The sequence below is a fragment of the Zeus faber genome (assembly GCF_960531495.2).
Source record: "Zeus faber genome assembly, chromosome: 18".
In the NCBI taxonomy this organism is placed as follows: domain Eukaryota; kingdom Metazoa; phylum Chordata; class Actinopteri; order Zeiformes; family Zeidae; genus Zeus; species Zeus faber.
The window spans coordinates 11,205,078-11,340,015 of NC_137210.1; the positions used below are offsets into that span (position 1 = coordinate 11,205,078).

Below are 134,938 nucleotides of genomic sequence, written 5' to 3' on the forward strand. Positions count from 1 at the left end.
TTTGGCTTTATTCTTTTTGAAGATAAACTTCTCCTGCGCTATCCCTAGCGCAGATGAACCTGGATTAAGCTGCATGTAACCTTGGGGTACGTGCAGCTCCAGCTGCCTGGACACCTTTTGGCTATCAATCTGTCAATATCGACTAATTTGATGCTGTCGTATATGTGCATACAGCGTGAGCGGCCAGATCGTTTTGATAGTTTCGTTTTGTGAATTTTAACAGCCTTTGGAAAACACAGGGAAATGTCGGATTATAAAGAGTTAAAGAAAACCGAGGGACGACAGTAGTAATTGTATTTACTTCTGTATTTACTTTTAATTTGTGCTGGCAGTTCAGCAGGTCAGCAACTCCAGAAAATGTGTGGTATCAATAGTCTCCCTCAAATCTCCCTGAAATCGGTCTCGCCAGCTTGAGACGTCTGGTACTGTTGGTGTTGTTGGGACTGCGGTCATAACCCACCTTGTCTTGGCCAGTGGCACCCCTCTATTTTCCAGCGATGAGGAACAGCCATGATCTGAATAACAACAACCAACAAACGTACAGAGGACCAGCTTGAGCGTTCCCCGTCTCCTCATGTATGCCCCGGCAGCGGCAGTGGCCCGAGCTGCGGGATCCCCATAGACCTCCTCCACACTCAGATGCAACAGAAAATCAATGCCTTACATACCCAAGGTAAATCCAGGGAGTCCCAAGGCCGAACAGGTTATGCTCCCTCTAATAGACCCCTGCGGCAACTACATTATTGACAAACCCTCAGCCATTTAATAGTCAAATTCAAAAAAGTCACATCAAGCTGAATTACTACGTGGCCGGTGGAGCACAGCAGGCTTTTTTATGTAGCTTTTTTTTCAATGTGGATGTGTGGCTTAATCTTTCAGTAGGAGAACAATGCCAGGTATTCCCCCAGAGAACAAAAACAATGTTCATGTCCAGAAGAGTACAGTGTACAGCTCCCCTGAACAATGGGACATGCAGTGCAGTACCAGTGATTGATTAAGGCTGCTGCATCATTGTAAAATTCAAATACTACAGATATTTTATAAAACTTCTGAGAGTGCATCTGCTGGACTACTAGAGCCGTGCTTTGAACAAATGGCCATACTGTACTTTTGCAAGTGGCCATTAACCTTAAGAACAATATTAGCAGTGATAGGATCTTAGGGAATATGCTTTGTTCAAGAGAACTGAAAATCTGTAACGATAGTGTTGCTTTTTAACATATTTGGACCGGTGAATAATGCTGAAGGTGTCTGAACCACTTGCGCTCCACTGATTATAGCAATATGTGAAATGCTACACTCGTGTTATTGATTAAAAAAGATAACCGGTGTATTGTTACTTTGGTTGATTCTTCAATATGAACTTGGGTATATGGTATATCACTGCATATGCTTTGACATATGCTTTGTGTGGCTTAAGTAGCCACGCGCAGTCAAGCGGTGCCCTTTTTTTCTTGGTAGCCCTCGGATGTGCCTTGCTGGTAGGTTCATATCATTTGTAATTTGTGTGGGTATCAACGGTATAGCATGTCTTTGGGAACAGCTGGAACACGATGCAGGTTTGCCTTACATCTATCCTACCCCCCACGGTCTCACAGTGTTCGCTCAGTCAGGAATCCGATATCAGTATTAGGCCCGACTTTTTCAGAGGTTTTACGAAAACAAGCGCCCAGAAGAGACGCTCGTGAAGCCTGTAGTGCACGGTAATAAATCTCGACACATCGACCCTCAGCTAGCGCCATTCAGAGAGCCACCTTAGCCCTGGCTCTCACAAGGCAGTCCATGCTCGTTACTCAGATGTAGTTTGTAAGGGGACACAAACTAACAAATATATGCATGAGAACACATCTACTGTATACACCCTCATACTCAGATGTGCCATACACTGGCTTTTCTGAGCCCATCTCCATGATGGGTTAAGAGATCCGAAACGCTCGTCGTGGCGAGCATTACTGTGGGAGTCGAGCACGGGTTTTGGTGGCAGGGGGAGGCCTGACATGATAACCATGGCAACAGGACGGAGGAACGGGGCGGCGAGGTACCTCGTCCGAAGCAGGGCAAATTGGACGTTCCCCGACACTTCTTCAGACTGCTTTCCAGGGACAGGGAGCAGGACTCGGAATGTTGACACTTGGTCCCAGTCCAGCCCTCCTTGCAGTCACACCTGCCGCAGTTACACTGGCCATGACCTGCAGGGAATGAAGGTGTTGGAGGGAATGAACAAGTGTGCACTTGAGAGGCAGTAAAGCGACAGAGAGAGAGAGAGAGAGAGAGAGAGAGAGGGAGAGAGAGAGAGATGGAGACAATATAATGCAGAACAGAAGTATGGACGATGATGAGAGAAGATTGGTGGATAGTGCACGTTGGACTAGGACAGGTAAAGAGGAAAAGTGAAATTTAGCATTACGAGAGCAATGACTGGCTGAACAGACTATGGCCCTCTAGTGGCCTCTAATGCTGGGATCAGACTACACGAATTCAGCTCGATTGTGATCCAATTTAGTCGTGGCCGGAGGCCCCCACGGCACCCAGACGAAAAGTCTAGCATGTTTCGTATTTTCCTGCCTATTCCAAAGACGCAGAGTAGTCGCTGGTGCACATACCTGTATGTAAACATGGCAAAGAGAAAGAGGGACGCTGCTGTCGCATTGCACCCGGGAAGGTCTGATGATGTCATTCTGCATAATAATTAGCCATGCGCGCTGGGGCGTCTCCGGGGACAAGGGACAGGGGAGGTGGAAGGGCCGAAACCGAGATTGAGATTGTACGTCTGTTGCTGACACAGATCGCATCTACACTGGAATGGGACCACAAGGCCTCCAGCGTCACACGTACCACTTCTGTGGCCATGTTTGTTGATAGTTTCTTGACCCTCCCTCCCCCCCAACGACCAACAGTACGAACTCGCGCAACGACGATTGGTCTGCGTCATACTTGCACAGTTGCCAGTCTCCTGACCAAGACACGGCAAGAATAAATGCCACTATCGTCGCCAAACCTGACATGGTGACCATCAAAGACAGAAATATTGTGTAATTGCATAAGCCGCTAGATGACCAGTATTCATTGCATCCTCGTCTGAATAGAGAGAGAGAGAGACAGAGAGAGAGAGAGAGAGAGAGAGAGAGAGAGAGAGGAGTGTGTGGACTGTGATCCATGTATGTATCTGTATTCTCTGGCAATGAGCCGTGCTCCAAAGCAGCGCTGACAGCACAGTTGAGATTAATTTCCGGAATAATAATCATTTGGTTTGTGAATAACAAGCACGGGGCTGTATCATCCATCACATTTTGTTTATTAATTGGTTAGTGTAACAGAAGAAAAGGTCATTCCCACCCTCCCCTCAGTGGTAACTTTCATCGGGATAAAACTGCACGAGATCCGGGAGAGGAAGTGCTGTTTGTGCGTTAGCTGGCGAATCAAAACCCTTTACCCCGGCGTCCGCAACAAAGCTATTTGCTGTTCTTATGTTGGAATATTCAGACAGCCGCGTGTGTCTCAAAACAAAGAGAGCAGACCTGAACAGAAGTCGTCGGTGTATCGGTCGTAGGTCGCGTGACAGTTCCTCTCATCGCACTCGCAAGTGTCTCCGTGAATATCGCCCCAGTCTCCCGATGGGTCCACGTCGTAGCACGTGCACTCTCCGCACACGCAGGTCCCTGCAATGCACGCAAACACACAATGAATTTTTGTAGGTAATCGGCATTCTAACCAGAAGTACTGACTCCAGCAGAACACACCAAATAGAGCGTTATGGGGGATTCAATTGAAAACAAGCACCGCGGCGGCCAACTCATTATCGCCGACTGTGAGAAAAGCACAGGAAACCTCAGAGCAAGACGGCGCCGTGACCTGTTCAGCTGGAGGCTTCAGAGCCCAATGAAGATCTTGGCTTACAGGCGTAACATAATCAGACTAAAGCCCTCCAGCGCCGCAACTGTTTGGCTCTTAGGCTCCGAAACAAAGTGTGGAAACAGAAAAAGCCAGTGGGAGAAACCTGGTTGGGTAGGGACAATAGGAGAATTACTCACGCCATCCCTGTCTCTGTATGTCTGAGTAGTACTATGCTGTGCTTTGTATTCTATATGCTCTCTCTCTCTCTCTCTCTCTTTCTCTCGCTCTCTCTCTCTCTCTTTGTATGGCCCTGTCAGTTCCTCTCCCTCCCTCTCTCTCTTTCCGTGGAGTGCCTGTACCAGTCAAGCGGGAGCCAGTGGAAATCCCATTTCCTCTTATCAGCGGTGACAGAGCAGGGGGAGCCCCGGGGGAGCCAGGCCAGCTGGCAAAGCTCCCTGGTTGGAGCCTGGCAACACAGCAGTCCCCAGTCCAGGCCCTGGGCCGCGGGCCACGGGCCCTGGGCCCCGTCTTCCCTGTGCCGCTCGCAGCCATCGAGTCCGGGATTTATGGAAACGCGCTCCGTTGTGTCCCCCGCTGATGTCACGCTTGGCTTCACTGCAGCAGCAGATTGCGGCACCTGGAGCCTCACGCCATCCACCGTGCAAACCAGTTGTATAAATTGTCTGCCTTTAGTTAACCGTAGACTTGCTTCCAGCTTTTTGTTTTGGTAGAAAGAAATTCTGTAGGATGTCTTCAGCCTACTTTATTTTTTTTCCCATCGTGTGCAGAGGGAGATGCCGGCTATTCGTTTAAAAAAACAGCCATATCTATTTGTATACTCGATGCATTTCAGTCACGTTATTTCTGTCTTTTTTGGGCGTTTAGAGGATCCGTTATACAGATAGACGCCCACATTCAGCATGAACCAGCAGGCAAGTAAGAATCCCGATGATATGCTAAATTGGACCGTATTATTGCCTGGATTAAGAACAGAGGAAAGCCTGAGGGATAGAGCAGGCAAAACCATTGCATTGAAACTGTTTGGCAGGGATTTACTAAGTGGTGTCAGTCAAAGCACACACATCTGAGGGAGAAGGGGCTGGTTGCCTCATGGTAAGTGGTTCATGATGGGGTGGAACACATTCAGGTGCTCCTCACATCTTCTCTACAGGATGATGCAAACTTGCGAGCTCTATCCCTCTACTACCCGCCAGGATTGGTTTTGGAGAGGGTTTCGGAACACCTTGCAGAAAATCCCAGCATGGTCCGTTTCCCTCCTTCCAGACACACTGTGATGACCTCCTCTTGTTCTCTAGTGACCCCTGGATCCGTCTTCTGGACCCCCGCAGTGTCCGGCTTAATGGTGGAGGGCAGAATATTGCACCATACTTTGAGTACAGTTGACGGCTGTTCACACTGTGTCAGCTGCGCACTTGACCACAAAATCGAAAACCCGGCTGAGCGACGGGGCTCGGTGCACGTACCACTTAGCCAAGCCCTCAGCCGCTGCACGGTAATTAATTTTAGAGAGCATTTTTCCAAAACCTCCGGGAATGATTTCAGCTAGACTGGCAAGGCTTTCCCTCTGACTGTCTGTCTGCTGACCTCTGATGACTTAAAGTGGAAATGACACAAAGGGATTTTATTACCTGTCTGGTTTGTCCACACCCCTCGTCTCATTTCATCCGCGTATGTTTTTGCCTCTCTCTGCCCCTCCCCGTCTCTCTCTATCTTATATAGGCTTCTGAATTTCTCTTTCTCGCGCTCGCTCCATTTTAATTTGTCGTGCTTTTCCCTTCGTCCCGGGGAAAGCCGAGAGTGCGGGAACGGTGCCAAACGCCGCTTCTCCTCGGTCGTACGTGCGGCCTTGGTTTGCTCAGCCTTCACGTTTGGAGGGCAAAACACAGACAGCGTTATCTAACGAATTTAAAATTACACCGACTGATCAGGGTCTGTGATATCACAGTAATTCAATTATAAGGCACAATCGTGTCTGAATGACAAAATATTATATTCGCAGCTTATAACCCCCCCAGACAACCCCACCAACACACACCTCTGTTGCTGCAGATCTTGCCATCTGGAGAGGTGCATCTCTTCTTGCTCTCCCAGGGGCTGATGTCACACTGGAATTCGCATTTGTCACCATGCCAACCAGCGGCACAGTAACAGTTTCCACAGTAACACTGGCCATGTCCTGGAGGGAGAGGAGCATGCACGTTCACAAACAAGCCATAAGTTCTCCACTCTTTTGTTGTTTATTCATCTCCACTGACGAAAAAATGAAGTCAGGCGGAACCTACTCGAATCAGCTGACGATATTTTAGTGCTGTTTAACGGATTCGGCTGAGAAGGAGAGGAGGATCATCTGACAACGTTTATGACGCTCAGGCTAATCATTCGCTTTGCTCAAATAGCCTTTCAATGTCAAATAGCAGTAGAACCCAAGTCTGCCCGTCCAACGGTAAAAAATAAGTATTGACATTTGAAAACGATGTCAAAGACCTCTTAAGGTTTTGTATCAGCGCAATTCCAAGTGTAAAATGTGAACTGATTTCCACTTTCTATATGTAACGCAGTCTCTTTAACACTGTAGTCTCACTCATCTTTTATAAGTCTTTCTCGGCCGTGCATCGCTGTGATAAAGGTGAAATAAAGAGTGATTAGAGACAAATTTCCTTTCTCATTTCTTTATCTCTTCCTTAATTTCCTCTCAGATTGGAGAAATACACGGTGACAGAATACATCCTAACACAGACCAACAAAACCATGAACTATGATCAAAACACTGTTAAATACATTTATATACATACATGTATATATATATATATATATATTTATGTATTATTATTTTTCACTCAATTCACAATCAGGAAAAGACCTTTTAAAATATTCCCTCTAAATTTAAACACGGTTACTGAAAGTTCCACCCAGTTTCACTTTTTTGGATCTGGACATTTCTGAATGGTTAATTAACATTGACAAGCGGAAACAACAGGTCAAGAGGTAAATTTACAATTAACTTCCAATTAACCTTTATGAAACATTTAGCTCCCAGATTCTATTAATTTATTTATATATTATGATATGATATGATTATTATGAAAACTTGTCTCAACATGTGGCATTTCTGATGAGATTGAAAAGTAGAGTAATAATATAATAAATTAGATTTTAATATTCCTATATACTTTGGCAGCCTATCTGGTCCAAATTAATTCAAATAAAAAACCCTGCAAAATAGTTATAATATTGCTCCATTAATTACAAATTGATATTCTTGCTTTTGTCATGTGAATTGTAAAAATAAAAACCTTTATATAACCTTTATAAAACATTTTGAATTTTCATTAAAACAGGTTTTGTATATTTCTGTATTAACTTTGTTTTCATTTATTTATTTGCATAAAGGGAATTTCTGAATTTCTCTCATTTTGAAACTACTAAACGCAAAAATGATGTAACAGGAAGTGTAACAGGAACAGAGCACATAGTGGGCTTCGTGTCAGTTACAATGCCTGGCAGAAAAAGGATTTTGATCTGTGTCGAACAAGACAGTGGGGGAAAAAAGAAGGTAAGACAGCCTTTGCGCTCAGGTGTGTGATGTGTGTTTAGATTTTTTTGTTGTTTTTTTTTAGAGGGGGGAGGCTGAGACAGGAAACCTGGGGGAGGGGGGCATACCTCCACACACCTCTCCGGTGTCTTCGTCCAGACATTCGCTGTCGTCGCACTCGCAGAAGCGTCCCGTCACCAGGCCCCGGCCGCGGGGGTCGCGGCACATGCAGCTGCCGCACTCACATAAGCCTATCACACACAGTTTTCACGGATCTGTTAGAATGAGGAGGGCCGACACATTAAAGTTTATTATCATTATTATTATTTATTTTCCTGTCTTGTTGGTTTCAGGGGGATTTTTGTGGATTTGTGTGCGTGAAGAACCCAGCTGGCTTGCAGATGTGCGTTTCAACACAGCGTCAGTGCATCAGGGCGACAGCGAGGGGTTGTTGGCTGTTGTTTGAGCACCGAAGGTGGCGACGTGGTGTTTGTGTGTGTGTGTGTGTGTGGGTGCTTGTGTGTGCGTGTGTGTGTGTGTGCACAAGGACTTTGCAAATGGTATTCTTTAGGGGCGGGTTCGGGAGTCAGAGGACGACACGCTGTGAAAAAGATTTGCATTCACTCACGCTGACACATGCATAGCTGCTTTGAAACGCATGGACGCAAACACAAATACACTGTACAGACATGTATAAACACACACACACACACACACAGACAGAAGCAGTAGCACACACAGATGTATCCTGCCTTTAGCTTCAGGCGGGACAGGGCAGCGAGGCCCAGGTGCGTAGACGCCTGTCAGTGTGAGGAAAATAGCCTTAACCCCCAACATCACCTCCCAGCATGGGTCTTCAATCTGTCACTGCTTACCCACATGAGTCCACGTCGGTAAATACACAAGCTGAGACTTTGCCGGGACGCCGTGTGCCCATCAAAGACTTCCGTGGAGACCGAACTGAATTATCAATGCTCACTCGCAGTATTGTTACCTCAAATATGTCAATCTTCCCAATGAGGGTCATTCATTACGTTACATTAATTACATCGAAACTATCATAGTCACAGCCAGCTAAAAGCTATATGAATAAGTAACATGAGAAGAGTTAGAGGTAGAGAGTGGAGAGTGAGGGGGGTAGAGATCTCTTGAGATAGACAGGCCAGTGCAAGAGCATGAACCAATTAATGAAATTTGAAAATATTGTGTATATATAGACACCCATATGTATACAGCATGTATGCAATGTATGGATGAATGAGTTTGAACGTGCGTGTGTGTGTGTGTGTGTGTGTGTGTGTGTGTGTGTGTGTGTGTGTATGTGTGTGTGTGTGTGTGTGTGTGTGTGCACCTGCGTTGGAGCACACTACCCCCTGTGGGTTCCTGCAGAGCTCCCTGCTCTTCTTGCTGGACAGGGTGCACTCCTCCTGGAACTGGCAGGCCTCTCCGTACCAGCCCTCGTCGCACTCGCAGCTCCCACAGTCACAGTAGCCACGGTCTGCAGGGACGGACGCCACAGAATGAGAAAGAAAGAAAACATCAGTCATAACATTTAGACTAACTTTTCCGTTGTTATCCATGTCCCTATTGTTGGATGCATATTTATTAATCTTTCCCTGCTATAGCCTATTAATTTAATTTATCCTGTGCATAGAATCACATTTTGTATATGCTGTATATTTTTGTATTTACTTTTTTAGAAAGTTATGGTTTTCTGTCCAGGTGAATTCATTGTATTTGAAAACTGTACTTAAAATCCAACATATAATACACAAACCATAGGCCAGATTTAACACAGCATAATCTGCAGAACAACAAAGCATTTGGAGTGTGGGAGTACTCTGTTTGAACATACTGTTTATAACATTAGAGTGCTTTCCCGGGCCTGTGGAATGAAGTTATATTTTGCATCTTTGTAGGGATAGTAGAAAATTCAAATTTTGTCCATTTATCAAAAATTCCCCTGGGATGAGAAATGATTTGGTTATAATGGAAGTAAACAGGGCCAAGCTTCATTCATCTATAAACCCATTGAAACATGATTTGAACGCCAAAAAAAAATAAAAAATCACTACAGTTTCAATTCCTGCTATGAATATATTGCCTAATTTAATTGTTTATGTTACCATGGTGTGAGGTGAATATGTGCAACATTACAGAGCACAGTTCGACCAACTAACAAGACAAATATGGATGAATAATGGATCTGACATAATTCAGATGTACTACTACTGTTAGAAGCATTGTGAAAAATCCCATTACCAATTATTATTTAGCAATACTGGACAAATAGAATGCACGTTTCCTTGTAATTGCAGAATTATATATCTTCTGCTTGTGATACACTGGAAGCAACTGGAATGATGAGTGATGTGAATTCAATGGAAAATCACATCACAGAAATAAGGCTGTTGACAAGTTATTATAAATGTGGGTCCCATTACATTTTGCGGCAGGGGGCCTTGTGCGTCACCTTCAATAATTTCTGTGTCTCATTCATCATGTAAATTCAATGTCCTCTTCAAGGGCTATCCATCAGTCCTTAACAATAGAGCATCCCTGCTCCCTCCTCATTATAAACCAGGAGTCCCAGGAGAGAATCAACAGCCGGGAGAAGGAAGGAAGGGGAATAAGGCAAGGTACATTTACATTACATTTAGTCATTTAGCAGACGCTTTTATCCAAAGCGACTTACAATTGTTCAAACACCGACGGACGCAGCCATCAGGAGCAATTAGGGGTTAATTGTCTTGCTCAAGGACACTACAGCATGGTAGCAGGAGGAGCCTGGGATCCAACCAGCAACCTTTAGATCACTAGACCACCAGCTCTACCGCCTGAGCTACCATCCCCCGTAAGGTGCTACAATGTAGACTGATAATAGAATAAACTAGATTGATATTACAGTACATATACCTTGGGAACCTTTCTGGTCCTACTTAATTCAAAATAGTTATAAAATATTGTTTTCTAATGAATTTTTCTCTAATAATTTCAGAATAATTACGATTATATTAATTATGAATAAGAAATAAATTATATATTATTATTATTATTATTACTATTATAATATGTTTATTATTATAAATTGGTAGTAATAGTAGTAGTAGTATTAATAATATTAATTAGATATTAATAATTATACTTATATATTATTATATTATATTATATTAATTAAACATTGATAAATTGATATAATTGGAATGTATATGATTTTTAAAATATTAAAAATTATATTCTTGCTGTAATTTGATTTTTAAAATATTAAAAATGATATTCTTGCTGTAACAATAAAAACATATAAAGTGAATCTATGTTATCTGTGAATCTCCGTTGTTATAGCTGTCTGGTCAAAGCAATAAACTTGCCAAATTCTACAATTACAGTATATTGGCTGTGGAAAAAGAACTGATGCGGCACAGTAGAAAATGATATAAAAAGCAAATAAAAGATAATTATGATATTGTGTCGTATATAGTTAAATTTTTTGCCACGTGAGCTCCTAAAACGCGACGCTGTGGTGGTTAGGGTGCGGGCGGCTGTTTTCCGTCAGTGTTAGAACCATATTCTCGTTCATGCTTCCTTCTCTGGGTGTTGAAGCTGTCGGCGCATGAGGCTCAAAACACACCCTCAGAAATGTACGTTTGTGGTCGGAGGGCGTGGTTGGGCGTCTGCTGCCAGGGGGATGGAAGGAGCAGACACAGCAGCGGGCAGTTGAACTTATTGACAGATGCTTGGAAAACTGCCATGTGTCTCTTCTCTTTGAAAGTGAGGCTGGGTACAGCGCATTGAATGTAACGCCCCTGAAAAGGTGTGTTTTGTGTTCCTCGAGGGTGCAGGAGTGCCTGAGCAGGCGCGATCTTTCGATCGGAAGGACAATAAAGCCTGACTGTACTCGAAACCTCTTATCCGTTCGTCCAACCTGGCCCGCGCGACAGAGAGTCTTGTCACGACCTTCTATTTAAATAACCTTCAACGGTCTTACACACCAAAAACAACAGTCACTGCTTGCAATCTATCATTGTTTTGATATTATCTTTTAATTATGAATTGTTATTATGAACCAATGAAATCACAGTGTTTCATTGGCCGATGCTGTACATCAAATAGAAAATTGTGAACCGTTTCATCTCCTTTCACAAAATCTGTGCCCCGCAATGCGGTTCCTCATGGACAGCAAATATGCCGTTCGGACCCACAAAGCCTGACATATTGGATTTTCCGCCAAACCCAAATCCTCATTTCTCCCCGTTCCTCCAAAGCCTTTCGCCATATTCTCATTAAATGGTGTGGTAGGGCATCTAGAGACCAATGTCTTTAAAAGGCATTACTCTGCAGGTTGATTAGGCATAATACTGTAGCATTTGACGACCAGTGGAATTTCATAAAACGCATCGTAAACAGGAAGTACAATTTGCGCAAAATGATATGGAATTAAATGACACCTGACCGGAATGAGGCCTGTAAGGTTTGGAGTCATTTGGCCACATGGTAGTAGTAGTAGTAGTAGTCGTAGTAGTAGTAGTAGTAGTAGTATTAAAAATAACACATTTTCTAGTGGTGCCTTTTCTGAATTACTATCTGCAATGGATAGAATATTTCCAGAATATTACAAATGCACAAAAGACCCGTCCCAGCCTGTACCCTCACATCCCCACCTCCCCACCCCCGGCCTACTTCCTCCAACAGGATATCACGAAGCCGCCGCCAACCACCAGCCCCCGTTAAGCCCTGACAATCACTCTGACATTTAAATTGGGTCCATTTTATCGGGTGGGCGAAAGTTTATATGTGCGTGGGAAGCCGCTCGTCCGTCCACAGTTTATCTATCGGTTTATCAGCCTTGGGGTGTCTGTGAACCGCTCACGCCGCTCTGACGGACATGCGGTGAAGCCAACTGAGTCCCCGGCAGCTCGTGGTCACAGCCAATCGGGGTCAGGGAGAGGGTGAATGGCGGTAATAAAAGGTGATGTAGCATGACCGTGATAAACTGTTGACGGGGAGAAGACGGTGACTCATACAGTGGAGCTAATTTGCATGGGTTTAGGATCCCTCTCACAGCTCTTCTCTAGTGTCGGTATACAGTATATTACTCTGAGGTATAGATAAACAAGGAAATATGTCTTAATGGAACATGGGCAGGAAAAATGATGCAATATTGAGCGATGAATGAGGTCAGATATTAATACTGGACACAGATAAGATGCATTTGACACATCCAAATACAATCCCCATTAATGAATGTTTTCCGTGTCGCCCATCGGTTCGGCATCAAGACTATTTGTTGTCACTGAATTAATTGCATATAATTTTCGCCACGTTCCAGGCAATTTTCCAGACATTTATGACAATTCCTCCCATTTATTTGCGACAGCTTGTTTTGAAAATCACGTTGGTACCAAGATATCTGAGAATATCTCCAAGCTCATTTATTTACTTTCCGCTGACATTTGGTATGTGGATGGCATTTCCCATTTCACTTTGTTTAGATCATGTTCTCCATACTACATGATATTCATTTGAGTGGAGTAATTATTTCCTCTTTGCCCGCCTCTCCCTGTGGGCTGTGGAGCATGAAACGACAGCACTTGTCAGCTCTTGTTTCGCTGGCGAGCGCTCGAAGACACCTGTCGCAGGTAATAACTCATTCTCTGTGTGTGCTATACCTCCAGAACCGGGGAGACCAGCATCCACCCTTCCGGGTTTTGCCACTCCGAACATTTAAAATTCAGTGCCTGGATGTTCCATCTGTTTCTTAAAGGACTCCATCCTGTTCGATGTAACGCCTCTGGGGCACAGGGCCGGGCGGCGAGGCACCAACACTTGTTTTTTCTGCATTACGTCTCTGGTAAACAATCAGCCACAGTCAAAAGCACCACTTTATTGGGCAGAATTTGAGTGGCATTCTTTAGTCGCGGCCCACACTGGAGCCATTAAGTAACTCACCGCACAGCAGAGCTCAGACCATTTGAATTATAGCAATGAAATAAAAAGAAAATAACCGCTGGGACATCTGACATAAAGGGCTGTAACGGTTTAGGAATTGCATTCCACCGTGTGTCCATATATCCTCCACAATTAGGAGATCATTCATTGTGAGGGGAAGCCGAGGAGGAGTTTGAGAGCCGGTGGCATTAGTTTAATAATGACGTCTGCTCCTGCAAGGGCTTACTGGCATGTGATGTTACGTAAGAGCAGATCAGAAGTCATTTGCTTTGAAACAAAGCTGGCCAAAGTCACTTTCTATCTTCCCCTGGTGTAACATGCCTTCTGGATCTGGTCAGGGTGCCGAAGCTGGGGGCCTTGACGAGTAAGGAACACAAGCCCTGCTCAAGGGAGAGAGAACTAAAAGGATCCATGACAAACTCTGTCAAATACAAAGGAAGGTTTTCGACACCTTGCGCACGCTTGCCATGCTCCACAATGGCTCCTTTAATGTGGGGGAAAAGGAATGGCCACGATCAAGCGGACCAAGATCATAAATGGAAATACGACTTGGCCTGCAGGCTAAAACCGGTGAGCAGCTGCAGGATGACAGCTGCAGTGCCATCTTCACTGCATCTCAGTGGAGATGCAGTGAAGAGCCTTGTTGACACGACTTTAATTCAAACATTTTGTGGGGAGTAATAAGTTGCCGTACAATGAATATTTGATGGAAACCCCCATATAAATGAGACATTAAATTCCGATGAAGATTGTTCTTCAACATGATAAGTCCCTAATGAGTTCAGTCTTAGCCCTCATGGTGTAATGCTGCTCCATGTCCTCACAGTATTGGCTGACGTGTAATTTCTCTGCTTGCTTTTTGCTTCCCTGGGTGCGATATTCTTGAGGAATCTGGCAACGGAAAACGCCTTATTGGAGAATATGCCGAAAAACAGAGCAGAACAATCTGCTCAATTCAATGCAATGAGGCTGGGACAGAGAGAGAGAGAGAGAAAGAGAGAGACGAGAAAAATAATAGAGGGGTGAAGAGAGGAAACGAGAGTGAGGGGAGGGAGACGTGGCTGCGAAATGGGTGGAAAATAAGGCAGAGCTGTTAGAAATCTATGGTATGATGGAAATACTACTGCACTGAGCCCCATCTCGAGGAAGATGGCTGGAAATGGTCCAATTTCGCCAAGAATAATACAACCAGGACAGCTTGACTTAAATATGTCAAAAAAACGTGTAAAACTAGAAACAAATAAATTGTCATAGATTTCAGAAAAATAACAAAAAATATATATATACGTATGCACAGCACAGAGTCAAATTTCAACCAGTGGGTTAAATGACAGGTAGACTTTAGTTTTTTGTCCAGCTGGTGAGCAGCTGGAGCACCAGGTCATCGTAGCATTCAGAGGCGGAGGGGGAAAACAAGATTGCCAGCACAATTGCTTTATCCTTATTGTGCTAAATCTATTCTCTTGAACTATTTCCTTCCATCTGCTATGAATCATGTGGACAAGCATTCACACAAACACACAGCACGTGAAGATGCACACGCACACAACTGGAAAGATTGAATGACCTTTCAAACTATTGTCTGGGGGTTTCAGGATAGCCTTGGGACCCATGAGATCCCGCAAATTGAATACAGACTCTCTCAAGACAATATTCGGCTGCTCTTCGCCTCAGATTCATTAAGGTCTTGTGGGTACAACGGCATTTGAGCAAAGTTATACTCGTTTTTTCGTGAAGTTAAATGTGCACGCGCGCCCGAACAAAAACCTCAGTGTGTTTCTCAACAGCAAGAGAGAAAACTGTTCTGAGATGAAAGGAAACTCGAGGTGCGAAATGCCAAAAAGGCAACATCCTCCGGTCGTTTAAAGTTATTTGGCTGGATAGCAGGGACATTCGAGCTCAAGTAAGAGCTTATGTGATCCGTGGAGGGTTGCACAAGGGGAAAAACGGTCTAAATGGGTCTTTCTTTGCAGATTTATTTTATTTATTTATTAAACCTCTATTTAACCAGGCGGGGTGGTCCCGTTGCTTTTGCAAGGGAGACCTGGCCAAGACAGCAGCAAAGGTTTCAGACAGACAAGGTTAACAAACACAGGGGGAACATAATCCAGAAGGGCCATTAGTACTGTAGGTCACCCTCCACATAAGTCCTATAAAGCAACCCTTAAACAAATTCGAATTGCTCAACTGTCCTTAAAACAATACAGACTTAAACATTACTTTAAGAACTAAAGCAAAGAAAGATATTATTTGGAATGTATCTCCAAAAGTTGACAGCAGACAAACAACGTGGCACCGAGGAACCATCAACCTCTCATTCAACCGTTCCAGGGGAAGTGAGGGGGAGTGAAATTAGATTGAAAAAATAAATACATAATAAAATATTAACATCAACTTGAAAGGGATAGGAACCTAGACCAGATTCACTTTCGTCCCGTTTGTCTTTGTTTTCCATTTCAAAAAACACGGCTGGTGAGAGAATCGCGAGTCCCGATCTGGGGGACAAATTAAAAGAACAGCTCGATGCCAGGGAAAGCAAAACGTCTTCAGAGGAAGAAAAACACACACGGGTTTACCCCTCAGAAGAAAAATCCATCGGCTCTTATCAGTGGGCATTTGTGAGAGGTAGAGATAAAGGGGAGGTGGGGGGAGGGTGCAGCATGGTGCCACTGCTATTTTATCCCTTTCAGAATTCTAGAAATATATTCGGTGGGCGTCACACACTCATGGGAATGCTTGTGTGAATATGTGGGTGCACTAGCTTGTGAGTGTGTAGGAGTGCGTGCGTGCATGTGTGTGCATGTGTGTGTGTGTGTGTGTGTGTGTGTGTGTGTGTGTGTGCGCGTGTGAAAAAACGTATGACCCACAGGTGCATGTACTGTACTGTATGTGTGGGTTGTGGATCTGCGTGTGTGTGTGTGTGTGTGTGTGTGTGTGTGTGTGTGTGTGAATTGTGGATTGTGAATACCCATCCGTCTCCTGATGCATCTAGGTTCCATTTGCAGCATGTGTGTAGCAGTGAGTGAAACCCCATTATCAGGCTGAAGCAGGGTCTCCTCTCTCCAGACCGATGAACCATAATGAGCTCCTCACAGCAGCCAACTTGTCTGCTCAAATAAATCACTCTCCCCTGCACAAGCGCATCAAACACACACACACACACACACACACACACACACACACACAGACACACACACACACACACACACACACACACACACACACACACACACACACACACACACACTCATGCACACGCAAATATCTCCATTAGACCTGTTTGACACTCACAGCTGACTGACTACAATGGAGATTGAACAAAAAGGGGAGATGATTGCACGAATACACAGGCTTCACTCCCCTGTAAGGAGGCGGTGCCCTGCCCGGGGGGATGAAAAAAAACAAAAAACATTCTGCAGAACCGTAGTGGCACAAATGGTCAAAGTCACCCAGCATCAAACTTGTTGGTGCCCAGCAGCCTTGACGCCAAATAAATCACAGGTTTGCATTCCCACTTACAACATAAAAAACACTCTTAAACGTAACCAATGTGTGTACATTGGTTCCGTTTAAGAGTGCTTTTTGCTGCGTTTTGTTTGATTTCGTTGTGTTGTGCGGCTGACGGAATGTCGGCAGCAATGCCGTCAACGGGGGAGGTTGCCTCGTTGGGTAAGCTATTTCTGAGAGCATTGTGCAGTCAGCCTTGCGGTGAATTCATGGATTGAGTGAGTGCATCTGTCGGAGCAACTTGTTAAAATGTCAGCCGACTGGCCAGGTTCAAAGCTGCGCCTCCCAACAAAAGCCTTGGTGATGTAGGCGAACAGCCAGCCGTTTATTAGGAGCGGAATCTTTTGAAGCGATGCCCTGCGCCGCCCGAGCACTTGAAGCGCCAAATAACATTGAGTTCACGCCCACATGGGTTCTTTGCTTGATTCACCCATTGACCGTTAAATAAGCAAGGTTCCTCGTATGACTGCAAACATCAAAGGCTCAACTCTTGCCGGCTGCTTCAGGACTGCTCCCAGTTTTGCACTGCTCTCCCCTCACACCTGGCAGGAGAGTGAGCCAGATCCTTCTGGGGTCAGCCCTACGAGCGGCGATCTGCTGCATCACTTACTGGCCGCTCTCTAATGACCAGATGATAGGGATTCCAGTCGGGGCGAAACGTGCGGAGCCATGTGCCGGCACATGTGCGACCGCCGAGTCACAGCCAACCCCCGCCTCTGCTCTCTCCCCGAGACGCTCGCATTTCGGCCAACGGAATTCCACAGAACGGAAAGTGTGCCAGTAAAAGCGAAAGGCCATCGATCCGGCATTGTGTTTGGACGATCGTGACGTCGTCGGCCCATACCGTTGCAGGATTGTCCGTTGTGTGCGGCGCACACCCAGTCGTGGCACTCGCACCGCGAGCCGTAGAACTTTCCCGGTTCTGTCGCCTGGCAGATGCAGACCCCGCAGTCGCATTCCCCTCTCCCGCTGCATGTCTTGCCATCCGGGGTCCGGCAGCGGCGCAGGGACGACTCTGTGGACAGCCTACATGCACCAGCTGCCGGGCTGGGAGAGAGAGAGAGAGAGAGGGAGACAGAGAGAGAGGGAGACAGAGAGAGAGAGACAGGGCCCGGTCAGCACTCAGTCTGGGGAAAAGTCAAGCGTCAAATATGCCGTTGAGATTTTGTGAGGCCCGTCAGAATGAGCTGCTTGTAATTTGTTTCAACAAATGAAAAATGCGAATTTAATACTTCTAACAGGAGATATGTTCAATAGGATCAGTTGCACATAGATGATCTATGTCTAAAATTGAGCTTTGTCACTAAAACTAAAATCATAACTTGACTTGCCAAAAGGACCCGGTGCTTCTGAATGTTGACATCCATATATTATTTTTAAAATAGACAGAGGCAAAACACTTTTGTACCCCTGTCCAGTTTCTGGCCGTTATTTCATGTAAAAATTCCTTCCCTACTCTCCAGTGAAAGGTGAGGGGGAGTTACGTTTTGCCGTTTTAATTACTACCAGACGTTGTCTCCTTGCCTCCCGGCCCCCTCTCTCTTTCTGTCCTCTCTCAAACCACTTTAAAACGTCAGGAAAAGCGTGTCTGCTCTTTCTTCAGAGTCCAGGTCCGGAAGAGAATCTCAGGAAATAATGAAATGCCGAAACAGAGATCCTTCATTATATATTTATGCTTTTACCTTGTTTTAAAGATACGGTATAATATGGAACCACACGTGGAATGACCCCTCATGTATTGGTTGGAAATATTTCCGTTATTTTTTCCACAGTGCTTCCGTTTTGTCAACTGTTTTAAAGGATAAACAAACGCATGAGAAAAAAAAGACTCGTGGTCACGCGACGGCACGGCTCGGCGAAAGAAAGTTGGGGTCGGAGCAAAATGGAGTGTAAAGGACTGCGGCAATATATCACACAGCGCACCATTGTCTCCGGCAGCTGGTGCTGAGCTTTGTTTTTACTCTGAGGGCGCTCTCCCAGAGATTTGTTTCATTTGGTTGCTTTCTGACATTCCTTTCTATTCCGGCCCGGTTCGGCCCCAGGTCGGCTTTCCTGTTTCGGGAACAGCGGACACCATTTCAAAGCATCCGAAGATCAAGTGTTCCCTCGTCTCTCTCTCTCTACAAGGGAGGTATAGCATCAGCATGTGTTCTGTATCCCACGGGGATACAGTGAGGCACCCAGGGGGGTTTATTTGAGTTCCTGCACGTTTCACACCTACTGCTTTTCACCCTGTCAAATGTTTTGATGACTTAATTGGTAAACAAACACGTTGGGAATTGGGTTCAGACCTGCTACTGAGAGCACGGCGCCGCCGCGCTGTAATCACCTGGCGTCCCGGAAGCTGTCGTTTTTTTTTTTAATGGCGCGCGTGCGTGGGTTTGACACTATTGTCCCGTAAACACAAGATTGGAGGGCAAACAGAATTACACACACACACACACACACACACACACACACAAATGCACGCACACACACACACACACACACACACACACACACACACACACACACACACACACACACACACACACACACACACACACACACACACACACACACACACACACACACACACACGCACACACAGCTCCTGCACAGTCAGGGTGCACCTGCTCGGCGTAAACACCTCCTCTGCAGCTGAGGCAGGTTTACAGACCCTGCATCGGATGGAAACACTTAAAGAGTTTTTGTTAATGGCCAAGGGAAAGAAAGACAGAAGGCAGATGAGGCCACCACATCCACATTCTAGTCATTCCTGCTATTGATTTAATGGGTTAATAGGAATTTTGTGGGTGTCTTAACATGCTGCATCATTTTGCAAAATCCTTTTTTAATGTTGTTATTATAACATGCTGTTTATATGGGACATCATTAAGTAGCATTTATTGGAATTATACTGTATATACACCACTGTATTGCATATAGACATAAGCCACTGCTTTTAACACACCAAAAACACACACACACACACCAAACACACACACACACACACACACACACACCCACAAACACACACACATCTACACACACACACACACACACACACACACACACACACACAGAAAAGGTGCCATCCGCTGCTGTTAACACACACACACATATACACACAAATACACACACACACAAACACACAAAATGCAATGGAAAAGCATTTGACTGACAGCACCATCTTTCGAAAGACGACAGCTAAAGCTTCATGGATAAATAAACAACACAAAGACCGACTCGCAGCCACAGGTTCGGCCACATCTCACTCTGACTGTTTTCCCTTCCGGCAAAAAGCAACTCTCCAGCTCTCACACGTCTTCCATTCTCTGATCTCCCCTTAAGAATCGATGAGTGGGGGGGGGGGGGGGGGGGGGGTATTGAAAACTCACCTCAACGACTGTAACAAAGTGTCCTCAACGGCGGAAAGCAGGATCAGAAGCACCGGAGCCAAGATGGACTGTACCAAAACCCCAGTGTGCATGTTGGAATCCCAGAGAAGCCTTAAGTAAAGTAGCTCGAAGGAATTCCCCAACTTTTTTTTCTCTTCCCCTCTCTCTCTGGTAGCGGACAGAGGGAAAGAGAGAGTACGAGGGGGAAAAGAAGGGTATAGAAAGAGAGAGGGTAGGAGAGAGAGAGAGCGCGGCGGGCTGGCCTGAACTGACTCAAACCCTGCAGAGGCCAACACTCCTCTCTGTACAAGTGCCTTTGATTAGACTTGACTCTCGCACAGCGTCCCGGGCAGCAGCCGGAGCGGGGAAACCTGCCAAAAAGAAAAGTTTAGTCACCAGTTGGAGACATAATTAGAAACAGACTGCTCTTTTTATTTATTTATTTTTTTTATATTTTATTTTTCTTTCCCTCGCATCATGGTCTATCTGTGATATTCTCCTTAATACTAAAATTGATCCAACCACTTATTAAAGTAGGGGTATCACGGATTCTAGCTGGTTACATGCATCGTACACCCACATAGACGGTGCCAAACTGCTCAAGTCTGTTCATTGTGGGTTTTAAAAGTTTGGATAAAGTTCATGGTTTGCCAAATAGCCAACATCTTATGTAATGTAGGCCAAATGTTTTAATAGTTGTTTATTAGGCTACTACAGCACTGTGCAATGGATTTCACTTTCATGGTGCAACATTTGAGACACCCTTCTAAAATTGACCACCTTCAGTTTAAGATACAGACCATTCAGCAACACTAATCAGCTGAGAGTAATGCATGAGAGAGAAAATGTGGTCATGCAAAGCAAAGTGTGTGCATGTGACACAGTAAAGCCAGAAAAATATTCTGACAGATTTGGACAGATCAACAAACAACAATAATAAACAAAGTTTCACATTGACTTTGACAGAGAGCTGATGGGGCAGCATGTAAATAGTTACTTTGCAGTATACATGTTTGGCTTGCGCATGTCTTTTAGTTCACAAGTCAGTCAAATACCGCACCAATGTGCATCCACCCAGTGCATTACAATAAGTACAATATAAGGAGAAATGCTTTAAAACTTATGATTGGATATTTTTAGGCTACTTACTACACTTTTAGGGTGTACTGTACTTGGCACTTTGGCAGCATTCAGATGCATGACCCATTATATGACATTCTCAAAAATAAATACAAATCACCTATTAAGGGGGCTAATGCTGTATATGCCTTTCACTATGAAAAACTGTACATCTGAGGATAACACCTCTAGTGTGTACCGTATTTATTTCCCTGTTGTACATTGTATGTAGTTATTTGCGGTTGCACACTGTACATATACAGTATACACTTCTGCATACTCTACATACATATACATATAACTGTATTTTCTAATATAATAATTAGTGGGCCAGCCCACAGGCAGATCAGATTTTTATTATTATTGATCTTCTTGGCATTTTTTGGGATAAGAGTATCTGAAACACGGCAACCGCGGTAGGCACAGACATGGCTGAGGCCTCGCTGGAACCGGGATGTTTCAGACATCTCGTTGTTCTAGTTTGATCGATATCGATCTTCATTTGGAGCAGAAATGAGTGAAAACTCTTTGTTTGATTTGTTTCTAGAGCGGGACGCTTTGTGACATCATTGTCCGAAGTTATTAACGTCCAAGCCTCGTCTCTCAGAAGTCATTCACATGCAGCGACATGCGCCCTATGTATAGCGTTTGCTTTGCCCACCGCTGAAAATTTCTCGGCAACAAACTGTTGATGTGGCTCCTGAGCCGGGAAAGGTTGAGTACCACTGGCGTAGACAGACAAACGATGCTGCGTTTAATGGAAACTCGGTAAAATGTAACCCCTGCTGCGTTTCACGAAACCCCGGAAACTGTAACCGGTCACAGAGAGTGTTCCGGCACCGCAGGAAGTTCTAAGAACCTTCGAAGGAACCGTCCCTTTCTTTCGTGTCCGCACTGCATGATCCAGGACCGACCGTAACTGTTTAAACCCTGTCCTTGAGGAAAATCAGCGATGTAAGGGCCAAACGCAGGTCCACTAGGATTGGACGGTGTGAACGCACGAGCCAATGAAGCACCGGTAACCGACATACTTAAAGCCATGTCTGAAACTTTACAAAAATAACTGACAAAAAATGCCATGTCTTTATTTATACACAATTTATTTACTGATCATTAAATCTATGTAAAAAAAAAAAAAAACAACCCAAAAAAACAGCGTAGATCATGGAAGGTTTTCCTCAGTGTGTAGAGACGTACCTAACACGACTAAACCTGGACCCTGTGTATTGCTGCCTGCAGCTATATCTATTATTATTATTAGTAGTAGTAGTTTTTAAATTATTACTATTATCATTATTATTGTTGTTGTTGTTGTTATTATTGTTATCATCATCATCATCATCATCATCATTTATCTATGTATGTCTCTATTACTTCATTTTCAGAATAAGTTCCCTCTACGATACACACATCATAGAGCTCAGACACAACTCACATACTTTATTTGAAAGAACGACTTGAGGAAATGTTGGAATTTTCCAAGCGTGTGAGACGGTGGCACTTCATCTTTTCACCAGCGGTAGCTTGTTGCTATGGGGACGGGCACGCGCCTCCGCCGCATCAGCTGCTGATGTGATCGCGCTCCCGTCACCCCCCCCCCCCCCCCCCTCTCTCCCTCTCTCTCTCTCTCCATACCGTCACAACGCACCGGAAAACAGCTGATGTCATGGACGCCACGGCGAAAGAGCCATAAGGGAAACACACGCCGCGTGAGTAACAGCGCGGTGACCGGACGCCTTATCCACCGGTTACCGAACGCGCGCGACTGCCCGTTCCCCGTTGGGCTCGCGCTCTCCAGGAAGTGATGTGCGGGCGCTGGGATTCGGGGGAGGCCTAACAACACATCATCTCTTTGCGTTTTTGTTTTGTTTTTTTTTTTATTTTTTTTTATTTTTTTTTTCGGTTTATGTTGTTGTATTTACAGTCGCTTATATTGTTCATCGCGTTTGTCGAGAGCAACGCTCCACCCGCTGTCAGGCGTTGTGTTTTACCTGTCCCTGCCTAGCATAGCATCTTAGCTCCCGTCCGTTTCCATAGTAACCTTGGCTCGGCCCTAATGCGTCTCCTAATTGCGATCGCGCCGCTTTACTTTCACTTTCGTTTTCATTTTACTTGTGTCGCTTGTGTCCGTTCTGCCTCGCGGTGGCCAGCTTGCAGCGTTTTCCTGCAATGAGAAGGAAATAGTTTTGCCCCACTATGATTTGCTCCACTATGATTTAAAAAAGGCCTATAGCAACCCTGCAGGACCAGGCCCATGATAATAATAATAATAATAATAATAATAATAATAATAATAATAACAATGTATACTAGTACTAGGGAAATAAATTATCTGCATTTTCCCATCCTAGTGTCTGACATATCTAGGAGTGTATACTGTTATATATCTTTCAAGAGGTTCCAGGGGCTCCCCATAATGATCAATAGTTCTGTTATTTCATTTTTGATGTGTGAATGTAAATGAACGACTGTTGCGTTCATAGTTTCACTGTTGAGATTCAGACCAAATCATAGATAGCAGATTGGGGTCCCAGATGGTTCATAGCCTAATCTATATCAAATTGAGGGTCCTTGATATGAAAAAGGTTGAGAATCACCGGACTATTCTGGCCAACTCATGTATCAATCAATCAATGTACTCATAAAAAAGGTTAGGGTTTAGTAACACACAAGGTCATTTGAGATTTCCTAGTTGCATAAATTACAAATCAAAAAGAAGTTACTGGTGTGCACAGCACAACAACCCAATTTTGGGTTCTAACTCAGAATCAATGTAGTCCCAGTAAGGAAAAAAACCCCACAGCATTGCAGTGCGGTTGTCCATTTTCCAGTCCATTTTACTACAGCCAGAACAGTGCTTGAAGTGGGTCAGTATTCAGCGGTACACGGTACCGGTACTTTTACATTTTACTCTTTGGCGTACCGGGACTTTTTCTTGTGCAACGGCACTTCTCACAAGCTGCCAGTACTCTGTTCTGCCCTCTCAAGTGGACAAATCAAGTGGGTATATTGTAAAATCCATCATATTTTATTGAGTCGGAGCTCACTTTTTTCTTTTTATTATAAGCTTTACAAGCTGCGAGCTCCGGCTCGGGTTTGCCATGATGTTATTGACCATATATGGACACGTAGAAGGGAGTTTTTTAGATCATGGGCGTCCTAGTTTGTGCTTTCTATTTCGCAACTTTTTGGTGGAAACAGCTGGTTTCCCTTATTATCTATTGCACCAGTTCTATTCCATTGTTGATAAAGGCTGCTGCCCGCGCTCTGGTTCAGGTGGATTAGAAACAGCAGGAAGTGATGCTGCGTTCCGTGGGAACTCGGAAATCTGTAATTTGAGTCGGTGGTCCGTGTGTTAACATAACATTAAAAACTACAAAGTAGTTCAAAACGACAGTAGACGTGTTTTAAAATCCATCATAAATGGCCTTTACACGTACAGGTACGAGGTTGGATTTTTTTTAATAGTTTTCTACAAGCGCGAAAGGACCCTTACTATTATATATTTCTTTATTATAAAGCACATTTATAACCCCCCCATCTCTCCCCACATGATGATAGCCTATCATTTTTCTTCTACCCAGGTATAAATCAGGAAGCAACAAACTTTTCGAAATAAAGTTTGACTGAGTATTTGTTCAGTTTTCAAAGCCACAGATACTTGAAGTTACAATTAATCTGCCCAGTGATTGCATCCTGCCCATGAGGAATATGTCCTCTCTCTAAATGGGAAACTAATTGCAGTCTTTGTCATCTTACTCCCACATTATAGCACTTATACCCTGTAATTTTGTTTTCACTCTTCCTCAAATCTCTACCAGCATATGCTAAGTGTAGCAATTACATTGCAAATTGCCTCTGACTACATGGGGCTTGGAGTATGTAGGACACTTTCTTTTCTTGTTGAGATGATAAAAGAAAAGAAGAAGGTCAAAGCCGTTACATTGTTCCCTTGGATTGTCCGTCTTGACAAGTTTTTTTTAAATTCTCGTGTTCAGATTTTAAGTGGAAGTTTACCAAGCGAAGTTGCCTGATCATGGTTGACAGATGTGGAAAAAATAATGACCTGCAATTAATTAATAGTGATAGTTTCTCCAACATAAGTGAAACGCAATTTATCGTAACTCGATACAAGATCCAAATATTCTTTTGCAGTTAGGCAAATTTTTGTCTTTTTTAATCAAAGTTGTGATCGAAAAGCAGCAATGTAAGGGCCAATCATCATAGTGCCTACCTTGAAGCCCCAGATTTTCATTTTGAAATCATAGAAGGCACGAAAGACTGCAAAACATTTTCTACATTTTTATAATTGATAAAAGTATATATGTACACTAGTTATATATTGGGTTTTTTCAACCTTTTTTTGGAGACTTTAATGTGAAATTCACTATAGTGTAAATTAAACCCTTGTGTGCACTGAATTCAACATCTTTCAAGATGCTCAAAGAATCAGAGTGAATAAGAATAATGATTCGAGACCAAACAGTTCAAAACCTATACATATATTCAGTAAGCCCAACTAGGTGGCACTTTTAGGGTTGAAGGACGGATCCCACAATTGGTGAGAGGATAATGTAGACTGTTCCCTATCAATATGCCACATTTCCTAAAAACGCTGCAGATGGTCCTATTGGCTTCCATAGACTGTGATGGCACATAAGAGAACTAAACAATTACATTGGTTGTCATCATCATCAGTGCTTTGCCCCGTCATGTTGCTGGTGAAATCTATACAACATATCAATTATTTTTCGTTTCATTTATCAGCCAAATGTATTGTACAAATATTTAATGTAAGAATCTTAAAGGTGCAGTGTGTATATTTTAGTGCCATCTAGTGGTGGGGTTGCAGATCGCAACCAAATGAAAACCCCTCCCCATGGCGGTGAAACACGGTGGCCTCCCTGGAAGAGACCGTGGCCAGAAAACTCGTGAAAGATGCGAAAAGCCCTCTCTAGAGACAGTGTTTGGTTTGTCCATTCTGGACTACTTTAGAAATATGGCAGTCAAACATGGCGGCCTCTGTGGAAGCGTACCTGCTCCCTGTGTAGATAAAAAGGGCTCGTTGTAAGGTAACACAAACCCACCAATTCTTATTTTCATGGGATTATACATTAATTTAAACATACTGATGTATATTATATTCCATTTCTGCCAAATCCGTTCCTTAAATTCTACACACTGCACCTTTAATTGTCAATATGAGTATTCAGATTCACAAATTGGACATATTTACAATGTTCATTTTTTTCCCCTTGTCATCCCAATAGGGATCTAACCTTGTTACTTTGCTGTTGGTGAATAACAGAGTGTCCTACTGCATCATTAATCACATCTGTGCCATAAAGGTGTGTTGAAGCTTCACTTTACCACACCTGCCAATTTCTCTCTCTCTACCCCTTTTACCGCTCACTGACCGCTACAGCAGGACCTCCGTGCCCAGTGTCCTCTCGCGCCTGCCTTTCTAGTATCTCTCTCTCTCTTTCTCTACCTCTCTCTCTGTCTCTCTCTGGTTGGTCCCTCCACCTCTCTGTGACCTGGGGATGAACGCACCAATGAGGAGCCTCACAGTGAGTGTTGCCATCCTCCCCCAGCCCATCCTCTTTCACAACACCAAAGTCACTCAGTCAATCACTCACTCACTCACTCACAGAGTGTGTTGCATATATGCCTCGGTGTCAGACATGGTGGGCGTTCCTGTCTCTATGAGCGTACTGTAGATGTTGGTAGTGTACTGTAAACCATATATGCCATGATGTTGACTAACTGTTGTGTGTTATTTACAGGGTATGCCTGATCGCATGTTATGTGCAGTGCTGGAGCAATTTCAGCTTTACTTTTCCCTTTGGTATGTGCGCTTTGTCTCCATCGAGGGTTTCATTTCTTCTTTTGTTCTTATGTTGAAATGGCCTCAACACTTTTAATTTTCTTTATTTTTTTATGCAACCCCCCCCCCCCCGCACACACACACACACACACACATGCTTACACACACACACACACACACACACACACACACACACACACACACACACAGCAGCACCCACGTACTCACTTACTTACTGTATTGATATTAGTGTACAGTATCTGTTGGCACCTACTTTAGGCGTTCAGTATTATGAAGATCATGTGTGATCTTTCCCTGTGGTAAGTTACAGCAGCTGTTCCGATGTGAATACATTCGTTCTGTGTTTCATGTGTGCTATGTTGTGTATCACAGTGGCCATTAAACAATGCAACATATCTTTGCTTTGAAAGCATACCCCTGTTCTGGCAATTCAAGTCCGGGTAGCTCCTGCACAACATAGTACAGCTCTGCTAAAAAAAATCATTAAAAGCCATCATGTAGAGGATGAAAAACACTGTTTTGTGATATTCAAATGTAATCTAAAAATGTAATATTAACATTGTTATTAAGATAAGTATTGATTCATGGTACAACATTGCATTTCCAGTCTAAGAAAAACCTGTTTAATGATATTGTACCCCTATGCATCAGGCCTAATGGTTCTGCTCTGGGACGCATTAGTTGCACAGAAAACTCAATTACAAGTTAATTCAGGTAATTCACAACATTGCATTTTCAAACGGGGTTCTGTAAATGCTCAGACTTGGATGCAGCCAGCGTGCGCTATGTGGTCTTTTAGCTTTGGTCACTGTGTGGTCCGCGTTCCTCTCTCCGTCAGATCCACTCTCTGTATAGCACGGCTAGCCCAAGCATGCTGAAGAGGAAACAGAGCTCTCGGGTTGAGGCCCAGCCCATGACAGACTTTGGGCCTGATGAAACCCTTGCAGACAGTGCCGACATCTTCTGGATCAACAAGCCAGTGAGTGTGCTTGTTCCCATGGCACAGTAGCCTGAAATTACAAAATGTTATTGAAACATAATTCGGAGTCCAATTTGGGCGACTTCTCCCACTGTTGCTGTGATTCCATGTGCATGAATGATCAATAATGGTCTGATAACTTAAACAAAAAATATAATAATAATAATAATAATAATAATAATATAATATAATAATAATATCAAATAAGTGTCTCGACAGTCTATGAATACTGCATAAGGTCTACATTGGTACGATGGTACTGATGCTGGGGTCCTTCATGAGGTTCCAGGGGGTCCCCAGCTAAAATGATTGATAGTTAAACTTCACCGTTATTTATTTGACAAAATGTTAGAATGTACAATAATTACTGTTTTGATCAGAGTTTCACTCTCATCTCCCTAATTTTAGACTAAATCATATCTCACAATAAAAATCTCCTCAAAGGAAATACATTTGAAATGTAAAGAATCATTTTTTCCAAAGGGATCGTTAAGTAAACCTTTATCCTGCCCTCCCCGAACTACTCCCTGTGCTTTTCAGTGGGTGCACTCCCTGCTGCGGGCGTGCGCCATCATCAGCGTCATTTCAGTGTGTATGAACACCCCCAAGACGTTCGAGCACTACCCTCCGCTGCAATATGTGACCTTCACACTGGACACGCTGCTCATGTTCCTCTACACGGCCGAGATGATCGCCAAGATGCACATCAGAGGAATCATCAAGGTAGCCGCTGTTCTTGATCAAGTAGCTCATTAAATGCTCTGCATTGCCAGATAACTGGGCATTTTATCTGAAGTTGTTTCTGAAAGCAAAACTTGATGCCTATTACCTGCATAATTCTAAATGTAAATTCTTGTTTGCTTCAAGTTCGAATTGTTGACGTTTCCTCTCCTGCATCTGTTCTTTTTTTTTTTTATTTTTTTTTTTTTATCCCCATTGACTTAAATCAGTTTACCACCGTAGACAAGGGTGTCTGTCAGAGGACCGCCTGCTTTATCCACACTGCTTTCTCTGAACCGTGCATGTTGTTATTTGTTCTGCAGCTTCTAATCCATCAACACAGTGGGAATCAGAGAGAGAGAGACAGCAAGTGTCCCGTAGAATCTTCCAGAGCCAGGCAGCTGGCAGATGAAAGGCCCTTAATTACAGCCATGAAAAGCTTGGACAGCCTAATTGGCAAATCAAGGATAACAAGCGCACGCAGACAGAGACATGAGGTGGACACTGAAGCAGAGTGTCCAGAACGGGGAAAACAGCAGTGTCATTTGGACATTTCTCTATTTTTGGGTCAATAAAAACCTTTATAAAAAATGATACTGTGTCCAGGCACCATACTGGATTCCGATTGGTTCAAGAGTTAATTTGTTTGCTTTATTGCGTATTATAGTTGTACACCCACTCGGGTGTGTTTTCTCTCAGAGTTGCAATGTGTTAGTAATGTGTTGGCACCACATCAACAGCTTTCTTAGGCCCAGATCACAAATGATGACTTTTCAAGGCGCCACAAAGCAGAGCAGCCTGGTGCACCTCTTTATCCTACAGTTTGTTGCGACTGTTATGATCACCCGTCAGTTACTTTTGGTTGTAAACGAGTTACCGACCTACCGCTATTGAACAGTTTTAAGTTAACTAAAATAAACAAAATAAACCTCTAACATGGGCACTAAGAGTTTGCCCTCCAAGATGATAGTTGCTTCCACCCACATACCTGCTGTCGTCGTCATGAAACTGAACTGAACTAATAACAATTCTAATAAGCCATCCTCAGCTGTTAAAAAGCGTACTGTATGTTTAAGTGGCCACTTAAAAACATTAATATGCATCCGTGGGTGTATTCTGTGAAAACAATTCCAACAAACGAGCAATTTAGCCATCTTTTTGTTTTTGCTTACACTCATTAATTTGGTGGTTCACAAAGAAATGACAACAGGTCATTTCTTTGTGAATCACCAAATGCATCAATGCAGATATCATCTGCTGTGTATAACAGCAGGCAAGGATGCACCAGTTCAACGCCAAGATAGCCATTGATAGATTGCCATTGTTTAAACAGGATAGTAGCCTGGGGTTTGAGTTGAAGATGTACTGCCCACGAGAAAATGTTTTTTGAGTTCTGAACTGACTATATGTAAACCGAAGTCTGTGACGGTTCTCTCATGAAACACATCAATTCCGGTCATGTAATACTAACGTTTCTTTACAAGTGTGACCGAGTAGACATAACAGATTGTAAGTGTATCGCAGCAGAAAGTGTGCAGGGAGGGTGCTGATATTGATGAACACTTTTAGCGGCTCTCTACATCACAATTAAAAAAATATATATATATATATTATATATTATTATATGCTGAAAGCATATTCACAGAACAATTGCTTGTAGCTTCTCATATTCATAGCCGCTGTCATCTTGGACGTCACATTCATCATCCCTGATTGGGGAAAACAAAGGATATGTGATCAATCTCTATCGGCCTCAGTCGGTGGCGGTAACCCTGTTGACTAACAGTGAGATGTGACTCTTTGTGTCAATGAAGGCATCAGCAACACGTCAAGTCTCTCATCAGGGGGAATCGATTGTGCCATTAACTGACGCTCTGTGGCATTTACCTGAGCCATATCGGAAAGACACAGCGATCACTCAGGACCTTTTTTGGCCTGAGTGATGTGAAAAAAAGTCACATTTGTTGTCCGCAAACGTTGTCTAGCAGTGAATCAACAAGGATTTCTGATTTTAACATAGCGTGACAACACAATGTGCTATGCAAGGGAACGATTCGTGATTCTTTAACAACTTGCAGTTTCTCTGTTGATATTTCCCACGTTCTAAACCATGTTGACAGAGGCTGACACGTATCTCAGCACTTCCCGAGAGCTTTCCTTCCTGATTGCTCCCAGATTTTCTAAATGTCTCAGCTCCCCTCAGTCACACTCTATTTTTTGGAACAGTCATATTTGTGGATAGAGGAGGTAGAGCGACAGGGAGGTGCCGTGGGAACCTAACAGGCGCACGTGATTTTACTTTGAATTTGAAGAACCAAATCCTGTGCGATAAAACTTCAACGACAGGTTTTCTTTTTCCGGTTGTCCTGGGCGTGACATATAGAGTTAATGTTCTGAACAATGTACATCCCTGATCTTATCCATCAACAGAAGACATTCATGCACTGACTCAATGTGACGCCATCATTCACGTCACATAATTGATTTGTGTACACAGATGCACACTAACACGGCGAGTTCATCTTTTTGGATCCACAACCAGTTTTTTCGAGGATTGGGTTGCCAGAGTGACCAAGCGTACCTTTGCAATTTTAAAGTTGATTAAGAGACTCAAATGAGACGTTCACAGAGGCAGTGCTTGCTAACTGCACAATTTTGTCTTTGTGTGTTCTGGAGCATACCCTTCTATTTGCAGCCGCTCAGCCTGTGGAAAATTGACCCCTTAAGAGCTTTTCACAGACCTCCTAAGTGTTAATTAAGTGTGGCCGTGTTTGTCGGCCCCATGGCATTTCAGTTTGTTTGCCGTTCGGGTGTTTAATCATTATTTGAACATGCGTTTCCACATGCAAATGGGATGTTTGAGAATTATGCTCAGACTCATCGTCGAAGTATTTTCTTTTTGCCTAGACGTGTTTGTCCAGTATTAAACCTAGTATTAGACCTATTATGCTTTTCCTTATTTTCTGTCATATATATAATATTACAATGTCGGGTGTTCATATGAGAAGTGGTTAAAGCGTCAAATAATGAGGTAAACTAATGACAAAGTAACTTATGACCGCTCTGAACACTCGTTTTTCAAAGGTTTTTTTCCACTCTGACGTCAGCTCATCACGGATTTCTTTATATGGTCATCTGCTCCATCCGATTCGTTTTGCGTTTCTCTAAACAAAACCAATAAAATTGGTGTGTTTTTATTGTAGATGTTTGGGACCGGTTGGTCATTTTCCAGAACGGAATGGAGGAGGAAGGAAGAGGGCCGATGAGTTCAGTGCCGTCCGGCATGCGTTTTTTTATACTCTTGAACTTAAGGGCTTCAATGGCCAAAACTATAAACAAATAAGGATACATTTTTTAGGGGCACAGGAGGAATCTCTGGCTCTCGCACCCCTGGTGCTGAGACTGGGACCTCTGACTTCTCTGGGGGCCCGGGGGTCTTCTGTGGTCGCAGGGCAGGGTACTCAGGGCTTTTCTGCAGCCGTAGGGTGTCTACAGGGCTGTCCAGTTTGGGGGGCTTCGGGGCCCTTTCCGCTGCTTGAAGGCGGCGCGACGTTATACCCGACCTTCAACACCAGTTCCAATGGGGATAAGTCATGTACACTCACCGGTGGACATCTTACACACACACACACACACACACACACACACACACACACACACACACACACACACACACACACACACACACACACACATATAGGCGGTCCCATCACACAAGCACACACCACCACACCTGCTTCGAGTGCATCCCAGCACCCTCCTGGTTGCATTCCTCTCCTAACCTCCCTCATTTACTGCCATAACTATGACAGGAAGAGGCCACGTGGCCAGTTGTAGTTTCAGTTTTCATGGACCTAATTAACTGCTTTTCAATAGATGTTATCGTTCAATATTTATGGTTTTGTGTAAATGTTGTTGTTTTTTTTATGTTTATTTGTCTCACCCGTGGTGATTCTCCCCCTCTTGGAGTAGTGATCAGTTGTTTATATATTGTTTATTATATCAATTGTTTAAACATGACTAATAGTTCTCCAAAGAGGGGGGTTGGTGGTAGTTCTCTATAACCAAAAACTGTGCTCTTGTCATTCTACATCATCATCCACGGGACAGTGGATGATGGATGGAGTTATTGCAGCAGTTCTTGATGATTTAAGAATTAATAATGAGTTGCATTGCAGGTTGGGAACTTGAACTCCACTTTCAGACTAACTCTGTCCTAGATGCAATGGCACAAATACTCTGTTTTGTATGCCCAGCATGCTGACAGCACAGGTAAAATAAAAAAATAAATCATCTTATTTAAATAAATAAACAAACAAACAAATAAATAAAAAATAAAACCTACCTGCCCCGATTCGGACCAAGCAGCAGTGCTCAGCCGATTCGGGACAGCTGTGCGGCCACTGGAAGGGAGCACATTGTGGTCGGCCACAATGTATTTATTTATCTTATTTTATTTTCCGACGTTTACGTGAAACAAAAAATCTGCATGTGTGAGAGTGGCACCGCGACCAAAGTCCATCTAACTTTTAAATGGGGCCTGGTAGATCTAATATCAGTAAAGATTCAGCAACTGGATTGCTTATTTCTCACCTCAAATTTGATCTGAAATAGATTTTAGTGTGGTGATGAGGTGAAATCAGCGAAAGTTTACCAAGTAAATATAACGGAGCCCAGAGTAAAGCTCAATCCCCCTTGGCCCACAGAACCAGGAACTTGTCCTCAAACCCCATTTGCTCAGAACTAGGGGCTTGGCTGCTCATTCACAATTAAAGCTACACGCACTGAAACAGCCCGTTTTTGAACAGTCCGGGTTTAGAAGCATGTCCTAATGGCTCGAATGCACAATCTGAGTGGTATTTCAGCAAAAAACTACAAAAACATGTTTTGGGGACCTCAGAGATCTATATTAGGTGTGAAAAGGAGCATAATAGGTCCCCTTTCAGTATTTTCATACCCTTCACAATATTTTTCCATCAAATTCTGTCAGGGTAGCATGCCTTTTATGCCGTAAATTAAAGGGTCTTGTAAATGTTTTGTCCCCTTTCCACTTGTCGCGTTGTTATGTTATCGTTAAAGACTGCTTGACCAAGCAGAAAAAGCGTTTTCTTGCAACGGTGACCTGTGAACTGTGTATGACCTCAATAGTATATAAAAATCTGTTGTTTTTTGTCTAATTTTTTTTTACTTTCCAGTCAAACATTTGCTTTTTCTGTCTCTCATTTTGTCCCCTCATTTTTGTCCTGTTTCTGTCCATGTTTCTCCATCCAGGGGGATAACTGCTACGTGAAGGACCGCTGGTGTATGTTTGACGGGTTCATGGTGTTTTTCATATGGGTATCGCTGGTGCTGCAGGTACATTTCTGCCGTTCCCGTCGCTATAACGAGTCGCCGGCGCTCAGGCTTCGCCTGGTTAGTCACGACCTCTCTTTGTTTTAGGTGTTTGAGATTGCTGAGCTCGTAGATCAGATGTCTCCCTGGGGAATGCTGAGAATCCCCAGAGCGCTCATCATGATCCGCGCCTTCAGGATCTACTTTCGCTTTGAGCTTCCACGCTCGCGTATCACCAACATCCTCAAGTGAAGTGCTTTTGTGACTCAGCCTCGTGTACATGTGACAACGCCTAAATTCAAATACTGACACAAAAACCCGACTTTGTGTGTCTAGGCGCTCAGGGGAACAGATCTGGAGCGTGTCCATCTTTCTGCTCTTCTTCCTTCTGCTCTATGGAATTCTGGGAGTTCAAATGTTTGGAACATTCAACCATCACTGTGTTACCAACGACACAGAGAAAGGGTAAATACCGCATCCATTACATGACATGCTAATCCCCAAAGCAAACTGTACAATTTAAATCCTTTTGAGTGCATAAAAATAAAACAAAAATGGCCAAACAAAAGAATAATATTTGGCGAAATGACAGATGAATTGCCATAAGCTGGTTTCATTATTTTTCTATGAAAATGAATTATGAATGTGAGTCCCTCTGGGAAGGATTCCTGTCTATAAAAACCTTAAAAGGTCAGTGTATGTTTTTGCATTATACACATACAGTATTATACTGAGTGTGTTGTATAGGTGGCGCTATACCCTGATCTGCATTCAATATTTAATTCTCAGCATGCATCACATCATCATACCCTTATTTAAAAAACATCATAAATGGAAATTAGTGAAAGCTATGGCAATGCCTCACGCTGCACCCAATCATTAATTGGACTAAGGAGATGTATGCTATGCATGTATGCTATAATTAATCTGTATGGAAGTGATGGCATTTTTTGAGAATGTGATGAGGAGGGCAGTAGCCCTTTGGGAGAAAGGGTGTGTGTGTGTGTGTGTGTGTGTGTGTGTGTGTGTGTGTGTGTGTGTGTGTGTGTGTGTGTGTGTGTGTGTGTGTGTGCGTGCGCGTGTGCGGGTGCAGCCATAATAGTTAGGGCTGCCAGCTACACAGCGGACAAGCACTAATCATAATAATTAACATTTCCCACATTGTCTGGGCTTTGCGGTAAGGATACGTTCCTGCTCCACATCCTGCCCTCGATCTGTCTATCTCATTGACGGGTGCCTCAGTGCCCCCGGGGACGCTGCATACATTGACCCTTACTATCAGGAAAGACAGGAGAGAACATTCTCACATCCCTCTGCAGAAAAAGACAGTGTGGATGGTGTGCATTTCATTTGTATCAAGCTGATTTCCTTTTTTTTTCTTCATATATTTACAGCTCTATGTGTGTGTGTGTGTATATGTGTTATATGTGCTTTTAATGGAGGGTTTTAGATATTTGGCATGGTATGTCAAATATTATCAGTCATGTGCCCTTGGTACAAAGTCAAAGCTTCACAGCCATTGACACAGAGGGGATTTGGTTGATTGGAAGTGAAATGGCAGGGGAGCATTTGACTGGTATGGGTATTTGTATTAGATAAAAGGGATCTTGGATTTATGGGGCTCTTAACTCTTATTCCACATGTCAAGATCATTTCATTTCACCTTGCATGAACAAACCTGTTGAGTTACATACAGTATATTGTATAGCATCTACCCAGTGGGAGGGGATTTTGAACACGAGTGCATTGTGGAGTCTTCTGGGTGAGTACTCTGCTGAGTTTAATTCCAGAAGCGGGACGTCCATTGTTATCCACATTTGATCAAATGATAACTGGAATGAACGTGAAATCTCAATGTGAAATGAGAATGGGGAAAATATGCTTTGTGTGTCTTTATGACAAGTAAAAATTAAAGTACAAATTGAGAGTTGTTTTAAATTTGGCTACATTTGGAACTATTTCATGCATAACCATTTATCCACCCATGATTACTAACTGTGACGGGCGCTTCAAATGAGTTGGGGGTTGCCAGGTACAAATTGCAATGCCTCGCATCAGAAGATTACCCTCAACATAACTCATTTGACGGAACTGGCAACCCAAGCTTGGATGGATATACTGTTATACATCAAAATGTATTGTGCATGTAGCTGCATCAACACCGGCAGCAACTGGGTAAGAGACAAAAAGTCAAGTTCCCGAAAAGCTGGAGCATCCCTTTAAGATTATAACGTGTAAATCATATTAAATACAGAGTTTCACATTTATTCCAGATATATTTTGGTCAGATCTGCATCGCAATGGATATCCCACCTTTCTCATAAATTTCCAAAACAAATGAGAGTAAACGGAGCAAAAGTGAGCCGGATGGACAGTGAATTTGAATGAGTGAGATGACAGAATACAGCGACAGTACCATGCATGCAGTGCATGCACAAAAATTGTTGGCTCGAGCCATTTTAAGGGGCGGTAAACTTAAATTCACTCTTATGTGCTGTATTTTTTGGTGTGTGTATTGTATAATTAAATGCATGGGTTAGACAGCAACTTACATTTCTAATACTGTATGAGATCGTGAGATCATATGAATTTCCCTTCTCAGTTTGACTTTACCTGTTCGGTGGAGAAAAATAAGTTGATTAATTATGAATGTCAAACACATTTGGTTTTCCTGTTTGACGTGACAAATTATCTTTTTCATGGCTTTTAGTGGACCTTACATCTGTAATTCAGCGCATCATTTATCATCCTTTTGTTATGAAGAACGGTGATTTCTTTGATAAGGCACAGTGTATCTGTATAATTAGCTGCATCAGGATTCAGCACTGTGCCTGCAACTGCCCTTTGTAATGCTGCAATAAATTATCCTTCTCATCCTGTACCCTTTAATAAACAATTTGGATGAATGTCTGTTTGGCCAATTGAAATGCATTAATTTTCATTAGCGAAATCAAGCTACTCCTGGAATAACATCTGTGGCTTAAAGATATGGAGGCAGTGGCAGGTGGGGTAACATGTGTGTGTGTTTCTGATTATCTTATCTAATATCTATGATTTTCATTTGATGCTGGCTTGATTTTCCCTCAGTCCTTGCACTTATTGCGAGCTCAAATAAGCTGAGCAATTTTCATAATGTAATGACGAGTGACATTAAAATGAAAATTTGATAACTCTGGGAAGGCTCGTCGTGTCCAATCGAATCTATTGTGATACAGTAAAAGGATCAATTTGGTTCATATACCGTACTCTTTATTTCTGTTTGATGACCATATATATTGTTTTTTCCCCTCTTTGTTCAGGAATGTGTCTTGGAATAGTCTGGCCATTCCAGATACCCACTGCTCCCCAAATGGAGAGGGCTACCAATGTCCTCTGGGCTTCAAATGTGTGAACCTTGAAGACCTGGGCCTCAGTAGGCAGGAGCTGGGCTACAGTGGCTTCAATGAGCTTGGTAGGAATCACACATGCACCAAATTCATTACACCAAAATAAATGCACAAAATTGTTTACATTTACTCTCAGGCAGTAGGCAGTGCAACAGTAGAACCAAAGATAGAACCAAGGATAGAAAAATGTTGCTTACCATTGATGTCATCTTCCTGGCTTCATTATCTCGCTTTAATATCAGCATACCCCCTCACTCTCGCTCAACTGGCGCTGCCCCATTTCCCCTTTTTATCAGAAGGGGTGAAGTATTTAGGTATTTTTGGGATGTTCCCATTTAATTCAGATTCTTTTTCCAGTTTCACTGTGATTTATTTATTTATTTTCTTTTGCTTCTTGCGGCACCTTCCAGTAATATTTTTGCACTGAATCTTCAATAGCTCGCCACAATTTGCTGGGAGGTTCTAAGCTCTGAAAATTGTGTTTCATTTAGAAGAAGAAGAAGAAGAAGAAGAAGAATCATTAATTATCACGCAACACACCACACTACAACACATACACACACACACACACATGCACATGCTTTGGATGGTGGCCGGTGAAATGAGGCCTCTGCATTTAACCCATCCTGGCTTGTCCTTCCTCCGGGGGGGCAGCCAGGAGCAGTGGGCAGCATTCGTCGACGCGCCCGGGCACCTGGTGACGAGTGTCCATTGCTGGATCAGACGATGATGTGTGCATGTTTTTGGTGGGGGTCCTTACTGACGGGAGGTGGAGGAAACCCCATGAGAGCACGGGGAGAACATGCAAAAAAAAAAAAGCCTATTTATTTGATTGTGCCCTGGGCTACAGTCATGCTAGCCCATTGGCCTAACACAATACAGATAGACTCTCAGATACTCTGACGCACACATGCACACACCAACATGTTCTTATCGACAGATGCTGGGAAATACATTTATCACATCCACACTCCCAGAAATAATTTTCTCACAGAAAAACGCATCTGTGTCGATATACGACTGGGGGCAGTGGTAAACACACGTGATTTATTCCCGGAAAAATAACCGTTATCATGCAGTATAATATCCATATTGTGCTGCTGTAAGGGGGAAACGTGGACGTGAGAAAGGCGGTGAGGGAGGAAGTGAGGAACCTGGCACTGAGTACACAGGCTTAGCAGTGTGCTGCAATCTTATCGCCTGAGTTGGGTCTAAATCCAGTGTCACTACACAGTGCAGTGGCTTTAATCTTTAAATTGTTGTGAAGGAGAATGAGAGCTTAACAGTGCTTGCAGTGAATACCTTAATAGAGACCGGGTTTTACAACACACGCAAGATGGCGGACGAGGCTACCAACTTTATCAGTAGTTGTGACTTTTTTTTTGCGTTGATACTCTGCATTTGGACGTGTATAAACGAAAGAGGCGAAAAGAGTATTAAGGAAAGCAGAAAGGAGTACTAAGCAGTTACACTCCAACCCTTCTTCACCCTTGGCAAGTGGCCGCGTTGATGACGTCACTATCATGCGGCAGTTGCGTGATAGAGACGTCATCATCATGCAAAATACCCACTCGTTCGCAGTGAATTCTCCGGACAATCACCTGCTCTTTTCACACATACCGCTCAATCGGACATTACACAGACTTTGTACTAGGGTGCTGGCTGGGTGTTTAATGTCCACTCCAACTGATTCAGACATGCGTTCACACATGCCGCATAACGCCGGGCAAGAAAAACTAAAATGGTGTTGAAATAGGCGCCTACCAAGAGACATTTCTTTAGAGACGTTTCAATATCACATAAGATCATGTGTCCTAACTCTGCGAAGAAAACGATCCGAGATATTGAGTGAAACCGTGTTTGATTACCCTTGATTAACGAGGAACCAAAAATGTGGGAATCCTCATTCCTTCACCGGAGGATCTGGACTCTTTTTGCGTTGTCAGGATACGCTTTCAATTATAGATGAAAACTGAAGCTGTCTGTCGAAAGGCTCCAACTGAGAGGAGCCACGTTAATTGCAGCGGGGCTCGCGGGAAAACCTTCGGGGCGAAGGGTGGTTACACCTTTGTTCAACAGAGACCTTTTGTTTTCATCTGTCCGCCTGTCTGTCTGCCTGTCTGTGTCTATCTCAATCGCTCTCCGGTTCTCCTTCTCCTGCCGCAGGTACGAGTATTTTCACTGTGTACGAGGCGGCGTCTCAGGAGGGCTGGGTGTTCCTCATGTACAGAGCCATCGACAGTTTCCCTCGCTGGCGATCCTACTTCTACTTCATCACGCTCATCTTCTTCCTGGCCTGGCTCGTCAAGGTAAGAGGCAGACCCTGTCACCCTCTCTCCCACACTTCTCCGCGTCCTCACAAGGTTTTTGGTGATAAAATCGAGAGAATTGACACTGCCCAATCAGCCGCGGCCCACTGAAAGTAACGACTCTGACAGCTGGGAAGAATAAGCGCCTCCTGGCTAATGAGAGAAACATTATATTCCGCGCTCATGTCATGGAAGCCTGAAAACTCATCTTTGTCTCTATCTATCTCTGCCTCCCTCGCTCTCTCTCTTTCCCTCTCCCTCTCAGAATGTCTTCATCGCTGTCATCATCGAAACTTTTGCTGAGATCAGAGTGCAGTTCCAGCAGATGTGGGGTTCAAGGAGCAGCACCACCTCTACGGCTACGACACAAGTAGGGCTTTATCACGCACTTGGGCGCACGCACGCACGCACGCACGCACGCACGCACACACACACACACACACACACACACACACACGCACACACACACACACACACACTCTACATAATGGACTAGCATGCAATTATGTTGCATCCCGCCAGCATGCTGCAAACTCACCTTTAACCCTGTAGTGTCGTGTCTCATTGACAGACACGACACTGCACTTTGATCTTGGCCAGTTATTAGAAAATAAGGCAGTTCATCAAGCCTGGAGCCCCCTTTTATACAGGAAAAAGAGAGAAATGTACTATTTATTACCGTACCAGTCATACACATGCACAAAAACAAAGTTCTCTACAGGTTCTGTGTGAAGGCTTTTTGTTTCTCTTCTTCAGTAATGCTCATTTTCCCAATGATTGGACAAGCTTTTGATTGCACCATTTAGACATCTCACAAAGAGGGTGGATAAATGGCTCACAGAAATGCCTGTTTTGTGAATACACGAGTCCAAAAACAATAAAGATAACAAGAAAGAGATCGGCAAATGCTCCTCGTCTTGGAATTAATTGTGGCGGCATATTTATAAAATATAACAGCACAAAAGTATATTACAGATATTTATTTACTATTAACTATTACTACACTCTAAAACATGATGTACATTTGTCTTCACCATTTAAAAAAATTCTCTTATTCTCCACCTGAGGGCAGAGCAATAAGTAACTCTATGCAATGGAAGGCTGTTTTACCCTTGAGACACAGCTTCAACCAATAAAATCCTTGCAGGCTGAGAGGTCAGATGTGGATGTATGACATGCTGTTAGTTTACATGGCTGGAGATGACCCCAGTGGCCTGTCATGGGGAATATATTGCATTCAGAAATGCTTTTGTTCTACCAATAATCATATTTATCTGATAATGCAACATGTGCTGTGCTGTGGGCACAGTGCAGTGGCACAGGGCTTACTGCCTCACAGCAAGAAAGTCCTGGGTTCAATTCCCGCCTGTCGGCGCTGTGCTCCGGTGGGTTATCTCCCGATCAGGGCCTTTCTGTGTGGAGTTTGCATGTGCTCACATGGAGTTTATAACATCAGTAAGGACCCCCACCAATGATGCGATGGGCGTTTGAATATGGTCCCTGGGCACTTCGCTGTATGCTGCCCACTGGTCCTGGCTGGAGAAAGGACTAGCCGGGATGGGTTACATACAGAGAACAAGTTTCAACGGACACCATTTGAAGCATGTGTGTGTGTGTTGGCCGATGTTGTCGCAGGGGTGCATGTATAGTGGTGTGTGCTGTGTGACAAATATAGAATCTTAATTCCTCTTATCTAAATACAAGCAGATATGTGACCTTCCTTGGACTTAAGTGAATCATCGCATAGAAAGTCAATAGGTCACGTGCCCCATCCATTCTGCCACATGCATAATATGCCCAAAACTTATTGTTTCATACTGTATTATTTAGAATTTTCTAGTGCTAGATTATTATATTATTGATCATTATACTACACCCACATAGCTGTGTGCTGTCCTTTTCGGAGGGAGGTTAAATCAAAAGGCATCACAGGTCTTTTATATTGACTGGAGGCATACCTCCTGCTGGAATGTTAAATTGATGGTAACTCTATCTCTTTAACGCGCTAAACGGAGTTAGTGTTCTGTGAAAACAAGAATGAAATGCATTTGTTAAGAAGCCCTCTGCCTGTTTCATCACATAATTGAGTTCTTAATCCGTGATGAGCTTGGCCTAACCAGCAATGGGGTGTTTTTACGCTCAATTGCAAGAGTGTAGGTCATCGTGAAAAGTCACGTAGCAAAGCTTTTTTTCTTTGAACATCTAGTGAAAGTATTATTCTAAGGAGTGTTACATTGTAATGTTAGAACTTACAGGTTTTATATTTTTTGATAAAATATTTTTCCAAATACTTAAATAAATACATACATACATTTTGGACTGCACTACGGCCTACAGTAAGTCTCTATAAGGCGCCATTTGGATCCTCATACTGTAACAACATTATAATTGTGTGGCTTGACTTTGTGTTACTTGCTGTCATGGTTGATGCAGTTTATAGCTGAAATCATTGCCTTTCGGGCAATTAATTTGACAATGAAGCCTATCAAGACTTTTAAGTTGTCTTTAATTTTCCCTTATTCAAGTCGAAATATATAAAATCGTCTGTGTTGAATCAATTAAGCATCCCAGAAGTCCATTCGAAAGCGCAATGTTTCATCCAGTTTTACCTTCGTCCTTTCTCTTTGACTGATCGCTGTACAGCTATCAAATATGGGATTTCTTTTTACATATCTCTACAGTATTAATGGGCTTTTTCAATTTTGTTTTTAAAAATCAAAATAACCTCATATCATTGCTTACAGTGTATCAACATATTTTAGAGTTTGCATTAATAATCTGTAATAGGTTGTTGGCTGGAAAATATAGAACACAATATTCTACTGCAGGAGGTCGTTGCCGGCATTTGGGTTTGTGCCCATGGCATGAAGACAGTGGTACGACCTTGATAACAATTGCTGTTAATATCACATTTAATTATAATCACAACGTCATGCCCCAATCTTTATCTTAGAGGGAGAAAAAGTAATTAGCCTGAACATAACACTTATCTGTCAGTCACAGAGGCTGAAACAATGAGCCCTGTCCCCCTAATGCCTTTGAGGGGAGCAGGGGTGGGAGGATATGGTCCGAGGGGACGGGACCCATTACTGCACTTCTTGGTCCTTAGCGCTGCTCTAGTGTCACAAGATGGAAGCAGCCTTCTGGAAGCTCCTTATAAATGAACATTGTTTTTGTCTTCACTTGACTTTTAAAGATTTAGACACTCGTAAGAATTTTTCAGCCAAAGTGAACTTGAGAGCTCCGTTGGATTACATTGTGGTCTGATTGGATTAGTGTACAGTAGGATGATTACTGTTTGTCACTGATACATCCTGCACCAATGATAGTGAAAGTAAACGGTGATAGGGAAAATACTGGATTAATAAAAGCTATTGAGGAGAGCAGGCTGCTTCTTGCACGGGAGAAGAATATGAATTGCGGAAGAGGGCCTGGTGACAAAGCCAAAATGGAAACCAAACAGTAACCGTTTACAATGATCTTCATTTATCATTTAATGATCTTCGCCCTGCGCGTCTCCCGTGTATATTTCCGCCTGTGTACCAGCCTGGCTGCTGGTCTGCCGCTCAGCCAGCCCTCTCTCTGTCATTGTCACTGCCTGGCCGAGCCACATAGCACTGCAGCTGAATTGCTTAAAGCTGTTTCACCCAGCGCCAAGGCAACCTGCCCACATAATGGGAGTTGTATCAGATCTCTGGTACTGTGTTTGGCACACAGAAATATGAGCAGCTGTCCCACTAGTGACTGCATTAGAAACATGTATATAAAAAAACAAAGAAGATGACCTCGGCTCTTGACCTCTGTATTTGCACATACATTTACCAAAGCATATGGGTATGACTACTAAGCTCTGAAAAACAATGTAATGGTGGGGATATCCGGTCTGTGTGTTTGTGTTAGAAGTGTGATTGATGTTTGTCAGTATGGCTGTATGGGTTTATTTCCCTTTGGTAGGTCCTGGTCCTGAAAGAAAAAAGGAAAAAAAAAAAAAAAAAAAAAAAATATATATATATATATATATATATATATATATATCCATATCATATATGTTATGTTAAGTGTATGTGTAGCCTTTTTTCTCTGAGCCAGATGTCACACGAAGACGTAGCTCAAGAGTGTTTGTGTGTTGGAGTTATGTCCACTGTGTGTGTGTGTGTGTGTGTGTGTGTGTGTGTGTGTGTGTGTGTGTGTGTGTGTGTGTGTGTGTGTGTGTGTGTGTGTGTGTGTGTGTCTGCGGGCAAGTGAATTTGCGTGACTTCTCAAGTACTGTCCCTGTGTCGCAGATGTTCCATGAAGACGCTGCCGGGGGATGGCAGCTTGTAGCTGTGGACGTCAACAAACCACATGGCCGGGCGCCTGCATGCCTCCAGGTAAACACACCAGAAATAATATGCTGATGATGACACTGGTGTATAACTCCCTTCACACACACACACACACACACACACACAAACGCACGCACGCACGCACACACACACACACACACACACACACACACACACACACACACACACACACACACACACACACACGCACACACACTTGGGGAACAAAACACATGACTGAATGCTGAAATAGAACATACATCTGTTTGTAAGAAAGAAAGAAAGAAATCCAATCTGTAGCGAACAGGAAATACCTCCACCGAACACAAATGCTGAGCCTGTTTCGCAGCCTCACAGAAGTTCAAAGTTGAAATAACTACAAATGCTGAACTGTGGATGACTCACCTGTTCCATTTCCATTTGAATGTCTCTTTTGATGATTTTATCTCCGCCCCCTACCCATTGAAGCACACACACACATACACACACACACACAATATCGCCTCATTGTTTTCACAATCCCCCCGATTTTAATGGCTATGTCAGACAACCAAATGATGGGATATGCAATGAGCAGAGACTCGTGTTTGATGTGCAGAGCTGCTCTAATGATGTTGCGCTCCTAAGTGATGAGTGTCCATCTAAATGACGGACGCCACTGTGGGGCCCGCGGCCGTTGTGATGTAAATGCTCTGGCTTTTTAGATAAAGCGAAAAGCAGCGGGCGCCGCGTACAGCTGCCTCACTGTCGATAGCGGTGCGGTCTAAAAAGGCCAGGCGCTCGCTGTGAGAGACTGCCAGCAGAGCCCCTGCCCCGGGAGGAGTGGAATGATGACTGCTGGGGGTGTGGTTGTTACGCTGGTGGTGGGGGGGCAAGTCTCGGGGAGAAAATTGCTGTTCCAGAGCAGACCTTCAAGGAGGCTGACACACACACACACACACACACACACACACACACACACAGAGGGAGGAAAGGGGAGAAAAAGGGGAAAAAACAGTGCGGGAAGATAGATGGTTAGAGAGTGAGAGAGATAGAGATAAGACAGATGAGACAGAGAAAGAGGGGAGGTAAGGACTTGGGGGCATGAAATATGCAGTGGTCCCCGGGGAGCAGCGTGTCCCCCAGAGCCTCATCATCAGTGGGAGGAAGGATCTAGATGCCGGGATAACCAGAGGGATAAACATGACTGACTTCCCTCTGAGCCCTGTGTTCCGCTATGTGGAAAACCCCAGGACTTCTCCAGTGCTCCTCACTTGCTAAAACTAGAATAGCTATTAATGTATTCCACCGACACTGAGAGAGAGAGAGAGAGAGAGAGAGAGAAAGAGAGAAAGAGAGAGAGAGAGAGAGAGAGAGAGAGATTTTGTGGTCCAGCGTTTTAGTGGGTCAGTTATGGGCAATGGCTCAGCAAGTGTGACGGAGATCCCCTGTCCAAGTGAGGTTGACAGATGACGACAGCAACCATAACAGAGAGAAAAATGATAGGAATTATTCATGCTTTTCTTTTTCAATACATTGATGAATAATGGTGGCGGGGTGTATGTTTCACGTTGTAAGGCTCAGTTCATCAACAGACCAATTTAGCAGAAGACATTGATTGCATCCTTCTGCTGGGGATACAGTATTACACCAACCAAAGATCCATAATGATCACTTGATCATTATTTGATTCATTTTGCAAACATTGCTTTCCCTCGTAGATACATTAATTAAGTTCAGGCTATTGATTAAATTATATATTGCATCGACCTTTGCCTTTCTATCGCTTCCGCCTAAATGAATATCCCCTTAAGTGTTGCAATTGATTATGTGCCATCGTCTGGAGGCGTTAGTGAAAATGGTAAATTATGTGAGGGATGTCTTTACTTCCACATAAACAACTCTCTTGTCATGCTTTATGTGTTTCTGCTTTCGGTATTCCTTTGAGAACACGTGTGTGTCATGATGTATACTGGCAATTGAACCCAAATGCAGACGCGGGAGGCGGACTGAAGATTTAACAGTTTTATCAGAGTTTTATCAGAGGCTGGGGAATGGTACAGGCTTAGGTGAATCCAGGTAAGACAGGCTGGCAGAGGAAGCTAGTGGCTGACAAACTGGACCTGGACGGACTAGTAGATCGGAAACAGGGAAGAGGTAACGCTGGAAGAGGTAACAAAGGAACAGGTAACACTCAAACAGGTAATGCTGGAACAGGTGACTGGTAGGGACCAGAACAGGGAGGCTAGAAGCGTGGTCAATGGAACCAGAGGTAGGGAAAAGCAGAACTTAAATGCAGGTCTGCAGCGAGAAAGAGAGAGAGACAAAAAATGCACCAAACACTCACATTCACATCAAAACTGAAGAAGGGGAAAATAAAAGAAACCCACAATCACACAACGGGGGGGTCACGGGGGGAGCAGGCTGGGCGGGTGTGGCAATGTGTACGATTGTTCCCAGCCTTGCAGCTCCTTTAGCTTCTCTTTAGCTACTGGTAATACTCCCCTCCAATACTAGTTAGTCACCATGGTCAGCACTTCTGTTAAACCCACATTGACTGGGACCCTGGTCAGAGCAGTTGTACAGTTCAACCCCACCAGCTTTCTGAATGAATGAAACCAGGTTTTTTTTTCCTGCTGCCAAGGATGTGACCATGTGAGAAGGGATAGAGCCGCTGCTCTGCCAAGCTCCACAGTCATTGGCCATCCAATGATTGAAATGTTTCAGGGCTGGCAGGTTGGCGCTACCCACAGACAGGCCCACTCCATGCGCTCCAGTCGGCAACACTGCATTACTTTCACTCTGTGGTCTGCCAGGAATTCTCTCTGCCTGCATCTCATCATATGCTTACTTATGTTCTCTCTTTGTGTGTCTCTGGTTGTGACTATTCCGACGCACGGGTATCTATCCAGATACCCGTGCGTCGGCTTGTTCCGCCTTGAGTGTTTCTGTCTGTCTTAGTGTGTGTCTGCTTGGCTTCCCGTCCGTGGCTCTGACTGTGTCCGGTGGGCTACAGCAGGTGGAGATAACACATAATTGATTAGCCACCTGCTCTTGGAGACAGAATGGAAACGGCAGCTTCCCCTCCTGAGGTGCTAGGAACTGAAATAGCCTTCATAACAGGCAGTGTCCCCGCTCTCCTCTCCCAATCAGTCCCATTGTTTTCATTGTTGTTGTTACAGTCAAGAGTCCCCTGCCAGACTACTGTGATGATAAAGGATCTTTCGTTTGCCGATGCATTTTTAAAAAGGCCTGGGATTTTTTTCAATGCACATAACAAAGAGTATAACAGAATTGATTAACTTTATTGTGTTACCGTATCCCTCTCTTTGGTTCTTCGCTTTGTCTGCTTCTTCAGCTGTACACTGCCGAAGAAATAGTCATGAAGTACTGCTGTGGTTTCCAGGGTTCTCAGTGCTGCTGTCCCAGTAGCTATATAGACCAGTGGAGGTTAATGAGGCATTCTGTCTCTTTTCCCACAGGCCTGGTCTACTAATTAGCCCCTGGTGCCCCACTATACCATAATTACACTACAGATTTGAACCCAGTCGGTTTTGAACAAAAATGGAGCCTGCCACTCCATATAGGAGTACCGCTATGAAGACAAAACTCAGGGGCAAATTCACAACAGGATTGTGCAAATAACACAAAAAGCAACTGTCTAATTCACAAGAATTCAAATTTTATTTTGCAAAGCACCTGCAAACGGTGCATTTCGCCGTTTGCAGGTGCTTTGCAAGTAAAAAAAAAGACTTCATCTTCAGAGAGCTGGTGTAATTGAAGTGCATTTATAAGGGGTGTCACGCCTGATTTTCAAGTGATCTGTAAATAATATTTTGACATAATTATTATAATTATTATAACTGTTACGGCCAGGGCCAGCGCTTCATATAGGCAACATAGGCGGCCATCTAGAGTGCCATGCCAAGGTGGGTGCGGAGAGGGAGTGATCGGGGGGCAAATTGCTCTTCATGTGTAATGGAAAGGGAGACAGGGGGTACATTTATAGTAACTGCACAAAAACCTAAATATACTAAGTACATTTTAATCAAAAGGTATCGCATATTTGAATCTGCGCATCTCCATGGACTCACAATCAGTCGCAAAAGGACAAATTTCACTCAGCAGCAAAACTTTGACTCCAGATATAACTGGGAGGAGACAGTTAAGGTCTATAACACAAACCTGAAGATGAAGCGTGTGTTTCATGCAGACTGCATCAAACAAAGGATGGTCACATGATTCTGCCATGAACCAGCTTCTGCTCTTCTGACCCTCTGAGTCTTGCCAACAACATGAGACTAAGTACAGTGTGATGGATGACTCAGGAGCCCATTGGGGAGGTTCTGCAATAGAAGAGGAGGATGTGTTCCTCCTCTTCTACTGCAGAACCTCCCCAATGGGCTTGACCCTCCCCATCTCCAGGCCAAGGCTACATACCCCCTTACAGGCCTTCTCCCAACCCTTTTTTTTCTGCCCCTAAGTCAAGCCCGCTCCTCAGTGTTGCAGAATCGTGTGCATTGGCTGCACACAGTTAACCTGATTTTAGGTGTGTGTGAAAGAGACAGCACTACAAGGTACACTACAAGCACAACAATCGATAATCTTAAGCTTTTATATTCCATTTTTTTTTATTCAGAACGTAATTGTGAGTTTAAGGTGGGTAATTTTGCCAAGGTATGCCGTTCCACAAGCACAGTATATAAGTGTGGAAAGCCATTTATATACACTGCTCTTTCAAAGTTCCCATTGGACATGATTTGAGCCACAGGCAATTACAGTATCTGCCATTAGACTGCCGCCAAGTAACCTTCTTCACGTGTCATAATATGTGGGTGGGTGGATGTAGTGATCTGCCTCATACTCAACTTTGATAGCTACATGACTTAGTACACTGTTGCTGCTAATGGCTGCACTTGCTGAAGTGAGGGTTCAAGTCGCAGTGTTAACAGTTAGTACAAATTAGTCCAAGTGATTCGGGAACAAACAGGTGAAGAAATTGTGGCAGAGTAGTGGTGGTCGTTTAAGAAAGAGCCAAGCAGAATGTTGATGAGAAGACTGCATTGTCTTGGTAAAACAGCATGAGATTGAAATCTACCCAAACTACTGTGCAGAACTCTAATCCAGACAGTCAGAAGAGCTTGAGATGGGGGAGCAAGGCTGGTGTCTGGCACAGGGTGTCAGAGGCAGGCAGAGGATTGTGTTTTACTAAGAGGCAATTCACAGCCAAAATACACAAGTTAGCCGTCTTCACTCATGTCCCTAACAACCCAAGGGACTCCCACTTTGATATATCTACAGTCTAGCACATTTCCACACATCCATCCACTTGAGCGTAAAGCTTTTAATCAAAGGCTGTGATGATAGGAGAGTTATCCATGGTTTAGCCTTACATGCTGCAGGTCAGTGTACCTATTTCTCAAATAATGACCACTGTATCTTCTCTTTCTAGAATAGTGAATGATTCAGCCAACAGTACCAGGCTCCCTTGTTAATACTTGTAGTGTCAGCGTGAAGCTCATAGTTATTTGTTTATTCATTCTCAATAAATGCCAGTGGAGAGACCACAGAGATAAGTCAACCTAAGGAGTAAGTAATCCCCCACTATTCCCTCCTTAATCTTGGTAAATAAGATAGGAAAAAAACAACAAAATAACAGGAGCTGACATTTACATCAGAGCATCGCCCAGTCTGTTTTTGACAGTTCCTGTGTAAACACTCTCACTTGGCTCGCACTGGCCAGCCAGCCACCAATGTGCACATGTACTACACCCATCTCCCGCACCAGTGGAAAGAGCATGTCGTCTTTGGCAACCTGGGTGAGAACCGAAGTGGCATGAAGATGCAATCATTAGTCTGTCTTTCTGCCTCTCTGTACTGCATATATGCAGTTGCAACTATTGAAAATGCACCAAGTTTGAAACATATTATCTCTGTCCCCTTCACGATCAGTATAATGATCAGACGACTCTTATGACTCCAGCTAAAAATGCCCTGTAACACACTAGTCCACGCCTTACCGGATGTGTATCCTACTTTGGATAGATGAGCAATGCTAATTCGTGTGGCTGTAGTATGGTATGTTAAGAGCACAACAATGTGTCCTGTTGCTTTTTGTTGATTGTTTATCATAAAATTGCTGTATCACGGTTAGAAATTAAACTAGGTTTTTTTTTTTTCCTCCCTAACAGATAGAATTATGCTTGTATCGATTGGATATCCACCAAGTCCAACACTAATTGTGTGTCGCCTGCTTGCAAATCGTGCCACTCAAACATCTGTGTTTGTGTGCGCATGTGTGCATGCGTGTGGGTGTGTGTACATGCATGTGTGTGCCTGTCCTATTAGGTGTATGCCTGTTTGTGTGTGTGTGCCCGTGTGTGTGTGTGTGTGTGTGTGTGTGTGTGTGTGTGTGTGTGTGTGTGTGTGTGTGTGTGTGTGTGTGTGTGTGTGTGTGTGTGTGTGTGTGTGTGCATATGCATCTGAGCACCTGGCGCCCCAGACAGCTCGAGGCAACTCTAATAAGCTGCATCCATCAAACAAGTGGGAAAGGTGTTTTGCAGAGACACCCAGGCTAAGAAACATCAAACTGCAGGGGGGAGCTATCATGTCAAACAATCGGCGTTGTTAAATTCATTTTGACATGCGCCCATATACAGTATAGTGTGCCAGTGCCATCAGACAAACGAGGCCATTTCGCCTTGGGAGTGGTCTGTCAGTGTTATCTGTTGAAGTGCACAAAATCTTGAGGCATTTTGGAAGGATTGGAAAGGGCGTAAAAAATACCTAAAGGTTGTTTTTTCTTTTATGAGAGGGCAGCGGGACTAGGATATGTAGCCTGTTTCTCTGAGTGGCAGAGGTTACAGTTTTATAATGCTCTCTGGCACTCTCTTTTTCTTAGCAGTTGCAAATCCCAAGAGCTGTTAGAGTATGGACAATGTCAGAACCTTGAGAAAATCAACTTCTCAAACACACACTCATAGGCCCAGTTTGTTTGTCTGTGTCTGTCTTGTCTCTCCATCTCTTTGTCGCTCTCTCTCTCTCTCTCTCTCTCTCTCCTTCTCTCTCTCTCTCTCTCTCTCTCTCTCTCTCTTAACCTTACAATCTTTTTTTCTACCTCTCTTTATTACATACACAGAAACATTATCACACATGGAACTCCTTTCAGGCAAAACACCCATGGGGGAACGTGTCTGGTCACTGGAAATGTCAAACTGCTTTGTCATGTCCAATCTCAGTCACAAGCCAAAGATCCAAACCAATGTTAGTGTGTGTGCGTGTTTGAGTTTGTGTGTGCAAGTTGGACTGGTAGGTGTTGATATTGTGCAAAAGCTGCTCAACCCAAAAACTGCCAGCTCTGGTCTAGCAGTGAGACCATGAAAATGGCAGTCAACCTTTCCTCTTTGTGTTCATCCCCTGGAGAACTTGAGTCTCCATGCCTCTCTCTAGCCTTTTTCCCAATGGACAAAAATCTTCCAAAACGGGAGCCAGCAGAATCTTGTTACATGTTCCTCTTTCTGTCTTGAGTAACTTCAGGCAAACTGTTTACTGTTGATTTCATCTCAGCGATTGGCTTAGAATGGAAATATCACAAACAAACATTGTAGTTGACAGTTTACTTCGAGGTTTCTTCTGCATTTAACCAATCAGCGATAAATAGCATTGCCAATCAGAAGCCTAGATTTGATTAAGTCATGGTTTGGTGCCCTAAGCAGGTACCAAAATGAGAGTTACAGTAGCTTTGTAACTACAGTTCTATGAAGGAGGCGTTGGTATTTGTCGTCGCTCCTCTTGGTATACATCCAACTGCACATAGCGGAACTACTGGAATTCATCACGTTCACTCGCTTCAGCCAATTAAGATGGAGCAGCATAGCCTATATGTGACAGAGTCTGGTGTTTTGGTTCCCAAGTAGGCCAAGGTCGTTTATACAGACCATGAAAGTGCACATTGTAAGCTTTCAAATGATGTGTCATACATGGAAATCAGAAAATATCTGAAGAAGATTATGCTTATTTGAATGTTGGTACACCTAAACTGATCCAGCAGAGAATCTCCCTCAAAGATCCTGAACTTTTTCACACTTCAGAGGCAGGTAATGGGATAATAACTGGTTAACTCCACCCCCAACCACTCCCCGACTGGACTACCTGCCATTATCTGACAGTGGGGTAATATATCATATATTTATAGGCTTTTAAGCCTAATGTAATAGGCAAAGATCTTGCCTAATCCCAAATACCAGCACAATTGTGATTAATGACAGACATAGGATATTAATTCTTTGTAATTCATAAAAAAAACGCATTATTTATATGAATAGAAAAGTGTAATATAAGATAAAATGAGTCACTAAAACAAGCAAAACAAACATAAATGAAATACAATAAAACTGTGTAATGAGCTATAGAGTATAAAAAATGTCAAGTAGATATGACTGGATATGAGCAAATAAGCCAATCACAATAGGACACAGGTACAGAGGTAAGAACATGAGATAGAAATGAATAAGGAATCACTAAAACAAGCTAACCCTAACCCTAACACTACTGGGTCTGGGTAATGGATTAGAGAAGTTTTTTGCTGATCCTGAACAAAAACAAACAAACTGGTTTCCGACTGTGCTCTATAGTAATGTGGGTAGTGGGAAAGCCAGCTTGTTAAAAAATACAATGCTATGGCTAAATAAAACAAGCACTAAAGTTTTTTTGTTTTTTTTTGAGGAGAACAGGTATAAACAGTATTTTTCACATACAAATAATAATACTAAAATAACTTATTCAAATACAGCATCACAGTCAGACCAGTACGTGTGTGTGTTCGCTTAGTGAACTGCTTTGTGTGACGTGACAGTGGGTGCGCTTCTTTTCAGCCAGAGAACCTCCTGGTGAAGGAGGAGCATAGGCTATCTCTCACACGGAGGGGGGAAACATTTGCTCATGAACCCAGCGAGACTCGGTTCCCTTTGTTCCTACAAAGGAGCTGTTCAAAAGGAATCTGACCCAACACTACAGAACAAAGGCAGAGGCCTGTTTCGACCCGCATCATGACATAGGTATCACAGATGTAAAACTTACCAGAGTTCAAAGCACAATGTGTTGCGGCAGACGATAGTACTGTGTATTGCATATTATGTTCTGTGAAACTTTCGTTTCGTAGACACTTTCTTTGTGGATTGGGTCATTTCTGAATCATTCTTAGATGTTAGTATAGTTTCTAAAACAAGCATGTCTCTGTTGTCCGCTGACAATGCACCGTTTAGTCTGGTGTTGTGGTTGGATTCTGGAGACAGTCTTTGGCTGCAAGAGACTACAAGAGCCTGGTATTCTACATTCTCTTTTCGTCTCTATTGGCACTTGCAAAGTGCCAATAATCAAAGTTTATTATCTTGTCCATTTATTTTGCGCAACCTGAGTCCACTTTTAGAGCATCAACTGATCTTAGAACCTTTTTAATACCCATAGCCACTGTGCCATGGTCATCATTCTCCTTGTCTTTGTCAGAACACAATCTGTCGTTGAAATCCTGATCGAGATCCGACATCATCAGTCATTGTCTTCGCCATCTTCAGATTTAGAATCTGTATTATTGCAACCATGCATCAATTATGAACGAGTCTATAAATTCTCCATTGTCGATCGTTTTACTGGCAGATGCAAGTTTGCTTATAGCGGTCCCGACTAGAGCGTCCATAGCAGTAAAATGACTGCCAGTGGTGTGCGGGTTTATTTATGGGAGGTGTTTCACCCGGAACTCTGGAACAATAGCCAGTGAAACCAAAGATGCAAATCAATCACCACACCCACACAATGCACCCCAGACGAGGCTAAAACAAGCTTACTTTGCTGAAAAACTATATGTATTTAGTGATCCTAAAATTACTGTTTGTTATATTGAGTAGGTTCTTCAACATTTAAACTTTATTTGCAGACTTGGTACACCTTTCATCAGACGCACATATAAACCCCGGAAGTGGCCCCCTTCATCCTCTGAAACCAATTCAGCACTGACGGGGTCCAGTGTGGTATAAAACCCTAAGGGGCTACGCCTCCTTCATAGAACTGTAGTTACAAAGCTACAGTAACTATCGTTCTATGTCAGGAGGCTCTGTCCCTTAGGGGCTATGCTCCTTTTTGTGTGCCACCACTGGACCTGAACACGCCTTAAGTGCGTCACGGTCAAGGGTGAAGGCTGAAGCAGCCAAAGTAGACAGTGAACATGCATGCAGACACTGTGACCCTGGCAATCCACCGTGCCCAATAACGGCCATTGGGGAGCAACTAACACCCACACACTGTATGCACAGAGAGAGTGTTAGTCACTAAACACAGGCAGCACTACAGAGAATCTGAGTAGCCTGTGACACCAAAAACTCCCTGAGTGCGCTTGGCCACAATGCCAAGCACAGATTTGGAAAGTGCCCTGTGGAAACATCGCGCAGGTAGAACCAAACAAATAGATATGGTGTCTACCAAGATGCCGCCATACAGTTGTCCTGAACCCTGACACACATAAAAAGGGCAGTCGAGGCCGACACACTTTTGAGTAGAGAACTGTTGGTAAATCCCGACCCAGCGACTTATAAGCCATCGCATTACAATCGCATCACCAATGAGAAAGGCGCTGTGCGGAGAGCGGCTGGCCAAAGATACAGTTGTTGTGATAACCGGATTGAAGCTGTGCAGTCCACGTAGCATGCCAGCGCACACACTGGACACGTCCTGGTGAGGAGGAGGAAGAAAGGCATTGAGGGTACCCACCCTCCATCTGTATGAGCTCGTCACAACCTTAGGTGTAAATGTTGGATTAGGAAATAACACTGCACTGCTGAGATCACCATTAATGGCTAAGCAGGCAGGTTGTACAGACAGAGTGCACAGATCCCCGACCCACTTTGCAGAGGTCAGCACAATAAAGGACACCAGCTTCAGTGGGATCTGAGACGTAGGTTCGAAAGGCGGGCTACAAAGTGCCACCAAAATCAGCTCCAAATCCCACTGAGGAGCAACCTCAGGTGTCACAGGACGCATGCGTGGCAGCCCCATGAAAAATCACCAGACTGTTAGGGAACCTCTCATGACCGAAATCAACGCCACATACACTTTAATGGTGAAGGCCGTGTGTTGCTCGTCCATGAAAGACTGCAAGAATTTCAATATAGGAACGACACTGCAGGTGGTCTGTCTGTGCACCACCATTCAAACAGGTTCCACTTGGAGGCGTAGAGCCAAGAAGTGGACCGTGCGGGAGAGTCCAAAAAGGTGGACATCACAGCCTGTGACAGTCCGCGCTAAGGAACCAGGTCAACAGAGGATGTCCCAGGGACAAGAACATGCCCTGAGGACGGATATAATGTCTGCTCTCCGTGGTTCAGACAACCGGGCCCTCATCTGCATTGTGTCTAGCTGTAGACCCAGATAGATCACCTGCTGACTGGTTATGAGTGTGTTCTTCTCTCAGTATATTGCAAACCCTGTAAGGGTCTGTAAGGTGTGCGATCACAAGCTTCGTGTGAGCGACTGCTAGCTCCACTGAGGGAGCTACGATCAGCAGGTTGTCAAGATGGTCAGAATCCTGATCCCTTGATGGCGCAGCGGGAAAAGTTCCCCCTCGACGCAGCGGGAAAATACGCACAGAGCGAGCTTGTAGGCAAACGGTACCCTGGTGTACTCATAGTCTATTCCCTGGAAGCAGACAGAGAAACCTCCTGTGTTTCAGTGCTACCGAAACGTGGAAGTAGGGGTCCTTCAGGTCAATGCTTGTGCAGAAATTGCCCTCTTGGATTGCCCACAAGAGAACCTTCCTGGTGAGCATGTGAAATGGGCGAGTCGCTATGTGATTCAAGTCAAGTCAAGTCACACTTTATTAATAGAGCGCATTTCATACCAGGGAAACACAATGCACTTTACAAAGAAATACAAGAAAGAAAGAGAGAACGTAGTTGTCAGCCGGTCATTACATAAGAATGCCCCTGAAACAACAGCAACAACAAAAGCAACAACAAAGACAACAAAAACAACAATAAATGTAACTCTAACCACAGTGGCAGCAACAGAAAACAAAAACAGCAGCAACAACAGCCACAGAAACAACAACAACAACATCGACACCAGCAGCAACGTACACGCAAAGACCTCACCGGAACTGGAAGTGGTAGCTCTCACCGGAACTGGAAAGGTCACTCAGGTTAGAGATGGTTAAGTCGAGGTATAAGGTGACGTTAAGTTGAGGTATAAGGTAAGCGAGAGTTAAGTTTCGGTATAAGGTTAGCAGCAGCAATGACAACACCAGTTAAAGTATAAGGTTAGCGGCAGCAACAACAGACCCAGCAGCAGCAGCAACGACAACACCAGCAGTGACAATACCAGCAGCAGACAACAGCAGCAACAAAAACAGCAACAGCACACAAGCGAAGACGTCACCAGTACCGGAGGTGGTAGCTCCCATCGGAACCAGAAATCTCCTCATCTGTATTGAGTCAACAGTGTGTACCATCTCATCTCAACAAAGTATAGCACAGAAAAGACGTCACCGGAACCGGAAGTGGTACCCCTTACCGAAAACGGAAATTTCAACTGTGGTCACCATCTCATCTTAGTCCAGTCATGGTCCTTTAATTAGCGACCCTAAGTTACGGGTCAAGTTTTCAATCAGACCTCGGGAGGGAGATCCTTTTGACTCTCTCTCTCCGAAAACACACCCTTCTTATGATCCTCTAACTGTAATATCACAACAGAAACAACCACAGCAACAGAAATAGCAGCAACATCAACACCAGCAGCAACAACAGCAAAACCAAAGCAGGAACAACAACAGCAACGCACACGCAAAGACCTCACCGGAACCGGTAGTGGTAGCTCTCACCGGAACCGGGAAAGTCACTCAGGTAAGAATTGTTAGAGATGTTGAGTTGAGGTACAAAGTTGGAGATATTTAAATTAGGGTATAAGGTTAGAGATGGTGAAGTTTAGGTATAAGTTTAGGGATTGTTATGTTTAGGTATAACGTTCGAGATGATTAGGTTAAGGAATAAGGTCAAAGATGGTTAACTTTAGGTATAAGGTTAGCAGCGGCAACGACAACACCAGTTAAGGTATAAGGTTAGCAGCACCAACAACACCACCAGCAGCAATATCAACACTAGCGGCTACTGTACCAGCAGCAACAATAGCAGCAGCAAAAACAGCAGCAACAGCAGCAGCAACAGCGCACAAGCGAAGACGTCACCAGAACCAGAAGTGGTAGTTCTCACCGGAACCAGAAATCTCATCTGTATTGAGTCAACAGTTCTCAGGGAAGCAATGCACAGCAAAGACGTCACCGGAACCGGAAGTGGCGGCCCTCACCAGACACTGAGATTTCAACTGTGTGCACCAGCTCATCTAAATCCAGTCACGGTGGATGGTTAAGTTTAGGTATAAGGTTAGCAGCAGCAACGACAATACCAGCAGAAACAATAGCAGCAACAGAAAACAGCAGCAGCAATAGTAGCAGCAACAGCGCACAAGCGAAGACGTCACCAGAACCAGAAATAGTAGCTCTCACCAGAACCACAAATCTCCTCATCTGTATTGAGTCAACAGTGTGTACCATCTCATCTCAACCAAGTAACGCAGAGCAAACCGAGAACCGGAGAACCAGAGAACCGGAAGTGGTAGCCCTCACCGGAAACTGAAATTTCAGCTGTGTGCACCGTCTCATCTTAATCCAGTCACGGTCCTTTAATCAGCGTCCTTAAATTACGGGTCAAGTTTTTCATTCTGACCTCGGGAGGGAGATCCTTTTGACTATCTCTCCAAACACACACCTTCTTATAATCCTCTCACTGTAATATCACAACAGAAACTACAACAACAGCAACAGAAATAGCAGCAGCAACCACAAAACAACTCCAGCAGCAGCAACAAAAAACACCAGCAAAAAAGACAACATCAGCGCACATGCAAAGAAGTCACCGGAACCGGAAGTGGTACCGCTCACCGCAACCGGAGAAGTCACTCAGGTTAGAGACAGTTAAGTTGAGGTATAAGGTTAGAGGTGTTTAAATTAGGGTATAGGGTTAGAGATGCTTAATTTTAGCCATAAGGTAAGCGAGGGTTAAGTTTAGGTATAAGGTTAGCAGCAGCCACAGCACCAGCACCAGTAACACAGACAGACAGACGTCAGTCAGTCAGTCATAGACTGTAACGAACAGCAGGTTTGTTTTTAACCTGCTTTTAAAATATTCAGTGTGGGGGCCTCTCTCAGGTCCCTGGGTAGGGTGTTCCATTTACTTGGGGCATAGATACAGAAAGCAGCTTCTCCTGCTTTAGAGTTGGTACGAGGGATAGTTAAATGACCACTGCCTGTGGACCTGAGAGTTCTTGCTGGTTTGTGTATAATTAGCATTTATTTTATATACTGAGGTGCAAGTCCATTATAGCTTTATATACAAGTAGCAGAATCTTAAAATCAATTCTAGTTTTGACGGGGAACCAATGTATATATCTAAGAACAGGTGTGATATGTTCAAACTTTTTTGTCCCAGTGAGAACACGTGCAGCCACATTTTGGATTAACTGTAGCCGCTGCTCAGCTGATTTTGGGAGGCCCGTGAATAGGCCATTACAGTGGTCCAATCTACTCATTATGAATGCATGGATTAATTTTTAGGAGTCTGCTTTTGACAGGAAGCCTCTTAATTTTGAAATGTTTTTTAGATGGTAGAAGGCTGATTTTGGGATTTGATTTATATGGCTCTTAAAATTTAGATTGCCGTCTATGATTACACCCAGATTTTTGGCTTCATTCTTGCTCTCCGGGGACACAGAACTAAGATAAGCTGCAATTTTCTGTCTTTGAGCCTTTGCACCAAAGTTGAGTATTTCTGTTTTGTCTTTGTTCAGTTGTAAAAAGTTCTTTGACATCCATGCATTTATATCATTAATACACTGAGTGAGGGAGTGTATAGGGAGTAGGTCATCAGGAGATAGGGATATGTACAGTTGTGAATCATCTGCATAATTATGGTAATTTATTTTGTGTTTCTTTACAATATGTACCAGTGGAAGCATATAGAGGTTAAACAATAATGGTCCCAGAATCGAACCTTGGGGCTCTCCACATACAATATCCACTTTGTTTGACACAAAATCTTCAATGGACACGAAGAACTGCCTGTCCTGTAGGTAGGCTTTGAACCAATTTAGAACCGGGCCAGATAGGCCAACCCATTTTTGTAATCTCGCTAATAAAATCTGATGGTCAACAGTGTCAAAGGCAGAACTGAGATCCAGGGGCAGAAGAACAGATAGTTTTTTTGCATCAGTGTTTATGTGAAGATCGTTCAGAACTTTAATAAGTGCTATTTCTGTGCTATGGTGAGGTCGAAAGCCAGATTGATAGGTGTCTAAAAGGCTGTTTGAGGTTAGATAGTTGTTAAGCTGAAGGTAAACTGTTTTTTCAAGTATTTTGCTGAGGAACGGCAGGTTGGAAATAAGCCTGTAGTTGGCAATAACTGTTGCATCGAGATTGCTCTTCTTCAGGAGTGGTTTAATGACAGCTGTTTTAAATGCTGCAGGGAATATACCTGTTTGATGAGACCCATTTAAAATTTCTAATACCTCATGTGCTAGACAGTTAAAAACTGTTTTAAAAAATGTGGTAGGGAGGGGGTCCAGGCAGCAGGTGGAGGACCTGCGCTGACCAACAATATAGTCCAGTCTTTTTATGTCTAAGGGGACGAAATGAGACATGGCAGCAGTCATATTACTGGGGAACTGAAGGGTAGGTTCATTTCTGGATGTTGAGGCACTAATATTCTGTCTGATAGCTATCATTTTGTTACTGAAGAATGTAGCGAACTCCTCACATTTTTCAGTGGAGAGCATCTCTGACGGGGTTGTAGATGGTGGATTAATAAGTCGATCAACAGTGAAGAAGAACACTTTACTATTGTTGAGGTTTTCATTAATGATTTTAGAGAAGAAAGACTGTCTGGCCTTAATTTGGTTTAATTTCTATATTGTATTGATTGAGTCTATCCTTGTAAATTTCATGATAAACCTGAAGATTTGTCTTTCTCCATTTTCGTTCTGCCTGGCAACACTCTCTCTTAAGCTGCCTAATAACTGCTCCATTTCTCCAGGGGGCTTTTTGTTTTTCTATGTTTTTAGTTTTAACAGGTGCAATCTTATCAATGATAGTTTGTATTTTGGAGTTGAAGTTGTTCACAGGATCCTCAGTTGATGATGCCTTGAACAGCGGTAACTCATTTACATTTCTCTTAATGGTTTCAATGGTATTATTGTTAATGATACGTTTTTTAATTGTTCGGGTACCTCTCTGTTGTACAGGAAGAGCAGACACATCAAAGAAAATGCAACAGTGATCTGAAATAGCAACATGCATGACATAGGGTACAGTGATATTAAGTCCTTTTGATATGGCTAAGTCCAGAGTATGCCCTTTATTGTGGGTGGGTCCAGAAACGTGCTGAGTGAGGTCAAATGCCTCTAATAGGCTAATGAAGTGTTGAGCATCTGGGTCTGTTTGATTGTCAACATGAATATTAAAATAACCTGAGATAATTACACAATCATAATCAGCGGAGACCTTTGACAGTAGCTCATAGAATTCATCAAGAAAGCCACATTTAGATTCTGGTTGCCGATAGACAACGATGATTAAAATCGGGGCACTGGAGTTTATAGGTAAAACAAGGTGTTTAAAAGACGTGAATTCTCCGAGGAGGATTTCCTTGTAGGTATAGATATCAGAGAAGAAAGCAGCTATCCCACCGCCTCTCTGGTCAGCTCTAGTGGTTTGGATGGACTTGAAATTAGGAGGTGCTGTTTCAATGAGTGCGACTGAGCCAATTCTATCCAGCCAGGTCTCAGTTAATAGAGCGGAATCCAGGTTATGAGTACTTATAAGCTCATTAACTAAAAATGACTTGTTAGTTAGTGACCTTACATTTAATAGAGACATTTTGATTGTTCTGGGTGCATGGCTTTTCGCGGTACTGAGAGTTTGAGTCCAAACCTGTAGTAAATTGTTTAGATTCCTGTATGTTACAGGGAAGTTACGTAATTTCGGTCTTTGGTTTATAAGTACAGGAATTTGTAGAGCAGAGTGACAGTCATTAATGTCAGACTGGATCAGACTCACCAAACAGCAGCAGAGAACAGAAGATTTAAGCGTAAGTTTCATGTTTAAGGTGAGGAGGCGTGATCCGTGAAAGTTTGGTTGAACTCCATCATGTCAGTGTATGTAGGTCCAGGATCGGACGCACACCGCCCGTATACTTCGAAACCAGGAGGTAATTTGAATAGAACCCTCGGTTCCGAAGCTCAGTGGGCACCACTGTCACAGCTCCCTTGCTGAGGAGAACTGCTATCTCTGCTGAGCTTAAACCTGCAATACTTTTACAGATACAAGCTTCAGAATACCATTCAGAGAGCCTATTACTGATGCAGCTAGGTCCTGGGTTCGATTCCCGCCTGGGGCGCTGTTGGCACCGTGCTTTGGCGGGTTATCTTCCAAAACAGGAGCCTTTCTGTGTGGAGTTTGCATGTTCTCCCCGTGTTCACATGGGGTTTCCTCCACCTCACGTCAGTAAGGACCCCCACCAAAAAACATGCACCCATCATCGTCTGACCAGCGATGGACACTTATCACCTGGTCCCCGGGCGCGTCCACGTATGCTGCCCACTGCTCCTGGCTGTGCCCCCGGAGGAAGGACAAGCCAGGATGGGTCAAAAGCAGAGGAGCCATTTCACCGGCCACCATCAAGCATGTGCGTGTGTGTGTGTGCAAGCATGTGTTGTGGAGTGTCGTGTGACAATTAAAGACTGTTTCTTCTTCTTTCTTCTTTCATGTTGTTACAGCAGAGTGGAGAAAGCTCCTGTCAAGGCATTTGGGATTGACAAGGCATGGTTTGGTGGAAACCTCCAGGTGGTTTAACCTAGGACATGAGCTGAGGGTATCAGTGCTTTCAGGTCTGCTGGACAGTTGGGAGTGTGCATCTTGAAAAAAACAGTTGTTGCAGCAACTGTTCTGTGGTGGCTCAGCTTGGTGATGGCATAATCCTTTAGGGCATAGCTCTCATCCACACCAGTGATCTTTATAGTGCCTTTTTCTGGATATCTAGGTGCCTAAGATTGGCTTGTGAAGCATTCACCCAGGAAAGGCAGGTGTACCATGATGCTCCTTACCTGCATTTTGTCTGCCTCTAGGATCAAGGTTGTTGGCCAACTTCTGAAATGCTCCGAAGCGTTGGCCTGCACGTTTGCAGATGTTAGAGAGATGGCTGGTCCATTGGCGTTTTCTGTCATTGCATAGTCCGAGAACTTCTTTCTGCTCACTGAGATTGATTTTAGTGCTCCCAAAGAACAGACCAGGACGAGATGGATTCCTCTTTCTGGACAGGATCATTGACTTACACTTACTGGGCTTGAAGGTGACCTTTCAGGCATCAGCCTTCAAACCACTTTCTGATGTTTTCCAGGTCTTTTTTTAGACTTGCTGCCACCTAATTTGATGGTGTTCTGGGTGTGAAGATGGTGGAATCATCCGCATAAAGAAACATGTTCTCACATTGTTCCACAACATCATCTATGAAGATTGAGAACAAAAGTTGGCAGAGAATGGATCCCTGAGGTACTGATGCATTGATGGGGCATGGTGATGAAGACTGACCAGAGAGCACAAGTCGGATCTTCCTTGAAAGTTATTCTGTAGCCATATATACAGTCTACCAGTTATGCCCTTTAATGCCGTGAATTTTACACAAAGGCTATTGTGCCAGACCTGGTTGAATACGCCCTTAATATCTAGCACAAAAATGAAAACTTCACCGCCTTTGTCAAGGATGTTGTTCCACGTCTGGGATAATACTATGAGGAGATTGGCTGTGCTGTGATTTTGTGTCCTCCTAATCCTAATCCTAATTCTTTATCAGAGATAAGGCCATGACGTTCTAGGTATCCCTGTACTTGTTTGCAAACAGCGGATTCCATCACGTTGCTAAAGACAATGAGCAGGGATATGGGACCGTATTTTAATGGATCTGATTCTGAGTCCCTTTCATGTTTTTGGATCACTCTGACAGTTTTCCATTGTTCAGGGAACATGCCACGAGAGAAAGGAAGTTGAAAGAGACTGCTGAGGGAACTGGCCAGTTCTGCGGCCCATTCTTTGAGGACCTTTGTTGGAATTTCATCAGGCCCGATGCTTTTCCTTGATCCAGGTTGCGCAAGATGTTCCTGACATCTTTTGGTTTGAAGTGGACATTGCCAATAGAAGATGATGGTAATGGGCATGGGCGCTGAGGGTGTGTATGTGTGTCAGGCAATGTACACTTCTCTGCAATAGTAGTAGTTGTGTAAGTAGTGTTGGCCTTTTCGCTTGGTGTGATGTGGGGAATACCCTGGTGTGCAATGGCAAGGATGTCTGTTAATCCACTTCTTCCAGAAAGTGAATTTACAATACTCCCCCATTTCTTTGAGCTGAGTTGTCAGATAGATATTTTTTCGGTTTATTGTTATACATCTCTTTATATGTGTCTTTGCTATTTTTTTTCCTTTATTGAAAATTGTTCTTGATTAAAGAAACTTTTGTTGTGCAGCCGTGCTGTTTAATGTCTGCATCTTACGACAGAGATGGCACTTTTTCATGGCTGCTCCTCTGCACTGTTCATTGAACCAAGCTTCATCACCAGGCTTTCTGGTGATAGTTGATTGATATAAATGCCTCCATGGTAGGGTTGCCATGGTTACCGGTGTTACACGGTGTTCAGGCATACACAGATATGATTACTTGCCCACCGCCTCCAGTATTTTTTTTTTTTATATAACTAAAATCCATTTAGCTAATTTTTGCATATCAGCAGCCACATTGATAGAATAAAAAAAATACTGAGCAAGTTTTCAGTACTTAGTCGGACGCTATAAAACTAAAAGTGAAAGTGGCTGCTTTGTGCACGCACAGCAGAGTCCCACAGATTTGCGGAGTCAGATTTCTCTTATCACAGGAGTAGAGATGAGAAAGGCTCTAGAAGACCTTAGATCAGGTCTAGATTGAGACCTGTCTCCCTCTACATGCGTAATCTCCATGCATAATTTGCGGCTGCAATCTCCGTCTGCTATTCTTCCCCGTTCCTCTTAATATCACATTGAGAACATTGTGTTTTTATTTTAAATGTATTTTATTTTACTCCATTTTACTCCTTTTATCAACTTTTTATTTTATTCTGAAACAAAAAAAAGCAGCACCGTGCATAACAGGGACACCGCCCCCCCCACCCCCCCCCACCCCCCGGTTGTCATGAGTTTATTAACCTATGGGACTATGACTCACTGTGGCATCCCTACTCCATGGCATCTTGCAGTATGGTGGTGATATTAATGCAGATTATTTCTGGATCTTCTTCCTTGAGGACATTGGACCAACTAATGGAGGTTGGGTACCCTGTCATTTCCCAGAACTGAGCTTTTTCTCTCCGCACTCTCCGCTTGTATGGCTTGCCTCTGAACACTGGCGCTTTTAACTGAGTTGAAAGTATTGGGTTATCCTCTGAGGTGCCTATATTTGCCGGGGTCACGTTCTATCTATGCGGTGTGGGGGTGGTGTGGTTTAAGCAGCCACACGTGCTTGGGTCTAGGTAATTGTGCCTGGGATCAGAGTGGCTATACACCTGTTGCTCGTTAGAGCAATCAATGAGCAACAGGTAAATCACCTATCGCCTCACACACACGAGTAGAGCCTCTCTCATGACATCTGTCCATCTGCTCCTGGCTTGCTACATCTTGCCACTGTATACAGTAAACTGGTGTGTTGGCAACATCTCTGCCTGTGTTTCTGTCGGAGGGCAGTGAAAACACCGCTCAGGTGGTGTGTGGCAGGCGGAACTTCCACAAACTAGATCTAGGATATTGTCTACTCTGGCTGGTTCACCGACAATCTGATCGAGTTGTAGGCAGTTGGCAAGTTGCAGGGCACAATGTCCAGCAACGTCCGTAATGTTGCTCCCCAGCCACTCTTCGTGATTCATTGTGACGTCACCAGTGAGCATTATAGAGTGGGCTCCAAACTTGTCCATCACCAAGAAGGTTTCAAGATAGTCCAAGAGTTTGTTGGAGGCATTTGGGGGACAGTACACAGCTCCTATCAGCAGCTTTCTGGTCTTCAGAGCAACAGTGAACCAACAGTAAAATAAATAAATAACATACTTAGGGAAGGTATTTCTCCTCCAGACAGCACTGCACCATGCACATGCGCCGGTTCCTGACTCCCATGCATGTCTTTATTTTAGGTCTATTTATTTTTGTTTGTTTCCTACATGTATGAAATGAAATTTGTATGAAACAAATGTATAAAACACAACTGAGGTAAGGGACTGTTCCGCTCCGTTTTGGTCCAAAAAAATCTGTGCATCCTCACTGCTGCCCCCCAGCCATCGGAAAATTTTGCAACCAAGCCTACAGTCCACCATGGTCGACTGAAAATACTCTGTGGCAAACTGTACATTTTGCCTTGAACTCGTTCCCACTGACAGGACTGACTCACTCATGGTCCTGTGGTTGAGATCTGTATTTGGACAGCCTCTTTCTTTTCACGGGCAGACTTGAGCAGGAGGTATTCGCCTACCTTTTTAAATTCGACTGCGGCTAGGACTCCGTAACCAGGGCAACCTTGACGTGGAGTGACAGACAACTTGCCTGTCATTCTGATTTAATACTTCTCCGCTGTGTCTCGTGTAACTCTTTGGGATTATTATTTCTTATGTCACTCCAAACATGCGGCTCGGTTCCTCAGTCTGTCTGAACATTTATTAGAAATAAACATATTAACTTTACTTTTCGTGGCAGACCCACACACTGCTCCAGACTTATCGATCAGGTAGTATGTGATTGACGGATGCATAGATCCGTAGCGAAGTGCTCTTCACCCAGTTGGAGGAACGGAGTGGGTTCAGGCAGGGAGGTGCTCTAAGCCCCGTCATGCGCCTGCTTGGATCGGTAAGTGTCGATAAATGGCTTAAGGGCTGAAAAGCAGCAGAGGAGAGGAGACCAAAAAAGTCTGCCCGGAGGGACCGGACCGGTGGCTCCCCACTGGAGAAGCATAACCATGTGACGGAGGCCTGTTCCTCGGGTCCATATGCAGTAGGTTATGCTGCTCCATAATGATTGGCTGAAGCAAGTGCACGTGATGAATTTCATTAGATCCAATACGCTGGGTTGGATGTATAGCAATAGGAGCGTAGACCCTAAGGGGTGGAGCCTCCTGACATAGAACTCTCTTTGCTTGTGGCAATGAAATAAGAATTGCAGTTGTTTGACACAGTTTGATGCAGACCGCGGTCTTTCTCTTTCTCTATCCCTATCTCTCTTTCGTTCTGTCTCTTTTTCCCTCATCACACTCTTGTGGATGTAATGTCTTTGCACTCTCAGCTGCCTTTGTGTTTCATCTGCCCATCACTTGATGTTAGTGGTGATGCAAGATTCATCTTTTACCTCAATATTCCAAAATATGAGGTGAGAACAGCGTTAAAGAAGATGAAGAGTGGAAAGGCAGTTGGCCCAGATGACATACGTACCTGGGGAAGCATGGAAATGTTTAGGTGAGATGGCAGTGGCGTTCCTAAAGACTGTTTAACACCATCCTGGAAAGGGAGAGGATGCTGGAGGAGTGGAGAAGAAGTGCACTGGTACCCATCTTCAAGAACAAGGGAGATGTACAGAGCTGTCGTAACTACAGGGGAATAATGTTGATCAGCCACAGCATGAGGCTATGGGAAAGGGTAGTGGAAACTAGGTTAAGAGGAGAGGTTGGGATCAGCGAACTCTTCCTGGCATGGTTTCATGCCAAGAAGAGTACTACAGATGCAATGTTTGCTTTAAGAATGCTGATGGAAAAGTACAGGGAAGGCCAGAGGGAGTTGCACTGCGTCTTTGTGGATTTAGAGAAAGCATATGATAGGGTGCCGAGAGAGGAAGTGTGGTATTGCATGAGGAAGTCGGGGATGGCAGAGAAGTACGTAAGAGTGGTACAGGATATGTATGAGGGCAGTCGGACAGTATTAAGGTGTGCAGTAGGTGTGACGAAGGAATTCAAAGTGGAGGTGGGATTGCATCAAGGATCAGCTCTGAGCCCTTTCTTGTTTGCAATGGTAATGGACAGGTTAACAGATGAAATCTGGCAGGAGTCTCCGTGGACTATGATGTTTGCGGATGACATTGTGATCTGTAGCGAGAGTAGGGAACAGGTTGAGGAGAGCCTGGAGAAGTGGAGGCATGCATTAGAGAGAGGAAGGAAGAGGAGTGAAAGTCAGCAGGAGTAAGACAGAATACATGTGCCTGAATGGGAGGGAGGCGGTGAAAAGCTGAGAATGCAAGGAGTGGAGCTGGAGAAGGCGGATGAGTTCAAGTACTTGGGGTCGACCATTCAAAGCAGCGGAGAGTGCGCGAGAGAGGTGAAGAAGAGAGTACAGGCAGGGTGGAGTCGGTGGAGAAGAGTGTCCGGAGTGATCAGGATTAAGAATGAGTACATTAGAGGGACAGCTCAGGTTGGACAGTTTGGTGAAAAAGTGAGAGAGGCGAGATTGAGATGGTTTGCACACGTGTCTGGGAGAGATAAGAGTTACGTTGGGAGAAGGATGCTGAGGATGGAGCTGCCAGCCAAGAGTAAAAGAGGAAGGCCAAAGAGAAGGTTTATGGACGTGGTGAGGGAGGACATGCTGGCGGTTGGTGTAAGGGAGGAAGATGCGCAGAACAGAAGGTATTGGAGGCAGATGATCCGCTGTGGTGACCCCTAACGGGAGCAGCTGAAAGAAGGAGAAGATTCCCAAATACCCCACACCCCCCCATACACACACATAGGTTCAGTGTTGGGTTCAATATCATTTTCATCAGCCACTTTTCCTGTTTAAAGCCCACACGATCAGCGAGCTGACTTGAAACTTTAACAAGAGTTTGGCTGTGTGTGTAGGAGGGTGTATGATGGCGGTCGCAGCTCTGCGGGAGAATCGAGAATCCAGCGGGGCTGAAAAAGTGGCACCCTCTCCGTGTGTCTCAACGTCTTCCTCTTGCTATTTTCCTCTTCACTTTTCTATCCCCTCCGCCCTCCCGTCCATCTTGCACAATCCTGGGTGTAAGTGATCTCACCCACTCACAAGCTGTTCGTTTTGACATACAGAAGACATTAAAGATCGTTATCACATTGGCATCACGGCAACAATTATTTTCCAGATTATACATGGGATTTCAAACTAGTAATGCAGTTTTGTAGTAAAATGAATCATGAAACTGTATAATATACAGTTTCATGATATATCTTACTCCATCACTATCATGAAGTTACTGTTTTGGGTTGTTTTTCTGTTGTCTGTTTTTGGTGCGCAGACCTCCCCCTGCCTCGGGATTTTGTCTGCTTCGTGGTGTTGATTTGGATGTTCAATACCCAAGCAACTCCCGCAGGAAATAACACATGTTTATTTCCCCGCTCCGCTCTTGTTTCTGGGTGTCTGAATACACACTGATTCGGCTGTCTTGGTGGCTCTCTCTCCTACCAGCCAATGAAAGGCTCTTGATTGCTTTTCATTCCCTGTAGTTTAGCTGCCGGCTTTCTCTGCCTGTTGCCACATCCAATAAGAAGGAGCATATCCCCCGGCTGTCCTCCAACGCGCGCGCGCACACACACACACACACACACACACACACACACACACACACACACACACACACACACACACACACACACACACACACACACACACACAGACACACGTTTCCTGTATGTGTCTCTGTTCTTCCATCTCTCCGTCGTCCTCTCCATCTGTCTGTCTGTCCGTCTGTCTCCGTCCATCTGCCCGCTCCCCATCATTAAAATCAGTATCATGCAGGCGGTCAGATAACGATTATCAGTTGCATAACTGTAGACATTGTTAATAATGTCCCCAATATAGCTTTGGCCACCTGTCATCGTTCTGCTCATAATGGTGTGCTTAGCTAATGCTTGAAACAACATTAGGGGGTATGTAAAATATCCTCTCATAGAAAGGAAGCATTAGAAGAATTTCATGGAATTGTAAATTGAATTTTGGCTGTACGCCTAAATCGGACAACCGGGATAAATCAAACTGTTCTTCAAATCGTTGAGGCTTTACTTAAGAATCATTGCCCTGCTGCCATTGTGATACCCATTGAGAAGAGAGGGGTCGATTCATTCACACTTATGTCGATATTAGCGAAGAATCCAATGAGGGAAAATCACACCTGAGTCATAAAATCCTATTTCCTTGCTCCCTTAACTCATATTCACCGTCATCCAATGTACCCCAGTGGAATACAACTCAGTCTCTCATCCCCTATTGTCAGATTTGTTTTTCTAGGACATTTTGTATTATCAATTTTGAGAACCAAATAAATTAAAGAAGCAAAAAAAAATTGAAAACAAAATGGAATCCCAAATTGGTAACAATGGCTCGTTTGTGATGCACGCCCGCTTCCTCTTTGTAAACTGTTGACAATTTACGCTGATTGCAATGGTGCTCCTTGTTTCCACAGCAACTGATGCGCTCCTCCGTGTTCCACATGTTCATCCTGAGCATGGTCGCTGTGGACGTCATCGTTGCCGCTAGCAACTATTACAAAGGCGAGAACCACCGCCGGCACTACGATGAGTTTTACCTGGCAGAGGTGAGACGTCACTTTGTTTTCTGATGCTTGTTCTCTCACCGACTACCGAAACCCAACTGTCACCCGAATCCAACCGCGCCTTACAGTGACCGTGTGCTGCTTTTAGGAACATCTGTTTTCCCGCATATACACTATCGTATAATAACAGGTAAGAAAAATAAAATCTCTCTCTGAGTTAGCCCCGGAGAGAGACGCCAACGGCATTTGAGGTTCACACTTTTCAAGGTGTTTTGAAAGGAAACGTGGATTGTTACTTTAACGGAATGCCTTCCTAGAAATGTGAGACGCTATTTCTAATTCGCGACTCAATCCGTGGATCGTCTCGGTGCGGTGTGAAACTGCCCCGTCTGTGCCACTCGCACTAAACCGCAGCGTGATGCTACAAGGCATCTCAAGATAAACAGACCAGTTACTGCTCCAAAGAAAAAATGTATTTTTCTACATTCATGTTGTTTAATTAAGGTTTTTGATGTGATGTAAAACATTTCATTCAACCTGTAGGTGTGGTACCAGTAAACATTGACTGTTTGATGCATTAATAGACTGGTAGATGCGTTGATTTATTGGTTAATGAATTGATTAGCATAATTACTCATCTAGTGTACTACATTAACGCTTTAGTTTGTTATCGTGGTATTGTCTTTGCTTTGTTTTCGTTGTTTTCTCTAACACAGACTAGGCATGCAGATTTAAATTAATTTCCTGAACTGACAAACAATCTTCAATTAATTGATAACATAAAAGCCAATGACGTCACCAGGGGGTGGCGCCATTGGCCTGTGGGGACATACGCGACGTAGAGATTTTGTGACGGCGCGCGAGGGGGCGTTTCTACTCAACTCAATTTAAAGTGGAGAACTTCGAGGCAAGACTTGCTGAGCTGGTTTGCGCATATAGGAATATTTACTACCCATCTTTGAGTTAAATATCCTAACTTTTTGCCGTCCTCCGTGACGGAATGAGCTGGATGTTATGTAGCAGATCAAGTCTGGTTCCGATCTGGACAACTACAGGCCAATGAAATTACTAAACATTTTTTAAATTCTTATATATAAACAGACACAAAATAATTTTGTTTAATATGTTTTATTGGAGTCATCACCATAGCAACATATCGCTTGGTTCGTTTTGCCGTCGTACCGCTCCCTCGCTCCTTTCTCTTTTTTTGCCGTTATCCCGTTCCATCTGAACGCAGCGTTAGTTGTTGAGGAACAATAAACATATTTTCCTCCTCGGCATCGACGTGCGCCGCCATGTTTGTTGTTTGTTGTTCTTCCGGAAGCCTCCGTCTACTTCCGCTACTTCTTGATCCGCTGGGCATTTCTTTCTCCACTGGCCCCTATCATTCCGGAGAGTACTTCTACTTCCTGGCAGGGTATTTTTATTCTCGAAATGGGCTGCGTCGCAAAGACTGACCTTGATACAATAACAAGACTGCAGATTGTTCAGTTCCTATCTATAAGACAAAATCTTAATCGATTACATTCTTATTAGCAATTAATCGATAGTCTATTGATTGTTGACATCCCTAACACAGACACACACGCACACACACATTCACACACACTGTGTACATGTATGTGTGTGTCAGTATGTTTGTGTCTGTCTGTGTGTGTGTGTGTGCGCGTGTGTGTGTGTGTCCGCGCACATGCGTGTATGTATGTGTGTGTGTGGCACCTTATCGGCGTCATCAGTATGCAACTAGAAGAGTGTGAAGTAAAGACAGAGAAAGACCAGAGAGAGAGAGAGAGAGAGAGAGAGAGAGAGAGGAGAGAGAGAGAGAGAGAGAGAGAGGTGTTCCCCCTCGCTCTCGCACGCCCACACACACACACACACCAGTCATACACAGCTGGATGAAGGAGATAAGAGGAAGGAAATGAAAAAATGACAACACAGTTTTACCTCCACTCTCACAACCCTCCATAGCAAACAGACATCCATCGCCAGATTTGCCCCAATCTTTCGAAGGGATACAATGGCAAAACGGGGAGTTGATACAGATACTTTTGGAGTTAAATGGGAGAATGGGAAGAACTGTCACAATAACTGCATAATTGCCTGATGGCAATTATTTGAGCCAATCGCAATTTTTTTTTTTATCCCAATCGTTGGATTCTGCAGTCATATGTTTCCGTCCAAATCTAAGGGTATTTATAAGCCAACGTCAGAATGTTGCAACGAATAGAATGCAAAGTTCCGAATTAACACGTTTTGTTTTACTTTCTGTTTCCTTTTCCTGTAAAAGTCACAAAATACGAGTCTTAAATCTTGTGTATAAAAGCATAAAAAGGTCTTTAAGGGCTGAAATGGAACCAGTGGATATCCGCAGATGAACCAGAATGATCAGATCTGGGGGGTTTTTTATTTCTAATTTTGTTTGTTTTCCCAGGTTGCCTTTACTGTGCTGTTCGACCTGGAAGCTCTTCTGAAGATCTGGTGCTTGGGCTTCACTGGTTACATCAGCTCCTCGCTGCACAAATTTGAGTCTCTCCTGGTGGTGGGGACCACCCTCCACATCTACCCTGACCTCTATCACTCCCAGTTCACCTACTTCCAGGTACGTACCATGGCCAGTGAAAGATCCCGAATCCGGATAACAATGGATTCAATTAGTTTGTGTTTACGTGTTACACATCAGTGTGCATAATGATACTTAAATCATAAATGTTTATTACACAAACTTAATTTTATGTGGTATGACACGTAAACTAAACACTAAGAGAATGTGATTGTACATTTCCCACTTAAATTATGCTGATTCCCATCGCTATTACTTATTTGTCTTTGTCTTTTTCATCTCTATAAATATTGAGGTTTATTATTACCATTTGTTCCTGTGATATATGTGACCCAATGACTTTAGGGCCATTTTGCGGCTTCCAACTTTTTTTTTTTTTTTTTTTGTACTTTAGGGTCATTCTGCGGCTTTCACATTTTTATTTATTTTATTTTTTATTTTTTTGCACCATTTGAACGTGGAGAATCAGAGCTTCCAAACAAGGTGTCACTTGTGCAAACCAAGCAAATATTTTTTGCTTGTTTTTTTTGCTAGGTACTATTTGCTAGGTACTATGACTTGTTAATGACAAGGGTGTGGCAAACTGTGATTCTGAGATAATCACCTTCAAAGTTTTACCCACACTTGGTTCATTCAGCCAGCTCCCACAATGCAAATGGGGTTGGTGGACAAACAAAGCCTCATGGCTAATTAACATACCGGTACTTCTGAATGGGCCAATCAGTAACAGCGTCAACAACACAACTAATTTTGTTTAAAAAAAAAGGTTTTATTTAACAGTAAGAATATACATGTTTTAGAAAATTGGAATTATTTTGGAGTTTGAAACTACGGACAACACAACAAAATGTAGAGTCTATCAATAATATGAGTCTCAGAAAATCTGAAATCTGAAAATCTGTCACCAACCTCAATGGACTTCATCACGTCATCAACTTCTTCCGTTGTAACAACAACGGATGTATGTCGGTCTCCTGCGGTGGTTATTTGAAAATATTTTGTTTCTTCGGCACATTCAGGTTGAAATCCGTTGTTTGAAATGTTCTCCAAGTCCGGAGTTATATCAGATTCAGCGGCGCTGTCGGAGAACTGACTGTCATCGCGGAACATGAAGTCCAGTAAGCACTGCTAACACTGACTTGGATCTATCGCACTGGTCAGATTAAGGTCCGAAATATGATTCAGAGCTTCCTCCACCCGCTTTGCGTAATCCATAACGATACGGAGAAGAAAGTTTTCACAGACAAGTGGGACCGAAACACCCCTGTGCTGCGCTTTAACCGTCTGTATACGGAAGTGACGTAGGTGCGTGACGCAAAGGTTTCTTCTTCTACGCCATTTCACGACAATTGCTCCGTGTGTGTGAAAGTAGTACGATTTAAAGGTTGAACTCGATCAAAACGGTTCCACATTGTGACTTCACATGGAATATGGAGGAATGATCTTCACCTGGACGCTCGCATTAAAGGAAACAATAGATCGGCGTTGTTCAGCATCTCAGTTAGTGAACTGCGTTTCCTCATGTAATCTGACGGGAATATTTAACTCCACAGTTTAACATTTTTCTACTATTTATAGATCAAACTCGGTTTTGAAAATATGTTTACAGATAAAAAAAAAACACAAAGTAACACAAATCTGGAAAAATTGCATTTTGCTTCAAGAATGTTTTTTTTTTTTACTTATTTTGCTGCTCCTGGCCATTTTAGAAATGTGCAAGATGGCGAGTTTTGCTGCAGTGGGTCACATATATGCATAATTATTTATTACATCTCTTCTCTCTGGAAGCACAACGTGCAGCAGCGCATTCCGTATTAGCTGAACTAAAATGATCCTCGTTATATATGTCAACAGTCATTGTAGACAATTTTGATTTTTTTTGATTAAGAATTAAGTACATTAGCGAGCCATTACCAACACAAATGACAGTTTTCCGAGTTCCCGTGGAACGCAGCACCACTTCCTGCTGTCTCTCGACCCGATACAAACTTCAAGCGCTTTCTTATCCACCTGTACCATCAGGGAAACCAGCTGTTTCGACCAAATCGGTGCGAAATAGAACGCGCAAACACGGATGCCCGCAATGTAAAGAAATCTTTGTCAACGTCCATATATGGTCAATGACGCCATGGCAACCCCGAGCCAGAGATCAGGGTTGACAAATAATTGTTTTTTTGTTTTTTTTATTTGCTCCGGCTCAATAAAATATGATATATTTTACAATATGTCCACTTGATTCGTCCACTTGAGAGGGCAAGCACCGGTAGCTTGTGAGAAGTGCCGGTAAAATGAGTAGAAGTGCCGGCACTGCTTTATCGGTTCAAGCACTGGGTTAAACCTCTTCAAGAATTATCTTTAGAAATGAATGGGAGATTTAACATGCACGCACGACACAAGCTGATCCTCATTTACCCTATCCAGAGACAGTGCAATCCGATTTTTGACTCTTTTTCAAGTGTCATAAACACACGCACTTGCACACACACACACACACACACACACACACACACACACACACACACACACACACACACACACACACACACACACACACACACACACACACACACACACACACACACACACACACACACACACGCAGGGATCGTTGGGTATCTACTAGCAGGATATCTGCAGGTGTCAGATATCCTGCTATCATGTTAGCAAGGACGACCAGCAAAAAAGCAAAATGTAATGATTTTAAATATTTAAAATCAGATTAAGTAGAATTTTGCATTGGAAAGATAAACATAATAGATCTCTATCCATTTAATTGTTGCACAAAATGAAAGACATTTTTTGAGACATAGCATGTGTTTTGTATTCAGTCTGATACAGTAAAATTGAACTGAATTCCGGTTCTGAGCCAAAAGGTCATTCCAGTATTCATTATAACATACTCAACTCAACATGCTTATTTTCAATAAATACATCTTTGCAAATATCTGACTTTAGATATTTTTTCAATAAGAAGTAAACAACCTTAACAATCAAATTTTAGACTTTTTAATACAATTTAAGTCCATAATTCTTGCTGAATTGATTTAATACTGTTTCAGACGGACTAAGCCTCAAAAGCTCAAGGTTGGCGTTATCCGTGTTGGCTCGTGCCTTCTCCACACAAAATTATTTCTGACAACGAGCTGGTGCTGTGAATCATTTAGCAGCATTTCCCTGCACTGGCTTGTGTGACCACACATTGATGAGTGCAGATCAATCACTTCCCCCCTCCACACCGCTCCTGTCCTTCCTTCAGTCCCTCCGTCCCTTGGACTGGCTGCTGAGGAGAATGCCTCACAGAAATTAAATGTAAATCACAATTGATTTCTTTCTTTTTTTTTTTTTTACATTTTCAGCCGTCGCAGTTTGTCTGGGGTCGTTTCAACTAGATATGTTTGATAAGAAAACGCGTACTGTTTGATGGTGGTTTTTATAAATCTGCGGTTGACTATTTTTATTGTCTTTTAGGGGAAGGCAGAGAGCAGCAACAAAGCAAATGTGTCCAGCAGTGTGTGTGTGTGTGTGTGTGTGTGTGTGTGTGTGTGTGTGTGTGTATGCATATGCATTTACAGCTGTGTTCTTAAAACTGCTGACGTTACTATAATTAAGTGATTTTTTTTGTGTTCTAGTATTTTTTCCACGTCTGTAATTTTACTCTTACTATAGTAATTTGTTCACATTGTAATATGCTTTGCTACTTTATTATAATCATTGGTCGCTTCTGAGTACAATTTGAATTTCATCCAAACGCTTTATAACATTTGGTTTTTTTTTATCGTGGCCAATAAGCTAATGGCTGTGGGTCAGCTGGTCCCAATCATTTATTTATGAGAGAGGATTGGCTTAGTTCATGGATCCATTCAAACATTTTATTGACAGATAAATAAACATACGTTGTGCTTTGTGAGTAGTTTTCGAGACAAATACTTTTTTTTTTTTTTCTGGTGTGGCCTTGTATGATGCCGCTGAGTCAGGATGACTGTCAACGAGGCTCATTAAAGATGGACCCCTGTTGAGGCATGTCCTCTCCCAGGTCACAGGTTCAAATCCCGTACGGGCTTTCACTCTTGCTTTAGTTGTGTGGTTGAGGATGCGAGTGCGACTTGAACCATTTTTAATGACAGCACCCAGTCAGCACGCTGATACAGGTACACGCTGCCCTTGTCGTCAGAAGCCGACTCTCTACGCCGGTTGCTTGTCGTCGCTGAAATAATGTGGCGGCAAAAAGAAAGGAGGGATGGATTGAAATGAACTGCTTTTGTCTTTGTTTCCACAAATGCTTCCCATTTGAATTTCTTGCGAATGTATGGGCGCTCCAATGCGAAAGGTCAGCTGTACCGATTGTCATCCAGCCAAGGACCAAAATGTCACATGCTGCAGAGCCATACATAAACACCACAGGCACACACACACACACACACGGACGTTGACGCGCACACACTCACACACACACGCTCCTGGTAGGCGTAGTGATTTCTAGTTAGACCGTGGACCGTGCCTTTTCACCTACTCTGCTTGCGTTTTGAAAATGACAGTGACTCAAGGGGTCGCGTTAGTTCTCAGGCCAAATAGCTAAAAAGAAAAAAATAGTATTTCTAATTAAAAGCCACCTCAGTAACATTGGTGTGCATGTCCAGGACAGATGTGTGTGTAAGGGCATGAGTAAAGTGACTTTGAGCGGACTCATTTGGCATGAAAGTGGTAGCAACAGAGCCGGTCGGCAGCAAAAAAAGATACGGTATAATGTCCACCATTGTATAACCAACATCCATCCATACATTACTATCTGTTAACTAGTACCGTGGTCTGTCTTCTCGTAGTGAGCAAAAAGCAGGTTAACTATGGTCCTGCACCAAGTGCTGCTCGTGTTCATCCAGGTCTGTCAGGAGCTTCCCCTCCCATCAGTCATCATGCGGAATTTGCCATTATTGTGTCGCTATAGGTTCTCCTCTGGAGTCCTGCACTGTGTTTGCCTCCTTTTTATTCTCTGTACAGTAGATGTAAGTAATTGGAGATAGCCATTTCATTTGGCTTCCTGTGGTTTTCTAGAGGAAAATTTTAGGCTGGCGGCACATCGAGGTGTGGATTGCTGGATCAATAGCCACTCTTCTGCTCGCTGATCAACACCTGACCAAGATGCATTGCCCGTGGGGGTTTGTTGTCATCACATGCAATTTGAGAACTGAGCCCAATGACAAAGTTCAGGCATCTCTGTGCTATTACTGTGTGGTATGGATCAATATACTCTCTCTGAATCAATTCTTAATCTATAGGCGACTCCCATGTTTGCCTTTATATTATGAAATTGAATTACATTTATCCTCACTGAGGTAGCCGGCATAGAGCCATCAGTCTTTTCCTGTATTGTAAGTCCTCTTATATATATTATATCTCCGATCAATTTTCATGAGCTGTGGCAGGCGTGAACACAGTTTAAATGTAATTTTTTTTTTATTCTCCCGAGTATCCCTCACTTCAAAGTATTTTGAAGAACTTTACTGTGGGCCGCCCCCCGCAGGTGCTCCGCGTGGTGCGTCTGATAAAGATCTCCCCAGCCCTGGAGGACTTCGTCTACAAGATCTTTGGTCCCGGGAAGAAGCTGGGCAGCCTGGTGGTTTTCACCGCCAGCCTCCTCATCGTCATGTCAGCCATCAGCCTGCAGATGTTCTGCTTCGTGGAGGAGCTGGACCGTTTCACCACCTTCCCCAGGGTAAGACGCCGCACATACAGTATAGAGCTTGTAAAAAACATATTCCCTGAGACGGAAGAGCCCATCTTCTCGCGTTTTGGGATTTTCCGGGAAAATACTGAAGAATATTATGTTCCCTGCTGAAAAATTGTTTCGGACACAATATAGAAAATGAGAAATATGCAGTAATGAGGAAAATCATGAAAAATAGCTTGGAAATATATTCAAGAACCCCCCTCCACACACACACAGACATGCACACACACGCACACACACACACACACACACACACACACACACACACACACACGCATATGCAAGCCATGGGAGGCATGCAGATGCCAGCGACGGGGTGCATAATGTGTCAACAGATGTGGGGCCCTCTACCTCCCCCTTTGATTTCTAAGTGCTCATGTGCTTCTTTCTCTCTCATTAGCTACATATTTTCAAGCGGTTTCTTCTTGTTTCTCGCCGCCACTCCTTCGTTCCACTGATCCTGGGCGCAGTGGGACATGAAGGGACTCTCATGAACAGATGCCACTTGTACGCTATGCCACTCATCATCCCCTTCTCGCCATCTCTCTACACACACACACACACACACACACACACACACACACACACACACACACACACACACACACTCACACGCACTAACATCACCACACGCCGACACACATGCCGTAGTTAATGATGTTCGCCCACGTCCCCCGTGGACAGACCTGTGGCTGGGTTTATCTTGATCACGGTGGCTGGGGTGGGTGCTGTGCAAGTGTGTCCTCTGGCCTGAGCCCGAACTTTCATCCGACCTCTACCGGAGAGAAGATTTGGGGCGGTTTGAAAAGAAAAAATACAGTATATATATATATATATATATATCTGTACTTCCTCTCCTCTCTTTGCCATATATACGCTGACGACTCAGTGGTGAGATGGTCCAGAGGGATATGTGCATCAGGTGTGTGACATTTGCTCTCCTGTGGAGAAGTGTATTTAAAAATGTCAAAACCTCGTCTCTCTCGCTCCCCTTCTTCTCTCTCCCTGTTTGCTTTTTGCCTGACCACTCTCACTGTCTGTCTGTTTTTCTGTGCGTCTCCCTGCCTGTCTAACCCTCTCCCTTACCTTTTTTTTCTCCTCATTTAATGGTCTTCTTCTTTTCTTCTCTCCTCCCTCTTTCTATCTATTCGTTGGGAACTCTACAACTCACCCATTTTTTTTTTTCTTCCCTTCCCCTTCCCTGTTGGTCTCCTCGCCTGCCTTCAGGCATTCATGTCCATGTTCCAGATCCTCACACAGGAGGGCTGGGTGGACGTGATGGACCAGACCCTGGTGGCTGTAGGTCATATGTGGGCTCCGGTCGTGGCCATCTACTTCATTCTCTACCATCTGTTCGCTACCCTGGTGAGAAACGCCCACTTCAGCATCATTCGCCTCAAGAAGAAGATTCTTTATTTATCACACGCCATAACACATGCACTCATGTGGCGACGAACACACAGACGCACACACACACACACACACACACACACACACACACACACACACACGCTTCAAATGGTGGCCGGTGAAAATGACTTCTCTGCTTTTAACCCATCCTGGCTCGTCCTTCCTCTGGGGGGCAGCCAGGAGCAGTGGGTCGCATACAGCGACGCGCCCAGGGACCAGTTACAAGCGTACATCGCTGGTCAGACGATGTGCCCCTAAAGATTTAGCACATTCAGCTGTAAATGAGTTTTTCAGAGGCTGTGCAATTCATGTGTTCACTCATCTCAACGTTTAAAGTTCGTTGAGTTGATGTGGAATGGCAGGTCTGTGCGTGCTCTTATCTTATCTTATCCAAACGCCTACAAGTGTTTCAGTGTATTTCTCAGTGACACTCCAGACAAGGTTAATTTCCATAGACAGCTGTGATTGCACTTCACAAAACTATTCTCAAATGATCTGAGCCTCTTTGGCAAAGGGAGACGGAAATTTATTTCACACTGATTTCACTCTGTGCCCCGGCCCTTCCGATGGTCCCTCAAGTGTTGCATTTAATCAAAGTTAATCAGAGCTGCTGGATAGAGGAGAGCTGACATTTTGGTGTTGGGCCTCTGATACAGGAGGCAAACAGACAGCACAGGAAGACTCTGTGTGACTCACACGTCCGCCCAGACAGACAGGAATAACACCAAACACACATTACAGATTAGCACAGGGCATCCTGAACTTTAGTGTACCAGGACTCACTTGGTCTTATCTGCCTGTAATACCATGTGGTGTAACATTTAATTAACTTGAACCTTGCTGACAAAAAGTGCAAAGCCCTTTTTTAGTGTATATATTTAGCATATATATATTTAGTATATATATTTAGTATATATATTTTGTGGAAAAAAATATATAAACACAGAATTGGTAACCTGTTTTGATATGAATGCCATGTTGGTAATTGTTTTTATGTTGATGTTTGAATGTCCATATGTTTTTAATTTGTGTGCTACTTTTCTTGACCAGGGCTCTCTTGAAAAATATACTGTATTATATCTAAATTTGGCTACCCAGCTAGAGGTTAAATATATATACGGTGTATACATACATTATATGAGTAAAATAAACAAATGCAATAAAAACGAATGAGATAAATAAAACTATCCACAGTATCCCCTGCAATTTCGTCCAGGGGGCCACGGACCCCAATTTGGGAACCCGATTTGCAGATTGCACATTCTAAAATGAAATAACATCCTGGTTTCAATATTGAAGGCTGGGATCATTTTAAATGCGATATGCCTCTGCTTGCTACCTTGCAGATCTTGCTCAGTCTGTTTGTAGCTGTTATCCTGGACAATCTGGAGTTGGACGAAGACCTGAAGAAGCTGAAACAGGTCAGGAGCTCATGTGCAATTGATCCCAATCAGTATTAGCTTGCACACACACACACACATTGCTGTTTGGGGTTGTCAAGCTTTTCCTTCTTTACTCAGAGTCTCTGATATGAAACCATTTCTGCCCCATATAAGAGAAAACAGAGCTGCATTGCTGGTTGGGTTGCAGTGCATGTGGCTTGACTTCTTCTCACCTTCATGTGGATCGCCGCCCTCACCTTTTAATACTTTGACTTTTTAAACCACCTGAGCCTCATGAGTTTATTGGACCCATGTTTATGACAAGTTACATCTGTCTAGGTTGTACAGCTTCTTCCCGATTGCTTAGTCGTGCTTACTTAATTTCTTTAATGTAACGATATGAACCGAGCAAAAAGTACTTGCGTAAGAGATTGGCCAAATCAAAAGTAAAAAGAAATGTTCCCAAAACGTACTTATAAAAGCCACCTCTACAGATGAAGCAAAAAAAACCTAGGAACAAGGAGGAGCAGTATGATCAAATTGGAGCCGACATCCGCACGTACAAAGTAATGATAAAGACTGAAGTTTGTCCACCCGGTGTTGTGAGTTCTTACTTTATATTCGGGCTGAGTGCTTATCGCCACCTCTGATTAGGAACTCTCTGCGGGAGAGTGACAGGGTTGCAGCGTACCTCCGCATGTGGACAAAGCTATTTCTTTTTCATTCGCACCTTTGTGGGGCCTTACTTTATGTAAGGTTGAGTCACCAGGCAATTAGCATTAAGAAAGACCTTGCAGCGTGGAAAAAAAGCTGGCACCCGCCTACCCCCGCACACACATACGTACACATACATGCACACACACACACACACACACACACAAGCACACACGCACACAAACACACGATAATAAACATAATACTACTTGCTACTCGCTGGATGAACCCTAATAAGCCATCTCCTTCATCAAATGCAAATTAAGTGCTGTAGACGCCACATTTCACAGGGAATTGCCTTTTTAAAGTCGTTTTTGGAGACAGGCTTTAAAGTGGAGCTTCCCACTCCCTCTGTTTAGATACTGGTGTCCCGACAATTCCATAACAGAATTTCATTGTGCAATAGAGAAAGCACACCGGCAACCCCCCCCCGCCCACACACACACACACACAGACGCGCACAGACACCAGCATACACACACGTACATACACACATACAGTCCAAGCACACGTGTGCCTAGGCAAGCATGCAAGCACACATGGCCGCCAGGTCCCGCTCGCCTGGACAAGTTATTTTCTACCCCCAGCTGAGTGATTAGGCGCAGCAACTGTAAAATTGCCTATTTTACAGGTGCTTCAATCACAGATGTCGGGCTGGCTATAAATAGACCATGGATAAGAGGGGTAACAAGAGGGGTAATCAACAAGAATTTGGCAATATACCCAATTCATCGCCAACCTTCCTGCAGGAAATAGGCTGGAAGAGATAAAAGTAAAAATAAGAAGTCCAAAGGCTCTTTCCTCGACTTAGGAACACATTATTTGTTTGATCTAATCTGATCATGTGACTTCATTGAAAAGTCACTATCAATTACGTTGTTGCCTTTCTTGCAGAAAAAGTCATCCAGGGTTTCCCCCAGTGTATTGCAAGCTCGGCGACCCGCCGGGCTTGAGTTGACCCCCCGCCGAGCCTAAGCATCGGCATTCTTTTTTTTAAAATGTATTTTAAAGGTTGTTTTTTATCAAAATATAAACATTTAGTGACATATCGGTTTCTATTTTTTTTACTATTTAAAATGGGTAAAACCTTATTTCATTGTAGTGCATATTGATTTTCTCTCTCTCTCGCTCTCTCTCTCTCTCTCTCTCTCTCTCTCTCTTTGTCTCTCTCTCTCTGGTTCTTATTTATAAAGGACCAGTCTGTGAACAGCCCCTCCTCTCTGTGCGCACTCTGAATCACAACTTGATCATGCACGGGATGTTTCAAATGCCCCGTTCGGTTTGTTTACCGAAAACCGGTACCGCTAAGGCACCGGTTCCTATACGAATCGCAACGCAGATTTTGGTGCCATGCCCGGGCGGCCGGTGCGCCTCCGAAACCGCCACATGCACCTTCCCTACCATTATCGCTGCTTGAAATCCCCTGAATTTTTCCTTATAACGCGCCGCTGCACTTCCTCTCCAGTGCGACTCGCCTTTTGGTGGAGAGACAAAAAGCAGCTGCGCTTGTCTTCGTCACATTATATTATTATAGCAATCAGAGGCGGGTTGTAAAAGTTTTCACGACAGATTTCATCCGGTTCATACAAACATGTGAAAAGTACGCGCTAGTACTAGCCCCCCCGACAAGTACTTGCCACCGGGCCTAACAACTTTTCTGGGGAAACCCTGTCATACGTACAGCATTTATAAATGTATTGCAGACACCGGGCTCTTTCTGCAAAATGTGAAAATACCTGCGTTATTGGTGCTATCCAGAAATCAATCATTCTTTATAGTGAAGGGCTGACACACTGGGGCCATGCGTGTGTTATCTACTCTGAGACGTTTTTAATCCCTTTCTTTTCACAGTCTGTCGAGCCCACAGACAATTGCTGTGCCGAAATTAATTAGAAATAATGGAACAACAAATTGAAGGTGAATAATCTATTCAAAAAGTGTGCTCATGCAAATCAGAGAACTTGGTCTCAAGGTACTATGAGAGATTGGAACCACAGACCTTTTTGTATTGAGAGACACAACGAAGGGTGGATTTTTGTTTTCCGTGATTAAGGGTTGCCCTCACATAGAATAAGTTAGCACATAACAAACACCGCTGGCTCAGATCACCACCGTGGTTTAACATGTCAACCTGAGTGAGCCGCGGCTGAGTTTACACCAGACTTTTGCCTTGGACTCGCTGTGATGAGAATGTGATGAGAAGTCCTCGGGAGTTGTTGATATCGCATCATGTCTTAACACTCCGATTCCCCATCATGCCTTGTGTCAGAAACACCAGCATCTCAACCAGTCCAAGGTGTCATCTCTCCAAAGAAACCCTGGGCGTTGCCTTTCTTTTTTTTCTTTGACAGACTGTGAATTGGTGTTCGATGTGCATGCGTGGCGTGTGTGTGAGCGTGCGTGTGTGTGTGTGTGTGTGTGTGTGTGTGTGTGTGTGTGTGTGTGTGTGTGTGTGTGTGTGTGTGTGTGTGCTTGTGCCTGCGTGCATGCGGGCGTTTGTTTTTCTATCTATGCGCACGTATTTCTCTCACTTCTCTCATCTCTCATTAGTTTACTCATTGTCATTGTCATTGTATTCACTAGTTGAGTATAATGACAAGCGTTTTCAAAGGGACATGTTCACCGGTAGTTCTTTTTCCAAGTATTTCTTCCTCTGTATTATACTGCGTACTTTACATACTGCTTTAAGCTGTACTTCTGCACTCGTACAAAACATATTTAATAAAAAAAAGAGTCTTAAGAACCAACAATTGAAATGATTGTATCTGTCAGAAGTTCGCAGCATCGCTTGCTGTGTTGCAGGTTGGTGTCATTAACTTGTGCCTCTGTGATTACTTCACAGGACTTCTACCATTTGATGTTTTTTTTTTTGTTTTTTTTTCCTGTTGGGCTTTCGCTGGCTCACCACATTTTGTTATCCAATCCCTTGGTGTATTCACAGTTCTGTACGGTCAGCCAAAGTTTCACTGGTCCATCTTGGGAATTGTTCTTCCCATTAAGATAAATGAACCAACGGCCTCACATTTAAAGTAGTTCTGTCACTAGGTCCGTGCAGTAACAGTTAGAAGTGAGTTGTTTAGAGGAAAATGAAAATAAAAGCCACACATGGTGAAAACCTACCTAAAACCATGGTCCCAGGGTCACAAGTGACTCTGCTGCTCCCTGGTACACAGGAGCACAGCAACACACAACTACAGTCGTTGTATGCAAAAAAGTATAGGTCTCCAGACTAACTTTTTCCACTACTAAGACTGGTGCTCTCTACTGAAAATTTTAGAAGCACCAGCCTAAAATGTAGGCGCACCACCAGGGTTTGCCCCAGAAAAGTTGTTAGGCCCGGCCTAATTGCTCCCTCTCCAATGTCTCCATTACAACAAGGGCGCAAATTACGCCCCTGTCGTCCCTGTCTCTTATTCTTATTTTTAGTAAAAAAAAAATAATAACAATATTTAGATGGGCTTATTTTATAGATTTTTCATGAAGTAAACCTATTTATCCTTCAGTACTTTTCATATGCTTTTCAGATGTTAACAAATAACTGACATTTAGCATGAACCGGACGTTATCGGTAGTGAAAACTTTTACGACCTGCGTCTTTGACCTCTCACCAAAAGGCGAGACGCACCGCTCGCACCGGAGAGGAAAGTGGCGGCGCGTCATACAGAAGAATACAGAGGATTTCAAGCGTCAATAATGTTAGTGAAGGCGCATGTGGTGGTGGTTTCGGAGGAGCACCGGAGGGTGGATATGTCAATGGGCAGCTAATGCATGGCACCGAAATCTGTTTTGCCTTATGGTCCAGTAGATACGGATCGTATAGGAACCGGTGCCTTTGCGGTACCGGTTTTCGGTAAACAACCCAACGGGGTAAAAATTGAAAAAAAGGTGATGCCTAGGCCCGGCGGGGGTCAACTCAAGCCCCGCAGTAATACACTGGGAGAAACCCTGACTACTGAAATCAACATGCAAGGCAACACATTCATATTTTTTCCGTCTTAACTGTATTACTGATAAATGCTTTGGTAATAAATAGAAAATTTACAGAAATAACAATGTGCTGTTTAATTTAAAGGAAAACACAAATGTGAAGTAGTTTTTTAACAGAAAAAATCATTGAGTTAAATTTTTTTTTTAATATATATATATAGATACCAAATAATTCATTAAGAAATGTAAATAAAATGTATGTGGTCAGTACATTACTGTTTTTAACAACCACAACAAAACAAGTAAACAAGGAACTCCCTTCTTAAATAGCTGTCCTTCCCTCCCTTGAGAGCACATGCCCCTGGGCACCTCTGAAGGCCAACCCTTGTAGTGGGGCCTTCAGGCTCTTTTACCCTGACTGAACCACATCTGTACAGCCTCCTTGGCATCCAGCTCCTGCCAGCTAGTTGCCTCAGGTCTTATTCTCATCAGGTCCTCCACTGTCCACATGCAGGAGCCCTCTGACATCAGATTTAATCCTCTTCTGTGCTGAGCATCCCCTTCCACACACGGCAGAGAACTCAGGGAGATACGAGCATAATGTGCACAAGATGTAGGATGTTCTACAAAGAATTTATTTAAAATTAATGTATTTATAAAGTAAACCCATTTGTCCTCAATTATTTTTTATATGCTTTTCACTTGTTACACATTAATAAATCAGTGACTGAATCACTGACTCCGGGTCATACACACTGAGTGTGTATGACCCGGACGTTATCAGTCGTGAAAACTTTTACAACCCGCCTCTTTCATCTGATTACCTAAGCGTCCATAATGTGACATTGATGAGTGCCGCTGCTTTTTGGCCTCTGACCAAAAGGCGAGTCGCACCCTTCGCACCGGAGAGGAAAGCGGCGGGGCGTCATACAGACGAATACAGAGGATTTCAAGCGGCGATAATGTTAGTGAAGGCCCATGTGGCGGTCTCGGAGGAGCACCGGAGGTTGGATATTTCATTCCGCAGCTCGGGCATGGCAGCGAAATGAGGCACCGGAATCTGCGTTGTAAGTTGGTCCAGTAGATACTGATCATATAGGAACCAGGGCCATAGTGGTAACGCCAGGTTTTGGTACCCAAACCTTTTAATATAATTCAGATGTTTACAAATAACTGACACTGACAATGATGACATTTTATATGAACCAGACGTTTTCTGTCGTGAATAATGTTAGTGAAGGCGCATGTGATTGTGAGAGAGAAAGAGAGAGAGAGCAGGGCAAGGAGGGGCTGAGCGATGCGCAGCGCTACAGTGAAATTAGATTTTGCCCATTTTAAATAGTAAATGTGGCGGTCAATGTTGATATTGTGGCGGGCCGCCACAAATACATCAATGTATGGGACTGATATAACACTGTGAGAACTCAGCTCTCTATTTCTCTCTATCTCAATCTGGATGCCTGGAGTAATTTATACAGTACATGTACAATATATACAATTATATACAATTACATGTAGTAATTGATGGAGCCATGCAAGATAAGATGAAGTTATAACTAGAGAGTTGTTACCAATATCCCAGATTGCCATTATTTCTAAAAATCGACACCATTTAGTTGGTACGCTAATGAAGATGACCTATGGCCATGGATTTGCCAGGGAGCCATCATTGATCGACAGCAGTGGTCACATCAGTTGTGGTCGACATTCCCACCACTCCCCATATATCGTAGTATGTTTTTGCTGTTAGCTGCCGACACGGTGGTCAGCCGGGAGGCAGCAGGGCCATCACTGTGTTTGGCCAATGCTCTTTATTTGGCAATCATATTATCAATAATGCATCTGTCATGTGTTTGCCAATTAGTGTATAGCCTTTGAGGGGAATCTCATGGATCTGTAAACCTTGACAGACCATCTTGATTTTTTTGTTGTTGTTCTTATCTAATTCCAGATTCCCAAATGCGGTGGTAATTCTGCTTGATCCTGTAATACTTTGTTGTTTTGTGAATACTGAAAATATCTGGCCTGTGGTGCTGGCTGCTGCCGGGGAAAACACTCTGAATCCATGCAACATTAACTAAATTGATTTATTATTATCTAGCATTATATGCAGTGTACATACATGCTTTTGTAACAGTATACAAAACGCACACATGCGGTAAAGGACAGATACACACAAAAAAAAAAGCATAAACAAACACACCTAAGGTTCATTATTAATGAGCAAGGGTAAGCAAATGAATTGGGTGGTTTTTTCCACTATGCAGATGAACAAGGATCTAGAGGGAGCAGGAAATACTTCATGACACACACACACACACACACACACACACACACACACACACACACACACACACACACACGCTAACCAGCTCATGCGCTGCTCATCATTGTTGATTAGGATAATGCATTTATTGCGTGAAATTAGGTTTGGTGGAAGGTTTAATGAAATGTAGCCTTGGCTAGAGGAGAAATCGGGACAAGAGAGATAAATAGAAATAATGGCAGGAAGCGCAGACCCCCACAACATAAAAGCAGTAGAAATAACCTCCCAGGTGGGATTTTAGGTTGTTTGCCTGGTGCTTCATAAAATATCTTATGAAGTTGGTCGCAATGTGCTGCTAACATATTTTCTCCAGTTTGTTTTCATTCAATCTATTGTATTATCGGCTCGATTGCCTATCCCCTTTGACAAACGATGCATCCTGTCACCGGGAAGTTATTTTCAACCACCGCCTGAGGAAGAAAGTCAGAATTGTCCAATGGCCTGGCGAGTGGGGGGAGGGCAGTTCAGCCATTGGATGTCGTCGAGCAAGACGGCTCACTCCCCCTTTAGGCTCTGCCCGAGCTTCCCGCCGGTTAATACCACGCCTTCATCTGCGGCGTCACGGGTCACTGGACATCATGATGGGAGAGACTGATGCCACGTCCCCGGTCCACAAATCATTTCTCGCCGTCTCGTGTCTAGAATCACAAAACGGGGAGACTGAGAGGGCAAATGTTTACCTTTATACTGACTGATATTAAACTATTAGTTACTGCTATTAGTTTACCCTTGAGGATGAAGATGAGGGTTTGTGTGTGTGTGTGTGTGTGTGTGTGTGTGTGTGTGTGTGTGTGTGTGTGTGTGTGTGTGTGTGTGTGTGTGTGTGTGTGTGTGTGTGTGTGTGTGTGTGTGTGTGTGTGTGTGTGTGTGCGTCCATCGGTATGAATTCTGCGTATATGTGTTGGTATACTCATTGTGTGTGTGTGTGTGTGTGGGTGTGTGGGTGTGTGTGTGTGTTGTTTGTACGTGTGGTGAGCCTGTAATGTTTGGCAATCAAACAAGTCCTCAGGCCAGATGGTGGTGTCAGGAGGAACAGCCTGGACAGGCTGTTAAAAAAGAGAATGGGGGGAAAAAAAGAAAGATAAGGAGAGCGAGAACTGAATGAGAAAGAGAGAGAGAGATAAGAAAGAGGAAAAACCCGCTCCGCCCTCCCTTCATCGCCGGTCCGCGTGCGTTCGGCAGGTCTGACAGACAGCCGTTTGAATCCCTTTCTAATGGGACTTGGAGCTTTGAGACCTGTCGCTCCCTCTCCCTTGACTCTGTCTCGCCGCCTCCGCACCAGGAGGGAACGGGAGCAGGGAGCAGAGGGCAGGTGTTTGTGTGTTCAAAAGTGCGGGCTCACCCCTGGAAGGACGTACAGCCTGTGAATCTGCAATTTCCCTCGACTCGCCGACCATTTGACAGGAAATTAGCAGCCTCTCCATCAGCAACATTTCCTTTTTGATTTTAAGGAAAGGATAGCGCAAGTATTATTGGGTGATAGTTGAATACAGTCAGAAGGTGCGTGATTTGCTACCTTACATAAATGTTCTGTATTTAAGGTGGCAAAGTACACACAATACAAACACAGGCCATACAGTATACAAACAAATGACAACAACAACCAAAAGAACAAATAATATTCTCTGCATCTGATTATTTATCCAATACTTGGATACTAAATTGTAAATAGATGTGCACTGATTGATATTTACATGTATACTGTTGTGCTGCTGGGCTCGTCAGTGAACACTAGGAGAACCCTGAGATTGTTGTTGTTTAATATTAATTTTTAATATAAATATAAATATATTATAAAATATAATATAAAGACATGATCGTCCTCATTGTAGGTGAGGGTCAGTTGAAGGTTGCTGAGATGGACGAGGCAAAATCTGTTTTCTTAAAGCAACTCCCATCTTACCATACTGCCATCTAGCGCAAAGCACGCACATGGAAAACTTAAATTATTCATCTTTCATCTTTGGACACAAACCTTGGAGTGATCCCTGTGTGTGTCTATTCATTACTTGTTGGGGTGTGTGTGTGTGTGTGTGTGTGTGTGTGTGTGTGTGTGTGTGTGTGTGCGCGTGTGTGCGCGCGCGTGTGTGTGTGTGTGTGTGTGTGTGTGTGTGTGTGCGTGCGCGCGCGTGTGTGTGTTCGGTGAGTGCACAAAATGAAGCTACATGTGTCGCTGCTGTGGATCCGTTTGGGTGTCGTCAATAAGTGCCATCTGGACTTTGAGCTCTCGGAAACGCGGCATCCCCGGAAGTCAAATGGCTGCCTCCAGCGTGGCTAGACGCGGCGCGTCAATGCTCGTGTTGACGGCGTGGCAGTGACAGTTTGCGGTCGCAGACGGCGCTTGTCAGTCTCCTCGTCCCACATTTGTCAGTCGGGAACATCGACAACTCATTACAAGCGGCTCCGAAGTTGCCGGTGAGCGAGAGAGAGAAAGAGATCCTGGGTGATGAAGCGATGAAAGAGGAGAGGGGAGGATGAGCGGAGGCGAGAGGAAGTGTTGGGGCCATGTTTGCCCAGTGTCTGTGCGTGAAGCCAGGTTTGGGAGGGGCCGTCGCTGCCCCACAGCTGTGGCTGGCACGTACCTTGTCACTGTGGCAACAATTGCGATAGATTGTTCCTCTCTCCAAATAACACCTGATTTTGATTTCTCTCTGTCTGTGTGTGTGTGTGTGCGTGTGTGTGTGTGCGTGTGTGTGTGCGTGTACGTGTGTGTGTGTGTGTGTGGCGGCGGCTCACATCTGTCTTTCAGCCGTTCCAGTATCTTCCTCGTCGGATGCTTTGCTATTTCTGCTCCCAGCTCCAGTCCAAGTGTTTTCTGATTGACTATACATTTTGTATGAGGGGCTTTCGCTTGGTCAAATGTGCTTCAGATTGATTGTATTAAAGCCCAGCGCGGAGCATTATATTATTTATGAATTAAACTGAAAGCCTATACCCCATTTATGTGATTTATTGGAGCGGGGATTCGTTGGGGGATTTAAGGAAGAGGGGGAAGCCGAGGCGAGGAGGAAAGAGGAGCGCGTACCCTTTTAGAGAATCTTTGGACAATGACTTCTTATCGCTTCAATGTCACCTCCAGTGCCCTGCCGGAGGCTTTTAAGGCGCCAGACACTGTGCCTGACTAATTCCGAAGCCACGGCCATGACCATACCAAAACACACACCCATACAAGGGCATAACTCAATACGGTTGCTTGTGTTCTGTCTGTACATAAAATATGTACAGACGTCCTCAGATGTGTATGTTGGATGTCTGTGTCAGGTGGGTCTTATTTAATGGTGATTCCACTCGTTTCTTTAATCAAACCTGCCCATAGTGTGGCGAGAAGGCAATTTTAGCTTGCCAGAACCTTTAGTTCTGAGTTTAGACAGGAACAGAGGCAAAAAAAATCACAACAAATGTTTTTTGTTTTTGTAGTACAACCGTTCTTTGGAAGCTTTAACAACATAAAAAATGTTCTAACTGGGAGGAAAGTTATTTATATTTCTTTCAGAAAAAAAAAATAGTATTTAATAAACCTCTTAAATCTCTTAATTTGAATTAATCATATGCTGAGCGTTGTGTCAACAATACAACAATATGTATCAACAAGTGTTATTTGGGAAACAGTTGCCCTGTACTGTATGGGTCTCGCAGGTTTAGTTATTTGCTGGGTTGAATTCAGACTTTGATATTACAATAATCTATCAAAGGAAGAAAGGCTCCAAGATGTATAAATTTTTTTTTATACTGAAATATGTATATATAGTATGAATTATGTTAAGCTATACCTTTACATTTCCTGCATACAGTAGGTACCCACCATTCATTTTCAGAATTAGGAAATCGTTTTGGCACCATTGTTCTATATACTACTGTCATTCTTTTATTTTATTTTAACACTGACACTTGAAATTTCTCCAACACTACTGATTGCTTTAAACAGTACAATCTAGTTGAACACTGTTATGTGATTATTTATTTAGTCATCGAGGGCCAAAATGGGTTGTCTTGTAGTTTGAGTTCCTCAGTTAAAGGTTCCCACAGCAGTCGTTCTTATCATTATCCAAGGAAGCATCAGCTAAATCAATAAAAAAGCACATGCTATTTTCTCACAAATGCAAATAGTAAAGAGCTGATCCAGCAAAGAGTTGCTAGCGCTTGGCCTACTGGCTGTGCTGCTTTGCAGCATCTCTGGGCCATGGTCCATTACACAGCTAATGAGAGGGAGAAGGTGACCCACTCTGCCCTCTCCCTCCCCTGGCCATCACAGCTGGACTGTCCCCAGGCCTGGAGAACCCAACCATGGTATTAGAGAATTGGGGAGTCACACACACACACACACACACACACACACACACACACACACACACACACACACACACACACACACACACACACACACACACACACACACACACACACACACACACACACACACACACACACACACACACACCGTACTGTATCTTCTGTGGTTTCTCTGATCAATACCCTTATCACGCTGCAGAGCCATGATGGATCACATTGAAGGAAAAGCTGTGGTCTCATACTTAAATTCATATGGTGTGATTATCATGCACACACCCACTTACATTCGTCACACTGTTGTCTTGGTGTTGCTGGTACAACAACGTGGCTTTAGCTGAGAATGTTATGCTCCCGTGTGTGAATGGTAAAGACTGTTGAATGGGCAACATCCACCCACAGACTGACCGTACCGGTGGTGCTAGTGGGCAGCAGTTGTGTGGGCGGCTGTTAATTAGTTTTCCATTGTCCCACTGAGGCTATATTCGTACATGGACCCGGCGCACATTCAGAGCACGCGTCTGGGAGTGCATAATGGGTTAAACAATAGTGCCCTCACAAAGCTAACTGATTATAGTTATTGTGCGTTAGCCTTATCTGACCAAGTGAGATTTTTGATGAACTGCTTTTTAAAATATTCTGATGGCTGCTGGTGCTGACAAGATGAAGTCTAAAGCAAAACTGGATATATGAAGTCTACCTGCTAAATGTGTGTCAATGTCCGACTGTTCCTGTACCAGCCAGGACGGCTGATATCAAAGCGGGCTGGCGTCGACATAAGGGTTTAAAGGTTTTTAATGGCTCTTCCACTCAGATGCTGTTTCACACGCACGTTAATGCATGCTAATTCACACAATTGTGAATTAACATGTTGTATCCAAATCAACATTGCATACAGAGCTAAGCGTTTGGGTTCAGCAACCCCCAAACTACTACAGTAATGTTGATTTTGTGAATTGAAGTTTGCCCCCATGTACCTTTATATGGTCATTGTGAAGTGTTTTATAGAAATTAAATGGCTTTTATAATAGCTGGCACATTTAACCCCATCTTAACTGAACTTGTGTGAAATGTTGTCGGTTAGCAGGCAATTATGAAATGGTAACTCGAGGATCCAAATGCTTTGAATAGTCACTGTCCAATCAAATAATGTGATGCCGTAAACAAACAAACAGAAATGAACAAACGGGTATCTCTTAAATACTTGAATACTTGAGTAAAATAGGTTTCTTTTTTCACTCATCCAGAATACTCATAAGGTCACCCTAAAAAAGTTATTCAATAAGAAGGACTCTGGGGGGGAAAAATAATGATATATGAATGCATGAAACAAAATAAGCCTTTATATACCATATTGGCAAATTTGAATAATGTGTGCTATTGCAAGGAGGCACGGTGATATCCGTCTGAATAGAATATATCAGGCTTTTATCAGCGCAGTCCATCAAACCTTTTAAAGTTTCTTGTCTAGAACACTGCAGGGCTTGGGTGAAACATCCTCATCGTGGGTCCCTGCTGTATCAAATCCAAACCAGATAAAAACAACTAAAAAAAGCTGCCCATTGACAGGCCGCTTAACTGTTATGGGTATGCGATCAATTTTGGTGGGCAAACATGACGTGATCATTCCTGGTCATTTCTTTAACTATTCAAATGGAACAAGGCTCTTCCTCGCGACAACTGGCGACTAACACCTACATATATTAAGTAAAACCAGAATTCTTTACTAAATTCTTATTGCACCTCCTACTTTTTCAGTTGTTTCAGCACCCATTAGCTATGCCCCTATCCATTATAACAAATGTGTAATCTATTTTAATCACTTTTTGTTTTTTATTTAATCTGCAGTTATTAATATATCCACCACTGCCTGTAAAGTATAATTGTACTGAGTATTTTCTTCCATCCACTTCTCAGCAGTGTCCATAACTCCATATCAGGGTCTCCACAGATGCTCCCCTTAAGCCCTTTTGAGACTGAGATCATCACTTCTCTCTTAGTGCTCCAAATGCATGCCACAATTATACCTTTTTATTGTTCACCGTTCTCTGACGGCGGTGGTCAACACGGGGAGTTCTGCCCTCTTCTCAGCCTCGGCTATCAGAGCTATGGAAATCCCCAAGGTAAAGCCTCTAACTCGGCCGAGTCTGAAATTGGCCTGAATGTAAGGGAAATCCGGGGCAAGTCACCTGAATGGCTCTCAAGGCAAAACACATTAGTCTCGGCTGCGCTGTCACACCACCACGCGCTACTACGTCTACACTTTGACAAGAAAGCCGATGACTTTGATTTATCAGCCTCTAGCCCACACACAAAGTGAAACACACCGGTGTTTTTTTTGTTTTTGTTTGTTTTCTGTTTTTGTTTTTTTTTATCCTTGTGGATCTTGCAAACACTCATCCACCCAAGTACACGTATGAAGACAAACACAACCACCCCCCAAAAAAAAATTGTACCGCAAATGCTGGAGTTGTGTGGGCAGCTTCCCCCATAATAAAGAAAGTCCTCTTTTGTATGATGCCACGTAAAGCTGCTGATCAATAGCGAGCGGTTTGTGCTGGTGTGTGGGTTCTCTACCTAAGCCCTTGCTAGTGCATGTGTGCCGATCGATCGCACATATTGACCCGGCTGGGGGGGGGGGGGGGGGACCCGGACCCGGCCGAAAGCTTTAGAGCAATACGGTTAATAGTGATCTACGGCAACCTCTCAGGATGCCTCCGTGTGTGCATTATCAACTACGAAAACCTCTTACAGAACAGCGGTACATACACATCAATACTCAATGAAAGTCTCAAGGCTTGCTTTCCTCTTTTTCCTCATGTTGCTGGAGGTGAGACAGGCCATTGCCAGATAAGGCAATGTCCTCTCGTCCGCTGTCGAGCAGATCGGGTTTTGTTTTGTTTTGGAAAACAGATGGATTGAAGAGTTCGAATGCACGGTGGAAATGCCGAGTTATGAGTTTGTCACATCGCACAGCCGATCTATTTGGGGGAGAGGACTTATAGTGATACTTCGGTGAGTCGGTGAGGCGGTGAGGGCGTTCTGCTTCCAGCGACTCCTGTGGCTTTGGTTTTTGTTTTAGTTTTTTCTTTGAGTCTCAGAGAGGAAGGGAAGCCCGGGCCCAGGCAGCTAGGGAACAACAATAGCTGACATACTGCGGAGAGGTTTCGCTTTACAGGTATTGTGTAAAAAATGTTGGAAATAGTGATAGAAAGTGAGCGTGGGAGCGACGCTCAGAGGGGATCAAGAAGGGGTGACAGAGGGATGATGGTGCGATAAGTTAAGTCGTAATAGGGCGGTGCAGCAGAGGGGCGTGTGGCCTCCGGTACATCTGGCTGAGTCTGCCTCATTGATTAGGACCTATGGGACAAGCGGAGTTCATATTAAAACTCCTCGATTTGTGTATGCTGCATGGTGTGTGTGTGTGTGTGTGTGTGTGTGTGTGTGTGTGTGTGTGTGTGTGTGTGTGTGTGTGTGTGTGTGTGTGTGTGTGTGTGTGTGTGTGTGTGTGTGCGCTTACGTACGTGCGTGCGCGTGTGCGTGCGTGTGTGCGTGTGTGTTCGTGATTGCGTTTTGGTTGTCTGTGTGTGTGTTGCTGGGAAGGCAATCGACAGACAAATGTACAGGTACTGTTCGAGATGACTGCAGCACTTTCCGCAAATTTCCTCCAGCAAACTCTGCTGCCAGAAGGAACAGGACTTTCCTTTACCGTACAGATCTCTCCACTCTCTTCTGCCTCCATTCATGTGACACTGAAATAACTGCTTTCTTGGCTCTGAACTATTTATTTATTTGAAACACATTACCCGTTGCATTTACTGAAGGCCAGTTTATTCCTCATCAGCAGTGAACTTTGTTCAGCAGCGTTATGGGTCTCCACACTTCCCACCATTGCTTCACCGTCCAATAATTCAGAATCTCCTCTCGCCTCCTGCCTTTTGAATTTGCGAAAGCCTATTTTTGTCTCGACGCCCCGCGTTTCACTGTTTCCTGTCTTACTTTACTGTTCTTTGACCATCTTGGGATTCGCTGTATAGTCAGAGAGCGCAGCCAAGCAAATATCGGCGGCTGATGCCGTCACAGTGTGCCACTCACCCACTCAAGGCAGGAGGGGGAAAAAAAAAGAGAAGTGCGTCCGTCTCAGCCTGCCAGAAAACAAGGATGGATAGACAGATTACCGTTCCTCATTTGTCATGCCCCCCCCCCCCCCCCCCCCTTTCTACAATTATCGTGTTAAAATGCCGGGGCCCCCAGCTCAGTCTTTCAAACTCGTCGTCGGAAAGACAAACAGACTGCCGGACGGAGAGGCAGAGGTTCAGGCGAGGCCCAGTCAATACGGTGGCTGGAGGTTGTCTGTTTTAAATGATAAGCTGCCATTCTCCGACGGAGCGAATGCGATTCACCTCCAGGCCTAATCTGAAATGCATCAGGGTTATCTTCAGGCTCCCAGACTGAGAGAATACCTGCCGGGGAATTTCAATCAGCCCCTCCCTTATGTAATTAAATGAAAATAATTGGTTTCATTCTCTTTGCCGTCTCGTCTTTTATGTTTTTAATTTGGTAATTTCCCCGGCATGTTCCACTCTGCGCAGGATCGTATGCATGCATCATTACTGTTTATTTTTTACATTAAATGTCCCAACCTAATTTTCTTCTTTTTTTTTTTTTTTTTTTCGTGGCATCTTCCGTCCTTTTAATGACAGTAAGTGGGATCTCAGGCTGAATGTGCCTGTCTGTATGTGCTGTGGTGTGTTGTGTGTGTTTGTGTCTCGGAAAGTGTTCTGCTGCCATCATCAGGCAGAACTTGGTAGCTGCACTCCTGGATCCCTTTTTAGAAATACCCTCCCGTCCGGGAAATTCAGCCTCGGTGTTTCAGTGTTCCTTCCTTAACCTCTACGCCAACCATACCATACCGCAATGTAATGAATCCCAGCCTTGACTTCCCCAGGTTTCACACACCTACATCCCTCTTCCCCCATAGGAATAATGCAAATTGTTTCAAGTTCGTTAATACTCCCAATCCTTCATCAAGCGAGGAGAAATTAAGAGTTAGACATAGTGTGTCTGACTAACTCTTATTTTCTTCTCCCTTGTCTCTCTTTCTCTATCGCTCTCTCTCTCTCTCTCCCTATAGCTGAAGCAAAGTGAGGCCAACGCCGACACCAAAGAGAAGCTCCCCCTGAGACTCAGGATCTTCGAGAAGTTCCCCAACCGACCTCAGATGGTGAAGATCTCCAAGCTGCCGTCGGACTTCACCGTGCCGAGGATCAGGTACGCGGTCGCGCGTGGTAGCGGCCGACGTCTAGCGTCGAGGATCACGAACGCAAGTCGACTTTTTAAGTCCCGGGGCTTGTTCGCTGGCCGATTTGAGCCAGGTCCCATCGACCATCCCATCATACCCTAGCAGGTCTCGGCTTGGCCTTACCTTGCCGCCGCCTGTTCTTCATCCTTGGCAGCTTTAAGGGACGTTGGCTCTCACTTTTTCTTTTTTTTTAACCGCACACGGACGACAGAATGAAAGCTGGGACCCGTTCACGGAGGCGTATTAACCAGGGTGACATTCCGTGAATAGCGGCTCCGCGGTGTTTGCAGGAGATCTGAACTGTGTCCAACGCAGAGAGGACCTCGTAATCAATTTCCTCCTCTAATCATTTAGAGACTGATGAATGCACAGCTGGACCCCCCCAATACCGCCCCGTCCCACAACCCGCAGGCATCCCGCTCCGTAGCCCATCTGGCGAGTTGATGCAGGGATAGTTAAAGAAATAAGTGTCTTTGCAGCTGTGGGGGAGCGTCTTTGTTGGCCTTGACGCCGTCCTCCGTTCGCCTTCCAGGGAGAGCTTCATGAAGCAGTTCATAGATCGCCAGCAGCAGGACACCAGCTGCTTGTTCCGCCGGCTCCCCTCGGCCTCGTCCTCCTCCTGCGACCACTCCAAGCGCTCGGCCATCGAGGACAACAAGTACATCGACCAGAAGGTGCACGCTCGTTAACACACACACACACACACACACACACTGCAAAGCGGCGTTGACAAATCCAACAAAATTAACGACAGCTATGCTGATGGCTTTGGGGTGTGGTTTTCCATTCTCAATTTCATGTTTTTTTTTTTCAGCTTCGCAGGTCCATATTTAGCATCCGAGCTCGGAACCTTCTGGAAAAAGAAACGACCATTAACAAAATCCTGCGGTAAGACCAGACCCCGGTCCAGTCATCCAACACTTTGGGCTCTGCAAAGGTTCGGCGTTGTCACTTTACGTGACAACAGGAGAGTTTCAGCTAAGTAACCAGATCAGTTTTTGTTTTGGGAGCTCCGACCCTTCCGCCTCTCCCAAACAAATACACCTGATTAGTATGCGCCGCCCTCACCTCATCCGGAGTCATTAAACCAACCCCCTTCTTTTGGGTGGGCGAAATCAATAACATTTGTGCATATTGGATGAAGCAACGGTGAAGCCCTTTAACATTTTTATTGCTTATCACACAGACATGCACACCCACACACAGACCCTCTTCAGAATCATTTACTCTCGCCATTATGCGCGCAGGTAATTTGCCGTTTGGCGTGGTGGTGCTGGCGATAACTGAAGATTAGCTCGGTGGCACTGTGTCCAATTTGGCCCCGCGCTGCCTCGCTCTCGTTTGTTAATCTGAGAGACAGACAGGCGATCAGTAGTCATCGCACGTTCAGTCTGGCTCGTCGTCTCTCCCATGTGCACACGTAAACACACACACGCACACACACACAGACACACACACACACACGCGCACGCACACTCGCGCTCGCACACACACACACACACACACACAAGGTGTGTGATTGAAAGGCACGTGCGCAGAGGTAAATTTGCAGTTACTCATGCGTCCTCATTGCCAATAAACAACTAATCGCCCAGAGTGTCCATATAACGTGTGGACACACACTGTTGATGCCGACCGTGTCATTGGCTCCGTTCTGGTGCATGGCTATGATATCAGTCAGCACACACACACAAACACACACACGCACGCACACACACACACACACACACACACACACACACACACACACATACATACACACACACACACCATATAATTGAATGTAACAAGAATGGAGCCAGTTTTGCATGTACAAGCGGGACTGTTTCTCTTGTCTCTCCCAAACTGTTACAGCATAGGCCAGAAATAACTCGTTATTTAGAGATATTTAGCACCATATGATGATTATTTTGTGACCGCCAGCTGGTTACCTTCCTTTTGTAGCGGCACACTAGCAAACAGAAAGGGGAGACAGTGGGATTAAATGCATTATTTCATAAAAACATTTCTGCATTATACTTGTTGGTGACGGGTTCCTTGCACCTGTGTTTCCAGGGCTTGCACCAGACAGCGGATGCTGAGCGGCTCCTTCGAGGGTCAGCCGGCCAAGGAACGCTCCATCCTCAGCGTCCAGCACCACATCCGCCAGGAGCGCAGGTCCCAACACACGCAAGCATGCACGCACGCACACACACACACACACACACACACACACACACACACACACACACACACATACATACACACACAGAAAACAAACACACACTGCAGGTGATATCCTGTCCTTATCAAAGTTCTCTCTCCCTCTCTCTCTCTCTCTCTCTTCTCTCTCCCTCTCTCTCTCTCTCTCTCTCTCTATTGCTTTGTCTTTCTTCTCAGGTCTCTGAGACATGGCTCCACCAGTCAGAGGATCAGCAGAGGGAAGTCCCTCGAGACACTCACCCAGGATGTAAGTACTTAAGAGTTTTTTTTTTACTTTTTGCAGTTAAGTTTTATTAAACTTTTTTTTTGAATAGAAACCTTTATTATACACTGGAACTATACGGAAAACATCACACGTTAAATATAATGATATGCCTGTATAACGTATAACGTTCTCTCCTCAGCATTCCAGCACTGTGCGCTACCGTAACGCCCAGAGAGAGGACAGCGAGATCAAGATGATCCAGGAAAAGAAGGAACAGGCGGAGATGAAACGGTGTGCACACACATACTCACACACACAGACACAATCAAAAACACAAAAGTACACCAAAAATGTGCAGAAGAAAGAATAAACGCAAATGTATTTCCTGCTTAATTTAGATCTTTCTTAAATGTCATTTTAATATTTGATAGTAATTTCAACAAATTTGTTTTCATATTATTTTCAGTCTTGTTGAAGTTCTCCTCTTCCACCACGTTTGTCTGAGATGTGGGGGATTGTCCAAGCATGATTGATAATTTTTTCTTACTCCCCTGTAGGGCTGAACAATATATTGACATATTACGAGATATTGCCATTATAACCCAATATCCACATAAATAATGATTGCTTATCAAATATTTGTTGTGTATACTGTTAATATCGTATGAAAGCACCATTGGTCATCCCAAAATATCTTCAAATTATTGAAGATATTAATCCAAAAAATATTGTGACATTTGTTTCGCCCCATCTTATTCAAATGTTCATGCACCAGAGGCATTCCCTATTCCCTAGCCGGGAATAGCAAATCCCCAGATGTGTGACTTCTTTCCACACGAATAACACACTTCCAAGGTGTTCCCGAATGACATTTTGTGTCATGATTAATTGAATGAAACACTAACAGTATTCAAAATGCTACACTTAGTATTATTTGTCATGCCTGTGTGTGTGTGCGTGCGTGCGTGTGTGTGTCTGATCAGCAAAGTACAAGAGGAGGAGCTGAGGGAGAACCACCCGTACTTCGACAAGCCGCTCTTCATCGTGGGCCGAGAGCATCGCTTTAGGAACTTCTGCAGGGTGATCGTCCGCGCCCGCTTCAATGCGTAAGGACGCTCTTCCACCCTGTTTGAGCTCCACGCCTGGATGTTCCATGCCTGATTGAAATCCACAGTCTGAATGCCCGCCGCTCTGGCAACCCCTGTTTTATTTATCTATATTAATTCACATGTCTAGATCCAAAACGGACCCCATCACCGGAGCGGTGAAGAACACCAAATACCACCAACTTTAGTAAGTCTGATGAATTATTGATCCGTTGAGTTTCTATTGATCTGTTAGTTCTGGATCATTGGATCACTTATAATGCTCTGGCTTATTATGTGTCTGCCGGGCTTCTCTCACGCTGTGGCAGGGAATGAAAAATTGTGAAGCGCAAAGCGACGAAAATAGATTTAAACCATTATGCAACCTGATTGAGAATTCTGCAGAGCAGCGTATTATAAAAGTGAGAGGCAGTGCTTTTGGGTACTGAGGGACTTTACCCACTTTTTATCCTGTTTTTATCCTTGTGTGTGTGTGTGTGTGTGTGTGTGTGTGTGTGTGTGTGTGTGTGTGTGTGTGTGTGTGTGTGTGTGTGTGTGTGTGTCTGTCGCTGAAGTGATCTCCTGGGTCTGGTTACCTACCTCGACTGGGTGATGATCATCGTGACCATCTGCTCTTGTATCTCCATGATGTTTGAGTCGCCCTTGACCAGGGTCATGCAAGCGCCAACATTACAGGTTTGTATAATAGATAAATATGATAGACGCGTGTATATTTAAAAGCGGGATACATTAGTGTGTGTGTGTGTGTGTGTGTGTGTGTGTGTGTGTGTGTGTGTGTGTCTGTTTCAGATCGGGGAATACGTGTTTGTGATCTTCATGAGCATCGAGCTCAACCTGAAGATCATGGCGGACGGTCTGTTCTTCACCCCCACAGCCGTCATCAGAGACTTCGGCGGGGTCATGGACATCTTCATCTATCTCGTGAGTGACATCTCCTCTCTCCCCCCCCCCACCGGTATTCTCATCTCTAACAAGGTGTGAGTTCTTGTCTTTTTTTTATCTCCGTCCTTTATATCCGCTGACGGTGTTTTTCAGGCAGATCGAAAGTTGGAAAGAAAGATGAAAGATGAAAGTTTGGCGAGGCAACGACAACTTTTTTTTGATTCATTTTAATGAGTCATTAAGCTTATAAAGATTGCCTTTTAATGACTATAAACTTCTCTGGTTTTGGATGAATCACTACTATTATTTCATTTCTTGTGTACGGCCACTTATTTATTATTTGAGTTGTGCCTTTTATGCAATGCAGGCAATTTGCATATACTGTAGATAATGAAATTAAGAAATTAAGAGCCAGCATAAAATGTCCCATCTTACAGAAGGCTATTCAGTGTGTGTATCCGACATGAGTGTCAACGGATAATATATGGATTTTCTTAAATTGCAGTGAATGAAAAATAGCATCTGTGTTATGGCTAGAGTTCTGAAAATTCCCGAGCTGAATGTTCAACTCGAAGCTTGTCAAAATTTTTTTTTTTTAATTGATTCCGATTGCTGCTTTTACTCGCCGTGCTGCGGCACAGGTCAGTCTGATCTTCCTGTGCTGGCTGCCCCCCAACGTCCCTCCCGAGTCGGGAGCTCAGCTGCTGATGATGCTGCGCTGCCTGCGCCCGCTCCGTATCTTCAAGCTCGTCCCGCAGATGAGGAAGGTGGTGCGGGAGGTGCTCAAAGGCTTCAAGGAGATCTTCCTGGTCAGCGAAAAACGCCTGCGATGCACACGCATGCCGTGCGCGCATGCACGCACACACACACACACACACATACAAACACACACACACACACAGGCACACACACACAGGTCGAGTCACATGCATGCAGCCTGGAATCCACAGTTTGAATCGTCAGTGTTCTTCCTCCTCACTTTGCCGCTGCTACTTCCTCTCTTTAGGTTTATTCATCGAGAATCTTGATGGACGAGGTCTCTGCCTCTCTCATATCCACATCTTACTCTCTGAGCCCGAGGGATATCGAACCGTGTGGGAAAGTGCTGTCCGCCCCTAACTCTTGATTGATCTCATCCCACACTCACAGGTCTCCATTCTGCTGCTCACACTGATGCTCGTGTTTGCAAGCTTTGGGGTTCAGCTCTTCGCCGGAAAGCTCGCCAAGTGCAACGACCCTCACATCATGAAACGGGTAAAGTATGAGCCCAGAACATACACACTCATTCTGCAGTGTGGTGCCGCGTGTAGACAAGTTACTAAATGGATTTTTCTCAATAACATGAAATCAATTGCAATCTTATTCTCCTTCCTCTGCTGATGGTAGACCGCTGGTTTGAATCTTTACAGGAGGACTGCTATGGTATATTCAGGATAAACGTCAGCGTTTCCAAAAACCTCAACCTGAAGCTCAAGGTTGGGGAGAAGAAGCCAGGCTTTTGGGTACCCAGAGTCTGGTGAGATTACCCGCTGTTGATATTTTTTCTTCACTTTCTGGCCATTTGTTTATTGTTTCTTAATGAGAGTGAGTGATTTATGTATTGGCTCACCTTCCTTTCCCAGGGCCAACCCACGTAATTTTAATTTTGACAATGTGGGAAACGCCATGCTGGCTCTGTTTGAGGTGCTGTCACTCAAAGGCTGGGTGGAGGTCCGGGACGTCATAATTCACCGCGTCGGACCGGTATGAAACTACCAAATGCTTCCACATCCCTTCCCCCTGCATCAACCTTCTGTACGTTCCCTACTAACTTATGGACTGAATCTAGAAGCTAGTATTATAGGTCAAAGCATATTCTCTGTCTTTTCCCTCTTTAGATCCATGGCATTTACATCCATGTCTTTGTGTTCCTGGGCTGTATGATTGGACTCACCCTCTTTGTGGGCGTGGTCATCGCAAACTTCAATGAGAACAAGGTAAGAACCAACAGACCCAAAGAAAGATCCGTGAAAACAGTTTGCTAAAGGCTAGAAATGGGAAAAATGTGTTCTTCTAATTCAATATAATAACATAACTGCCAATTTTTACATATTTTGCAATTACTTGAATATTGATTTTCGGAATACTGCAATTCAAGAGTCAACAATTAAATAGAAATACATGCAAAAATATCTTCATAAACTGTGAAATGTGTGTTTTTTGCTGCATATTGAATGAGCGGATTAATTGCAAAGTTTAATCAGCAAAGTTCTCTGTTTGAATAGGTTTGGATGGTACAGTACGTCATCTGAAGCTGTTCTAACTGAACATTAAAAAAACTTAAAATGAGGTTTATCTGGAAGTCATGACGTTAATGAAAAATTGCCAAGACATAAAAATGTGGATACTTTAATCCTTGATCTGAGCCAAAGACTCATTCTCTTCAATAATTCCAAGTTGGTTGAGAAATGCGGATCAACTTTCTGTCAGATGGTGCAAATTTATAGAGAATTTATGTTATACGGGGTACTTGGAACACAGTTCCTTTTTCTTTTTACTCTGTTTAATAAACAAGGCAGTTTCAAACAATAGTACTAAGGTATTAATGTAGACTTGAACAATGTTTACCACCAAGGGTTTACGTGTTTGTGCTATTTTAAATGTGGGTACTTGAAACCGATTTTTATGACACCTTCAAAAATTTAAACAAATGATGTCCACTCCGCTGACAAGCTCATTAATCTCTGGGGTACAGCGATCCGCTGGCTGGAGGTTTCAGTGTGTCCGAAGTGGGTTCGGCAGCCGTGGGATTTGAGCTGTCTCTTGCTTCCCCACCAGGGCACTGCTCTGCTCACTGTGGACCAGAGGAGATGGGAGGACCTGAAGAGTCGACTGAAGATCGCTCAGCCTCTGCACCTTCCCCCCCGCCCGGGTACCTACACACACATTCACACGTGCACAGAAGCAGCACAAACGCCCACCCACACACCCACACACCCACACACTCACTCACTCACACACCCACATACCCACACACCCACACAGCTGCACAGTCCACCTGTACAATTCACTAGAGATAACTGAGCTCATTCTTCCAGCTGGGCAGCAGTACAGAGGTCATTTTAGATCCTATGGATGTCAAAGGTTAAAAAAGCAACTTTAGCAAAGTTTAGGGTGGAAAACTGCCTATAGTCTTTGTTCCTTTGACGATCATATTGTGCATCTATGTGTTCGTAGGAGGGTTGTTTCTATTGTGGTGTGTGCACCTGCTGCACTGTGAAGCAGCAGCTGTGTGACAAGATGAGAATCAGTTTTTAATCAAGGAAACTTGTTGGAGGTATTCATCGGTGACAGCGGTGCATCCATCACTGAATTAAAGAGTTTTTGACAACAATAGAGAAAAAGAAAAAAGTCTGGATACCCCAGGCCCTCATGAACGTCCCGCTTTACAGTAGAGCCGTTTTGGTTGAGTGTAGTAGTAAACACCCGTTCATGGCTGCGGTGAGTCACTTTTTTTTTTTTTTTTTAATGAAGGAAGCAGCAGCCCAATAAATGTTTTATTCAGGGGCTGCTTTCAGCTAATTCTACACAAACAAACTCGGTGTTCCAATCAATACGGGATGCAGCGCTGCCATTCTTCATCCATCTGTGATCGCAGGGGTGAGTTTAGATGGAGTGCCTCAGAGGCAGCGCGGGCAATCGCCTCCTCCTCCTCCTCCTCCACAGAGCCTGTTAGTACAGTTCAGTCCTGGACTAACAGAAAATCAATGGCTTTGGTCTTAGTCAGCTCGCTCTGCTGACACCAGTACTATCAGACGGACTCTGATCCACATCCAAAAGCCCTTTAGCACGCCAACCACTCACTCACCACTGACTCTGAATCAGAGCCCTTTGTTTGTCTGCTCGCTAACGTTTAATTTAGCGAGTGTTTGGAAGAATATTGTTTGGTCAGCTGTCAGACGCTGTTCTGATGAATGTATTCTACCATAGATAAATCCGATTTTTATAGCTTGTGTGAAGTAGGAAGCATTGTTTGAATGCATCTTCGCCGCTCGACTGTAATCTCAACCTGACTCACTGTACGATCTCTATCAATGCCAATACCATGACAGGACGTGAAAACTGACCTGTGTGTGTGTGTGTGTGTGTGTCTATGTGTGTGTATGTGTGTGCGTGTGTGCGTCTGTGTGGAAACACTGAGTCAACCACTACAATCTGCGCTCGTCATCAAGCGTTTATAGAGCGAAATAAACAGGTGCCATCAAAATGTGCCTGAAGAGACCTGCTGTCCTATACTGTATGATTTTTATATAATCTATATAATTCCTCAGATATGTCAAGGTCATCTTCTACTATCTTAACATCGGTTGACTTTTGTGAATTGGGGGAAAGAGTAGTTGCCTGAATATCTTGAGTTAAACAAGTCATACACCGGACGGCACAATGGGCAGCACACCTGCCTGCAGCTGCGGCGACCTTTTGCTTGATTCATCTCGAATATCTGCGTGGGTTTTAATGTGTCCTGGTTTTTGTGTGAGTTCCGCATTGCAAGTTCATTTACTATTATTATTTTTGTGTGAAAAATACTATTTATACATGTTCTACACAAAAATTAACTAACTATAGGACTGGTTTTATTTATTTTTTATTGTGAAACATTTTTTAAATATCATTTATATATATATATATATATATATAAATGAATAATTAAGGGTAATCAATATTTGAATTATCCACTATCCTGGACAGCTCCCCTCCACTCAGAGGAACTTATGCAAATTATAACAACCCACCAATTAACTTGTCTCCCCCATCCCCCACAGTCATACACACAGCGCATTATACTAGTTATTTATGGAAGATAACTATAAAAACATTTTTTACACCTTTTAACTTTTTTCTTAAATTATAAAAATACCGAAGCTGTACCATTACCGTGGCCCCAAAACTGTGATACATGCCGAACCATGAGCCCAATGTACTGTTGCATCCTACTGGGTCATACCACTGTTGTAGCTGTATGTGTTTGATCAAGTCTACAACTCCCTTCCTCCCTGACAGAGAATGGCGGATTCCGGGCCAAGATGTACGACATTACCCAGCATCCCTTCTTCAAACGGGGAATCGCGGTACTGGTGCTGGCCCAGTCAGTTCTGCTCTCAGTTAAGGTAAAAAGACATCCACAAGGCTAAAAAAAACTCATGTCTGAACACATCTCCAGAACCTTGTGTTCATTTTGTGTCTTCAGTGGGACGTAGGCAAACCTGTGACCTTGCCCCTGGCCACCATGTCCGTGGTCTTCACATTCATCTTTGTTCTGGAGGTGAGCCTGTTTCCTGTCTCTCCTGATTTGGTCATTGGTAAGGTTGACACTGGCAGATTTTGCCGCTTTCCTGTAGATGCAGACACTGCTCTGATATGGTATTGTTGCCTGCGGTTGCCCAGGTTACCATGAAATTGATTGCCATGTCTCCAGCGGGTTACTGGCAGAGTCGACGCAATCGCTACGACCTGCTGGTCACATCACTTGGGGTCATCTGGATCGTCCTGCACTTTGCCTTGCTGGTTAGAAAACACACAGACACACACACACACACACACACACACACAGACACACACACACTGAAATGCAAACACATCTGTGTGTTTGAGCCGTTCTTGGCTTTAAGACAGGTTTAGAAATGAATAAGTGCCCCTTGATGTACCTGGAGCTACAGCTTTGCTTCGCAATTATGATGACTAATGCTTGTTCAACTCTCCCGTCTAGAATGCTTACACCTACATGATGGGCACGTGCGTGATTGTCTTCCGGTTTTTCACGATATGTGGGAAGCACGTAAGTATAGTGATAAAAATATGATTTGATCGCGTTAATCTGTGGGATGCGTCAACCTCTTTAAAAAAATTTTTATAAGACTGGAAGAAGTGTGTCTGGATGCCTCCTGTGTGTACATAGGTGACGCTAAAGATGCTGCTACTGACTGTTGTGGTCAGCATGTACAAGAGCTTCTTCATCATCGTGGGCATGTTCCTCCTCCTCCTCTGCTACGCCTTTGCCGGCGTTGTGCTATTTGGAACGGTCAAATATGGAGAAAACATAAACCGGTTAGAATCAGTCTTTGGTCTACACCTATTTTTCCTAAGCAATGGTATGTTCAATGTACTTAGTTTAAGATAGAACAATACAATACAACCGTTACCGTTACCGTGTGTGTGTGTGTGTGTGTGTGTGTGTGTGTGTGTGTGTCTGTGTGTGTGTGTGTGTGTCTGTGTGTGCGTGCGCTTCCTTCAATTTCAGGCACGCCAACTTCTCCACAGCTGGCAAGGCTATCGCTGTTCTCTTCCGTATTGTCACGGGGGAAGACTGGAATAAAATCATGCATGACTGCATGGTAAAGTTCATCCCATCTGTGTGTCAGTCTAGAGTTTTTTAATAATTATTTCCCCATGCGCTGTCACCGAGATGTGTTTGGGTTGTCGTGTCCCCCCCCCAGGTGCAGCCCCCGTTCTGTACCCCGGACAAACATCGCTACTGGGAGACAGACTGCGGCAATTACGCCGGGGCGCTTATCTACTTTTGCTCGTTCTACGTTATCATCGCCTACATTATGCTTAACTTGCTTGTAGGTGAGTGGTTGTGTGTGTGCGTGTGCGCGTGCGTGCGTGCGCGTGATGGTTCAACGGGTTAGGCGCAAGTGAAAGAACAATATTCCGATGGATGACAATACCCCCTCTGATCCGCCGGGGCTGTATTTCATTTCCTGCTGGAGGTGACGCAAGCTGGAGGAGCTCATCAAGCTCAATAAGCCTCGTCGTCTCCCCCGGGGACTGAGTTTAACGCCATTATTATGGCGTATCGTCAGCGCAGTGATCAAACTCCTCCATGCAGAAATGAGTACCTCTGTCTCAGAGCCAGACTTAGAGAGAGAGAGAGAGAGAGAGAGAGAGAGAGAACAAAGGAGAGGGACGGCGAATCTGAATGAGTTTTGGATACAGTCCAAAACGATTCCCTTTGTATCTCTTTGAATATGATCGACAGTGTGTATGTTTTCTTCTCGTTTTATGGGCCGTGTTCGCGAGCTCCGTCGTTGGCGCCGGCGGACGAGCGAGGGGAGAGATAGCGCTTCCCGTCCAATGAGTTAAAGAACTTAACGGCGCGCTTTTACAAGCAGCCAATCATTTAATGTGATCGGCTTAGTCATCCAGAACGACATGAGCCTCGCGTAAACTGACGCCGCGCCAAACGATGACTTAGCCCTCTGCGAGGCACAAGCCATCACCGCCGAACTATATTGTGACGCTACGGATGCCGACAACCTCCAGGGTTTCATTATCAACTGTCGCTACGTGTCATAGTGTCAAAACCACTGCTTTGTGAGTGTCAGATGTAACGTGTGCTCCCCCTCCCCCGCATCGGTGCAGCCATCATCGTGGAGAACTTCTCGCTGTTCTACTCCACCGAGGAGGACCAGCTGCTGAGCTACAACGACCTCAGACACTTCCAGATCATCTGGAACATGGTGGACGACAAGCGAGAGGTACGGGCGGAGAGGAAGCCAGGCGGGCAGAGAGACGGACAGACAGACGGGCAGACCAAAGATCAATGTTAAGAAACATCAAACCGAAGCCTCTCACAAGCCAAATGTAGGGTTTCCCTCCCCATGCAGGGGTGGCAAATTGAAAGAAAAAAAATATATCGATATAATATCCATATCTCCATGTAAGACTAAATCTGCGATCGTGTGGGATTTTGGTTATTGTAATATTATATTGTTAAATGTCTTTAAGGTAGCTTTACAGTCAACAAATGCAATGTTCTAATCTTAATAGACCGTTGTAGCTTTTCTAGTCAACACCTCTACCCGCTTGGTCATAATATCCACATTACTAATGATTGTTTCTCAAATATTTCTCGTGTGTGAATAAAGCACCAATAAGTCATCCCCCCAAATATCGTGAGATTATCGATATAAAGATATTGTATATGTCAAAACATATTGTGATGTTTGATATTGGAAAAAGCACCCACATGGTGACGTCTATGACACAGTCGCAACAGATAAAACGCAAAATTCTGAACAACATTTTACATTGCATTATGTCTTATGTCTATTAATTTATTTTAAACAATCTATTCTTATTGCATATCTATCTCTCTATCTTTCTATCTATCTATCTATCTATCTATCTACCTATCTATCTATCTATCTATCTATCTATCTATCTATCTATCTATCTATCTATCTATCTATCTATCTATCTATCTATCTATCTATCTATCTATCTATCTATCTATCTATCTACTGTGTAACATCCATATATCTATCTACTTACTGACGCTACCTAACTACATAAACATTTTAAGGAGAGGTCTTAAGAAAACCACAAAAACAATGAGACGAGGTAATGAAAAGTAAGTGAGCCAGTAAAGTTAATGAGAGGAGATTATTTTAACCATGAGGGCACATCTGTCACAGTATGGCCGCACTTCCCATCGAGGGAGGCCTGGGACATGAGGTCCCTCGGTCAGCTCAGCCGTCCGCCCATGACATGTGTCCGTCCCCCCAGGGTTTGATCCCCACCTCCAGGGTGAAGTTCCTGCTGCGCCTGCTCCGAGGCCGCCTGGAGGTGGACCTGGACAAGGACAAGCTGCTCTTCAAGCACATGTGCTACGAGATGGAGAGGCTGCACAACGGAGGGGACGTCACCTTTCACGACGTGCTCAGGTAGCCATGGAAAGCCGCAGACGCTCACAGAGACACACGCCTGCCCACACACACTTGCAAGGACTGACTAAGTGAGACCTATATCGGTGTCGTTACAAAGAAACACGGTTGGCCATGGTCACAGTCCTTCTCCTACTAAGGAATGAATCCAACATATACTCCTTTCCCACTGCACCAAAAACCCCGTAACAGCCGCTAACATCCAGCATTTGTCATCAGTGGGAAAGGTAAAACCCGGGTTTCAGTCCCGGGTCAAATGACTGGTGGACACCGGCAGCGTGGATACTCCACGCTGCTTCTACTGTGGTGTTGGGTCATGAACGAGCCAATTCTTTTGAACGGCTTAAAATACTTTTTGCAGTTCCAGTTTTATGTCTTGTTTGTTTAAGTTGCTGTCTCCTCTACTGTTTTGTTCCAAATCACACTGAAACCATGACACCCCCCGTTTAAAAAAGAACACGGGCAACCCCGCTAATTTTGGTGTAAAAACGGTAAGACTGAGAATGTAAATAACCTCTTACCATCTAGGTTTAAACGCGGGCCACATTTGGTTCACGGGCTGTCAGTTGATTAGGCTTGTGCTACAGTATTGGCTTTGGTTTGCATTTGCACATTGGATGTATTGACACACGGTGTTCCCACGTGTCCCTGCAGTATGCTGTCGTACCGCTCAGTGGACATCAGGAAGTCTCTCCAGCTGGAAGAGCTTTTGGCCAGGGAGCAGCTGGAATACACCATCGAAGAAGAGGTGGCCAAGCAGACCATACGCATGTGGCTCAAGAAGTGCCTGAAACGCATCCGAACGGTAAGGCTGCCTCCGCACGGAAAAACCTGCCTTTTGGTACCAAGGTGATCTGGAACACAGCGCTCACACACTCAGCTCTGGGCACACACACTCTTCACAACCACGTCCCCAGTACACCATACAGTAGGAGAGTGATGGTGGGTTCGGGGTGTCAATGATTTTCTTCATTTTTCATTTACATACATCAAACACAAGAGGGCAATATTGCCAATCCGACGTTGCCACAAGTAGACCACAGTGGATCGGAAACTGCCGTGAGATTGAGATCAATAAAATGCTGTTGAATTAGACAAAGGATAAACAAGTTTGGCAAATGCGTTTGCTGCTCCACTTCTTTCAACAACTCAGCAGGAAAGACGTGTTTTACTTAACTGAATTACTTTTTCACATTTAACACCAAATTAATAAAGCAGGAATCTTCCCGGCAGAATTTGCTTTCCATTCAAGCTTTGTGAACATTGTATCTGTGTGGAACTGTGAACCCCTGCCCCCGCCCTTTCGTACCGCACCGTGAGCCGAGCGTATCCGCCATGACGCGCTCAAACGCACACATCCAGACGCTCTCCCCACGTGCGCTCCGCTCGGCGTGTGTGTGCCTCCCGCAGAAGCAGCAGCAGTTGTGCAGCATCATCCACAGCCTCAGGGAGAGCCAGCAGCAGGAGCGTAGCCGCTTCCTCAACCCCCCCAGCATCGAGACCACCCTGCCCAGCGACGACCACAACGCCAACAACCAGGACAACCCCTCGCAGCCCGAGGTAAAAGCCCCCGCGAGCCGCACGCGCACAGCTGGGTGTGTCTGCAGGAAGAGCTGGAGCCCGCTGAAACAAATGTTGTTATCGTTGTTGTTGTTGTGGTGGTGGTGTTTGTTTTTCTTTGTTAAGCTGAGTGGCCTCCAGCAGCTGCTCAGCCCCACGCTGTCGGACCGAGGAGGCTACGGACAGGACTCCTCCGACATGGGACGACCGCAGAGGAAGCTGGGCCAGTGGAGGCTGCCTGCAGGTCTGTACAGTGCACCAACTCTGTCTGTTTATCTGTTTCCCAAGCGGAACAAATTATATACTTGTCTGGAAGTGTACAGAGTATATTTGGTATACTTTTTATACTCTATTTTTCATGTATTTGTGGCTACTTTTGACGACCATAATAACACACTTATGTACTAATATACAGCTTAAGTTATGTTGCAATATGCTTTTTATGCTTTTTATGCTTTTTATATGGGTACTTTCACTACACCATACACTACACAACATATGAATGATTAGTATACAAAAGCTGTACTTTAAATTGATACATAGAAGTAAATAAGAAGTATCAAAAATACACTTTAACTATATCTACAGACAAATACATATAGGTAGAAATATGCCTTTAACACACAAGTATTAAACTAAAGTACTAAACTAAAAATATATTTATGAGTATAAAAAATTTCCCACTTCCGTTAAATACTCTGATTCTCGAGGTGTCACCAGAGTCTCATATCTATTAAATTGAGTCTTTATCTTAATACTTGATTGAGACAGAATTGTACTTTTTTTTAACACAATATGTATTGTATTTCAGATGCTTACTTTATATATATATTTTTAATAAAGAGTTCCATACAATACTGCAAGCTCAGTAAAGTAGTGTTTTCTGTAAAGGGGAATCAAGATATAACATTTCTGTATCAGACTGAATTGTTATCAAATTCTACACTGAAATGTTTGTCAAATGGTGAGATCCTGCCCGACACCCAGCCCCACCGTCTCGCATGGAATATTTTCTACTACAAGGGCTCTCATTTCATTTTACACTGGGAGAAGGGTGCTGAGGATGGAGCTGCCAGGCAAGAGGAAAAGAGGAAGGCCGAAGAGAAGGTTTATGGACGTGGTGAGGGAGGACATGCAGGCAGTTGGTGGAAGGGAGGAAGATGTGCAGAACAGAAGGTATTGGAGGCAGATGATCCGCTGTGGTGACCCCCAACGGCAGCTGAAAGAAGAAGAAGAAGAAGGAGATGGAGAAGAAGAAGGAGAAGAAGAAGAAGAAGAAGAAGAAGAAGAAGGAGAAGGAGAAGGGCTCTCATTTGTCTCTGCGTGTTATGTGGCTCCATTCTGTTATTTCTGTTACCTTTGGGGTTACGTATCTCTCCCGTGCAGGCCGCACCAGCGTGAAATCCATGGTGTGTAAGATGAACCCCATCAACGACGAGGCGTCCTCGGGGTCGGAGGTGAAGAAGTGGTGGACGCGGCAGCTGACGGTGGAGAGCGACGAGAGCGGAGAAGACCTCATCGACATTTAGGCGGCACACGCGGTGTGGGGAAAGCTGAGGCCCGGCGGCTTTTTTCCCCGGATTCAACCCCGTTCAGGTTTGACACATTTGAAAGGGAAGCGTAGGAGAAGGTCACGAGGCCTCCTGTCAGCCATTTTGAACGCCGCCGCCCTCTTCCACTTGGGAAGATTTTTTTTGGTTTGTCTTTGTTTGCTCCGTGCAATGTCTCTTAATTTTAACTTTGAAGATTTCTATGCATCCTCAGTGTCTCAGACTCTGCTAAATTTCTACCGTTTTACGTTCTCTTTTGAGACCAACAAATCGGATAAAAATAAAATCTACATGCATTTTATAAAGCCTCCGTAGCGTCAGTGACGGTTTCTGCAGTTGCTTTAATTTGTGTGTTTTTTTTTCAATTGGTTGTTTTCTGTATTCCTGCTCATGCTTATCGTGCCAATCATCTCTGTGTGTTATAAAAGTATTTGTCCCTTTTTAAAGTCACTTTATACCTAAATGTCAGACCGGGTAGGTTCCAGGATAAACAGTATGGAAATTGGGGAAAAATCCATGACTCTGAATGTAATTGAAGGTTACAGTGTTCTATCTAAGTGTGTGTTTTTGTGGCATTGAAAAAACCCAACAATATATTTTATAAATTATATAAATCTTTTCGCTTTATAGAAAGTATTTAGTAATTCTAATAAAGGCCTACATTGTGTAGGCATCTATAATAATAAAAAGTGGGGAAAAAAGGTGTAATTTTTGTTTTTTTTGTTTGAGTGATATACTGTATCTTTCATTGTTTGTAGGGACTTTAACATCAGTAGGCATTTTATATTCTATTACATTTTAGTTATGTTATATTATATTTCTAGTCTAGATTTATTATCATGGTCACACATTAAATGTTGACCATTATCAAAACAAAGTACATTGCAGAAATCTTTTTCAATCTCTCTTTCAAAATCTTTCAGATTTTACCCTTAATTTCATTATCAGTTAACATTATAATAAACTGTATATACTACCTGCAAACTAAATCACTTCTCATTGAGTAAAACTTGACCGGATTGGACTAATTAATCAGGTAATGTTCTGGACTTTCAATTGTCTAGTCATTTTTACTATTCCTTGCACACATCTGCTCATTTAACCAGGGCTCTTCTACTGCATGCTCTTCTACTGCCATCTGCTGGACAAGTACAGAACTGGTCCGAAAAGCCTTTGCTCAGTTTAAAATTATTTTTAATGGCTTGATCTCAGCCTTTTCACTGTAAAATTGTATTTTATAGATTTTTACATCCACCTGCACCACCTTTCTTGTATATTTCCTCCCAAGGTGTCATCCCCTGCCCCAGTGTGCGGTTTTCCATCCAGCACCGTTGACCGTCCATGGCGACGGTCCCGTCGCCCACTATAAGCAGGTTGCTGCGGACGTAGACGTGCATGGTGTCCGAGCGACTCTGCGGGTCAGCGTGAGACTGCAGTGAATAGCATGAGCGGTAGAGGATCCAGAAGCTTGTCAACGTGGAGACAGACGGAAAGACTAGACAGCTCATAACAACACTTAGGCCGACATGCAAGCACGTACACACAAGGTTTTTTTTTTTCGTTTTTTTTATCAATGTATCAATACGTCTCTCTCGATTTCCCGGTGATCCTGGTGTGTTTTTCTCTAATTAATTCGGAGGACAAATGAGGTGGGTTGGTTTTGAGCTAATTGACTAATGTACTCCCCATTTATACGGCTGTCTGGAGCCCCAGCATTATCCCTTAACAAGGGCCCTCGTTAGTCACAGAATTAGCCCATTAAAAGAGAGCGGCTCTTCATTTATCTGTTCAAAAGTTTCACAGTTGACAGAGTGTGTATGGGGCGAGGCCCTGTAATGAATGCGAGGGGGTCAGAAAGAGTGCAGGGAATTGGCTGCCTGTAGGACGTCCACTTACTCACACGTTTCAGACTCTGGGTGATGGAGCACGCCCCCGCCTCCGCTGCGCGGCCCTGTAGGGAAACAGTGTGACACCAGTCCGTCACTCTTGCCAATCAAGCGCCTTTTATTTCTCATTTCTCATTTCTCCTCGGTCGTCCCCTCTCCGTCTCCACTTAGCCGAGAACTCGCTCGTCAAAGGGTTTTTATTTATTTTTTATTTTTTTCTGCTCTCCTTTCTCATTTTCACCCCACGTGGCAGGGCACTTTTTGTGTCTTTTAATTGCCTCCGTATCGCTCGACTCTTCCGGGGCCTGTTTTTACCCGCGCCACTGTAATTTCGCCATCTTCTCTCGTGCTTGTCCACTGCTTATTTAGGGACTAATTTTAGGCACTTTGGCAATTACGGAAGAAGTGTCTGAGAGCAAAGGGAGCTGCGGAGAGAGCGCGTGGAGAGGCAGATTACATGTAATTTTAAGTACATGATGGCTTTGATGGCTTTGCTCCCTCCCAACGCAACCATAAAGGACTGGCGGGTACATCTGACGCAGGTAAAAGCACGCCGCACATAAGTTAATGCCGCCGCATGCACGGCAAAAGGATGCACGCAGAGTTTCTTATACAAGACAGACCGGTGGTTCTGTTCTGTCTGCACCGCCAGTGAAGGACTGGGTCTAGAGAGGACGAGCGGCGGAGGGGTTCAGCGGTTTGTTTTTCTGCCCCCTTGCCTTAATGAAATATGTGTAGCCTGTTTTTGATGAAAGAGGTCGCGGCAAACGGATTCCCCATGAACATGCACTCTATTTGACCACTAACCAGTCAATGCCTCAACTATTGGGAGCACTAGCCCTTGCTTGCACTACTGGTGTGTTTATAATGAAGCCACCATAACGTCCTCACCTGTAGAACAGTAGATCCATGGAATCAGAAAAAAAAAACGTTTCAAAACAACAGTTCTACACCATATCTAAATGATTCAAACAGGCAAAAGTGAACACACACACACACACACACACACACACACACACACACACACACACACACACACACACACACACACCCTGATACCCGAGAATAGACTTATCCCACACCTCTGTCATCCTGACTCGATCTGTCTGCAGCCCTGAGCAATCCCAGTCGCCCAGACAGAGTTTAAAGCGGAGAGAGCCATTAAGTGCACAGTGTTACGTTCACGGTGCCCGACATCTCTACTCGGGGCCCTTGAGCAAGGCACACACACTTCAGTCCGACTGTCAGGAAGCTGGTCCGAGTCCCAACACCACAAGATGGCGATAGTAGCACACAAGCAACAATGGTGCAGCACTTCTTCTGTAATTGATGCTGAAGGAGCTTGGCTGGAGACTTTCCACATCACCCATGATAATTACACGTCCTGCATATTTTTGCATTTCAGCTACTTGCAGACAAGGTGTTTGACAGTAAACATAGGAAAGTAACATAGTAAACAGCATGTCAACATTGTTATGAGGACAATGAAGTGACTGACTGGCCAAATAGTCTTTGGCAAACAAGATTATTTGTTTGCCAAAAATAGGCTATTTCTAGGTATAATGTTAGTATGCTGGCACATATACTATAAGAGCTAAGAGACCAATTCATGAACGTAGTAAAAGAATGTTAATGACGATAATATATTTTTCAAAATCATTTGTTGGAAAGGGATTTTTCACTATATATCAAATGAAGACTGTGACCCTATCACTCACATAGAGCTGTTCGGAAGTCAAAGAACGGCGGCCTTTTTGTAGCCATCTTGCTACCTGCAATGTGAGGCAGGGTAGCGTTTCCATGGTTACCGGGAGTGTACACCCACACGCCTCTCTGCCGCCCGCCCACTTAACTGTGTGTCGCTGATGATTACCATAATAACCCTATAAGGCACCCTTTCGATATCACCAAAACACCCAAACCTCTGACCTGAAGGACCTGTTAGGGAGTTTTATTTTTAGAGCAGTATGTGCTGTTGAAGGGCTGATAAACAGTTCGCCTTCACAAACGTAATACGTTGTTCAAATGTGCATCCAGTGCGACACCGTCTGCTCCTCGCGTCAGAAGTGCAGCTTGTCCTTTTGCATCGTCATTACGACTAAGTGTTTGAGAATGGCTCCAAACACACAGGGTGCCTTCCGCGGGGGGATGCATTTGTCCGCAGTGAAGACACGTGGAGAGTTTACAGCGGAAACAATACACTTGAAGAGGATGCATGGGAGATGTTAAATCATCGCCGTAAAGGAATGATCACAGCGACATGGTTTTTACCTCTTTTTGTGCTTAAAGCCAAGACTCTTCAAACATTTCAGACTAGAGCTTTAGAGCCTCTCCAGAAACAATCCACAACGGGTGAAAGACAATATTGCTTTTTCATGGCAGCTCCATTAGAATAAAGAGTGAACTTTATTCTAACGTAATTGAATTTAGTAGTTTGTTCTTTATTTTAGGGTGAGGGCACACTGTATGGGAGAGGTGAGAGCGGAGAGGTCTGAGTTCAGTTTTGTGTCGTGGAGAGGTGAAACACGTTTGCCCATGTAATTGTAGTTCCTATTGCTTCCTGTTCCTATTATCACTGTGTTCTCTGTTCATTACTGATCATTCCTCGTGACTTTAACATTGTGGTGCTGGGTAGCCTTAGCAGTAATTTAGTTTTTTCTCAAAAGTTTGATTCGTTTTGAGGTACTGACTAAAAATGGACGAATCACCAAAAATAGTCTTCCACCTGGCACTGCTAGGAATCAGTCAATTCCTCAGTGTCAACTTAGAAATGGTCTATGGGTCATTTTAAATGACAAATAAACGGAAATACACTGAAATAAGAAAAAAAAAAAAAAATGTCTGGCGTGCGGCCAACTATGCTGTATATTCAGGACAAAACCCTGCATGTACTCTAACTGGATTTAATGGGCAATGAAATAACGTACTGGAGACAATATTTTTGATATTAATTTAAGGCACCCATTATCATCATGCGGGTCTAGTTGGCCCGTCCCATTTTAATGAGATCTCGTTGATCCAAATTGCCTTCCGTCTTCAGTCCTAAACCAAATGTGTTTCCCCCTCTTCCACACGTTGTTGGCCCCGTGAATAAGGTGAGGCTGGTGCAAATGATGCACCTGTATCTCATGTCAACGTCCTCGCCGCCACCGGCCCTGATATTGTCCTTATGTTTGGAAACAGATGGCCACTACCACAATAAAAAGTAGCAAATTATTTTAGCAGCAGGCTGCTCAAGCAATTAACAACTGGCATAATGTGTTGATTACAATTCCATTCGGTCTCAATGAGGAGAGAAATGGTCTAATTTTCCTCTCGGTTTCCTGGCATTGGGTCTGAGAGATGTGGTTCAGAGAGGCCGTGGGACCTTGACCCAGACACAGCGACTTGTATCAGTATACCAAGACAAACGAGACGCGTTTTTTTTGTCATTTTATAATTTATGTTGTTATTGCATAGGGACGGACACAATCGGAAGACAAATGCCGTTCCGTCGCATCGCAGCGGAGCCTCCAGCGTAGCAGGACAAAGAATGTAATGCAATACATTAAAATTTTCGTATTCGTTTTCAGAACAACGTGGGATCAGAGGAGACAGCTACTGCCTGCACCTCCTGGGTGATGCGTCGCGTCTTATCACAAAGATGATCCCAAATCATCACAAGAAAAGACATTGAGGGTGGGCTGTGACTGCAAAATAAATAAATAAATGTAAAAATCACATATTCAACGCTGATTAGCCAAGCAACACAAAACGTGGCTATCTCACATCATCGCTTTTATCAGAGGCTTTCCCCCGGTGCACTCTGATCTTTTCAAACCATCGGGGATAGGCTCTTTTCTGCCTAATTTGCCGCAGAGATCCCCTACTTTTGCCCCAAAAGTGAAACTAATGGGGCCGTTTCATGCCTCAAATCTATCTTTTGGATTGCTTTCTTTTCATATTTCCATTTCCTTTTGTCTTTGACTTTTAGACTATATGGCTCCTTTGTGGGGGAGATGAATGCGGAAAATGATTTTTTCAGGCCCCGTTACCTCATCAACGGCAGTCAATTGCCACCCCATTGACCACTAAGCACCCTATGAGATTACACTTTGTCTTCCAGCCAGAAATTCTCATTTTCACTAAACACCTAATCAGTCCCATTCATTTGGCTATGCTTGCCTAGTTTCCCCTCCTCGACACCTGGTTTTCCCTTCTTTAATTACTCGGGTACAGGCTCTCTCTGATCGGCAGCCAAGCTTGCGATATGAGTGGCATATTTGGAAGGAAATCATACAGGCTCAAACCAATTCTATTATCCCACAATCAAAGGAGAAAGGGCTCTAATTGCGGTGAAACAGGAACAGTGGACGTGTGGGTGTCATGAGCAGGTTGTCATGGTGGCCTGTAGGAGGCGCTAAGCTCAAACTAATGAACACCACTTTGGGGGGGCCGAGGGGGTGTCAGGGGTGGAATTCTTAAAGGTCATTTTGGCATGTTTCCTTTTCTGTATTTAATGTGACTAAAGCACTTAGGGAGACATTTAGCTTCGGATTTCATGTCTTTTGGGTTTTTTTTTCTTTCTCTTACAGCTCCGCTATTATGTAGAATGCGCAGGCATTTGAAAGGTGTCCGAGCGGGGGGATAATGTAAACCGGAGATGGATGTGGAATTACGAGGAGATTAAGAATTCTGGATGAGAGAAATAAAAAAAAAGTGTATTCGTCAAATATCGGTGTATAATATTACGAGATATCAAGGCGTGTAAGAGTGACAACGTCGTACGATTCGAAATGTCGCGGTGAGAAGTGTCTGTCAGTAGAAAAATAAATTGCTGAGTAATGGATAAATGAATGCATTTCATTTAAAATTCCATCCCTGAATGGATGTCCGGCAGCTTCCCCTCGCTGCGGTGTCACCGACTCCCACCCCGATATCACACCTGGTCATACGAGGAGTACGGCATCTATCAATAAATTGAGAAAGAGACAAACGAGCAATTAAAACCGGATAAACAACAGCGACGTCAGACGCGTGGAAATGTCAACCCCCGAGTCGCAGAACGCCCGTGCCCCCTCGCCGCGTCGCCGGGACGTGGATCCGTCCAAACAAAGAAAACCGTCTCCCTCCTCCTCCCCAACTCGATGGGCATCCAAACATGGCCCCTCGTCCCATCCGGGAGATCAAAGATTGCCTTTAATCTCGGCCGTTCTCCCCCGGACCCACTCATCCCCCCCCCGGAAAATGGAGGTAGATTTGAATGTATATGTCGCTCCCCCCTCCCTCTGCTCCTGCTGCCGTGTCATACCGAGTCATTACAGCGTAAGACCCCCCCTACCCCAAACCTGGAGGTACGGAAAATCCAAGGTAGAGACGGAGACAAATACATCTCCAGGCTCCAGGCTGCAGAATGCAATTTGTGCACAAAGGCAAATTCTTTCTTCTTTGAGTTTTTTGGCTCCGTGTCACTTGTGCACTTGCTCTCTAGCTTGCTTTTGGAAGATGGATGATATCAAAAGACAACGCCGCTGTCATATGTTTTGATCTCACTATTTGTTGTTGTTGCTGTTGTTTTTTCCTTAATATAACCACAGACTTTTTTTTTTAATTCGGGAAAAAGAAATCTTATTTGAATGCACATACCAAGCACATTTACACACGTGCAGACACACACATACACACACACACACACACACAGACACCCACACACACACACTATAATTACACACGCATACATGCACAAAAGCAACGAAAACAAACGAATCAAAGCCAAAAATCTGCCTTTCATGACTCGTCGGATGCTACAGATTATGTTTTCGTTTTTATTAGAAGACCATGTGCATGGTTTGAAAATCACATTCCAACATTTATGTCACAACTTTACAGTCGATCAAAGGGAAGCATCTAAATGTGCTTAATTTTTAATGTCTCCTAGAATTCCAGTGATACTAATTCTAATGATGATGTAAGTGGATTAACAACACCTTATATTATACTAGCAGTTGTGGAAAACCCACCGTGAGCAAACTAAATGTGGTTTGTACTGTTCAGAAACTGTTGAAGGACCAAAGCTGTCAAAAGCTTTATTGATTTTGACCCAGTCCCTGAGAAAGTTCCAGTCGTAGCTTCATCCATTAACATGCCTCTCCATACAGCTCATTATTACTGAAGTGGCTCTGTGGGGAGAACGGCTCTGTGGACACAAACACACCCCCCCCCCCCCCCCCCCCCCACGCACACACACACACACACACACAAACACACACACACACACACACACACTCACACACACACACACACACACTCACACACACACACACACACACACATATCCATGTACCTGCGTATAACATGTATATAAACCCACATGTGACACACACACAACACACAGACTGAGAGAACAAAATAAGTTGAGGCGATAGAAATTGTCAAATTAGAAGATTTTTGCGGGAACGGAGAAACGAAGCGCAAATACTGTATCAAGGAGGGGACGCACCGAAGGGCTGTTGTTGTTGGAATAATGGAATCCAAGGGATCCAGAATCACTGGAGTGCAGAGACAGCTTTTTGGATGGACGGGTCTCTGGGTGGACCTTGAGGTTGTTTTTCTACAGTTTGGACGGACGGATGATGTTGCACTGCGGCCAACGTGTAGTCCAGCCTCCAGCACGTCACACTTTTCTGGTTCTCTAAGAAGTTATTATACCACCATGTCCTCTTCTGCTTTTTTTGGTATTAGTAAAAACCTGAGCCTCAAACTGGACCCAGCTGTACACCCTACCTTCAATTTCTGTTGCTAATATTTCGGTGAATGCCCTCACCTATTTGAATAAGCAGCAATGAACATTAGGTTGACTTAAATGCTACCTAGAACAGTATTTTAATTTAACTTTTCATTCAGTCTTTGTTTGCTATAGGGTGAGATAGGGTGATTCTGTGTTTTTATTTTCTTTTAGTTATTATTATTATTTTTTACTATTCTTTCTGTTCATGGTAACAGTAAGATTTCCACATACTCTTCCTCCATTTCACCATTTACAACCATATAAATTATTTAAGGTCTATCACTTCCAAACTCCAAATCCAGGCTCTAAATAGAACCTAAACCTACAGCATTATTTGGAAGTGAAGTAAAAAGGTCCACTTTATGTTAAAAGGACTTTCACGACCACCACACTTTTAATATTGCACCATGTACTTATTATTATTGTGATTTTGACACTTATCTCGAAGATGTTTTTATTGATGCATTTCAACCGTAATTCTTTACTTTCAAATACAGGCAAATACAATATAACCTCACCAGCAGGTTCCACTAAAAGGATAGAAACAAACCCTTATGACCGAGATTATGAGCACCAAATACTATGTTTACATCAAGCGGTGGTCAGCATTTGGACAATCTCTTTGATGTAGAGGCCACAGGCCAAAGAACTGGAAGCCTTCTTTATAGTCGCCACAGCCTAAATTAGACATAAATTCATCCATTAATCATTGAGGCGTTCGGGACAGCGTCGCATGGCGATTTTGTGCGAGGACGCACACCTCCCAATTTATTCTAACTCTGCGGCGTGCGTTTCAGGTAATCCAAGATGGACGTGTCCGAAGAAAGGTTGTGCAAAGAGTTCCTAGGGTACAATCTGTACGTGCGTATCCATGCTTGACCACAAATATATCCAGATGGTGCTGAATACATGGAAGGAGATAGCGTTGTCTACATCTAAAGATTTGGACCATTTTAATACCTCCGGACTTATCTGTAACGTTTACACCAACAATGTGCACAAACTCACGACTGAAAAACCCTGCACGGACCACAGTGAATATACATACATACATTTACCACTTTCTATTTAAATGTTACTGCTCTTTTCTAGTTCTTCAGATCCTTCCCTCGGGACTTCTTTGTAGTGTTTACAGCAGTTCTTTTAGTTTCCCCTGGTGGTTTGTGCACAGCGTCTTTGAGGAGGATGTCACCACGGTATCTACACAGCAACGTGTGAACTGTGATGCTCGTGCTCTCTGGTAGTGCGTGCGCCATGATCCGCACGGCTCGTGGCGACTATAAGAGAGCCTGAAGAAGCTGTAAGAGCCAACGTCAGTGGTGGCTTCACTGTGCTCCAGCAACTGGAAGGAGATGAAACTCTTGCTGATGTACAGTTCATCAAACTGGAGACCTGCTGACATGGAGACGGAACGCAGATTATTGGATGTACACTGGCTGATATGGAAGTCAATGTGCATATGTACAGTATATTACAGTAAATGTTTGCACTATACATGAGTATGCATTACTACGTGAGTCTGACTATGGGTCTGTCCCCATCCCCTTGAAAGCCACGTTTAAGACATTCTCTTAAGCCCCTTTCCCACTCGCACCGAAAGCCATAGATCCACTGGCAATGTTCCGTATTGGCGTCATGAGGGAAAGGGATCCGTTCTCGATGTTTGGTAAAAGTCGTTCCGCAAAATGTCCCTACTCTCAAAGTAGTATAATTTCCGGGAAAATGCGGGCACAGCTGTTAGTGGAAGTGTGTGGGAATGGTAGCAGTAACATTGGCGTAAAGTAGGAGTTGAGCGGAATCCAAATGAAGCAACAATAGCAGGGTTTTTTGGTGGTGCTCGGCTGCAAAGGCGAGAAACGAATGTCCAGTCTCTTTGGAGACAGGTCTTTTTATTCTTAAATGTTATCATTTTCCATCTTAAATATCGATGATTGATCCTGACTATATAATTCCCCTGAGGTTGTCCAAGGGGGCAGTGCTGAATTAAGCTGTCCACCACCTCACTACCACCTCTCCCTCAGAACAATGGTGGCCCATCGGGTACTCAGGAAGAGGCAGGAGGAGAACGTCAACGCACAGTTGTTCCCTTCAAACGGAGCAGATTTTACATCAAGATGAATACAAAAGTCCAACAACAAACAAACATATGGTACGCTGGTACAAAGATGACACCAGTTTTCATGTGATATATTTAAATGAGGGCAGAGCAGGGATCATAATGTCCTCGTGCAACAGTCTGCTGTCGGGCTAAAGATACTCCTGACTGTTCCCTCTCATGGCTGAGTGCTAATGACTCAGCCGAAGCGTCACCTCCACCTCAACTTGACAAATGGCAAATGTCAGCGGCATATTCTCCTGGTAGGCATAATTTTATTAAGTGCAAATATCACCCCGCTCCTTCGGAGACACTCTCAAAGGTTAGAGCAACAGCTGTAGCAGTTTCATGTGTATTAGCCGAGATTTTGCAGCAGAGCGGGGCCCCCGAGTTGATGGAATACGATCAGTCAAGCATGAGGAGGTTTGCTCTAACTAAATGCAATAAGGAGACACTCATTCTGAGGCTCAGATCATGTTTATTTAAATGCCTGGGACAATAACCCTAATGGAGGACAGCGAGGTGAAGGCGGGTGAGGAGGAGAGAGGGAGAGGGGAAGAGAGGGAAAGAGAGAGACCCTTGGCCTACAGAGGGGCAGATCATTTTCTCCCATTTATTGGCTGTGGTAATTTGTTGACTCACTCATCCATGCACACTCTTTATGTTTAATGCAGGCCTCCAGAGGGGAAAGGGGGGCGAGAGAGAGGGAGGGAAAGGGAGACGAAAGGGTGGGGAATGGGGATGGCGATGGGGTTGGGGTGGCGGTGTTGGTAGTGGGGGGGGGTCTACCCAGAGAGATTAGCCTCTGCTTCCCAGTGTGAGGGACGGAGGTAGATGAATAACAATTCCTAAAGTGGGCCCCAGATGCTTTCTGGAAGGAATTTCACATTAGTCTGGCCCTGCTCAATATTTCTGCCCAATCACTGATGGCACAGAAAAATAAATGACGCTAGTTAGGTCCAAAAGGCCAAAGAAAGGCCAAGAGATTACGAAAAAGAAGCTATAGGTGGAAAGCCTAGTTGGCTATAGGATGATCCTAATTGTGTCCATTTCAAATGCAATTTTAGAAAAACAATTTTCAAGAAGAAGCTGCCAAAAACATTTAGGAATATCGACACAGGGATAGAAGAGCTCCTCTAGAACGTCCGGCCTCACGTCTGGCCATTGACGCGTCTTGCAGTTTGACACCTATGCTGTTGTTGGCATGTCCACCCTGCCTCGGCCCTCCATGGGGTCAAAACCATGTGGACAAACACAGGTGGCCCACCGCTGGCCGCAGCTCCCCACGCGTTCAGTTTCTAGGAGCTTCACCGTTGTCTTCTGTGCTTGGAGCCCGGGGGACATCCCTCTTTGGCCAATAATCAGTGGCGATGGCCAAACCCTCAAGGCCATTGTATTTCTAGTGTATAGATACAGCGCTGTCTGAATTTTTATGGCGAATTAATGTTTCTTGGAGTTGCTGGGCGCCGTGCAGCAGAAGTTACCTACTTTTGAAATGTGTCTGTTGAAAGTCAAGTGAGTAAAGGAGAATTATAAAGAGATTTACTGGATTTCTGATGAAAAAGAAAGAATTTTTGTGGTTACAGTTCTTATATATTATAAGGAAACAGGCCACATTAGTTTCCAGTTAAAAACCCTGCTTGAGTTATGGCATGTGCCTGGGCTCAAGCCAAGCCATATCTCAACCATATCTCTCACGTTTCATCTCTCTGTACCATAGTAGGATTTTATGTGGAGACTAAGGTTAGAATGCTTTGGTAAGTGGTCGGGAGGGGGGTCGAGCCCAAAGGGGGAGAGTGTGTCAGGAGTCGTCGCAGCGGTCATTAGGCTGGTCAATGCTTATAACAAAGAACACAAAGCGATCGGTTCATATCTGTCATTTTCTCCTGATGCTTCCACAATAGTGCTCCGGATGTCATGTGATGTGGCTAAAGATCAGACAGAAAAACAGGCGTACTACATGTACTATTCTGGTGTTCATGTGCTGTGCATGACAGTAAATTAAGGAAGATGCTTCACAAAGCAGCAGGCTGTGTTGTCGCCATTCTTCCGAGACGAAGAAACAACATATTTTTAAGCCCAAACAAAAGGAAAATGTGACCCAAACACTGTCATTTACAGAAACTCACATCTTTTATTTGAGAACAAACGGAAGAGATCAACGTTTAACTCTATTAAGACGACTTTAATCTATTTTTAATACTTTGCTGTTTTACCATTTACAAGTGTGTCAACAGAAAGTGTCATGGCGCGGCAGCAGAGGGTCCCCTGGGCATACGGCATCAACATGACATAAATAAATAAAATGCCTCCAGTAATCTCGAGGTATATAGAAAGTGCTACTCTGTCCATCAGGAAAGCAACTATAATGGGCTGGTCCATTATACCCTGCCGCCTGAAATAGAAGCTCTGTGGAGCTGGATGTACACAAAGTGGGAAACATCTGCTCCCCTTTGTGCACCTTCCTCAATCTTTGGAGCATTTTGCCTCTAGAGCACACACACACACACACTCACACACACACACACACACATTGACACAAATACACAAACACACTTTCACACCCAAAAATGATGCACTAGTGACCATACTTCCACTACCCAGCTGGTGCGTTTTGGAGCTCCGCAGGGTGTGTGTATGAGTATAACTGTGAAGTGTGTGTGTGTGTGTGTGTGTGTGTGTGTACATCTGGGTACCACTGCATGTGTGGACCCGTGGCCATGTGTACGCATTTCCCCCGTCCCCAGCCACTTCCCAGTATCGGTCCTCGGAAAGCTCTCCCTCCACCAGCCCCATCATAAGATAATGTGACAGCGTGTCAATCATGCCTGGGCCTGGGGTGCCATGGCGACAAGAGGGTTTTTGGCGGAACACTTTGGTGCGCAGCACCGGGGAGGAGGCATCAGCAGGAGAGCACACAACACAACACATCAGCCCAAGTGCCGCCTGATCCACCGTGCTCCTCCACATCTCTGCCTCCGGCTAGTCAGCGCATCCGGCTATTCCGTCCCAGTCCTTCCCCAAAAAAATGGACCGCACTAGGGCTTTGCATATACAACACACAAAATGTCCCCCCTCCTTCTCTCCTCCCCACACCCTGGCATCGGGCACATGATATAAGTATCGCTCTCGTACCCGTGCCCAGGGGCTTGGTGTGCTGGCTGGTCACCGCCACTCCGTCTCCCCGCACCACGATGTGTTGTGATGGCCCCGTCACTCTGGGAGGCAGGGAGGCCAACACCTGTGGAGACGGCGGGTGAAGCTGATGGAGCCAGACACCGAGCCCTTCCCTCCACTGTCGTCTCCAGGACGACGGTGCATCGTTAAGGTTAAGGCCATAGTTCCCCTGGATGACATCAATAAAGCCTCAAAAAGGTAACTGTACTTTTAGTACAGAACTATGGCCTATAACTTTATTTAACATAACATTACTGCACCGTCAACACTGCATGGAGGATAGAATGTGTCTTAGTGCCAACATATGAGGTCATGATGTTTCTCACAAGTATTACTTTTGATACTGAAGTGCATTTCCTATTAAGTACTTTCTTACTCAGTGTGGCACGGTGCCACGGTACTTGCACTGCTGCCTCACAGCAAGAAGGTCCTGGGTTAGATTCTCGCCTGGGGTGCTTTTGGCACGGTGCCGAGGTGGGTTGTTTCCTGATGAGGGACCTTTCTGTGTGGAGTTTGCATGTTCTCGCCGTGCATACCTTCGGTAAGGACCCCACTAAAAACATGCACAAGATCGTCGTCTGACCAGCGATGGACATTTGGAGTTGGTCCCCGGTCGTGTCGCTGTATGCGGCCCGCTGCTCCTGGCTGTCCCCCGGAGGAAGGACAAGCTTGCAATGCATTGTGGGACATGCTTGCCATTGTAGTGTCCAGTGTTACGATGATATCTGACCAGATGTAATGCGTCATTCTGGTATTCTTCACATACTACGAGGCATACTACTGTATGGTTTCACAATGCATTATGGGATACAGGTTGGATTACTGGATTACACAGTGCATGATGACATTCAGATTCAGGATTTGTTGGTGTGCTTCAATAGAGGGACACACAGATCTTCGCGCTTTTGCTTTCTGGGGACACATCCCTACCCGGCTGTGGCATTTGTAGCGTACTGTATACAGTAGCGAGGTGGAGTGATGTGCCACAGGCCCTGCAAAATACTCTCCGGTGGAGTGCAGTCAGCACAAACGAGTGGCCGAGCCATCAAAGCAGAATGTAAATGTAATGAGAACAGAGGTGCTGCCTGCAGAGGTCCTCCATGGCGACTGCGTGGCGGACGTGGCTCGGCTGGGGGTCCATCTTGATGTGGAGCCCTTTATCATAGACCACTGCCGATCCCACCTGCCCGTCCTTCGGCCTCATAGAGAGAACAAAAGAGCCTTTCACCACCAGCGGCCTCAAACACACACACGCATGCACGATTGAACGTACATCCACACTCACAAGCACACATGCATTCAAACATGTGAGTGGCGCGCACTCAAGAACACACCAACTCACCCCGTAGGGTACCAGCACACGGGGACGTGAATTTGTCACAACCCAGATGCAAGGGATGACAGAAGCAATCAATACTTTTAATAATACGATTTATACATGTGTTCAACACGCCAGAGAATATTAAAAATATCTAATGGTGTGTGGTCAGAACACACACTGTTGGATCCACACCAATAACCCTCTGAACTTCCAGGAGACATATTTCCACCCAATCTTTTCACAAATAGCTCTTTACTTAAAAGATAGGTTGACTATTTTGCTCGTAGCTAGCGTACATAATGTTATGCTTTTTTTTTGTATTGCAAAAAACATTTTTAAATACATTTTCATATTACTGTTGTACAAACAGACATGTGATCACTATAATGCCTGTTTCCCATTTTTGAAAAAGGAGATGAAAACCTTTTTGAGGCTTAAAGGCCTGCCCTGTTGGTCTGCGTTATGGCAAAGCGAGAAGCTGCAACAGATTGGTCAGTTTCTCAATAGCAAAGCGTTCAGCGACCAACATTTTGGTTTGAAAAACAGTCAACCCAACCTTCAATGCAGACACACACACACACACACACACACACACACACACACACACTCGAGAAAAAGTTTGGCAGTTGTCTTCATAAGCGTGTCCGGTCTTTACAGAGCACGTTGGACAGCGCACTAATTCCCAACGAATCTTGCTGACCATCTCAAACTTCACTTGAAGACTGGTTCTGAGGCTGAAGATGTTTGCCATAGAAAGCCTATCTTCCGTCTCTTTTTAAATCTTTGACGTGTATTAAGGATGAAGTCCCAGAAAATACCTTTGCCGCATATGACAGCATAATCAAGCTTGAAACTCGGCTTCGGGACACAGGTTCTTCACTTAGGTTCCACATATTCTTTAAGAACAAATTGACTTTGTGTTGAGATGCTTACAGTGCAGTTATGCATCATTATTATAATGTGTCATGTCATCACTTTTTTTCTTCCTCTTCCATTTTTTTTTTTTTATCCTTGGCTCTTTAAGTGATAGTTTCTTTCTTTCCTACCCGCTGTGCCTCCCCTCATTAATGCAAGCCGTGCTCAATCACCATCCTCTGCGAAGGGACTCCACTCAACGAACTCTGACAAGGATAAAATTACTGTTAGCTTTCAGGCCTAATTAGAGCGTGGATGGTTCACCTTCAATGAGGAATACCGTATTGATGTCATTCTTTTTTTTTTTTTTTTGCAGGACAGGACGTTGACTATGAGCAGATCCTGGATAGATGGTATTCTACATTCTTTTCTCCTCGGGGCGTCGCCGAGAAGCCTTGGAATGGTTCAAATGGCTCTAAGCAACATTGTTTTTAAGATACCATCAAGTAAGGAATGCCATATACGTAGCATTCCACGCCAATGTGTGTGGGTGTCAGTGTGAGATGCCCATTTTAAATCATTGAGATAAAGGGTCTCGCATTTCTTCAACTTCGGCTCCTTGACCGGAGCCCTGGGCCCCCGTGGTGATCCGGGAGTTTCTCCTCCGTGGAAGCTCTCAGCCTTTTTGAGGCTCCGCTGAAAGACTTCGAGTGAGACACAAGTAGAAGCGGCAAGTAGAAATGGCTTTGCGATCAAGTGAAAACCCAACATTATAATAATTATCAGATAAAAAAAAGAACGCGTTAAAAAACGGATTATGTGCTTAAAGGACAAACTTGGAACATAAGAAGCAAAGACGGGTATATTTTTTTTTCAATCACCGAGTGACGGATAATGTATTCCCTTCAGTTTCGTAACACCGTACGCTCAACTGCACTCCGTATAATTCCATTTCAGTCGGGACTTCCTCCTTTGAAAGCCATCAGCGAGTTTGTTATATAAATGAATTCCCGCTAGATGAAAAAGCGGCGTACTTTTCCCGAGCTGAACTCCAACACCCGACAAGCTGAGACAATAAATAAGAGAGCATTGGAGAACGCTGAACACAAGCACCTACGGATAAGAAACGAACATTCAGGTTTATGGGACAAAAACTGTTTGTGAGAGTGTGTGTGTGTGTGTGTGTGTGTGTGTGTGTGTCATAATATTGTATTACATGGAGCATAGCCTCTTTCTCTGGCACTTTACATTATTATCATCTGATACCGACTGAGGTACTGTATATGGAACTGTCTATCCACCTCCTCCCGAGTAATTCACCCTCCTTGTAACCCGTTTGTACATTTGACTAAATGTGTGTGTGTGTGTGTGTGTGTGTGTGTGTGTGTGTGTGTGTGTGTGTGTGTGTGTGTGTGCTGCACGCTCGAGTGACAAAAGGCGAGCGAATTAGCAGTTCTTACATGCGAGTCAGCAAAGAAGATCTTTGAGAAGATCCTTGAACTTCAGCGCTTCTTGATGAAGGGGCTCGGGAGCGCTTGAAACGGCGTTTGATTTCTTTTTTTTTTTTTTTCTCTCCCTCACCTGAAGTCCCCGTGGCTCAGCTCAATTGCGAGAGAGATTTGGGATTCGGCACCTCTGAGGGTGAACGTTTCAAGAGCAGACAGTTCAGCCCCACCTCATCAATAACCCCTTGACAAAGAACTTTAGCGGCAGATGAAGCCGCCTCCGCGTTACAATACCGTCCTTTGTTCAAGGGAGCCGCCGTGTGGGGGGCGGGGGTGATATTAACACCATTTGATCAGCAAACGTGCAGATTTACAGCTTCACGGGGGGAATGAATTCAGAGCGGCTTTTAAGAGGGGGGCACGGTTGCAGGGGCACATGGCTAACCGTGGGTGGGGTCGCGCTTCACCGTCAGTTTCATTCCGCTCGCCCTCGTGGAAGCGTGCCGTTCCGCCCCTGTCACCCCGGACAAAAATAGGAAACCGTCTTCAAAAGCGAATAGAAGAAAATAGAAGGATCCGGGTCAATAAAACAAAGAGTCAACGAGGAACGTAGCGGGCGGATTGATTTGGGACCCAGAAACGTCACCCGCTGGAAACTTTTTCTCGCACAAACGGCTCGCGTTATTCCGAGCTATGATATAGATCTCGACAACTGGTCTCAGGTCACAGTTGCTCTTTAACACTGTTACTCGGCCCAAATGCGACAGGGATGCCGAAGGAAGCGGCGCCACGTTTCCCCCGAACAGAACAGCGTGCGTGGTGGTTAGCCGCGTTTCGCTAACCTTGGGGTTTACCAGTGCACTGGTCTCCATGGCAGCAAAGCTCCAGCTTGTTGTCTTGCATAGATTGTCCACGTCCAGGGGGTTCAGGGAAGTGTCTGTCTGCATCTCGCTGCGGCACATTTTCCCAAAACATCTCACGCGGAAAGGCGTACTGGTAATACCGTAATATCATTCACCAGATCTTGAAGGATGAAGCTAACAGCCCCAGACTTTACATGAGCGATGAGAAGCTCTATCTAGAGATCATGGTGTGCTATGTGTGAGTCTTAGTTTACAAAATGTACAAGTTTGTAAATTTGATGTTTATCTTAAAGTATTAAGTAAGGCGCGATGCTTAAAACAAATTATCTCCATTCCATGGTGACCACTACATAAAGGTTTTACTTGATCTCTGATTTGTTTTAAATTCAAACTTTCCCCAACTTCCCAATAGACCCTGTGCCATCTTATGCATTTTAAAATATTTTTATATTAAAGATCCATCGTGATCCAATGTACAATGCACTGTAGATCCGATAAAAGTAAACCATAGACATATTGCCACTATCAAACCTCTCCTATCACATGTTAAAATGGACGAGATCAGATTTTGTGATCATTTAGATTTACTGTTAAAATATACGGGTGGGGGAGGGGGGTAAAAAAAAACAACTCAGCAGAGGTTGCGTCCTCCACCTTGGGACGTTTGCGTGATACGCGCAGATTTCTTCACTTTCACGCCATTTGACCTTGACCTTTCCTTTCTTATGTCATTACACGTGCCGTCGGGTAGCGCACAATCAATGTCCGTCACCTTCGGCGGGATCACAAGACATTAGATCCCCCTGGTCCTCGCTTGGCGGGCCTGTCACCCCGCATTTGGGCCACCAGACCTTCTGCTGGCGATCCCGGGACATCCTTTCCCTCATTATGTCCCCCCGCCCCGCCCCGGCCCCGTCCCAGCCCGCCGCACCGCAGCCGCCCCACTGGAAGCGGGGCTAATAACACGGGTCCTGACTGGTCGACACAGCTGAGCAGGGAGATATGAAATCCATACTTCATGCATTTTGCATGGAATGGTAATCAGGTGATTTAAGGGGGGAGGGGGCATCCCTTAATGGTTCAGCTTACAAATTCATGTTCGTAGATTGTAAATTGCAAACTCCTAATCTGCAAAAAAAAAAAGGAGGTTAAATATTGACCGAGCGCCCAGAGACATATTGATAGGACTGTTGTTGGAGGAAGATTTTTCTATCCGATGTTGACGCGTCGTCCATGCTGCCAGCAACTTTTTTTTTCCATTCTGGTGAGGTTTGGGAGCAAAGTCCTAATGAGGTGTGCTTTCTTGCCGAATGAGTGCCTGCCTCTCTAACCAACCTTGAGACCCAGTTTAGGGGAATGGGAATGTGGATTTGACAATCCTCCCTCTCTCCCTGTACCCCCCACTCCCCGCATCCCCACTCCCCACTCCAAGGCATTGCCTTGGGCCCCTTGGAACTGGCCATTAGGGAGATTCCAAGTCTTCCCTAAGCAATGACAGGTGAAATGGAGCACAAAATTCCATAGCCTGCAATGGGCCCCTGAACCAGCTTTCCACCGCTCTCTCTCCCCGTCTGTCACTCTTCCGTATCACTCTCTGCAGAACAACATGCATGTATGCAGTCAGCATATGTGGATTTGTTATATATATTCACACAGAGTTACATCGGACGGCGATAAAATACAGAATTATCCACAAAAACCTACAACATACAATAATACGTGACGTTAAATCCCTTGTGCTGATAATTAGGGGGCTACACACGGAAGCCCAATTCAACAAAACACCTTCACACCCTCGTCCTTACGTTTAAGGAGAGTAGCTCAGGCGGCGCCGTCACAAATCTCCATAAACTCATCTGCGAGTGGCTTAGCAACGAGCACCAAGTGCCAGCGTGAGTGTTTTACCAAGGTTTTCACAGGGGTTTCATTGAATTAACGTAGGCCGACTGCAACTCCAGAAGGCTCAGCAGTGTGAGTGTTTACACACACACACACACACACACACACACACACACACACACACACACACACACACACACACACACACACACACACACACACACACACACACACACACACACACACACACACACACACACACACACACACACACACACACAGGAGCAGAGGTAGAGCTTATACATCAGAGCTCTTATTCATTTAATAATGCTGACCTACAAATTATCTGTATCCATGTTTCTGTCCCTTCATGAATTTGATAGTTATTAGCCCAAAATGCAAAAGCCACATAATCACAGATAATACAATTCAATAATATATTCTATAATTCTTGTTCCTTCATATTAGGGGCTCAAACTGTATGTTATTTATCATGTTACAGCAGTTTGCAGCGGTCAGTAATCCTCCATAAGGATCAAGCTACATCACTCTAGGGTTGAAACTAGTACCAAGACAAGCTCTGGGCCTGACATTTCCATGAGAATGAAATGAAAACAGACACTTTAGACCAGGGGTCGGGAAACTTTTTGGCTGGGAGAGCCATAAAAGCCAAATATTTCTAAATGTATTTCCTTGTGAGACATATAATATTTAATAAAATTGAATGCAACTTAATGCGTGCATTTTTTAAGTAAGGCATACATTTTTAACGTATAACACATCTCTAAATCGCTATATAATCTATATAATCAATTTCTCTTTATTCTTCTTAATAATATTGTTGTTATACTGTAGCTAACCAATAATAAATTAAATACTTTTAACCATTAATGCGACTTCTGGTGCTGCATGGTTTTGCTGATGGCCTTGTAGTCTGGTTCATAAGTTGTGAGGTTAAGCTTAATGCAGGCGTTGAGGCTTCCATCAGTTAAACAGG

At 44.1% G+C, this 134,938-nt stretch overlaps 2 protein-coding genes across 2 annotated transcripts in view; one reads left to right on the top strand and one right to left on the bottom strand.

Annotated features, from left to right (window-relative positions):
• itgbl1 (integrin, beta-like 1) overlaps positions 1 to 20,525 on the bottom strand; it is a 43,842-nt gene extending 23,317 nt beyond the window's left edge. Inside the window, exons 1-7 of the mRNA XM_080018742.1 lie at positions 20,221 to 20,525; positions 17,685 to 17,887; positions 8,739 to 8,885; positions 7,516 to 7,638; positions 5,891 to 6,031; positions 3,519 to 3,659; positions 2,043 to 2,189 (exon numbers count right to left, since the gene is read on the bottom strand). Coding sequence (XP_079874868.1) covers positions 2,043 to 2,189; positions 3,519 to 3,659; positions 5,891 to 6,031; positions 7,516 to 7,638; positions 8,739 to 8,885; positions 17,685 to 17,887; positions 20,221 to 20,312 — 994 coding nt within the window. The 5' untranslated portion in view covers positions 20,313 to 20,525. The remainder of the gene's footprint in view (positions 1 to 2,042; positions 2,190 to 3,518; positions 3,660 to 5,890; positions 6,032 to 7,515; positions 7,639 to 8,738; positions 8,886 to 17,684; positions 17,888 to 20,220) is intronic.
• A 2,426-nt stretch (positions 20,526 to 22,951) lies between these two features.
• nalcn (sodium leak channel, non-selective) lies at positions 22,952 to 114,531 on the top strand. Its single transcript, XM_080018532.1, is given in 47 exon segments — positions 22,952 to 23,048; positions 26,765 to 26,909; positions 27,126 to 27,187; positions 28,026 to 28,166; positions 28,707 to 28,889; positions 34,158 to 34,241; positions 34,326 to 34,465; positions 34,554 to 34,682; positions 37,517 to 37,668; positions 39,770 to 39,912; positions 40,178 to 40,282; positions 44,196 to 44,282; positions 69,762 to 69,893; positions 72,283 to 72,450; positions 77,930 to 78,121; positions 79,364 to 79,501; positions 80,893 to 80,967; positions 97,317 to 97,453; positions 98,017 to 98,158; positions 98,299 to 98,372; positions 99,440 to 99,527; positions 99,529 to 99,641; positions 99,864 to 99,933; positions 100,091 to 100,182; positions 100,875 to 100,997; positions 101,128 to 101,184; positions 101,552 to 101,672; positions 101,787 to 101,918; positions 102,521 to 102,688; positions 103,029 to 103,133; positions 103,289 to 103,395; positions 103,502 to 103,622; positions 103,757 to 103,855; positions 104,697 to 104,790; positions 106,920 to 107,026; positions 107,107 to 107,181; positions 107,304 to 107,423; positions 107,626 to 107,694; positions 107,815 to 107,963; positions 108,157 to 108,250; positions 108,353 to 108,485; positions 109,281 to 109,396; positions 110,427 to 110,584; positions 111,239 to 111,389; positions 111,995 to 112,144; positions 112,271 to 112,388; positions 113,531 to 114,531. Coding segments are annotated over 45 exon segments (5,337 nt in total). The 5' UTR covers positions 22,952 to 23,048; positions 26,765 to 26,909; positions 27,126 to 27,145; the 3' UTR covers positions 113,674 to 114,531.
• The last annotated feature ends 20,407 nt before the right edge of the window (positions 114,532 to 134,938 follow it).